This window comes from Rhinolophus sinicus, chromosome 14 (genome assembly GCF_057876585.1).
Source record: "Rhinolophus sinicus isolate RSI-liver-muscle chromosome 14, RSI-T2T, whole genome shotgun sequence".
In the NCBI taxonomy this organism is placed as follows: Eukaryota; Metazoa; Chordata; class Mammalia; order Chiroptera; family Rhinolophidae; genus Rhinolophus; species Rhinolophus sinicus.
Genome location: NC_142514.1, coordinates 125934218 through 126078396, shown reverse-complemented (window position 1 = coordinate 126078396; position 144179 = coordinate 125934218).

Here is a 144179-nt window from a genome sequence, read left to right as displayed (position 1 = left end):
AGTACCGTTTGATTGAAGCAGGATAGGTAGCTTAGGAAATTGACAACCCCCTCCAGGGTACAATATGAGGTGCCTCACTGGTTACACAAGTAACAAATGGCTGTATCCAACCTGCAGCTAGAGAAAAACAAGAACCAGTTTCATCCAGTAAGGCTAATCCTTATGACCAGGGACCTGACCTTAAGCTAATTATAATGTCATTATAATCTCATTTACATTGCTTTGTACAGCTGCCATCATTCATCTGATTCCATGACAGTTTCAGAGGAACCAAATAAGGAAGACAAAGCAGAAAATGGAGGGACCCACCCAGGGGGAGGAAATAAATGAAACATGCCAATGGGACATCACCAATTCCCGCCTTGGGAGGGATAAAAACCCTTGATCATGACTTCCTCCGCACCACTCATTCTCTGAGTTCATGGGTACTTTCCTCTCAAGCATGCACTTTCATTTTCAATAAATCATTTCCACTTTCCTGCACCTGTCTCATTCTTGAATTCTTTCTTGCACAGAGACAAGAACCCAGTCACCGCAGCTGCGGGTTGAGTCCTCTCTTGGACATCCCCATGAGCCTCCCACCTCATGAGAAGCAGAGCAAGAGTTTGGTAGCCACTACATGAACAAAGATTGGGAATCTGGACTCTTCCACTTGTTAGCTAAGTGACTGACTCTGAGCAGTTATTTATCCTCTCCAAATCCTCAGTTTTTCTTTTAGAGCATGAGAACCCCAATAGAATTGGTATCATCATCGTTATTATTAGAAAATACATATATGCAAAATAAAGGTCAGAGAAATCCTTTCCTTCGATTTGCAAATTTTCTGGCCATCTTTTCAGCACTTTACTTTCGTTTCCCTTATGTGTGGTTTCGGAAATCAACACCCCTCCCTTTCAGCATGTCACTCAGTCTCCCTTAATGCATTCAGATAAATTCCAAGTAAAGTTTACTTGGTCCACTGCCTTCTAGCTTCACCTGCTCACTATTTATCTTTGATCCTCCTATTCATTTGAACTAACAACTGATTTATCACACATGCTACCATTAGATTAAGATATCATCAAGGCAAGGACTTTGTATACATTTGTATGTTGCATAAATCAGCATGCTAGCTAGCTCAATATCCCAAATAAAAAAGCTATACATGGCTTTTTTAGGACAAAATATAAATATAGTCAGATGTAGTTTACATTTGAATTTGCTCCTAGACTTCATCTATTATTGCTTGGTCAAATTAGTTCAAATGAAATCTAAAGGGGGAAAATAATACTCCAGTAATTCATTATTTAAACAAGAACAAGTCTTCCTTTGAGCCAAATTCTCTAATTATAATACAAGATTAATGCTACTATGAGGTCCTCAAAGGGAGGGGCTATTATACACACACACATACCACACCACACACGAGGGGGTGACAAAAAAAAAAAATGTATACAAGTAGTTAGACACACACACACGTGTGTGTGTGTGTGGGTGTGTGTGCGTGTGTGTGTGTAACCATAATGCAGCAGATAGTAGTAAAACATAGGTGAGACATAAAGAGGCAAAATAACATTTGCCAAATTAATTATATGCACATTGGAACTGCCCCAAGGAGTGAATAAAAATAATACCATCCAACATTAACAATATACTATCTGAAATCATTAAATAATTTGTGAGATAATGACTCTTATTATCACCACTTTATGGTTTAAAAAATATTTTCAAGGTCTTGTAAATACAAGAGTCAAGATCTAAAACAGGTGATCTGGTCAAAATGGTGGAGAGGGTAAATGCTGTACTTACTTCCTCTCATGACCACATCAAAATTATAACTAAACCACAGAACAATCATCACTGAGAATCACCTTAAGTCTAGCTGAAACAAAGCCCTACAACTAAGGACATACAGAAAAAGACAGTTGGAGACTAATAGGAGGGGCAGACATGGGATGGGCTAGTCCCACAACCACATGCAACCATTAAAAATGGAAGGGATATCTCTACTGCACAGGTCCCTCCCCTCCATGGAGAAGCAAGGTGTCCCAGCCTCACATCAGGCTCCCCAGCCCATGGTTTCAGTGTCACGGAGAGAAGTTTCCATATCTTCTGGCTGTGAAAAGCAGTGGAGATGGTGGCTGAGTGAGACAAAGGTGGCTGCAGTCCTAGGCTTTCCTCTTAAAGGGCCTGTGTATCAACTTACTCACTGATGGGCTCACTTGCTCTGAGTTGCAGTTCTGGGGCAGCAGCTCAAAAGAGGCCAGGGACATATGAGGAAGAAATGAATTGTGTGGTTTCAGGACAAGGGTTGGAGGGGCAGCTTTCTCACAGACAAAAATGCTAGTAGAATCCATTATTTCTTTGTAGAGCCCTCCCCCTTCCTGATGTGCAGATGTAGGCAGCCACCATATCTGAATGTCTACCACCCTGGCTAACACAGTTCATTTGCCCTGCCCTCAATCCCTGAGACCTGGCCCCACCCCACTTTAGGGCACTCCCAAGCACTTTAAGTGGCTTTTCCTTATAAATTGCCTGCCTTGGCTCATGCTGTAGACTTCTCTAAAATCTGTCAAAGGTTCACAAAACCCAAACAAGCAGCATCTGGCTTTGGTGTGTCCCATACCTTTAACTGAACAGCCCTGAAATTCATCAGCAGTGACAGCTGGCCTTGGTTTGCAGCTTGGCCTCTTGAGGTACCTCCAAGCACAGCATGGGTGGTGGCCATCTGTGGATTGCTTTGTGGCTCATTCCTGGTGACCCTGCACAGGACACAGGCTGTGGCTGATCTTGCTCTCTGGTAGGGTCCTTTCCAGGAGGCCACAGGGCTGGCACTCTTGGTGACCAGCTTTGGACCCAACAGAGCATCACTCAACTTCCTCCAAGGAAAACACACCCAAAGGGCATACTGGGCAGGTACTAGAGCCCTGCTAAAGTGAATACTTCTCTGTAGGTTAAGCCCCTCCACAACAGATCCTTCATAATAGTAATGGCCAGTCCTCACAACTAACCAGCCTGAGGGTCAATCCCTCCCACTGACATGCAAACAGCAACCAAGACTCAACTATAATAGGAGGACACACAGAGCCCACACTAGGGACACAATTGGAGTACCCGGCTCTGGTGACCAGGGACTGCACCACTGGGTCCAACAGGACACCTACTTCATAAAGACACTCTGTTAAGACCAGAAGACATAACAGACCTACCCAATATATAGAAGCAAAGACAGGGAGGAAGCCTAAAAGGGGGAGACAAAGAAACATGACTCCCCTCCTCCCCCCCACACACACACAAAGAACAGAATAAAGCTCCAGAAAAAGAGTTAATCAAAAAGGAGACAAGCAATCTACCAGACACAGAGTTCAAAACACTGGTTATAAGGATGTTCAATGCTCTCAGGGAGAACTTCAACACAGAGGTAGGAAACATAAAAAGGAACCAGTCATAAATAAAGAATACAATAATGGAAATGAAGAATGCATTACAGGGAATCAACAGTAGATTAGATGAAGCAGAGGACTGAATCAGGGATTTAGAAAATAAGGTGGCAGAAAATACCCAATCAGAACAGCAAAGGAAAAAAAGAATCCAAAAAAATGAGGGCAGTTTAAGGGTCACCTGGGACAATATTAAGTGTACCAACATTCACATCATAGAGGTACCAGAAGGAGAAGAGAGAGAACAAGGAATTGAAAACCTGTTTGAAGAAATAATGACAAAAAAACTTCTATAACCTGGTGAAGGAAATAGACATACAAGCCCAGGAAGTGGAGAGAGTCTCAAACAAAATGAACCCAAAGAATCCCACACCAATACATATCATAGTTAACATGCAAAAGGTTAAAAACAGAGAGAATCCTAAAAGCAGCAAGAAAAAAGAAGCTCGTTACTGACAAGGGAGCTTCTATAAGACTGTCAGTTGATTTCTCCTTTGCAAGCCAGAAAGCACTGACAGGAAATATTCAAAGTGAAGAAAAGTGAGGACCTGCAACCAATATTACCCTACCTAGGAAAGCTATCATTAGAATTGAAGGACAGGTAAAGGGCTTCTCAGACAAGAAAAAGCTAAAAGAGTTCACCACCACCAAACCAGAATTACAAGAAATATTAGAGGGGCTTCTTTAAACAATAAATAAATTAATTAATCAATTAAATTAATTAAATGAAATGGTAACAACAACTACATATCTATCAACAATTTTCTATGTAAATGGATTAAATGCTTCAGTCAAAAGATAGGGTGGCTGAATGGTAAAGAAAATAAGACCTTACATATGCTGCCTACAAAAGACTCATTTCAGGATGAAAGATACACACAGACAGAAAATAAAAGGATGTAAAAAGATATTTCATGAAAATGGAAATAAACAAACAAAAAGAACTAGAGTAGTAATACTTATAGCAGACAAAGTAGACTTTAAAACAAAGGCTATACAAGAAACAAAGAAGGACCCAGTAATCTCACTTCTGGGTATTCATCAGTAGTAATTCACTACTTCAAGGGGATGTGTGCATCCACATGTTTATTGCAGCATTGTTTCAATGGTCAAAATGTGGAGGCAGCCTGGGTGTCTGTCGATGAATAAATGAATAAAGAGGAGGCAGTACATATACACAATGGAATATTGTTTGGCCATGGAAGGTTCTTGCCATCTGCCATGGCACGGATGGACCTGGAGAGTATTGTGTTAAGTGGAGTGTCAGACAGAGAAAGACAGATGCAATGTGATTTTGATTTTGCTTATATGTGGAATCTGAAGAACAAAATATACAAACAAAACAGAAACAAATTCATAGACACAGAGAACATTTTGATAGTTGCCAGACAGGCGGGGCTTTGGGGTGGCTGAAAAAGGAGAAGGGATTAAGTACAAATTGCTTGTTATAAAGTAGTCATGGGGATACAGGGTATAACATAAGAACTATAGTCAATTATATTGTAATAACTATATATGGTGTCAGATGAGTTCTAGATTTATCGGGGTGATAGATGGGAGGGAGGATGGGGGGAGGGTGAAAAGGTGAAGGGCCTAAAAAGTACAAATTGGTAGTTACAAAATCGCCATGCAGATGTAAAGTAAAACATAGGAAATATAGTCAATAATAAGGTAATAACTATGTATAGTGCCAGGTGGGTACTAGACTAGTCAGGGGGATTGGTTCTTAAATTATATAAATGTCTAACCACTATGCTATACACCTGAAATCAATATTAAATAATATTGAATGTCAACTGTAATTGAAAAATTTTAAATGGGGAAAATGTGAAGGGGAATAAGAGGGTCAAATTTCCAGATATAAAACAAATAAGTCATGGGGTTGTAATATGCAGCATAGGGAATATAGTCAATAATATTGTGACAGCATGGTATGGTGTCAGATGGTTGCTGGACTTTTCATGGTGATCACTTCTTTAGGTATATAAATGTTGAACAACTACTGTGTACACCTAAAACTAATACAATGTTGTCTGTTAACTATATTTTAATAAAAATATTTTTAAAATATGTAAACCAAAAGCTGATAGGAAATATAACTTCAAATTTTAATCACAATACTAAATGGAAAATCATATAACAGAATTATTAATGCCTTAATTTAGAGCTCCATTCTAGACTTTCCCTTGAATTTCAGATTCACATACTTAATTATCTACACATCTTTTCCACTTGAATATCTAAAAACAATTCAAAATAACATGTCCCGATATGAACATTTGCTATTCCCCATGTCCATGCCTGCTCCTCCTTTAGTACACCTGTATGGTACTCCATTCCTGCCATTGTTCAGGCTCAAAATGTGGATTTGTCACTTCCCTCTGTCATTTCATATCCAAGTTATCAGTATCTCCATATGGCTGCATCTTCAAAATATTTTGTAATTTTGACTGACTGTCACCACCTCCACCACTACTGCCCTAGTCTAAGCTATCTTTCACATGTTCTACGACTGTAGTCTTCTAACTGGTCTCCTTGCTCATGCTCTTGATCCCTACCCTACCACATGATATCCTATCAAATTAGAAATCAATACCTCCACTAATTCCATACTAATGAAATAACATGAAGAAGTGAGAAGGAATAAAAAAAGATGTCTACACATCGAAGGGAATTAATCTCTAAGATATAGTGTTAAGTGAGAAATGGAAAGTACAGTATATTGTATATGGTATGTTAAAGGATGACATGAATATGTATATGTGTTTCCTCTTACATGCAAAAAGAAACACTGGACTTATAAACAAACAAAAATTAAAACAAAAGAAGGAGAGGGCTCAGTGATGGAAACAAAATTCCATCAATGATGGAAACAAAAATATACCTGGTAATATAGTTTTGACTTTGGAATAATCTAAAGGTGGCACAATTTCAAAAATAAAATTAAACCAAGAGGTAAAAAAGCTGTCTGTAAAAGTGAGAACAAGCAGAAATGAATGAACCTAATTATATATCAAGGTGGTGACATAAGTCTAGATAAAACATATTTTTGTCAAGCAACTCAAAATACAACATTTTGACTATACCTGCAAAATAGAGCATACTTAAATGACAAATAGAGCTGGGAAGAAATCTTAAGTTTCACTCAATAATTTTATTGAGTATTATTATTATTATTATTATTTTGAAACTAGTGCATACATTATAGGATAGAGAAAACTAGATCATTATTTGATGTCATTCAGAAACAGTATTTCCTAATTAAGAGAAAATAGTTATAAACTAAGTGAAAATCAACTATTTTACATTTCCTTTAGATATACCAGTATAAATTCTAGTTTTTCCCCAAAATACCTATTCCCTGTTTCTAGTCATTGAAAACATTAAGAAACAATATCAAAGCCAAGGCAATGACTATATCTACTTCTCTGATAACGGTCTCCATTTCTCACTCTAAGAAACTTAGCTCCTTGGGAGGATTACCTAATTCCAGGATGGAGAAATAAATGCAGCAAATAAGCTTTCAACAAAGGATGAGGATGTGTCAAGAGGTCAAGGATATATGTAATGGCTGTGTTCGATGTCAGAGGGGTAGTAGATGGGGGAGGGGGGTTATCACTGTGTAAGGGACATAAATGATAAATGTCTATTACATTGTTTTGTACACCTGAAATTTAAAAAAAAAGCTTAAACAAACAAACAAACAAAAGAAGAGTATATGTCCTAATTATAGGGATTCTCATTGAACAAAATTGAGAACATCTGAGCATCAAAAACAATTACTGAAGCATATTGAATATATAACATACATGAATTCATTTGATATTCAAAACAAAGACAGACAGAAATAGACAGAGATATGATTGCTGGTAAGTAGAAAAAAAACATCGTCCTTTCTCTGAAAATGGTCATTCAAGAAAAAGCCATCAATATTTACGAGGTGTAATCACAAAATACAGTTAATATTTAAATAAAAGAAAAATTATTACAGTAAAAGACACACTGCCATTAATTCCTCTCAAAATACTCCCCCATGCTTTGAACACCCCATTATTCTCGCCACTTTCTGAAGTAGTTCTGGAAGTCCTCTTTCATTGAGTGTCTTTACTTCACTCTCCATTATGACAATGTTCCGTATCACACATCGCTTCTGGTACAGCAATTTCTGTCAAATAAAAATATTACAATGTGTCCTCATCCACCTTATTCACCAGATCTGGCAACGTGCAACTTCTGGCTCTTCCCAAAAATCAAAATGACTATGTAAGGAAAAGTTTTGAATCAATTCAGGACATTGAGGCAGCCACAACAGCACAACTAAAGCCACTCACAAAAGAGGACTTCCAGAGCTGCTTCAGAAAGTGGCAAGGACTGTGGGATAAGTATGTTCAAAGCAAAGGGGAGTATTTTGAGGGGGATTAATTGCAATGTATCTTTTACTGTAATAATTTTTTATTTAAATATTCACTGTAGTTTTTGATCACACCTCATATGTTGCCTTTCCTGTGCAAACTGTATTCAAGGGGAACAATAGCACTAAATATTTAGAGGGAAAAAAATTGATACATAATTCCAGCTGATAAATATGGAAAGACTGACAGAATTCGAAAATTGTCATTTAGTAAACCCTAATGAAATAATTGATTTAGGCAAAAATCATCAATGGATGATAAGATGACATGTTGATGGAGGACTATTACAATGCAGGGGTAAGGTTGTCACTACCTAAACACACAGATAAATCTTAGCCTCACAGAGGGGCCACCTGACACTCTCTGCCTCCTGCTGTGATGCAATCTGAAGTGCACAGCCTCATTCTTTTTGAAAAAGATCCAATCAAGACTTCTCAGCTAACTTCCAGTTTACACAAATTAAAAGATAGAGAGAGAGAGAGGAGAGGAGAAACAAATCAAGTGACATCACAATGCAGCAAACAGACAAATCCTTCCTGTGAGATATTCATAGCAAAACTGACCAGAGGCGTTCAATAAATCAATGCCATGTTAAAAATATGGTGGTGGCAGGAGATAGAGGCACTGCCCAAAATTAAAAGGGATCTAAGAGAAATAATAATCAAATACAACATGGTAGCTGAAGGAGATCATATTTAAAAAAGAAATTTAAATCTGGACTAAATAGTATGTATACCAAGAAAACATTTATTTCTTTGAGTGGAATAATAGCTTTTAGAGTTATATATTCCGCAAGTAGAAGTGATATAATATGAAATCTGGGATAGGTATTTATTTCAGCAAAAATTAAATAAAAAAATAAAGTAGCACCCAAAATGAAATGCACAGATAAAACTGTAAGCATGGCAACTTCTTAATAATTATTAAATATGAATGATGTGTATATGAGCGCTCAGTGTTCTATTCTCCTCTCTTTGTGTGTATTTGAATATTTTCACAGAAAAGTATAACATTTTAGATTACTGAATATTATATTATTTGTCCACTTGCCCCTCCCCCCCAATGACTTTGTGTTGGAATAAAGAAGAAATCTAAAATACTTACTAGGCCTTATGTTACCTAGCCCCTGGCTCCCTTCCCACACTCATCTCCCACACTCTTGTACTCACTCCCCCTGCTCCAGGTACCCCAGTCTCCTTGTTTTCTTTCAAACACAACCGAGCATGACCCCATCTTAGTGTTCTTCACTCTTTTCTTTCTTAAATGCTCTTCCCTTACTGTATGTACTACACTAAGAGAGAAGTTGAATAACAAATTTAAATAAATTTAAATATAATTGATAGCAAATTAAAAAAACATAAGATACACAAGATTTAAAAGAACGATCCCAGGTCCACTTTTTTCCTTGTTCATTTCTTTTTGTCCTTCATTATCTCTTAGGCCCAGGGAGTGATGTTCCTCCTTCTCTTTAAAAGCACTGAATCACTAAGCAGATTTTTAAAAATGCACAGGCATGGTTTAGAAAGGGTGAAATATTTTTGCCAATGACATAAAAATAACTCTCTTTAAAAAAAAAACAAAAAACCGGTTAACATCTTGAAAAATGGGCACTGCCTGTTCTTGGGTTTTTGATACTCTAATAAAAAATTCTGATGTACTTTCAAACATATATTTTAAATAAAGACAGTATTACGTGTTTTGAGTCCTTGGCTCAGTACATGTCTGCAAATGCATATCATTCAGAGGGCTACAGTTATCAATGGCAATGCAGCTGGGAAACTGGACCTACAACACGTGGAGCTCTCCAAGAATGAAAGATATTGGAATTAAAATGGTCTGCGACATTTAGAAGTTGTACTTTAAGTGCCCTAATAATTCTTGAAATGGATAGACTAGAAAGCTCATGTAGCAATGAATGCACAGACACGAGTTCCCAGATCCAACTGCTTGTAAGGTCTGATATTATGTGTAGGATTATGATTGTTTTGTATTTCTTCTCATTTGCAAGACACCCTACAAATCAATAGAAGAGATTTGCTGTAACAGGGGTTAAGGAACTTGCTCTTACTGATTGAATTAATCTATGAGAATCTACCCCCTTCAGCTATTATAAAACCAAGTTAATAACATTGACTAAATGACAAGTGAATAAGAGACAACTTTGCGATTCATATTATAATCCACTTTTCTTTGGGGAAAATGCTTTTCAGCTCTTCTTTTATATTCTCTACGAATATAATACATTTTCTCAAATTAAAGTAAATGAAAGATATAGCTGTGACACTTCTCGCTCATTTTTTAAAAATTAAACTGCCATATTGCTAAAGTTCCAATTCCCTTTAATTAAGTAACCATTAAAAGGATTCAACTTGACTGTTCAAAAAATTCTAGCGGATGTGAAACTGATTTGTAATCTGGAGATCAGTGCTAATGGCCATGTCATTACTGTCATTTGTATCCATTTGCCATTTAAAATTAGAAGAATGTCCACTAAAGTAAAATTCCAGGTTGCGCATGCTCTACATTATAGGCGACTGTGTAAGTGACAGTTGGAACTGCAAAGAGACGGCCTTTTTTTTTTTTTCCCTTTGACAGAACTTACCATATGGTACCCAAAGATTTTGATGGATTTTTGGTTTCAACATCAAAAGTAACAGCAAAGCCTTAAAAATGTTTACCTTCTCACTATTAAATGTCTGTAATGGAGCCAGACCGCTTACCTGAATAATTACCTAAAATCTGTTGACAAGGAATGGGTGGACTAGCATAGCTCATGCTCCCAGCCTTTCCAGGCAACCTCATTTATTGTGAATACAACCAAAGTGGATTTAGAGAAGGGCTCATCTTCCCTAGCAAGACTCACTCTTACCTCTGGCAACTGGTAAAGGACAGACAAGAGAAAGACACCCAGAGTTTTATCAAAAGCCTGATTTCTGCTCTTCTCTATAAGCTATGCTAGAGACAGACAGGTGAATTATTAATTTGGATCACACAGGGGCATGAAAAAGACAGATTTTCAAATTCAGTTCCATTGATTGTTGGTAGGTCAGGAGGTTTGAAATGGATTTGCACGGATGTCTGCCGAGATGGTCAATTGAGTTCATAATCGTGAAACGATGCAGGGCTGCTGCCTGCCCTAAATCATAGGGATTTTCTTCTTCAAGTTCTAATATGTATTTCATATATGAAATCTAATGTAGTCTATAAGAGCTAAACTTTAGAGTCATAACTGGGTTTGAATTCTAGTTCTAATGTTTTCTACTAGTGTGTTTCGGGCCTTAACTTCTCAAAATTCTACGTTTCTTAATTTGCAAAATGGGCATGGTAAAAGCAGAAATAACTCTAAATGGTTGTTGCAAACATCAAACAAAAATGTATATGCATGAGGATATGAAATACAGAATGGGGAATATAATCAACAATGTTGTAAAAATTATGGAGGGTGCCAGATGGGCACTGGACTTATCAGGGGGATCACTTTATAGACTGTGTAGATGCTTGACTCATGTGCTGTACAGCCGAAGCTGAAGTAGAATAATACTGAAGTCAACTATAAGAAAAAAAATGTACACACACACACACACACACACACACTCGTGTGTGTGTGTGTATACATATATATATGGTCATGGGAGTTGCAGTACAGCATAAGGAAGATAGTCAATGGTATTGTAACAGTTATATAAGATGTCAGAGTGGTAGTAGCTTGGGGAAGGGGAGTTATCACTTTGTGAGGAGTGTGTCTATTATGTTGCTTTGTATACCTAAAACTAAAAAAAAAAAAAAAAAAAAAAAGTGTATGAAACTGTTAGCACAGTTCTTGGTATATAATTGCTCAACAAAACTGAGCTTAAAAAACATTATGGCAGTGTGGAGTTTTCTCAAAAAATTACGAATAGAATTGCCATATGACCCAGCAATCCCTCTCCTGGGTATCTACCCAAAAAATCTGAAAACATTTATACATAAAGACATGTGTGCTCCAATGTTCATTGCAGCTTTATTTACGGTGGCCAAGACATGGAAACAACCAAAATGTCCTTTGATAGATGAATGGATAAAGAAGTTGTGGTATATATACACAATGGAATACTATTTGGTGGTAAGAAAAGATGAAATAGGACATTTGTGACAACATGGATGGATCTTGAGATTGTTATGCTAAGCGAAATAAGTCAGACAGAAAAAGCAGAGAACCATATGATTTCACTGATAAGTGGTATACAAATCAAAAACAACAAAAGAACAAGACAAACAAATGAGAAACAAAAACTCATAGACACAGACAATAGTTTACTGGTTACCAGAGGGTAAGGGGGGTGGGAGATGAGGGGTAGGGGGATCAAATATATGGTGATGGAAGGAGAACTGACTGGGTTGTGAACACACAAGGTGATAGATGATGTAATACAGAATTGTACACTTGAAACCTACGTACTTTTACTAACCATTGTCTGTGTCAATACATTTTAATTAAAAAAAAAAAAAAGAAATCACTGAAAATATCTAAAAGAAAGTTTGAAAATAGGTTTTATCCTTATTTTTGATATTTGGAGAAAAAGCTGTAAAGTGTATATAGGACAACTTAATCACTGGATATTTCCTGTGAGTCTTCTATTGAATGCATTAAACATTAAACACCTGTGAAATAGAAAAAAAAAATTATCCCATCTCCTTCTAATAGGAAGAAAGAAATCCTGCTTATCCATCAAAAGAATTCCTATGCCTCTTCTAGAATGTCTTTTCTGACTATCTCAGGAACAAATGAATCTCTCCCTTACCTACAGACATGTCACATTTAGCATGTATCTCCTTCCTTTGTCGTTTTGGTAATACCTCAATTTTGCTCACCTCCTTTACCTGTAAGTAAGCCTGCATTTCAAGGACAAAGACTTCACTTTCAGCTCCAGAAGTCGTCTGTTTAGTGTAAGGGTAGGAAGACATGAAGCAATACAGTATAAAGATTGAGTGCAGACTCAGTTATTCCACTTGGCTGACTTGCACACTTACTTCCTGACTGAGAAAAATTACCTAACCTCTCTTTCTGCCTTAGTTTCTTCAAGTTTAAAGTGGTGAATACTACTACTACTATTACTACTACTACTAATAATAACAATAATAATAACACTGAAAACATCAACAAGATCCGTATCATACAACTGTTTTGAGAAATCAATGCATGTGAAGCAGGTAGATCACTGTACCTAGAAAGTGCTCAATAAAAGTTGCTAATGTTACCAAGAGCAACCCATTCCTCTTACTTACACATGATTCAGGAGTGGGCACAAGACAAAAAGGAACAACTCCTGGGAAGTCTGTGGGGAAAGTTCTATTACTACTAAGACCAAATCACATGAGGTATGAATTCCTTACTTTCCTTCTGCACGTTGTTGGATCAGGCTGACCCTTGGAGCTATCTTGCTCTTAGCCTGAGGGTAAAGGCTACCCTGAGGATGACTTGGTAGAGATGAAAATAAACAGGGTCTTTCATGACATAAATAAGCGTCTTGCTATACCTGTCCTGGATCATACCAAAGACAGTGTATCTTCTTGTACACGTTAACTCTGTTTCAGCTAGAGTTTCTACCCTAATTTAAATATTAGCTACGGGGTCTTATCACATGCTCTGTTGCATTTTGTTATCTGTGTATACTTTCTACTCCCTCCATCCTCATTTCCACCATCACTAACTAGTAAAATCTTTGAGAGAAGGAATAATGGTCTAGTAAGATATGCATAGGCTCATAGGCTTTGGAGTTAGACAGGTCTGAATAAGCATCCTACCTCTACTCTTCATATGCTATAAAATCTTGAAAAAGTTACTTAAGCTACTGGGCCCCCATTTCTTCATTTCTACATTGAGGAAAATAAGATCCACTTTACAAGACTTTCTGAGAATTAAATGATATATACAAAATGTCTACTGGTCTTTAGTCCTGAATTGGCACTCTATAAATGTCACTTCTATTTTGCCTTGCCCCCTTGTAATTTACAATGATTTCTGCCTTACTTCTAGTAGATACTTAACAAATTATTACTTGCAGCCACAATTACTGTTTCTAAGGTTTGCATTAGGGCTGCAGTAACGGCCCTCTGAATTTGAGAGCATCTTTCTGCAAGAATGTGAAGCCAGATATCAAATGGGCTATTGCAGACAAGAGTGAGAGTACAGGTCCAGACATTCCATAATTTCATGTCCCTTCTGTCCAACTTTCTGAATCCTCCCTAGCAATCAAGGCCCAGTTCCAATCTTTGTTGCTGAAATTTTTCCTGGCTCCTATACCCAGAGTTCTCTTCTCTGTCTTGGAATTCTGGAGGGGCTATTTTCCCACTTGCAACCTAGCAGCATGTCTCGGTTTATTAGTCATCTCTTAACATATGTAAAACTTACGTCCACAACTAAAAATTTTTGAAGGCACATTTCCACTTTGTTTTCTATCTCCTGGTTGTACTTACTATAAGTGGTAGTTATTTACGTGTTTAGCAATAATGTCATATGTATATTACTTTACTATTTATAAGCAACTACTATATCTGTTATCTTGTATTTACACGCTGAACTACCCTTGTTGGAAACAGGTCAGTAAGGTTGTCACTGTTTAGTAAATGAGGAAGCAGCCTGAGAGGACATAAGCAACCGTCCATGATTATACATCTGACTTGAATCCCAGTTGTTCTCCTGAGAACTTGGTCTGGGATGATGGATAGATTTGGCTTCAGACATATTACATTCTAATGCACTCTTCATTCCCACTCAAAGAAGCATGACAGAATGCAAGATAAAGGGAACGATGTTGAATCCATTCTAATTATTTCAGTCAATAATTCACAAAGTTCTGTACTGTATTATTAATACTAATTGATAATAAGTTATTCAGGATTCAGTTTGCAAATGACTACACCTGTTTAGAAAACCACTGGCACAGAGTGTCTGGGCAGAGCACAAGCATTTCTGTTTGTTGAATTGGAAATAAAAGTTCATTTCTGGCCTCTAGAAGGCCATACTTTATTCTTTCCTAACTTGGCCATTCTTGGCATTCTTTCCATTGGTGTGATTTTTGAAAGCCAACTATCTGGTGATGAGAATAATCATGTTATAATACAGGGGATTAAAATGATAACCAAATTTAACCAGTATTTGATGGGCAGAAACACCTATTGATATAATAAGTGTGAAATTTTCTGTAGCTCCACCAGAGTATTTCACTCACCTTCATTCTGCATGGGCTCAGGCTGATGGAGGACCCATCTCAACACAGTCTTTCATGATTGCTACAGCAAGGGACATGGCGGATTGTACTTCATACATCTGCATTAAGGAACAGCCAAAGTCCTGCTCACACTGCATAGGCCAAAACAAGTCCTGAGGCCTCACCTAACTTCTAAGGTCCAGGGAAATGCAATCCTACATAGGAGTGGAAGGAAATGCTAAGCATTTGTGAATGGCTCTAATTCACAAAAACCATTCCTGTTATGAGTTGTACAGAAGTCAAGAAGGCCAACACCCAAGGTTATAATGATAACCTTACTTTTAATAATATTTGACACATATCTACATATACATAATTATACACACACACACACACGTAAGTTTCTACCAACCTTCTTCTAGGTGCTATACACACACAGTATTTATTTGCTCTTCAGCTCCTTAAAATTACATCCTTCTCTGTCTCACTAATTTTACATCACTCTTACTTCAATCATTGTTTATAACAAGAGTTTTCCGTCAGTTCCTTGGATACATCAAGCTACTTTCTGCTTTAGAGCCTGTAGGGATGATGTTGCCTCACCCCAAATGCTCTTTGCACATACATTTCCCTGGCTGATCGATCATCATCCATCTTTCAAGGACACATGGCAGCTGCTCTCCATAGAACATTTCCTTGGCTTCCAAAACTAGATTATGTTGGTCTGTTTGACATTTTTATTGAAACTTGGTGTTTTTTTTATGTCACTTATCACAACTGTAATTATGTATCTAATATTCCATCTCCTTCTGCACTTTTTTAAAATTTATAACAGTATGTCTAGTGTCTAGTATAATATCAGTTTTATATCAGTTACAAAATTGTGTGTTAAATATTATGCTGACCTAACCAGCGTTTCTTGGCCACCTAAGAATGTGACTTCTCTGAGAGTAAAATCCAGTATAGATCTTTGTCCTTCTCTACCCCTTCCCTTGGCTTCTGGTCTTTTTAAAGAAACCATCTAAGCAATTAGAACCAGGTCTTTGGAGATACTGATGGCTAAGCTTCCTCTTGAACCTAGTGAAAGAAATTTCAGGTGATTAGGGCTTTATCTTGGATTTCACCAGAATAACTTTCAAATGATTTATGTTCTCAAACGCTCAGGATAGACACAACAGGATTACATTCCCCTGCTCTTTTTTCATTCTCTCAACATTTGGCAAAAGATTCAGTGTATCACCATAACTACCAACTCCCCTGTCTCTTTCTCGGCTGGGCGCTGAGTTGTTTTATTCACTTTAAAATCTAATCCCAGGATTTATACAGTCCCTGACCTCTTTGTACACATTTCATTTTGCTGATCTCACCAAATCCAGCTTGGGATGGTGCTTGGCTCCTTGATTTTCTTTTCTAGAGAATGTCATTGTTACATTGTAACTCCCAAACCAGAGTATAGACAGCTTGAAATCTGTGCTTCCCTCTAAAGTATAAGTTTATTGTGCAAATTGCTTTGCTAAACAAATTCTACAGCAGCAATTGTGGTGGGCCTTTATTAGGCAGCTCTGCTGCTCCCCTGCTTCAGCTACAAAAAGGCACACACATGAGAACTGAATGTAATATGCTATATTCCTGGTACCAGGTTTCCCATCTAGCCTAGTTCCACCTTCCTTTTTACTTTGCTATTTTACTTAATATCATGAAATTAATTTTCTCTGGGTTGAATTTGTTAACCTAATCACAAACAATGAATATCAGTGCCTTTCCATACAAATTTGTCTTTTCATACAAATTAGGTAATGCAAACCTCGCATGGTCCTCCAAGTCCAAAATCTAACCTAACGTCTCAAGTCCCCAATTATGATGACTTACCTTTGACCACATAGAATGTATTCAACGTGTGTAGTTAATTACTCACTTCCTGTACAAAGACTGCATTCTGTGCTCTGTCATTGGCTTGCTTTTTTTTCCTCTGGTCTTTTCATTGTGGCCATGTCTCAAGAGATGAAATCTTAAGCTTGAATGTTAACTTAGCCAATGAATATGAGAAAGAATGTATCTGACAGAAAACATACATGAATATCCACTTTGGAGAGAGGCCTACCAGGAAGCCAGGACCCCTCCCTGGTCTGTCTTTGGCAAGGTCATGCCAGCCTTTCACTCTGTGGCTCTCCTCTGTGTGAGTTCCTCGACTGCTAACTAACAGTGTTCTCTCACATGTGGCTTCTTCTTTAATACCTGTCATCTTATTATCGGCAAGGGTTACTCTAGCGATGCATATTTCTGTAAAGGCACTTGCATAAAATTATTCATACTTGTTTTTATAGTTTACTTTCATAGAACTATATTAGTGTTTCACTTCTCAGATTCTCATGGGGGTGCAGATGAGGGATGAAGTAAAGGTGGATGGAAATAAAATTTAAAAACTCTGAGTATCTTATTTTACCTTTCTCTTCACTGATATTATTAGAACCCCATCAAGTATTTCCTGAACTATTGTAATAGCATCCTAAGGAAGAGTAACATTTCTTTTTTTTTTATTTTTTTTATTTTATTGTGGTAAGAACATTTAACAAAAGATCTAACTTCTTAACCATATTTCAAGTGTAAAATACAGTATTGCAGGCTATAAGGACACTGTGCAGTAAATCTCTAGAACTTACTCAGGTTGCATACCGTATTTCTCCAAAAATAAGACCAGGTCATATATTAATTTTTGCTTCAAAAGACTCATTAGGGCTTATGTTCATGGGATGTCATCCTGAAAAATCATGCTAGGGCTAATTTTCCAGTTAGGTCTTATTTTTGGGGAAACACGGTAGTTGAAAACTGTTTGTCAGTTGACTACAATATTGATTTTTGTAGAGCATCTCCCCGATCCAGTTATTTCCTTGCTCGAACCTTTTCTGGTTTACTTTTGCAGTGGCTCTCAAACTCTGGATCCTAGACCAGCCACATAAGCATCACCTGGGAACATGACAGAAATGGAAATTCTCAGGTCCTCCTCTGTATCTACTCAATCATAAAACTAGTGGTGAGGCCCAGCAATCTGTTTCAACAAGCCCTGGAGGTGATTCCATTAGTCACTTGAGTGTAAGAACCATTAGACTAATGAAAATCTAAATTGCTAAAAATGCCATTTAAGATCCTATGTGACATGACATTAACCCACATTCCAGCTTCATTCCATAAACCATAGTGTGTATTTTCTAAGCACTAATAAAACTGCAAGACTTTCTACTTTTTGAATATGCAGTATCCTTTATGCCCCACATGTTGTTTAAACTACTTCCTCTCTGCATCCACCCTCTCTTCCAACCACCAGTAACAATAACATTGCTACAATTCTCTTTATTTTCCAAGGCCCTTTCTGAAAAGTACCTGCTTTTTAAAGAGTTTCCTGATTTTCCCCTGGATCAAACATGATGCCTTCCTCTTTTTAATCTCCAAAACAATTTGCTTTTATCACTTCATGGCACACATTGCAATCTAGTTACGAAATGATTTATGAGCACGTGCTCCTCTTTTTCCCCACGTCTAGAAGGCATTGCCAGCCATGAACTGCATCCTATTCACCTTGATTCTGCTGCAGCATCTTGCATATAGAAACAACTATCTTCTATTTCTATGAAGAACAGTTCTTGTTCTTCTTCTTGACAGTGTTAGACCTGGGGCTTTCCCCAAAACCCTCCACACAAGCATCATGTTATAGAACTTTCCATCAAGCTGTAGTAGAATGCAATATACCCTGATTTTAGATTGGATGGCATATAAATATAATATAGAATATACATATTCTATAGCAATACAATATAAATTCTTAATCACCTGCATTCAAATCCCAGATCCAAACTCCTTGCTGGTGACGTCAGTCCAGTCCCTTACTTCTCTGCATCTCATTTATTAAATAGGGCTAGAGAGTATTCTATCTACCTTATAGGATTATTGTGAGGACTATATTCCACATAATACACATAAAACATGTAAAGAAATAACTACTATTATAAAATGTGTACCATTTTATAAAGCCACAAGGGCACAGTGATTATTGAAGTCAACGCAATCAATAAATGACCAAGACAAAATTGGAAATTAAATATTATTTTTGCACAGTATTTCCATTCTGTGTAAAGAAAGAAAGGAGGCGGGTGAAACACGGGCTAAATAATACCTTAGGCTAATGAGTATCTGAGTCAGAGCACAGGCTACTCTAAAGGTGGTGCTTCAAAACATCACTGAATAGCTGTTACCTGTCTTAGTCATTCTCACAAATAAATATCCATGATGGGATACGCTTCCATTTCTACAAAACATAAGCTATATTATAGTATATATCCAAGATGCCTTCCTAATGACCTAGAGACTAGCTCGTACCTCCTAGGTTCTCACCTTTAAGCTAATATCCCGGTGCGGTGCTACAAGTACCTTGCTCTTATCCTAAAATCACGTATTTCCCCTCCCCTCTAAATCAGTACATGATTTCCATGGCTACCTGCCACACCTTGATGAAATAGGCCTTCCAAATAATGGAACAGATAAAACAGAGATTGGAACATGTTAGTGAATAGATTGCTTTGGTCATTTACATAATAATAAACATCAATTTTTACTTAATTTAAATAAACCCTGAAGGGAAAATACATCAGTCCTCTGGATGTTTCTGCATTTGTGTGTTATATGAAATGCTTTATCAGAATCTGCATTATCAAGCTCTAACTTTCATGTTTCATAGAGCTTCTTACTATACTATTCTATAGCCTGTGGAAGTCACCAATAGAAATTAATGAGGATTTTCTCCCAATTACATCATGTTTCTTGTATTGCATTTTGTTCTTGCTAATAAAATGAGACATTCTAGTTTGAGATATTGATTAGTGCTGCCTTCTGTCAATTTTCCTTCAGTAGTTTTTGTCAATGGGATTCTAAACTATAGATTTAGAAGTTACTCAATTTTTTTCTACCTCTTTTTATTCACAGCTGGTTATGGCTGTGTGCAGAGACTATAATTATACATATTTGATCCATCAGGTATATATTCAGTTCATTGCTATACAAATATATTAAACAAAGGCTATTTTTGAAAATTGAGCTCTCTTGTAGGTTAGCTCTAAAAACAACAGGTTGATAGAAGCCTAAAGGATTTCAGGCCTTGGTGTGTGTGTGTGTGTGTGTGTGTGTGTGTGTGTGTGTGTGTGTGTGTGTGTGTGTGTGATCACTGGGGTTTCTCTAATTTTGTGACACTGAAGGACTGAAAAAGAAATGTCAACCTATGCTTTGTATCTGTAGTTAGCTACTGTTACATAATATATAACCTTAAAACTTAGTGGCGTTAAGCAATAAATATTTATTATTATTACAATATCTAAATGGGTGGGGGCTGTTTGTTGATCTAGGTTGAGTTCACCTGTGTAGAGTTACTTCAAGCCATGAATCTGGCTGAACTTGTCTCCTTGCTGAAGTTTGGGGCTCAGGTCTACTTCGTATCTGGTCATCTGGGCCCAGAATGAAGCAGAAGAATAGAATAGAATAGCATTTATTTAGGGGTAGCACTTTTCATTGAGATGAAAAGCAAGAGAAAAAGCAGAAACATAAGGGGTCTTTTAAAATCTGAGCTCAAAGCTGGAATATTGTCACTTCTACTTTATTTTGTTGGTCAACACAAGCCACATGGAAAAATTCAAAGATAAGGGATGGAGAGATGCCTGCTTCCTTAGTGGGAGGAACTACAAAGTTGCATAGCAAAGGATATGGATATAGGAAGGGTTGAAGAATTCAGATGAACAATGCAATCTACCACATGTTGTCATGTATTGACATAATGTTAAGTAGTTAATTTGCCTAAATATATTATACCTTGCTCCTAAACACAAGGTATGATTAAACAATAAGATGAATGTTTAAATAAAAAATAATTATTACAGTAAAAGACACATTGACATTGATCCCCCTCAAAATACTACCCCTCGCTTCAAACGCACTTATCCCATCATTCTTGCCACTTTCTTAAGCAGTTCTGGAAGTCCTCTTTCTGACTTTGGGGAAGAGCCAGAAGTTGCACGGTGCCAGATCCAGTGAATAAGGTGGATGAGGACACACCGTAATGTTTTTATTTGACATAAACTGCTGTACCAGAAGCAATGTGTAACGCAAAGCCTTTCCATTGTGATTAAAAACAAAACAAACAACAACAACAAAAAAACAACTATAGTGAATGCTGCTGCCGAGTGCCATCCAATGGAAAGGCAGGGATCTTCAACACTGGAAGTGGTGCGTGGAACCTTAGTAACAGTGTGTGACAAGTTTCAACTTGTTCGGTGCAGTCAGCCGGGTGTGAGGTACTGTAAAGAGAAGGTGTCTTTTAAAGTGTGCCATAAATCATGGAACGTGAACAACACATTAACATGAAATGGGCAAATATTTTCATTCTCCATCATGACAACGCCCTGTGTCACACATGGCTTCTGGTACAGCAATTTCTGTCAAATAAAAACATTACAGTGTGTCCTCATCCACATTATTCACCATGTGGCACCGTGTGACTTCTGGATCTTCCCCCAAATCAAAATGACATGAAAGGTAAATGTTTCGAATCAAGACATCGAGGCAGCCACCACAAAATAACTAAAGACACTCACGGAAGACGTCTTCCAGAACTGCTTCGGAAAGTGGCAGGAACGATGGGATAAGTGTGCTTGAAGTGAAAGGGAGTATTTTGAGGGGGGCTAATGGCAATGTGTTTTTTACTATATTTTGTTTTTAATTTAAGCATTCACCATATTTCTTGATCACACCACATGTGGTTATTTAGGTCATCCTAAATATGGCCTCATTATTTCATATACCCAGTAACCTCTGTCCTTTAAGAACAGATATATCTTACGCTGCTTTCTAGAAGTATGGCCCCAATAGTGAATAATTAGAAGCCAAATGCATTGAATAGCTCTGGTGTTATTTAAATGTATCATGTAACAACAGAGAAGCCTAATTTTAAATATTGGCCCTCTCACTACCACGTATGTGAGTTTGATTATAACCCTGGCCTCAGAGTTTTTATTTATAAAATGAGCATTATGATACTCACTTGTCAGATTGAGGTAAGTATTGAGATAACTTTATAAAGCACTTGGAATATTAGGTGGTACAAACTAATATTCAATAAAGGTAAATGTTGTTAGGCTGAATCAGACTTCACCTATAATGAGCAATCATGAAAAATTTCTACTGATACTAAGGTAGGTGTAAATTTTGAAGCCATGTGCTAAAGCATATAATGATAAAATTTCCTTTTATTTTTAACAACTTCTTTGAGAACTCATGCACTTGATAAATGTATATTGATTATCTTCTATGTGCCATGCATTATGTTTTAGGCATTGGAGATAAAACAAAGAATAAAACAAGCAATTCTTGCCCTCAAAGCAAAAGAGACAGACAATAAACAACATATATATTTTTATATACATATATAGATCTAATATTTTTATTATTTATTTTTCTACTCTCTTGAATCAGATTTGCATGGTTACCTGCCATAATTTGTTAAAATAGCACTTCAAAATATTGGAACAGATAGAAGAGAACTTGGAACACGGGAGAGAATAGATTGATTGCTTAAATGACAATTTTTAGTTAACTTAAATAAAACCTCAAATGATAAAGAGAAAAAATAAAGTAGGAAAGGAGAGAATATATACAATTTGGGGGAGAGGGGATGTAATTAGGTAAATTGGCTAGAGAAAAAGCTTTGAATTCTCACTTCCTACCAAAAGTTTAGGTTAGGAGTTCTTAATCTGAGGTTCATGAATTTCTTAGGGAGTACATTAGTGTTTTTCAATATCTCTGATGCCCCTAAAATTAGATGCAGGATTTTGTTATTTGTGTTCCATGTCCCTCCTCATCAGCACGTTTGAGATTCCAAAGCTTTCATGAGATATTCAAAGGGTTTGTGGTAAGAATGTCCGCAAATCCATCAAAGTGATACATCACATAAACAAAATAAAGGACAAAAATCATATGATTATATCAATTGATACAGAAAAAGCAGTTGACAAGATACAACATCCATTTATGATTAAAACACTTAATAAAATAGGAATAGAAGGAAAACATAATAAATGCCATATATAACAAACCCTCAGCTAATCTCATAATTAATGGTGTAAAACTGAAGCCCTTTGCTCTACGTTCAGGAACACGACAGGGCTGTCCCCTATCACCTCTGCTTTTCAACATAGTGTTGGAAGTCCTTGCCAGAGCAATCAGGCAAGAGAAAGAAATAAAAGGCATCCAAATTGGGAATGAAGAAGTTAAATTGTCACTCTTGGCAGATGACATGATGCTATATATAGAAAACCCTAAAGACTCCACCAAAAATCTATTAGAAACAATCAACAAATACAGTAAAGTTGCTGGCTACAAAATCAACGTACAAAAGTCCATTGCATTCCTATATACTAACAATGAAATCTCAGAAAAAGAAATACAAAAAATAATTCCTTTTGCAATTGCAGCTAAAAGAATAAAATACCTAGGAATAAACTTAACAAGGATGTGAAAGACCTATATGCTGAAAACTATAAGACAGTTTTAAAAGAAATTGAAGAAAACACAAACAAATGGAAAGACATTCCGTGCTCATGGATTGGAAGAATCAACATAGTTAAAATGGCAATATTATCCAAAGCAATATACAGATTTAATGCAATGTCATCAAAATCCCAATGGCATTTTTTAAAGAAGTAGAACAAAAATCATCAGATATGTTTGGAACCACAAAAGACCCTGAATAGCCGAAGCAATCTTCAGAAAAAAGAACAATGCTGGAAGTATTACACTCCCTGACTTTAGCTTGTACTGCAGGGCTACGATAATCAAAACAGCATGGTATTGGCAGAAAAACAGACACATAGACCAATGGAATAGAATTGAGAACCCAGAAATAAAACCACATAAATATGGACAGATAATTTTTGACAAAGAAGCAAAAAACATACAATGGAGGAAAGAAAGCCTCTTCAATAAACGGTGCTGGCAGAACTGGATAACCACGTGCAAAAGAATGAAACTGGACCTCTATCTGTCACCATGTACCAAAATTAATTCAAAATGGATCAAAGACGTAACCATAAGACCTGCAACAATAAACTGCATAGAAGAAAACATAGGTACTAAACTTATGGACCTTGGGTTCAAAGAGCATTTTATGAATTTGACTCCAAGGGCAAGGGAAGTAAAAGCTAAAATAAATGAATGGGACTATATGAAACTTAAAAGCTTCTGCACAGCAAAAGAAACCATCGACAAAATAAAGAGGCAACCAACTGAATGGGAGAAGATTTTTGCAAACAGTGCCTCCGATAAAGGGCTAATATCCAAAGTATACAAGGAACTCATGCAACTCAACAACAGAAACACAAATAACCCAATTGAAAAATGGGCAGATGACCTGAAGAGACATTTCTCCAGAGAGGACATACAAATGGCAAATAGACATATAAAAAAATGCTCAACATCACTAATCATCAGAGAAATGTAAATAAAACCACAATGCGATATCACCTCACCCCAGTCAGAGTGGTTACCATCAACAGGGCAAATAGTAACAAGAGTCGGAGAGGCTGTGGAGAAAAAGGAACCGTCATACACTGTTGGTGGGAATGTAGACTGGTGCAGCTGCTATGGAAGGCAGTGTGGAGGTTCCTCAAAAAATTACGAATAGAATTACCATATGAACTAGCAATCCCTCTCCTGGGTATCTATCCAAAAAATCTGAAAACATTTATACATAAAGACATGTGTGCTCCAATGTTCATTGCAGCTTTATTTACGGTGGCCAAGGAATGGAAACAACCAAAATGTCCTTTGATAGATGAATGGATAAAGAAATTGTGGTATATATACACAATGGAATACTACTCGGCAGTAAGAAAAGATGAAATAGGACCATTTGTGACAACCTGGATGGATCTTGAGAGTATAATGCTAAGCGAAATAAATCAGACAGAAAAAGCAGAGAACTATATGATTTCACTGATATGTGGTATATAAATCAAAAACAACAAAAGAACGAGACAAACAAATGAGAAACAAAAACTCATAGACACAGACAATAGTTTAGTGGTTACCAGAGGGTAAGGGGGAGGGGGGTGGGAGATGAGGGTAAGGGGAATCAAATACATGGTGATGGAAGGAGAACTGACTCTGGGTGATGAACACACAATGGGATTTATAGATGATGTAATACAGAATTGTACACCTGAAATCTATGTAATTTTACTAACAATTGTAACTCCAATAAATTTAAAAAAAAAAGAAAAAAAAAGAACATTGAAGATCTAGTCTTAGTAACTTTGAAGTATATAATACAGTATTGTGGATGATAATCACTAACTCTATGGTGGTACTCATATTGCAATATATAAATACATCAAATCAATATGTTATACACCTTAAACTTATACAATGGTATATGTCAATATATCTCATTTTTAAAAAAAGTCTTATTAAGAAGTATTCATTTGGACAATAGTCACAGATGCAAATCACTCTCAGGGAGTGAGTTATGAGGTTAATTCTTAGTTTAATGTGCTGTATCTGATCGTATGATAGGCACCCTGCCTTGGACCTCAATCATATCCTCCCCTCATAAGTGTTTAATATCCAAAACAGAACACGCATTTAACTCACCTCTAAGGAAGGCTTAATAAATGCACAGTTCTTGGGACACAAGAGACCTTACCTCTGCTCTCAAGGGGAGACAGACACTCAAAAACAATTAGAATCTAATGTAATCAGTGCTAGAGTATGGTAATAAACTAGGACTTGTGGGCCTTTTCTTCATTCCATTCAGAAATGCTAACCTTAATTTTTTCACAAGCTCTTAGGTATACAATATGTATAAGTATTATTTGTCCTCTCTGTGCAATCAGAGTCCAGATAAGTCCTGGACACAATTACTAACAACTTACATTCAAAATGTACCTTATCATTTACAAAGGTTTTTTTTTTTAGATATATTATGTTATTTGGAATGAAGAAACCAAGATGTAGAAAGCTTATCAAAAGTCACACAACCAAGAAAATACTGAAACTAGTGAAGTTTTTACAAAATTCATTGTCCAAATCATGAATTTAAGAGATAAAAAAAAAAAAAAAATGCCTGTTGTTATGCAGTCAATTCTGTTTATTAAAAAAATGGTTACTTAATTATACTTTAACTGTTATTTCAGCATTTAAATATCCTATGTATGGTAGCTTTAAATGGCTAAATTCCAAATGAATTCTGCTACCAAAATGATGTGATCAAAACAGTTCTCAAACACCCAGAGGGAGATCCAAGATAGAGGAATAAACATTTTGTGCACTACCTTCCATGAACACATTAGAATTACTACTAAATTATAGAACAATCAACCTGGAGAACCATCGGAATCCTAGCTCAACAGAAGTTTTATAACTAAGGATATAAAGAAGAAGCCACATCAAGAAGGGCAGGAGGGCAGAGATGTGGAATGGGCTGACCTCAAACAGCCTGTGGTAATTGAGAATCAGTAGAAACATCTCAGCCACATAGGTTCCCCCTCGGAGGAGTGAGGGACTCTAAGCCCCACCCCAGGCTCCCCAGCCCTGAGTACTGGTGCCAGGAAGAGGAGCCCCCACAACATTTGGCTGTGAAAAACAATGGGAATTCAGACCATCCAAGTGGGACATAAGGCTGCATGAAACCTAGATGTCCTCCTAAATGGTCTGCTCATAGACTCACTCATTTGCAGGCACTCACCTGGGCCCCAGCGGAGGGACAGTGGCTCAGGGGGCATCATGGATATGTGTAGGACAGACTGAGGTATGTGGCTTAAAAGTAAGGGCTGAAGGACTGTTGCCATTTTCCCTGTGGGGTTATCCTCTGGTGTAGCTGGTGGGGGTACCCATCTTTCCTGTGTTGAACCATCCCTCATGCCCATGACCAAATCTGAATCTGCATTGGTCTTGTGAGCTCCTCCGGGACCCTGCCCCAACGAGCTCCCCAAATGGCTGGAGACAATTTCTCAGCAAGCACGCAGCTCCATGCACATTGTACTCTCCTGGAAAACTACCAGAAGTAGGGAGGACGGAAATGGCCTCGTGTGCTCTGAGACTTTTCCAGAGTAGCTCCAGGATCAGCACTGGCACCAAATGAAAATCTACACTAACCTGGTGAACAGAACATTTTCCATTCTAGTGAGTCCATGAGACCCTGCATCACCCAACTTGCATACCGCACTTGGCTTTATCAGTAGCTGAATTTTCTGGGAGCCAGCAGGTGGCAGCAGGCCTGAGAATGTCCTGACTTTTTGCAGAACTAGCTCAGGCCTGAGCTGGTGGCAGTCATCCTTGTTTGCAGCATGGCCTCTCCCACACGCCTCCAGGTTTAGCACAGGTAGCCAACAACCATGGATCTCTTTGGAGCACCTACAAGGTAGTCCCCAGATGGTCACAAGCAATGGGTGACCTGGGCCTACAATGGAGCCCCTCGCAAGAGGCCCCATAACCAACAGATTTGGAAGTTCACTCCAGACCACAGCAAAACACAGCCCAATTAGCTCAACAAGTGGCACATACAAAGAGCAGCCTCAAAAGACACCAGAGCCTGCTGGGGTGAATCCAACATTGGATTAAGCCCCCCACACAGCAGCACATAAGTGGTGGATGTGGCCAAACCCTACAGCCAGTCAGCCTGAGGGTCAATCCCATCCACTGATGTGCCAATATTAATCAAGCCTCAAGTATAATAGGAGGGCACACAAAACCCACACAAGGGACACTCCTGTAGCACCTGGAACAGGTGACCAGGGAGACTGGGCCCCATAGGGCACCTCCTACATAAGGCTACCTGGCCAATATTAGGAGACATAGCAAATCTACCTAAAACATAGAAACAAATACAGAGACACAGCCAAAATGAGGAAACAAACACAAAAATGAAAAAAAAGAAAAGCATATTCCAAATGACAAAAGGAGAAAACCCCAGAAAAAGAACTAAATTAAATGGAGGCAAGCAACCTACCAGAGACAGAGTTCAAAACAATGGTTATAAGGATGCTCAACGAACTTAGTGAGAACTTTGACAGAGAGATAGCAGTCATATAAAGGACAAAGAAACCATAAAAAGAACCAGTCAGAAGTGAAGAATACAAGAACTGAAATGAAGAATGCACTAGGAGGAATCACCTGCAGACTACATGAAACAGAGGATCAAATCAGTGGTGTGAAAGACAAGGTAGCAGAAAATACCAATCAGAACAGCAAAAAGGTAAAAGAATCAAAAAAAAAAAAAAAATGACGATAGTTTAAAAGACCTCGGGGACAACATCTTAGGGGTACCAAAGGAGAAGAGATAAGGCAAGGGATTGAGAACCTACTTGAAGAAATAATGACTGAAAACTTTCCTAACCTGGTAAAGGAAATAGACAACAAGCTGGGGAAGCACTGAGTCCCAAACAAGATGAATCCAAAGAGGCCCACACCAAGACACATTATAATTGAAATGCCTAAGGTTAAAGACAAAGAGAGAATCCTAAAAGCAGCAAGAGAAAAGCAACTAGTAAATTATAAGGGAACTCCCATAAGATTGTCAGCTAATTTCCCAACAGAAACTTTGCAGGCAAGAAGGGATTGGCAGTAAATATTCAAAGCAATGAAAAGCAAGGACTTACAACCAAGATTAGTCTACCCAGCAAGGCTATCATTTTAAATCGAAGGACAGATAAAGAGCTTCCCAGACAGGAAAAAGCTAAGGGAGTTCCTCACCACCAAACCAGTATTACAGGAATGTTACAGGGACTTTTTTTTTTCAAAAGGAAAAAAGATGAAAATTATGAATAATAAAATGGTTATAGCTACATATTTATCAACAAGTACTTTCAATGTAAATGGATTATATACTCCAATCAACAGACATAGGAAGGCTGAATGGATAAGAAAACAAGACCCTTACATTACATATACTGCCTATAGGAGACACACTTCAGATTGAAAGACACACACAGATGGAAAGTAAGGGGATGGAAAAAAATGTATTTCATGAAAATAGAAGCCAGCATATAAATAAACAATCAACAACTTGGGTTAGCAGTACTTAAGCCAGACAAAGTTGACTTTAAAACGAAGGCTATAACATGAGATAAGGAAGGACCCAGTAATCAGACTTCTGGGTATTTATCCGAAGAAACACAAAATGTTACTTCCAGGAGGCATGTTGATCAATAAGTTCATTGCAGCATGGTTTAAAATGGACAAGATGTGGCGGTAGCCTGGATGTTTGTTGACAGATGAATGGATAAAGAGGATACAGTACATATATACAATGGAATATTGCTCAGCCATGGAAGGGAAATGGGTTCTTGTCATCTGTGGTGGCATGGATGGACCTGGAGGGTATTGTGCTGAGTGGAGTGTCAGACAGATGCAATGTGGTTTCACTTATATGTAGAACCTAAAGAACAAGAACAACAACAACAACAAAAAAAAAAACACACACACACACAAAAAAAACACAGAAACCAGAGATACAGAAAACATTTTGATGGTTGCCAGATGGGAGGGGTGGAGAATGGGAAAGGATTAAGAAATACAAATTGGTTGTTACAAAACAGTTATGGAGCTATAGAATATAGCATAAGGAATATAGTCATTAATATTGTAATAACTATGTATGGTGTCAGGTGGGTACTAGATTTTTTGGGGTGATAGGTGGGAGGCTGTTGGGGGCAGGTTGGAAAAGGTGATGGGACCAAAAAGTACAAATTTGTAATTACACAGTAGTCATGGGGATGTAAAGTAAAGCATAGGGAACATAAATATAGTCAATGATATGTAATAACTATGAGTACATATAGAGGCAGGTGGGCACTAGCCCGATCAGGGGGATCACTTTAGATGATATAAATGTCTAACCACTATTTTATACATCTGGAATATAAAATAATACTGAATATCAACAGTTATTGAAAAATGTTAAAAGTGGGGGGGAAGTGAAGGGTCCAAATTTTCAGGTATAAAATAAATAAGTCATGGAGATAAAATGCACAGCAATAGGGAATATAGTCAATAATATTGTGAAAGTGTGGTATGGTTTCAGATGGCTGCTGGACTTATCTTGGTGATGACTTCTTTAGGTATACAAAACTTGAATAAATATGGTGTAAACCTGATACTAATACAATATTGTATGTTAGCTATATTTTTAATAAATATTTTTTACATCTAGTTACTAAATATGCTGGAGTGAGAAGTACTTACTATGTTATTATTATTTATGGTAGTTTCCCTTTTCATAAGCTCTTGTTCTCAACTGACTCATACATCCCTAGGGTATTCTCATCCTGAAATCTCAGAATCTCAGACATCTAAGGCATTGATTTCTTTTCTTTGATAATTTTCTGAATATTTTCTTTCATCCAGCTTGGTCTGTTTTTATCCCTGTTACAATCATTATGAAGAGTGACTTTAAACATATAATAATCTTTCTTTGAATAGCCTATGTCATCACCCATTCTAGTATCTCATCCTACCTAATTGCACTTAAGCAATCTGACAGTCTTTCAAGTTTAATATTTTTATCAAAATTCAGAGCTTTATTCGCCCCAGGTTTTCTTTAGTGGTTTTGGGGAAGCAGGTGGGGGAGGGAAAGTGAGCAGTAAGCTATCTGGGCTTTCTTCCAACAGAGACCCACCAGGTCTGATGTAATGCTCCTTTTGTATCCTGCTGAATTTTATAGGCATAACAGATAACAATAGGAGTGAATAGCTGAATCTCAGGCAAATCTGAAAAATCAAAGTGAAAGGAAAAGAGTAGGGATTCTTTTACATGCTTTTACCAAGCTAGTATTTTTTTCACTTTCCACTTTAATTTCAAGGGCAACATTTAGTTTGCAGAGAAGAGCCTGGTTCTTTTTGAGTTTAATATTTTATTGTGATGTTCAGAAAGATGCTCAGACACAAAGGCTGATAACTGAAAAACTACACAATTGGATAAAGGAGATGTGGTACATATATACAATGGAATATTACTCTGCTATAAGAAAAATGAAATCTCACCATTTGCAACAATAAGGATGGACCTAGAGGGTATTTTGTTAAGTGAAATGAGTCAGACAGGTAAAGACAAATACCATATGAATTTAGCTTATATGTGGAATCTAAGAAAAGCAAAATAAATGAACAATCCAAACTGAAACAAACTCATAGATATAGAGAACAAACTGATGGTTGCCAGATGAGAGGAGGGTTGGGGAGCTGAGTGGAAAAGGAGAAGAGATTAAGAAGCACTAATTGGCATTTACAAAATAGTCACAGGGATGTAAAGTACAGCATAGGGCACATAGTCAATAACACTCTAATAATTATGTATGGTGCCAGGTGGGTACTAGACTTATCAGGGGGATGACTTCGTAAGTTACATAAATGTCAAACCACTACACTGTATACCTGAAACTAATATAATATTGAATGTCAACTGTAATTGAAAAAAATATTGCAAAAAAATAACAATCCATCTATTCAGTAGTAATATCAGGTGATTTTAGAGTAATAATAGTAATATAGACAATAATAATAGCATGCCCTATGCCAACTAGTGTGCTAACTTGGTTATAATAACTACCTATTATAGTCGGCAACAACCGTATAAGATAGACACCATTAATAAACGCTATAATGGCTATAATGCTTAAACCTCTCAAATTTCAGGTTTTCTGATTTATATAACTAAATCTAATCACAACTGATACATTTTGCAAGAAGACAGGTAAAGCTAAAATGACCTACATATAAATTCTAGTCACTGTACATTGTATGTATACCCTAAATATGCTCCATCAGTGTTACTATCACTGTGAAATGTCTGGTATCTACCATTTAAATTTTCAACCATCCTTAATCTTTAATTTAAAAATCTATCAAATTTGGTACAAATGATATTTATGAAATATTGTGAGAGAAAATTCCATGCTGGATATAGGAAACATATTAACATAACTATCCTTGAAGTAATGGGATAGTAGGGCATTTACTTATTTGTATCTGTATTTCCTAATTTCTATATTATAAACCTGGATTATTAGTGTACATTTATATACTTATGTATTCATTTATTTATTTTAAGGAAATGTCTTCTAATTAAGCAGAATCTAGGACATGAAAAGTAAGTATAACTCAGTAATTACGAGTTCTCAAGCCAGACTGCCTGAATTTGAGTCCCAGCTTTGCTGTGTGACTTGCGCTAGGAGCTTCACCTTTCTGCATCTCGGTTGCTTCTTCACTGGGGTTAGTGAAACTACCTACCACAGGATTATTACAAAGTTTAAATGAGATAAATTAAGTGTGCAGTGTGTGGTACATAGCAATTGTATTATAAAATCAACTATCACTGTAAACTAAAAATAGTGCGTGTGGTGTGAATAAAGCTATAGATTGCATTCTTACTTGTTACTTCATTCCCATATATCTCAAGGTAATGTCTTTGCAAGACTGTCAAAACATCTGAGATGTTCATCATTAATGTTACATTATATTGGTATACAATGCTAAATCTCTAAGAATTTCAGGTGTCAAATGCAAGTATTTCTAAGGAGAATCTATTTTAAAATTATATTGGTTCATACAGTGAAAATATAAAGCTTATAAACAGAAGTTACAGACTTCAGTCCCAAGACTGCCTTTGTTTAGCTATGAAATGGAAAGCAAGGCACTTTCTCCATGACACATCAGTACTCCTAGCACTCAGGAAAATAATTTCTATGTCACAGGGTTATTTTAATATCATTTTTATAGGTATTTACAAGTAAAAATCTTAGAATTTTTAGAAATATGATAAAACATCTTCATGATCTCGGGATAGAAAAACACTTATTTAAAAATACAAAAAGAACCAAGCCATAATAGAAAAGATTATATATCTGGCCATTTGAAAATGATATATTCTATTTTACAAGAGATACTAGGAGTGAAATACAATGTTAAGCTGCAGATATAAGAAATTACATAGCCAACAAAATATTTAAATATAATATACACAAAGATTTCCTTCAAATAAATAATAGATGAATAGCTCAGTTTTTAAAAATAGGCAATATTTGTGAGTAAGATTCTGACAGGAACCCAAGTGATCAATAAAATGCAAATTTTATTAGCAATCATAAAATAATAATGCAAATTTAAACTTTAATAGATAAAAATCTCATTTCTGGTTAGCTTTTTTTGAATTAATAAAACTGATAAAGACTAAATGTTAGCAAGAATGAGGGGAAAAGAGATGCTTATTCACTGATGGTAGGCACATCAATTTCTCCACCTTGTAGAGTATGAAGAACTAGCAGTGGAACTGAAAATGTCCATAAACTTCTCACTTAGTTCTTCTACTTTGATGAAAATTGTGCATTAAAGAGATACAACCAAGGACACTCACTGCAATTCTCCGAAACAAAAAAATCTCCTATCTCTCCCTCAATAGAATTTATAAGTATCGTATGTCTGATCTACACAATGGAATATTACACACAAGTTAAAACCAATGAGCTCTACTACAGATACCAACATGAATAAATCTATAATATTGAATAAAATTGAAATCCATGATGTTGAATGAAAAAAAAAATAATCAAATGGCAAACAAGTAAAATATTGTCTTTTATGTAAAAATGTCATATAGAAAAACAATATATCCTGTGTATGGACACACATTAATAAGACAGAAGTATAAAAACAGACCAAAGAATGATATATATCAACTTTATGACTGTAGATACTTCTGTAGACAGCTATGCCAAATCATTGGCTTGTTAAGTATTTTTTTGTTTCATTTGTTTTATCATTGACGGATGTTAGATTGTATCAAATGCTTTTGGGGCACTAATCATGATGATGATGCAGTATATTTTTCCTCTCAATGTACAAATGTGTTTTCTTGCCCTAATATTATTCCCCAAGATTAAAAAGTCTCACATTCCTAAGTTAAACTCCACTTGATAACTTGATACTGATGGTTACCCTGTGTGTGTGTGTGTGTGTGTGTGTGCGTGTGTGTGTGCTTGAGTACTTGAACTGTTAGCTTGGTTCTTTTGTATAGATTATTGGTTTAGATTTGCTAGTATTTTAAGAGGTATTTTCACATCAATATTAATAAGTGAGATTGTCTATGATTTACCTTTCTCAAATTGTTCTTGTCTAGTCATGGTAACATATTTATGGAGTTTTCCCTCTTTTATTTTTCTGTTCTGTGAAATATTTATGTAAAATGAAGGTTAATTGCTCTTTCAATGTTTGAGAGGATTGGACTATCAGACTCTTTGGTTAAAAAGAAAATAGACAAATTATACTATATTCATACAATGAAATACTACTCAGAATAAAAAGAAATGAATCCATGATGGATAAATGCAATAATACGAATGAATCTCAAATATATTTATGATGAGTAGAAGAATTCTTAACCAACAGAGTACATACAATAAGACTTCATTTATGTAAAATATAAAATTGAGAAAAAAAGTCAAGAACATTGTTTCTTCTAGGGAAGTAGCAGGCAGCATATATTGGGCAGGATCATGAGGGAACTTTCTGATATAATGGAAATATGATAATATACAATATCCTAACAGAGGCTTGGAGTCACAGCTATATTTGTTTTTCAAAACTCAGTTTAAAATGTATTATTTTATTGAATGTACACTTTACATCAAAAGATAACCGCAAAAATGAATTCCAGTTAATGATATGCATTCTGAAATATTTAGGCTGAAAGTGTACTAATGTCTGCAATTTACTTTGGCATGCATCAAAAAATAAGATGGAATGATGGGTAGATAGAAGAATAGATGGATGGATATGTGGAAAAACAAGCATTATAAATGTTGATGGAAGAATCTAGGTAGTAGAAATATGTGTGTCCAATTTTTGTTCAATTTCTCTATACATGTTTGAAATTTTTCATAATAAAAATGTCAGGACAAGAAAACCTTGGTATTTAAAATGCCCACCACATAGAGCATCAGTGCTAGTTTACCTCTCTGGTTACAGCTATCTTTTTCTGTGTTTGTCCCTGCAAATTCCCCTTTCTTTATTCCAAGAACAGCTGTATATTTAAAAAGATCTTCTGAGTTCCTCAAGTATGAAAAACTTCTGTAGTTTGAAAAATTTCCAGAGTATACATAGTCCTTTATTTTTTTTTACAGAAGGAACACTATTTAATCTTTTTAAATATATGTATTTTATAATTTCTCTTTGATAAATCCACTATGAGGTATTTTATTCATGGAAGTTAATACAATCATCATCCTCTTTTTTAAATTATTGGTACTGATTAATAAGAACTCATTTTTGTAACAACCCCTCACCGCCCACAGAAGAATTTTCTGGCAGGCTCTACCTCCAGTATTTTTTTTGTTTGTTTGTTTTAATATTTGCTACTTCTAGACAACAAAGGGGTATCTCTGGTGTTTATGTTAACATTTATGTTAATCTGGGTCATTCAGGTAATACAAAACCCACGTGACTTGGATTTCTCTGAAGAGGTTCTTGTTTGTTCTTTCCCCCCTCGCACACACAAAGAAGCATGACTGCTTTATGAGTATCATTATCCTGTGCTGGTGGGTGTATTTTTTCTATGAAACCATTTCACTGATATGCAACCCTTCATGGGTGTGGGATTTATGCAAGTGTTTCAGTATTATCTCACCAGCTTAGAGACCCAAATCCTGTCCCTGCCTTTTCAATTCAAACTCTTATGTTACTAGCAAATATTACATCCCCTAGGCAACCTCAGCATGAGATCGTGCCCTAGTTATTCTATGGTTCAGTTCTTGGTGCATCAGAGGCACTTGGTAGCTTCTGTCCTTTTTTGGGAGATCAACTGAAATAATGACATAAAGTATAACTCTTTTTATATTAGACAGTTCTAAAGGTTTTTCAAGGTAGAACTTCACATTATGGAAATCTATCATCTTTTCAGATATGCAAGTGCCAGTTACTCTTTAACCACTTCCAGTGTGGCCACTATTCCAATCACTCTTCACAAAATGCTTTTGTTAAGAATTCCCTATTGATGGATGCAATGGTCATTTTCTGCACTCACCTTATTTGACTACTGAGCAGTTTCAGTAGAGCTGACTGTATCCTCCTTCTTGAAACACTTTTGTCTCTAGGTCTTTGGGACATCTCCTTTTTGTGTTTCTTTCACTTCACTCTGGCTGGTCTAATTATCCTTTCTGACTCTTTTTCTCGCTGGTTCTCTTTCTCTGTTCTACCTCTGAATTTTGAATATTTCCAAAATTCAATCTAGGACCTTTTATTTTTCTTTATCTACATTCTCACTAAGTTTTAAATATGCTAACTTGCAAATTTTATGGAATCTGATCTCTCCTCTTGGGCCTAGTTCATATCCAACCATGTAATTTATACATCCACATTTACTATAATTATGACTTCAACCTTAAGATACTCAAAACCTACATTTTATGTTCTTATGAATACTTTTGGTATTTGTGTGCTACCAATTTCAGAATATCACAGCCGCTCAGGAGACATTCTTAATTCTTGGTTCTATAATTCCATACTTCACACATCCTATTCATCCATTGCCATGTCTATTTTTTGCCTACCTCCAAAATATTGGATATCCAGAACCATGCATTTCTTCTCATCTCCACAGACACCATACTGATATAGGTCGCAACACCTTTCATCTGAAGTACACCAATGGTTTACTAACTGCTTTATTGCCATCTATCTTTCCTTCAATGAATTCTCCACAGGAGAATAAGAGTGAATATTTAAATCAGGAAATCAGATTATGCCATCCCAATGTTTTTATGTCCTTCAAACATTGTTTACTAAATTCAAAAGAAAATCCATGGCCTATTTTATTATTTGACTCCATGTAATGCTACACCTCCTCCTTCTTCGTTTTGGATGCTTTAGCTACACTGGTTTTATGTTCCAGGAATATCCCTAGCTCATTTCTGCTTTTAGGTTTTCACAGTTGATGTTCCATTGATGTATGCTTCTCTGTCTTTATAAATGGTTGTCTTCTCTTCATGCTTTCGGTTTGAGTTCAAATGTCACCTATATGCCTGTATCTAAATTAGTGCTTCACTAACTAGCTGGCTTCTAAGGCAAGTTACCCACCTGCCCCTGAGTGACCAGTTCTGCATAACAACAGGTTTTGGGAAAATCAAAATTTATCAGTTTATAAAATATATTTTTTGTACATTTCTAGGAGATTCTTCACCTTACAGTTTATAATTAAGAAAGTATTCCACTTTTTTGATTCTCCTCTAAGAAAAAATAGCTACCCTAAGATGACTTGCCTTGTGTTTTTAAACTGGGAGTACTAAGTATTTTGGGTGGGATAATCCTTTCTTGCATAGGACTGGCCCACAGATGGCAGAACCTCTGGCATCCTGTCATTAACACTAGAATGTCCTCTTGTCATTCTTATAAGCCAAAAAGACCCATATGCATTTCCAATTATCCCTTAAGAAGGCAGTACTATCCCTGGTTAATAAACCAAAGAAATAGCAAACAGATTCTGTAGGGGAGGGGAGGAAGTTTATCTCTGTAAATACCATGTTATGGTTGATAATATTATGTACATGTAAGAAGATATGGAGGCTCGGAAAAAGCAAATAATTTGCCTAATAAGTAAGTTATGAATGAAAATTTCAAATGAATATTTGTAAGATTCCAAACCACTCTACATTAGAGTACCTCTGTACAAATGCCCATAAGATGGAGCCTAGAAATGTTAACAGCCATGGGTGTTAAATTGAGTGAGATAACATCTGATGATAGAGTTCAGGAAAGGCCTCTTAGAAAAGGGAGAATTTAACTGGACACTTGAAAAACAGCTAAAAGTTTAGCTGATAGCATGGTGCAATTCAGGCAAAAAGAATATCATCAGCAAATATATTTATATGGGAACCCATAGCAGCTTTTGAGAATAATAAATAATCCAATCTAACTATTGCATACAGGGGAATACTGGAAGCTTTTTGAAAAGATAGGTTAGGTCATATTAGGGAAAACCTTAAGGAATGTATACTGATTCACTGGGTAATAAGGAAACTTTGAATGTTTTTCAGTATCAATGGGCTAACTGAATGAAAGAAGAGTCAGAGGAGAAAAGAACTAGTCAATTCTTGACCACAAATTACCTTGAGTCCCCTAAGAACAGGCCAGCTTTCCTACCACTATGGATAAGGTACTTAAGAGATCAGGCTTTGGACTCAGTATATATCTGAATTTATGTTTACTCAGTTGCTGTGTAATTCTGAACAATTTATTAACCCTTTCTCAATCTCAGTATCCTCGTCTGTAAAGGTGAGTTCATGAGAATTTTATGTACTAATGGAACATAGAAATCACCCAATAAACTATAGTTCTTGTTATAAACATTACTAGGTTATTTGTTTCTTAGAGTACAAACTGCCTTAGATGACAGAATTCCTCAATGCTTTTAGGTCTGTGGTGCACCTGAGAATCTTAGGCTCTGCATAAGAATTCTGTGATGCCATTTCAGAGAGTAATTAAGACCTAACACTGTATATGTGCCCATGTGAATACGTGCCTATGTGCTGGAATGCTAGCTATCAGCTCACTGCTGTACATCTGCCTTTTTGATGCTCTTCAATGGTGTTTCAGCGGAAATCTACAAACAAAAACTTCAGAGACTCCATTTCAACTGTGAAGTAATCCCAAAGAACATTATCTACATATTGCCTTCCTTGAACCCTCTTGACAACCATAGGAAAGATGGTGAAATAGAATTAGCTGTTTGGATTTCCTCCATAGCCCTGCTTATTAGACCAGATATTTTATGCTAAGACATTTTATTAATAAAACAGAAGAAGTGAAGCAGAAGGCTAATCAATTACACAGCAAGCTCCGGCTAAATATTTGTAAAAGCTTTCTTCACCAATCAATTTTAGGGACTGAACTCTGTAGATTATACTCATTATTCGAATTTTACTTTATTTTTGCCCAATAATCCTGGCTTGGTTCTCTCTAGAATATGAAATAAGGGGAAGATCATTAATAATTATTAAGTCTTAATTACATACCAAGCATTTTATTTAAATATCCTTATGCATTTCATATAATACTCAAGTATTCCACAGAAGCCCAATGATATGAATTAAATTAAAATATTTAGAGTAGTAATAATTAAAATGATGGTGACTTCATTTGTTCCTAGCTCTGTGCTAAGTACTTCAGGCGGCCATGAGACTATAGAGATGTCGAGCTATATTTCAAGCACAGATCTGTTTAATCTCACTATACCACACCGACTCTCCATTCTTCCTCAAGTGGAATTTCACTTAGTTTTTATTTTAAAATCAAGAGACTAGTATTCACCTCCTAGTGGATATTAGAAGAGTATCTAAAAAATAAATGTGAAAAAAGTAACTACTAAGTTGGACCTATATTAGAAAGTCAATAAATTATTACTTTCTTATTTATTTGCAAACTAACAAATATATAAATAGAAGATATTATTATTCCTATATTTCAAAAACTTTCACTACCTATATACAATTGAGGACTGAACCACTATTTATAGATCATCTACTATGTACTAGATGCTTGGCCCTTGTCTAAGTTCTTCAAGATAAATGGTATTACCTTTGTTCAGATAAGAAACTGAGTCTCAGGGAAGAAAATGCCATGCCTTACACAGCATAATTGGGACTTGTCACCAGGTCTACCTAGCTGCAAAGTTGAGCTCTTTTTATTATACTTGCTGCCTCTCCAAATCTGCTTGACTTCCCTTCTATTTCTACTACCAGGGCCTAACCTGATAAGCTTATTCAAGATTCTGTGCACTATGCAGGGTTAGGGTAGGTACAACTTGCCTTCCAAGGCTGCTTTCCTGTCTTGCACTCAAAATCATTGAGTTCTCAATGAAGCACTCAACGAGACCCAGATCACAGCAGGAAATATTTCCTTCTTATCATACCAGTGAGCTATATATACGGTAGTAGCAGATAGTGGAAGAAAATATCCTTAGAAAACAGGGTAATTACTTCAAGGATCGTGACACTCAACTATTCAACAAAAGTTATATCAAAAAACAAGTAATTAAGAATGGCTTTCAAAATGTTTCTTTCTTGAAAAATTACTGACTCACACACATTGCTCCTATACCTTTCCAATACTATCTATCCCATATCCTGGGTGATGCACTGACTATTTAGATTAACACTCCTTCCTTTGTGCACCCATAATACATTATAATTCTCTTGTCACAGCACTTATCTCATTGTAACTGCCCCTCTATTTCTCTGAATGAACTTCCAAAATTTAAGCTCTGAAAAAGCAGTGTCCTGGTCTGTCTTATTGGTATCCTAGAAACTCATGTTCTCTAACTCTTCTCTGTTTTGTAAATGAATACTAATAGTCTCACCAGTTTCTGAAAGCCCCAAATGGTGTTAGCATGATGGTGTTTCCTGGCTTAAACCTACTAAATCCAGGTCATCAATGTTTGTGTTTCTCACATGCTGATCATGTCCTTCCCTCTGACAAATTACAGCTACAGACAGGGTGATATCAAGGAGAGCATATCCCAATCGTCATAGATAATGTTGCTCCTCTTCTCCTTTACACCTGTTGGGTGTGAGTAATCATAATTCCTAATGCAGTAGACTTCACAGATGTCCAGCTGGTTGTAATCCAAGAGGTTTGAATTTATACTAAGGAAATCCCATATACCTTCAGATTTTCTAATATAAGGCTCCAGGATTTATGTTCGCTGCCATCATGAAATAATGACAGTCTAAAAAAAAAGAAAGAAAACAGTAAAGTCAAGATATGGAGAGAAAGGGAAAGAGAACTAGTATCTTCCTTGAACCTATAGAATAGCCCAGCCTGGATTCAAAAAGCCACATAACTGCTTTTTGAAACACTTATTTTTTTCTTTTTGCTTAAAGTAGTTTAATTGGATTTCTATCACTTGCAAGCAAAAAGTTTAAATGAAATCTTTTGCCTCTTTTCCTTTTTGGCCATACCTACATTAAAATGTTGACTAGCTACTCAAACTTGAGTCTGTCTTCCATGAAATTAGTTAAATATGGGATCCTGTGAAAGATACGATGCATTTATTAAACTCATTCCAGGACATGGGGCCAAGGAGGAAACAAAGATCAGCAAACATGACTCCTCTCCTCAAAGAACTTCAGAGCAGAGAAGAAAACCAGACTTACATATAGAAACTAACCAGAGAAACACATGAGAAATTCATGGAAATGTATTATAGATTCTACTGAATGTACCAACAGGAAGAGCATCATCATTCCATGTTCAGGAAGAGTGTTGAGCTCCTTTTCTTGAAAATGTGTCTCTAGTACCTTCCTTATCACATGATAATCATCTACAGGATGCAGGATTTTTTACTCAATAAAAACTCAAAATACCTCAGGAAAAGATGTCAGCTAGCTTTGGAATCTAATTATATTTCCATGCAAGATCAGAAGGTAGGTTTTCTCCTCAGCACCTACTATGAGCAATTGATACATTTTGTCTGATATACTCAACTGAAAGGGATTTTGAGGACACAGACAGCATGAGTGATAAAGATTATCAAGATAGATGATACTGTCTAGGAATGGGTAACAATGGTTAGTATACTATTTATTATTCTTGCCTTAGTATAAATGTGTTTGTCAACTCCTTTCCTGAGAGCAAGTTTTGATTAATGAAGTGGGAAAAAGAGTAAGGGGTTACTCAGGACAGAGTGGCCTAATAGGGGATCAGACAGTAGAAAGCTAAATAAAGTATACGAGTAAAGAAAAATGTTGTTTCATAATTTTTATTAGGCTAAATATCTGTCTTAATTTCACAATTCAGAAAAGGAAAAAATCCTTTAAAAAGGAAAAAAATGAAGAAAGGTATATTTATATTTATATGTGTAAGGTAAGAGAAGGCATGTGGTCAACTTTGCAGCAGCATGTTTTCTCCCCATTATCCATTTCTTCCATTCTAATTAATTGGCAAGATTATAGCTCCTGCCTCTCTTTCAATTTCTGGTGAGCCTTTTGAAGAAAGCTTGAGTATAGATGGCACCTGGCCAGAAAAACATTGCCCCAGCCAACCTGGCTTCCAAAGGAGAAAACCAGGAATTAGCAACTTTAGACTGCAGGTATAAGGACAAAGCAACATAGACCAGGATACATATTTAAATATAGTTATTTCATTGTACTGCCTCATGTCATTGTAGTGCTCCATTCCCTTTCTTTGTCAATAATTCCAACTTTGATAATCAGTCATGCTGCTTTCACCTTGCTAATACAATTCCTTGTGGAGAGTCATAAAAGTTACAAAAGAAAAATATCTGATGAATTGAACACAGCAACTTTTATAATTAATTTTGTAAAGGTAAAATAATTACTCTCTGTGGGGACAGAGCCAGGAGAGCAGTTTCCAGGCTCTCGACCTCACGTGGAAAGGTGCTGCCTTGGGTAGTAGATGGCCATCAGCTGTAACTAGTTGGCCATCAGCTATAACCAGTTAGCCATTGGCCATGATTTAACTGCCGTGGCTAAGCTAGCAAGGGTGGATTGCAGCTAGCAAGTGGGGTGGGATTGGGTTGGCAGAGAAGCGGACAGCAGATTGCGGCTCCTGCTTCCTGTATCTCCAACCCAGCTGCCAGCAAGAATATAGTGGTATGAACCCCCATCCGTGGCTCCATTGTTGTTCCTTTTCTTTTCAGCCTCACCATGTCCTGCTTTCTTTTGCAGAGAGCATGACACTCTCAATCAGCTTTTCAAGTCAACAATTAATCACCTTATAATCTTGTTTCCTTGTCTTTTATGGGGGGGGGTATAAAAATGTAATGCAGAACAACATTTATACCCCTATACAAGAACCGTATAAAAATACTGTTCTTAACACAGAAACCTTCTTTATATTTTCTCCAATAAAGCTCTAGGAAATAAGCGTAATAAAAAAATTAAATCATACACATCTTCCTAAGATTCTCTTTTGGTACCCTGACAACAAATCACATAAATCACAAGAAGTCTTGAATTTTCTTGGTCAGGTGTATTTTGTTTATACCTTTCCATCCAAAGCAAAGTCAAGTATCCTATTAAGTCATTCCTCTCCAGCCCTCCCTTGTTAAAAATAAAATATATTGGAGGAGACTCAACCGGCAGAATAGAAAAACACTGCTTGCTTCCTTCCATGAACACAATAAAACTATAACTCAATTATAGAACAATAAACCTGGAGAACCATCTGAAGTCTGGCTGAACAAAATTTTTATAACTAAGGATATAAAGAAGGTACACTGACTGGTAGAAGGGGCGGAGACACGGAACAGGCTGGTTCCAAACCTCTGTGTGGTGGATGAAAATTGGCAGGGATACCTCAGCTCAGAAGGTTTCCTCAGAAAACTGAAAAACCCCAGCCCCATACCAGCCTCTCCAGCCCAGAGTACTTGTGCCCTGGGAAGAGAAGCCCCCACAACATCTGGTTGTGAATAACAGCAGTGTTCCCAACCATCCAGGTGGGATGGAACGCTGCAGGGAAACCCAGACATCCTCTTAAAGGGCCTGCGAATAGACTCACTCGCTTGCATGCACTCACCTTTGGCTCCAGCGGAGAGACAGTGACTGGGGTAGGAAGGGGTGTCAGAGGCATCAGGAGGCACACTGAGGTTGTGTGGCTTTGAGGCCAGGGCTGGGGAACAGTCCCATTTTTCCCTGTGAGGTATCCTCCTCCCATGTACCTGGCAGGCAGCCACCATCCTTAATGTGTGGAGCCCTCCCCTTACGCTTATAGCCAAATCTAAATCTGATTGGTCTGGTGAGCTCCAGGGCTCCACCCAGCTGACTCACTGGAACACTGGCCACCCAACCCCTCAACAGCTGAAGGCACTTTCTCTACAAGCAGCCAACCCCAACCCCATTGCACTCTTTCTTGTAAAACTATCGGAGTCTACGGGCCCCAGGCAGCCGACAACTGGCATCAGTGCTCTGACACTTTTCTGAGTAGCTCCAGGCTCAGCAGTGGCACCAAAACAGAGTCTATGTTAACCTGGTGACCACAACGCTTCCCACTGTAGTGACTCCCTGAGACCCTAATTTACCCAACTTGAATACGGCATGAGGCTTTTATCAGCAGCTGAACTTTAAGGTAGCCGGCAGAAGGTAGCAGGCCTTGGGATACCCTGGCTTTTTGCAGAGCTACCCTAACCTCAGTACTGGTGGCAGCTGTCCTCAGTTCATAGTGTGGCCTCTCCCATGTCCCTCCAGTGTTAGCACAGGCAACGAAAAACTGCAGATCTCTTTGTAGCTCCTACGAGGTAGTCCCTGGCTGGTCACAGACAGCGCATGACTTGGGCCTGCACTGTAGCCTCTCTCAAAAGGCCCCAGAACTAACATACTTGTAGGTTAGCTTCAGACCACAGCGGAGCACTGCCTAATTAGCTCCACAAGTGGCACACACAAAGAGTTAGTCTCAACAGGCTCCAGAGCCCACTGGGGCGAATTCAACTCATAATTAAAATGGCAAAGGTTAAAGACAAAGAGAGAATCCTAAAAGCAGAAAGAGAAAGGCAACTAGTAACTTTTTCGGGAAATTCCACAAGATTGTCTGCTGATTTCTCAACAGAAACTTTACAGGCCAGAAGGGATTGGCACAAAATATTCAGCATGATGCAAGAGATCTACAACCAAGGGCACACCACCCAGCAAGGCTATCATTTAAAATAAAAGAACCGATCAAGTGCTTCCCAGATAAGAAAAAGCTAAAGGAGATAATCAACACCAAAACCGTATTACAAGGAATGCTAGAGGGACTTCTTTAAGATGGGGGGGAAAAATCAAAATTATGAATAATATATCGTTGGTGCAAAAGTAATTGCAGTTTCTGCAATTGTTTTTAACCTTTTAAACCACAATTACTTTTGCACCAATCTAATAAAATGGCAATAGCTACATATCTATCAATAATTACTTTCAATGTAAATGTATTAAATGCTTCGATCACAACACATAGGAGGGCCGAATGGACAGGAAACAAAACCCTTACATGGGCTAGGGCCTGCAAGAGACTCACTTCAGATTGAAAGACACACACACAGATGGAAAGTAAAGAGATGGAAAAAGATATTTTCTGAAAAAAGAAAAAAGCTGGTGTAGCCACACTTATACCGACAAAGCAGACTTTAAAACAAAGGCTATAACAAGAGACAAAGAAGGATCCAGTAGTCCCACTTCTGGGTATTTATCTGAAGAAACCCACAACACTACTTTGAGGGGACCTGAGCATCCATATGTTTATTGCAGCATGTTTACAATGGCCAAGATGTGGATGCAGCCTGGGTGTCTGTTGATGGATAAAGAGGGGGTGGTATATATATATAATGGAATATTGCTCGGCCATTGGAAGGGAGTGGGTTCTTGCCATGTGTGGTGTCATGCATGGATCTGGAGGGTATTGTGTTGAGTGGAGTATATCAGACAAAGAAAACAGATGCAATGTGATGTTGGTTATATGGACTCTAAAGAACAAAATAAACCAGAAACAAACTCATAGATATGGAGAACATATTGATGGTTGCCAGATGAGAGAGGGTTTGGGAGTGTGGGTTAAAAAGGGGAAGTGATTGAGAAGTACAAATTGTTTCTTACAAAGTACAAGGTATGACAATTATGTTTGCGAACTCATCCTAGAAAAAGTGCTACATATCTCATTACTGAATATCACTAAGGTCACCTTTGAAGCACTCCCCTTGGGAAGCTATGCACCGAGGCCAGTGCCTAGTCCACCCTTCAAAGCAATTTTGGAACTATTTTCCTGGAATGGCCATCAAAGTTGTCATCAAATTACACTGATGTCCTGAATGTTATCAAAATGTCTTCCTTTCAATATTTCCTTTATCTTTAGGTAAAGAAAGAAGTCATTGGGGGCCAAATCAGGTGAGTAGGGAGGGTGTTCCAATACAGTGATTTGTTTACTGGCTAAAAACTCCCTCATAGACAGTGCCATGTGAGCTGGTGCACTGTTGTGATGCAAGAGCCATGAATTGTTGGGGAAAAATTCAGGTCGTCTTTTTCACGCAGCATTTTCAGAGCTTCAAAATAGTACAATTCATTAACTGTTTGTCCAGTTGGTACAAATTCATAGTGAATAATCCTTTTGATATCAAAAAAGATTAGTAACATCTTGATTTGGACTGATGGAATTTTTTGGTCGAGGAGAATTGGCTGACTTCCATTGTGCACTTTGATGCTTTGTTTCAGGGTTGTATTGGTACACCCATGTTTCATCACCAGTGATAACATGGCCCAAAACATGGTCTTGGGTCTCCAAAAGTCTTGGCAAACTTTGACTCTCTTTTGCTTTTGTTCATCAGTGAGCTACTTCGGGACCATTTTGCACACACCTTTCTCATGCAAGATTTTCAGTTAAGATTTTCCTAACTGTTTTTTTATCAATATTTACTTGGTCTGTTATGCTTCTCACGATCAGCCGATGATTTTGACACACAATTCAATGAATTTTTGCAATGTTTCCATCAGTTCTGCTTGTTACAGGCCTCCCTGACTTCTCTTCATTAGTGACACATTCTCTCCCCTCAGAAAAGTGTTTAATCCATTTTCTTCACGGCATTATCACCATAAACTTGGACTACCATGTCCCTGATTTCATTGCCACTCTTGCCAAGTTTAACAGGAAATTTAATGTTTGTTTGTTTTTCTAATTCAAGTTCAGACATTCCTGCAATAGCACACAAAAACACACAACAATAATGAACGCCACTCGGTAAGACACCACCACACATCGATATGAACACAGCTGTGAGACGCTGATATACCAAGGTCATGAAACCTTGCTGAGCTGTTTGTACAGTGCTGCCAATGTAAGCGCACAGTGGCAAGTTTGCAAACTTAATTGTCCTACCTCGTGGTCATAAGGATGTAGGGTATCGCATAAGTCATATATGGCAATATATTGTAATAACTATGCATGGTGTCAGATGGGTGCTAAATTTGTTGGGGTGATGCATGGGAGGGGGTTGGAGGTCACGGTAAAAAAGGTGAAGGAATCAAACAGTACAAATTGGTACTTACAAAATAGTCATGGGTATGTAAAGTAAAAATAGGGAATATAGTCAATGATATGGCAATAACTATGTATAGTGCCAGGTGGGCACTAGACAAGGGGATCACTTCTTAAATTATATAAATATCTAACCACTATGCTGTATCCCTGAAATTAATATAAATTAATACTGAATGTGATATGTAATTTAAAAGTTAAAAAGGGTGAGGTAAAGTGGAATAAGAGGTCCAAATTTCCAGGTATGAAACAAGTTATTGGGATTTAATGTACAGCATAGGGAATATAGTCAATAATATTGTGATAGTGTGGTACAGTGTCAGATGGTTGCTGGACTTATCATGGTGATCACTTCTTTAGGTATATAAATGTTGAATAACAATGGTGTACCCCTGAAACTAATACAATATTGTTTTAGCTATATTTTAATAAACATCTTTAAAAAATAAATACATAAATATATTAACAAAGATGACAATATTAAAGTGTCCTTAGATAGATGATTGGATAAAGAAGATGTGGTACATATATACAATGGAATATTATTCAGCCATAAGAAAAGATGAAATACTGCCATTTGCAACAACATGGATGGATGTTGAGATTATCATGCTAACTGAAATAAGTCAGACAAAAAGTCAAGAACCATGTGATTTCACTCATATGTGGGATATAAAACTGAAAGCAACAAAGAAACAATACAAACAAACAAAAACTCATAAACACAGATAACTGTTTAGTGGTTACCAAGAGGGTAAGAGGGGAGGTAGGTGATAGAGGAGGATAAAGGGGTACAATATTCGGTGATGGAAGGAGAACTGACTTTGTGTGGCAAACACATGATGCAGTATATAGATGGTATATTATAAAATTGTACACTTGATACCTATATAATTGTACTAACCAATGTCACCCCAATAAGCTTACTAAAAATAAATAAATGAAATAATTTAAAAGAAGAAAGATTACGATACAAGTAATGATAGTAAAGGGACAGAGAGTTATGTACAGTATCAAATCATTATTTGTCCATAATTAAAATCAAATTGATATAAATTTGACATTAGGAATAAAGATTTTTTTCTAGAAAACAAACGTATTGCTTATTTAACTTATTGTGATTCTCTTCAGCTCCTTGGTTTATTTTTTTGTAATTTACTCACATCTTCATTAAATAAAAATTACTGATTACCTACTCTTTGTACTAGACATATTCTAGGCTCAGGAAATAACAGCAGTAACCAAATGAAAGCCCTATTCTACAGGGAGCTTACTTTCAAATGAGAAATAATGACAATAATATTATGTAAAATTGTGATGAGTGTTATAAAGAAAAAATTAAAAACTGATAATATTGATCTGGTTTTAGGGGTCATAGTAAGATGAGGGGAGGGTTCTTTGAGGTTAGATCTTAATGAAGTTAGGAGGCAAGCCATAAAGTAATAGTATTTCAGGCAAAGGGTGCAGCAATTACAAAGATGCCATATTTGTCCTGTTTAAGGGGGAACAAAAGGCTAGGATGAGTGACATGAAGTAGGTTAAAGATGACAGAAGGCAGACCTACATAGACAGGGGATGCTAGGAAATAACAGAAAAGTGTTTGGTTTTTTTTCCTCTGAACACAATAGGGAGATATGAATAATTAAAATATATCACTTTGGCTACTTGGTGAACCAGGTAAAAGGCTATTGCTATGTTTAAAGCAATAATCATTAAGCAATGATTATGGCAATAATCAGAAAAGTAGCGGAAAAAATCATGAGAAGCAGTCAAGGTTGAAATATACAGAATATATATTACATGGAAAAATGTAACTGGAATATATCTGTAATATACTAACTTTAGTATGAACAACAAGAATAAAAAACATACTCATGTATCTGCTTATTAACGCAAAAAAAGATTAAAGGCAGATGTAAATTCAACCATATCAATAATATTAAATACAAATGGATTAAGCAGTCCAATCAAAAGGAACAGATTGTCAGACTAGATAAAAACAAACAAAGAAACACATAATAATATCCAATTCTGCACTCTCTATAGGAGACAAATTGTACACTCAAAAATACAAAAAAAAAAATTGAAAGGAAAAGATAAATAAAAGGTACTCTAGGAAAACAGCAACCATAAGAGTGCTGAGTGGCTATATTGATATCAGAAAAAAATAGACTTTAAAACAAAAGGAAGATGTAAATAAAAATAAAGACAACGATTTTATAACGATAAAAGGGTGAAATCCATAAATAAGATAGAATAATTATAAACGTGTGTGTGTTTTATATATATATATATATATATATATATATATATATATATATATATATATATATATACAGAGAGAGAGAGAGAGAGAGAGAGCGCCTTTTACATGGTTCACCAATAACAGAGCACCAAAATGCATGATGAAAAACAGAGCAATAAATGAGAGGAGAAACAGACAAATCCCATAATAGAGATTTTAATGTCACACTTTCAATAATGAATAAAACGAGGCAGAATATTAGCAATGCTATAGGAGACTTGACAGGATAATCCAAGTAGACCTAACAAACATCTGCAGAACACTCCCCCAAAACAGTGGAATCTGTATTCTTCTCAAGTGTGCAAGGAACATTCTTCAAGATAGATCATGTTATAGGCCATAAAACAATCTTTAGGACATTTAAAATGCTTGAAATTGTGCAAAGAATGTTCTTTGACTACTGTGAAATTAAATTAAAAATTGATAACAGAAGAAAATTTGAGAAACTCATAATTATATGGAAATTAAATACACTATACGTAAACTATAAAAAAAATCACAATACAAATTAGAAAATACTTTGAGATGAATGTACACAAAACTCACCATATCAAAACTTACGATATGCAGTGAAAGAAATATTCAGAGGGACCAGTTCATCTCTTCTAAAAGGAAGGAAAGCAGTTTTCGGGAACAGTTGTAAGTAGATTAGCATATCTGAGAAGATATGGAGATTATCTTCTGATTGCCTGTATTTTTTTCCATGAAATATAAAACCAAATGTCCAGCTGAGAATTAAGAAATAAAAAAGGATGAGTGAAGTTCGGGAAGACAGAAGAAAGTACAAAATAACTTTCTCAGAATATAGATGATGGACTGGCTAATGAAATGTAGTAGCATTACATAGTGTCAAAGGCATCCTTAATTTTTATGATCATAAATGTAAAGTTGCATCAGTCAGTGAGTACTCATATTCAGCTTCTCTGTGTCTATGTGGAATATAATTGGACTTAATCAGGTTGGGCTTTACAAAGGGAGAACAAAAGGAGAGAGGAGCAAATGAGTTGAGAATTATGCTAGGGAGTAGATACAGTGACAGGCAAATGGAGTTTAAACAACATACAATGAAAGGAGAAGATGAGGTAACAGAGAGTAAAAAAGTAGAAGGGGCCAATAGACTGGAGGTCAGATTGAAATAGCAATGAGAAGCAATATGAATCCCCACCTTAACTCTAGGTTCTAGGTTGATACGGGAAATGAGAAAAAAACAAAAACACCTCCCTCTTAAGAGAATGTCAGGGAAAGCGACGTTTTCTGGACATGGCCAAGTTAGAAAAAGAAGATAAAGGGAATATGTATGCTATCCTTAATCTATGTGCTTTTGCTCATAGCACATTCTTAAAGCAAATTTTTCAAGACTTGGATAGTTTTCCATTTTCCAAATTGGCACTCAATGCAAGTGAAAACAGGACATTCTAACCAATGCATTTTTGCTATTATATTGCCTTTTTCCTTCTAACCCAGCAGAATACAGAGGGCAACCCTACTATCAGACCATTTGTCTTGCTGTGTGATGGAGATTTCCCCCTCTGAAATTCAATTTGTGGGAATTGCTTATAAATGTATTCTGGGAACAATTTTGATTAAATCCAAATAAATGATAAATAGCATGCTTTATATTTATTTCTCCTTTGTTAACCATGTTGGCAACACCTCAAAATTTAGTACTTTCTGCAAATTTCATTAGCAGGCAATTTATTCCCCCCTGGAGATGATTAATAAAGATGGAAAATAAAACCTGACCTCACGCCAAGCTCCTGCAGCCCCCCTACTAGCCACTTCCTCACAACTGGACATGCTCCCATTTATCACCACCTTCCTTTGCACTGGCTCAGCCAGCATGGCAAATGATGTGACAGTGCTCATATCCTAGCCAACTTGAAGCAGGTTAGAATACTAACTTTTCTGGGACACCCCACTAAAGGCTTCAACCATTGCTCCAATAAAACACAGGTCGTATTTCACAATGCTACTAGCTTTGTTCTTCCGCAAACAGACACAACACTTGGCATCATTGGTTTTTTTATAAGCCTATCTAGCCATATTACTGAGTCTATTGTTCTCTGGGTATTTATAGACTTCCCTTCAATATATGGGACTTCAAGAAAAACATTAGTACTGACATCACACATGTCGTAGCACTCTGATTACTCTTTTCTGTTAGAAGTTTTACACCCTGTCTGCTTTCTCTCAATTACCTGGCATTGTTCCAGTTCTTAATGATATTTCAGATATTCTTCTAAGTAGTTTAACAAATTTCGGTCCACTTTTCCTGCCTCTGAGTGATTGTGAGTTAGACTATTCTGATATTAGTAATCTCTGAGTTCAACTTTAAATGCAGCCATGGGATCAAGTGGTTTTCGGTTGCTTCCCCCTCCCTGCCTACCCCCACTATTCATATCTTTTGTTGAGGAATTTTTGCCTAGTTGGTGGAACCAGTTGTGAAATTAGTCTGATTTTGCCATAAAGGCTTAAAACACTAGCTTAACCTTTACTTTTTCAAGTTTACTATTTTCTTATTCAAAAAAGTTTACATTTTTACACAACACGCCAAAATTTAATTTGAGCTATTACCTTCCAAACCTGATTCAAAAATCAGATCACCATAAAAAGCACTTTAACTTTAATAGCTGGTATTGTTTTGTTTTGTTGGCTTGCTTTTCTTTGTTTATTTGACACATTTCAACATAAGAGTAAAGCTTCACTATTATATATGTTAGAGAAAAGTTTGAGATCCAAACTAGTCTGACTTAGAAAATATTAAAAACCTTATTAATTTTATGTATACACTGAAACAAACTAATAATTCCTTTAATTCATTGTCAATTATTATTAACAAAATAATCACCCGTGAACAATTATTTTGCAAAACACTGTAAAAATAGCTGCTTTAAGGAAAACATAATTATTGGTAAATAGCTTTTGCAAACTCTTAATGGTAACATATATTTAATAATTTTGATAAAGACAGAAAGAAGTTTCATATTGCATCATGTCTGAAAATTAAATGTGACCTTTAAAATAAATTAAAGAATATCAGAGTGAATACTCCGCATTTCCCAACAGCACTAGAGAAACATCTTGTTACACTATATTAACATATGTATTGAACATCCCCTAGCTTGTTTGAATGTAACTGAATTTTCCCAGGTACTTGAGAATTTTTAAAGAAATATTATAATTAACAGCCCAGTAGGTTGAACTATTCATTATGTATTGTACATTTTGTATATAAGTGTTTTAATATTTCCATTTCATTTTTCTCATAAACTGAAACTGCTACATGTTGGTGGGTAGGAGTATTTATCTGATTATTTATCATTCAAGTCCCAAGAGTTGCAAAATTACAAGGGAAAACAAAAGCCATAATGACCTCAAAAAAATTCACTAAATAACTGATTTCTTATAAAATTCGTTTCCAATAAATATATCTGCATACTTGAAAGAACACTGATAGTTGAGTTGATGTGAAAGTTTGTATTTGTTTTTTAGGCAATGTGTTTCCAGCTAGGTCTCATCCAAGTAGGTTGGGTACCTGCGATGAAGGATGAAAAGGAGCTAAACAAAATGCCAGGAAATAGGAAGATGAAGAGTCAGGTATTATAGGTGACTTTTAGTAACTGAGACGGGAAAGAAAGCTTGGAAGCCAAGTATACGGGTTTTTACTAGCATGCCAAGAAGATGCACTTTTTGTGATGGGAAATTTGAAGGTATTGAAGGATTTAAGCAAAAGTATATGAATAGAGTTGAGCGACAAAACAATCAGTTTACTACAGAATGGCAGCTGGATGAGGTAAGAAAGATATAAGGCAGGGAACTAGTTAAATAAATATTGCAAAAGGCCAGGCCAGAAGAAATTAATTAAGAAACTAATTAAACTCAACAAATATTTATTGAGCTCATACTATCTGTCAGGCACTGTCTCAGGTGACAAGACTACAGAAGTAAACAAAGCAGAATAAAATCCCTGACCTCATAGAGCTTACATTCCAGCAGAAGGAGACAAATAATAAATAACAAAATAATAATAATAATAGTAATGATAACAATAAAGTAAATTGTATAGTGTGTGAGGAGGTGTTAAATTATTTGGGGAAAAAATAAACAGAGAAAGGACATCAAGAACATGAAATGGGAAATGGTGGGGAATTACAATTTTAAACTAGTCACAGCAGGCTTCATCAAGAAGGGGATATTCAAGGAAAACCTTGAATGAGTAGGTGATATGAATATCTGGGAGAAACATGCTCCAAGCAGGGGAAGGTTCCAGGGGAAAGACCCTAAGGCCAAAGGGTACCAGAATATTCAAGGGAGAAACAGGAAACCATCACAGCTGGAATTAGGTGATTTAAGAGAAGTAGAAAGTGAGATATTGGAGGGGGAATTGGGAAGATCAAATAGATTACTTGTGAGATCATCTAAACACTACCTTTTTATCTGAGGAAAATGGGAGCTATTGGCAAGTTTGAGAAGAGGAGTGACATGTTCTTATTTCTGTTTTAAACAAACAACTATTTTAAAGAAACAATTATGTTTTAAGAAAATAATTGTATTTTAAAGGAATGATTCTGTGTTAAGGAAATAACTATGACTGATACGGTGAAAACAGACTCTCAAGCAGGAGCAGGGCACAAGTAGAAGCCAGACCGATTGCAATAATAAAAGGTAACAATACAGAGGTGACTTAGACAAAGGTATGAGTAGTGGGGGAGGTAAGAAGTGGTGACAAGGACCTGAATTGGGACAGCATTAACAGAAACCGAGTGGTCTAAACTAAATGAAGATTGATAGGGATTATTAACTATAAATATGGGATGAGACAAAAATGGAATGTTTAATTACGACTTTCAGGTTTTCATTTTGGATGACTGAGAGCACTGTATTGCCCTTAATAGGCAGGTAAGTTGGGGGTGGGTGGGGTGGGTGGGGGGCTAGTTTGAAGGAAGAACAGCTGTTTTCAATCATACTAAATATGAGAAGTTAGGAAACTCTAGCAGGACATAGATCTCAGAAAACAGTTTAGAAAAAATATATATATTTATGTAAAATTGTGGACAGACCCAGGTGTTGTGAGACCTGAAATGTATCAACTTAGGGGAGAGGGCTCTTTAAGAAAAATAAAGTAATATTGCAAATACAAAATTCTGTTTGGGATTTGGGAAGTGACCCACGAAAGTGCGAAGTACAGAAGCTTAAACATCACAATGAATTCATTTCTGGTGATCCCACAGAATGGCTGAAATCTCCAAAGGCATGAGTTATAACTCAATTTTGCTTTTGGGCCTGAGAGAAGAGACTTTTGAAAAGCAGAGAAGGGGGAAAAAGAAACAAAATAAAGCAACATCACTGAGGTCCAGGTTTTCTATTTCAAGAAAGAAAGGTGACTGTAATGGCAAAACATTAATAAATATTTATATCACAAGCACCATGCTAGATGCTGGGAACCTGTCATCATAGGATAATGTTGATTGTGAGCCCACTTCAGGAGGCTCTGGTAAAAGCCAGATTATGAGGGGTGACAAATGATCTAGAAACCAAAACTATATAGAGCACTCACTTAAGAAATATATCCACATGATTACTAGATTTTCTTGTTTGTAATCAACTAATGACTGTTTTAATGACTGAGTATGAAAATATACTGACTCTGTAAATACATTATTTTTTTTTACCCATGAGAGGCAATTCAGCATATGTGAGACCAAGAACTCTCTAATGCCCTCAGAGACTTGTATGCTTAACTGAATCTATGTGTCTTAGAAAAATTCATTTGAATTTACTCACAGTTAGCCTCTTTTTTTTTTTTTTTTTTCAGGCCAGCATGGTTCCTGTTCACTCAGAGGTCAAGAAAGTAAGAAAAAAGAAAAATACTTTTTCTTATTTATATAATTACACAATTTTCATTAAAATAAGCTTTGGTAATTTTCAAAATAATTATCTAGTGTTTGACATAGAAAAATATAAAATATCCTAAAACTACACTACATTTCATTGTTTTTCTTGCATTTAGTGATTTGATAACTTTATAGACACTTGTCTGTTTTGTGCATTAACGTAAGGCAATTTAATAGTTACAGTACCATTTATTAGTCAATCAAAATTTTACTGAGTAATAAGGACTGAAAGAAAAGTGTTATTTTTTTCATATAGAATATAGATTTTATTAATAGTTTCTGACACACACACACACATACACACACACACACACACACACACACACACACACACACACTCAAAGTCCATGAGATAAGAAAGATATAAGGCAGGGAACTAGTTAAATAAATATTGCAAAAGGCCATATTCAAAGTCCATGAGATATCAGATGTCTTAACTGAATTTCTCTAGGATTTATTAAACAAGAAAATATTTTTTAAAAAGGCATTGCACTTTCCCCAATGACTTATAAACATTCAACATAATTATAGCTTCTATATTTTTCAAATTTGATCCCAAAGTTCAGAACTAAGTCAACCAACTATTCTTATGTTATCACTGTCAGAGTTTACAAAGACTCCTCTAGGAAGCAATATTTTGAGAAGTAATGTACCCTAATATTCCTGAAGCTAGGAATTCTATCACATTATATCTTTGGTATCACCAACAGCAAGTACCTATTTTTGACACTCAGATATGGAACACAAATTCATAATAATGGAAATAAAGAAGACTGTGTGCCATTGGGAGGCCTCAGTTTGAATACAGGGCTCTCTACTAAATACCCGGGTGACGTCAGGCATGGCATCTTATCTATTAGAGCCCTATGTATTCAATCTTTAAGAATAACTATGCAGAGTTCACAGGAGTATAAATTCATATATGCCCAATGTTGTCACATAAGTAGACTTGTTATCAGCATTTTAGAAACAATAGGAATTAAACATTGAAAAAAGTTAGAATTTATTTTCCAAATTCATAAAATTCTAGATAAAAGCAACTTCGGCTATTTAGTACCCTTTTCCCAGTTTTGTTTTGTTTCATTTTTCCCCCCTTGGCCTGACTTGGTACTGAGGTATCTTCAGGGATCAGGAGGAAGTAATAGGTATCTTTCCTGTGTGAATTTGTAGGAAGTAATTGTCTCCAACCACCAATTCATCTATTTTGTACCATTTTTCCCCATTCAGAGGTACTATTTTTTTTCATGAGCCAAGTAACCTTCTTGCCTAAACCTGATTAAAAACTTGATCTAAAATAATTATTCAACTAAAGTGTAAATGAACCATATCAAGTAATATCTCTTAGCAGGTCACCAAGTTGTAAGCTAACTAATAAAATTCAAAATATTGGATTTCAAAAACATATGCTTTGGAAGAAAACTCATAAGCAGATTTGTATTACATTTTTGGGACAGGGTAGCAAAGTCAGCCAGCTTTTATTTTATTTTAGTTTTTTCCCATTCTGTGACATAGACTCCATGTGTACAACATTAACTTATTTGTTCATTTATTCATTCAGCAAATATGTATTAATATAAGCTATGATTCTTGTTTTTGTGGCTACAACACTTACTCAAAATTTTCAAACTTCTTGGTCTTAAATTATTAACAGGGAACCAACATATACAAACAAATATGTCTGATACCTTTATATATTTGATTTAACACAAATTAAAAGGCATTATCTGACCCCATTGTTATGAGACTGTGAGAAGTTACAAAAATTAACAATTGGTATTAGTTGCAGAGCTTTAAACTAAATTTCGATGTATACTATTCCAAAGACAACGATCTTTCAGACAAACCTTTCTACTTGGACATTCTCATGACTGTCACTTCCTTTCCCAGTGTCTTCAGATTTTCTGTCTCTTTAGAGTCCTTTTTAGCTGTATCTAACATGCTTAATTGTCTCTCATTTAATGACAAAAACTCTCCCTTAATCCATGTCACCTCTAACCTATTCCACTATTCCATGTCTCCTTTTCACAGCCTATTTTGTTGAAAGAGGTGTTTGTACTCAGTCTTTACTTCCTGGTTAGACATTCATGCATGAGTTTACTCCAGTCTGGTGTTCACTTTCATCACTCAAATGAAACAATGTTTTATTAGTAAATTCAATGCTGTCTTGTCAGTCTTTATATGCCAGGGACAAAAATATCCTCTTATTAATTATGTAATTAGAATAAGATTAGCATGAACATTTTGGGGAATAAATACAGCCAACTCTTGGTAGGCATTCAATATGCCATGGCCATAAGTCAGTATGCAGTTGACCCTTGAACAACATGGGTTTGAACTGCATGGGTCCACTTAAAGAGGAATCTTTTCAATAAATATATACACTACTGTAAATGTTTTTTTTCTTATAATTTTTTTAATAACATTGTTTATTTTCTAGCTTATTTTATTGTAAGCATACAGTATATAATACATATAACATACAAAATATGTGTTAATTGACTCTGTTATCAGTAAGGCTTCCAGTCAACAGTAGGTTATTAGTAGTGAAGTTTTCAAGGAGTTAAAAGTTATGTGGGGAGTTTCAACAGCAAGGGAAGGGAGGTTTGTCACTTTTAAACCCAGTGTTGTTAAAAGGTCAACTGTATTTCCCTAAATGCTCAGAGTATGATAAAAGAATAACTCTGTTTAGAATACTTTACTATATGAGGTGTGATCAAACAATATGATGAATGTTTAAAAAAAATTATTACAGTAAAAGACACATTGCCATTAATCTCCCTCAAAATAATCCCCCTCACTTCGAACACAATTATCCCATCATTCTGGCAACTTTCTGAAGCAGTTCTGGAAGTCGTCTTTTGTGAGTGTCTTTAGTTGCTCTCATAGCTGTAGCTGCCTCTATGTCCTTAATTGAGTCAAAATGTTAACCTTTCATGGTCATTTTGACTTTGGGGAAGAGCCAGAAGTCTCACTGAGCCAGATCTGGTAAATAATTGGATGAGAACACACCATAATGTTCTTATTTGACAGATATTGCCATATACCAGAAGGGATGTGTGACACAGAGAATTGTCATGAGGGAGGATGAAACCATTTGCCCATTACATGTTAATGCGTTATTTGTGATCCATGATTTACAACACACTTTAAAATACACCTTCTCTCAACTATAGGTCACACCCAACTGACTGCACCAAACAAGTTGAAACTTGTCACACACTGTTACTAATGTTCCACGCCCCGCTTCCCATATCAAAGATCCCTGCCGTTCAGTTGGATGGCACTCGGCAGCAGCATTCGCCATATTTTGCGATCACAACGGAAAGGCTTCAGAAAGAGGCAAGAATGATGGGATGAATGTGTTTGAAGTAAGGAGAAGTATTTTGAGGGGGGTTAGTGGCAATGTGTTATTTACTGTAATAATTTTTATTTTTTATAAATTTAAACATTCGCTATATGTTTTGCTCACACCTCACAGGTATTCTAATTTTTTCTCTCACAATTTTTTAGAAGAAAGTCAATAGAAGTTAAAGTTATTTACGCAAATTGGCAAGGGAAGCAGGTGAGTTTTTAGAAGAAAGAAAAGAAAGATGGATTAGAGCAAAGAAATATGTCAAGAGGAATTTTAGGGAGTTTAAATGCATGACATACTTTATACATGTCCATTCAGTGGCCACAGGAGAAATTCTATAAAGATGTCAATATTTTTCAAGATGTTTTAAAATCATATTATGCTGCTTTTATTATCATTTTACATGCTAAATTTTCTTAGTTTCATCCAGGATATACTTAATTAGCAGCTAAATTTTACTTTACAGACTATAAACTGATATAAATATGTCATCTTCCCTTTCACATTCAGGCCAATAAAAATGCTATTTGCACTGCCTGGACCACTCTTCCCCCGCCTTCATCTGGAATGGATATTTGTGACTTTTTCTTCAGGCACTAACTTAATCTTTGAAAACCCTCCCTTGCACCACCTGCCCCACTAACTCTCACACACACACACACACACACACACACACACACCAAATCTGGGTTAGGTATCTTCCCTTGTACTCAGAATATTATTCTGCACCTACCACCTCATCATCATAGCATTTATCATTGTAATTGCTACATAGCATTTATCATTATAATTGTAACCGCCTTGTAATTGCCTGGAATTGTCTCTGTAATACCTCAATTTCTCCCTCTTCCCCCCTAAATTCTAAGATTTCCAAGGACAAGGATAATCTTTTTCCTTTCATAGTTTTCACCAGAACCAAGCATAGTGTCTGACACTTATAAAAATTTAATAAGTATTTGTTGAATGAATCAATGGCTGGCTGATTGGCTTAATGGAAGAACGATTGAATGAACTACACTACATTTCCATGCCCATCTCAGAAAGCTCTGGAAAACCGTTCAAAATTGGAGGGGTGATATATTATATCAAATTTATTGAAGAACATTTTCTCAATACAAGAGCTTAAGCACACTCCTTCTCCACCACAGTCCCTGCCCTCTAGAGCATACTCAATTTCCTGGGAATCAGAGGTCATGAAAATTTTGTAAAGGCTGTCTAAGTGAGCTACCTGAGCTACCCCTCATTGAACATCTCTGCTATAGAAAGAAAATGGGGAATGCATGGTGGTTCCAAAGATACTTTTGATGGACATCCAGTATAAGTGAGACACCATGGCTACTCCCACGCTCTTAGCATGAGTAAATACAAATGGATCCCCAAAATAAAATCATATTTTACTAGTCATGGCTCTTTGTTGTACATGGATTTTGTAATTTTAGGTTGCATTGGCAATTATCACATTGGCTTTATTTTGTCAAGGATTTTCTTTACTTGACATTTTACTGTCTTTAGGGTTCCTGTCAAAAACCTTCATGCTACAACTGTGGCATGCATTTGCATGTTTACTGAATGCTATTTTTTTTTGCATTTCAGAAACTAATTAAATATCCTGCTTCTCTGAATTCTGAGTAATTAATGAAGTGTGTAGAAATTAGCAGCTGGTAGCACATTGTGATTTTTTTTCCCTCTATCGTTGTCCACAGTTAAGTGTTTAAAATAAGCAAGTCATTCAATATTTGTTTTGCTTTAAAACTTTAATTTTTACAAATGCAAAAGAAATAGAAAACAAAGTAACCCAGTTATGTTTGTTATTGCTTGTTTTGTTGATTTTTTTTATTTTTAAAACCCCTAGTTCAATAAATATCAGCATTATTACAAGTGAGGAATTCCACATTGATGAATAGCTGAATACATGCCATCAGAATGTGCTGAGTTGACAGAATGTACTATAGTAAAAAGATTTGCCTTCTTTTGCTATTAATTCACAATAAAAAACTGAAACTTTCTATATCTATGTTGCCAGTTCTCAAAGTTCTCTGTACATACAACAAATAGAGACACAGTAAAGTCAGAAAGCATTATCCTAAAACAAATGTTTATCAATCTTTCTACCATGCAGGAACCCCAAATTTTCAGTGTGCACAATAGAAATCAGTGTGATTAGTGTTACAAAACATTGTATATCCATCTCCTTCCTCTATGTCTGCACAATTTCCACGTATTCCAATTCTCACCTCCCATCAAGATCCCATACCTAGAATTCTAACCCATTCACTTCCTTATGTGAACCAGTTCTCCCAATCCTTTTCTAGAATCCTTATCCATGAGATAGCTGAAGCAAGACTTCTTTCAGGAGTGATTTTCAATTTGCTTCTTGTGGTAGGTTAACTATTGATATAATTTCGAAGATATTTTTTCTCATTAATAATCCCAATAGAAAATTTCACACTAGCACATAATTGTAAGAGAAACCATGAACAAGGCAATTTTCTACTGTCCTCTCCAAACCAGTTTGAGCCTAGGAGAGTTACACTGTCCTCTTAGTCATGTCATTGTCCAAAGTATGTGCTCTCTCTTGTGAATTTTAAGTCTTCCAAGATATTTCTATAGGACAGACCCCTAAAGTCTGAAATTTCTTTCTTCCAAATGACAGTTTCCTAATTACCTTGTAATAGATGAGTGAAACAATACAGCAAACAAACAAACAAAAAACAAACAAAATACCAGTTGATAAGTACAGTGACCCAAAGATACCAGAATTCTAATATGACTGGGAGAGTGTTCTCTAATTGACATAAGGTGCTTATGTCAATATTAACTTCTTAAAATAAAACCTGAACTCTGCAAATGTCACTGCTTTCTAAAGTTCAGGGAAGTTCAATAATAATAATATAAAAAGATTCTCTTTAGAAAAATAAAGGGAATTATAAATTAACACTGATTGAAGAACCTTTTTTCCCCAACCTTGAAAATTACTGAAGCTCCTCCCTTCAAGGAACTAGAGTTGGCTTCCTGTCCTTCACTTAATGAGAAGTTAATTATATACCTGTCAGCATACCTACTCTATTTAGAAGGTGAACTGCACATTTTCCAGCAACCCACCACTTAGTTCTCTTCCAATTTTTAAATAGTGCTGACTGGTACTTTTTAATTAAGATTTGACACTTGAAATTTGCATTCCAAAAGCTCATGAATTCTATGGAATTAGATTGCCTATTTTGTTCTACACACACACACACACACACACACACACACACACACACACACCCCAAACCACATTACACCACACCACACTAGTCATTCCTAAACCACTTTCTTGACCATACAAATAGGCTTTACTGTGCCTGGGTCTTCAATAGCATATGTTCTGCAGACTATAGGCAATTTGGCCTTTAAACCACTGTAAATCAGCATTTGCAATTTGATGTTCTGTTAATGTAGTGTAATTTGGCATGGTAGGGGATCTGCATAACTGCTAAAATACTTGTTCCTGTCCTATTCATTATTAATTTATATTAGCTGCAAGGAAAGGAATTTGTTGCAGCTTACTGGACTTTATTCTCATAACTGTGGCTAATGCTGAGAATTTGATATGTATTAAGCAATAGAGACTACATAAATAGCTGAATTTTTAGTTCACAGAAAAAAACTTCAACTTATGGGAAATTATGTTAATGTCAGTTATTACATGCAATAACCATGTTTTGAAACAACACTTCTTCTAGACAATAGCTTTTTTATTAACATAAACTTATTTTCTAAATATTTTAATGACATAAACATCAATTTTCAAATATATTACTTACCAGTTATAATGACAATAGAACCTACTTTTTCAATGCTTATATGGTTTTTAAATATTTTCTATTATGTATGTCAAACAATACAATTTTACAAATTATTAAGATTGTTCTGCTACAAATGACAGAATTAAACATATTTTGAGAAGCACATTATGTGTTATTTACACAAAAAGGGAGTTATTTCTAAATTGTACATGAATATATAATTCTACTAATGCCTTAACTTGGAGAACACATAAAAAAAGCACTAAGTAATTAGTCAAAACAACTGATTTTGCAAAATAATTGTTGAGTGGATTTATCTCAAATCACCAACATTTCTTTTAGTCTCAAGCTATCAGATGTAATCACAGAAAGAAAGGCAGACTTAGACAGAGGAGGACTCTTTGTTTCTTAAAATATTAATCAACTGCACTTAACCCTATCAAGTAAAATTATACAATATAAATCAAAGTTTTGTTCTTATGCAAACTTAAAATTAAGACAAGTTTCTTAGGTGCCTCTTTTCAACATAATCATCAAATCTAAATATATTCAACCTTGAAATTCTTAAGATGCTACATAACATAATACTCAAAATGTTCAGAATACATTACAAAACTTTTTGACACCCAAAGAACCAGAGACATGACCAATTCTCAAGAGAAAAGTCAATCAACAGATGGTAAACCTGAGATGATGCAAATGGAGAATGATCAGTGTATTAGTCTGCTATGGCTGCCATAACAGCATGGGTTACTGAAGCACCAGAAGTTTATCTTCTCAGTTCTGAAGTCACAAATACAAGATCAAGATGCTGTCAAAGTTGGTGTCTAGGCAACACTTTCTGGCTTGTAGATAGCTGCCTTCTCACTGTGTCCTAACATGGCTTTCTTCTGTGTGCATACAGAGTAACAGGAATATCTGGTGTTTCTTCCTTTTATTATCTGGACACCAGTTCTATGAGAACCCTACCCTCATGTAACCTTTAAAACCCCCAAAAGGCCCTATCTCCAAATAAAGTCACATTGAGAGTTAGGGTTTCAACATATGAATGTTAGAGGAACACAATTAAGTCCATAACAATTAGGCAACAACTTTAAAGCATCTATAAAATCTACACTTCATGAAGTAAAGGTGAATAAATTTGAAATAATTGGAAAACTAAAAGTTCCTAGTAGATAAATAAAAACGTACCAAGTGGAAATTTTGAACTAAAAAATATAATTTTTTAATTAATAAGAACAAAATAATATTAATAATAATAACAAGAAGAGTTTAAATAACTAAATGAAAATGAGAGAAGAGACTGTCTGTGAAAGGGAAGGTAGGTCATTGAAAATTATCTAATCTGAAGAATAGAGAGAAAAAAATTAGTAAATAAATAAATCTAAGGAACTTTGACATTGCATTATTAATGTCCCAAAATGAAAGGAAAAAGAAAGTAGAGTACAAACAACAAGAAAGAAAGAAAGAAAGAAAGAAAGAAAGAAAGAAAGAAAGAAAGAAAGAAAGAAAGAAAGAAAGAAAGAATTGAGAACATCTCAAACATGGTAAAAAAATCTAAACTTAAAGATTCAGTAAGCTCAACACATACAAACCAGAATAAAATCAAAGTAAACTTGCTTGGATACTTTAAATTCAAACACTAAAAAGCAAACAACAACAATAAAAAACAAAGAAAAAAGTCTTGAAAGCACTCAGCTAAAAGTGACACATTATGTGTAGGGGAAAATAATTTGTAAACTCTGAATTTCTCTCCAAAAACCTAAAAGTGGAATCATAGCATCTTTAAATGGCTGAAAACAGTATGTGCCAACTCAGAATTCTATATCCAGGGAAAATATCTTTTGAGAAGAGAAAAATAATGATATCCTCAGATGAAAGAAAACTTAAGAATTTTCAGCGAGCACACCTGCTCTAAAAGAAATGCTAAAGGAAGTTCTTCAGGATAATCCAAGATGGTGGAGTAGACAAATGTTATGCTTGCCTCCTCCTGTGACCACATTAAAATCACAACTAAATTATAGAAAAATCAACCTGGGGAACCATGTTAAGTCTGGCTGAACATAAGTCCTATAACTAAGAATACAAATAAAAAGCCATGTCAAGACTGGTCAGAGGGGTTGAGATGTGAAATGGTTGGCCCCATACCTGTGTGTAATGGTGGAGATTTGGGTGGGATATCTCAGCCATGGAGGTTCCCCCAGAGGAGTGAAGGACCCAAGCACCACACCAAGGTCAAACCCAAGTACCAGTGACAGGAAGATGAGCCTTCACATCATCTGGCTGTGGAAAACAGTGGGGATTCCAACCATTGGGGGGAGACGGAAAGTTGTGGGAAACCCAGACATTCTCTTAAAGGGCCCGTGCACAGACTAACTCACTTGCAGGCACTCACCCTGGGCTCTGGCAGAGGGACAGTGACTCTAGACATGTCAGAAACATACAGGAAGAGACAGTTGTGTGTCTTCAGGGTGAGGACAAAAGAGACAATCACCATTTTCCCTGTGTAGAATCCTCCCATTCAAGGCGCACCATCTTTCCTGTGTTAGTCTTCCCCTATACAGCCAAATCTGAGACTACACTGAACTGTTGAACTCCACTCACTCCACTCTGGTGATTCCTCGGGACCTCACTCCGCCCAAATTACACAACACTAGAGGCACTTTCTTAGCGAGCCACCAGCCTCACCCACACTCTTTTTGGACAACTCTCAGGGCTCTGCAGGTGCCAGGTGGTTGGTGGCTGGCCTCCGTGTGCTCTGAGACTTTTGCTGAGTAGCTCCAGGCTCAGAACTGGAACCAAACCAGAATCTATATTAACATGGTGAACACTACTCATGTCACCCTGGTGACTCCCTGATACCCTGCCTCACCCAATTCACATACCTCAGGAGGCTCTATCAGTGGCTGAGACTCATGGAGACTGTCAGGCATCAGCAGGTCTCAGGGTGCCATGGACTTTTTGTGGACCTAACCCAGGCCCCATACTAATGGCAGCCATCCTCAATTCATAGTGTGGCTGTTCTCACATGCCTCCAGATTGTGCCCAGGCAGTGACTAACCATGGACTGCTCTGTAGCTGTTACCAGATAGTCCCCAGCTGGTCACAGGCAGTGGCTGATATGTGCCTGCGCCAGAGCCCTGCCCAAGAGGCCGCAGAACCAACATACATGGAGGTTGGTTTCAGACCACAGCAGAGAACCACTGAATTAGCCCCACAAACAGCACACACAAAGGGAAATCCCAACAGACACCAGAGCCTACTGGGGCAAACCCCATTCTGTGGGGTTAGCACCTCACACAGAAGCCTATAAGTTGAGCATGTGATCAAACCATACAGCTAGTGAGCCTGACAGTTTTATGCACTGATATGCAAATAGCAATCAAGGCTCAACTACAACAAGAGGGAACACACACAACTCACAAAGGGATATGCCAAGAGAGCTGTACACAGGGGACCAGGGAGACTGCACCACTGGGCTCACAGGGCACCTACTACATAAGGCCATGTGGCCAAAACTGGGAGATGTAGCAGATCTACCTAATACATAGAAACAAACACACAAAGGCAGACAAAAATGAGGAAACAAAGATATATGTCCCAAATGAAAGAATAGGAGAAAACTCCAGGAAAAAAACTAAACAAAATGGAAGTAAACAATCACCAGATACAGAGTTCAAAACAATGGTTCAAAACTGAGAACTTCAACAGTGATAGTAAGCACACAAAAAGACACAGAGTCATTTTAACAAGTGAAGAATACAATAAAATAACTGAAATGAAGAATGCACTAGAAGGAATCATCAGCAGACTACATGAAGCAGAGGATCGCAACAGTGATTTGGAAGAGAAGGTAGCAAAAAACACCCAATCAGAATAGCAAAAAGAGAAAAAGAATAAAATAAAATAAAAATGAGGATACTTTAAGAGACCTCCAGAACAACATCAAGTGTGACAACATTCACATCATATGGGTGCCAGAAAGAGAAGAGAGAAAACAAAGGACCAAGAACCTTGCATTGAAGAAATAATGATGAAAAACTTCCCTAATTTGGCAAAGGATATAGATATATAAGCCCAGGAAGTGCAGAGAATCCCAAACAAAATGAACCCAAACAGGCCCACACCAACATACATTATAATTAAAATGGCAAATTTTAAAGACAAAGAGAGAATCCTAGAAGCATCAAGAGAAAGGCAAGGGGGTTCCCATAAGATTATCAGCTGATTTCTCCACAGAATCTTTGCAGGCCAGAAGGGATGGGCACAAAATGTTCAAAGTGATGAAAAGCAAGGACCTACAACCAAGAGTACTCTACCCAGCAAGGCAATCATTTAAAATTGAAGAAAACATGAAGAGCTTCCAAGACAAGAAAAAGTGAGAGGAATTCATCACCATGAAATGAGAATTACAAGAAATGTTAAAGGGATTTCTTTAAGAAGAAGAAGGGGAAGGGGGAACCACATGAATATAAATAATAAAATGAAAAAATATGTATCTATCAATAATTATTTCAAATGTAAATGGATTAATGCTCAATGAAAAGACATAAGGTAGCTGAATGGATAAAAAGACAAAACCCTTACATATGCTGCCTGCAAAAAACTCACCTCAGATCAAAAAACACATACAGACAAAGTAGAGGGATGGAAAAAGATATTTCATGTGAATGGAAGTGGGGAAAAAAAAATACAGGATAGCAATACTTCTATCAGACAAAATAGATTTTAAACTAAAGGCTATAATAAGAGTCAAGAGGGACATTACATTATGATAAACGGGTCAAACCAACAAGCGGATATAATCCTTGTAAACGTTTATGTATCCAAAATAGGCGCACCTATATACATAAAGCAAATATTGACTGACATAAAGAGAGAAATTGACAGTAACAGTCATAGTAGGGGACTTTAATACCCCATTGACACCAATAGACAGGTCTTACAGACAGAAAACCTACAAGGAAACAGCAGCCTTACAGGACACATTAGACCACATGGTTTTCATGTTTTGTAGAGCATTTCACCATAAGCCAGCAGAATATGCATTCTTTTCAAGTGCACATGGAACATTTTCCAAAATAGACCATGTTAGGACACGAAACACATCTCAATAAATTTAAGAAGACTGAAATCATAATAAGAAACTTCTCTGACCACAATGGTTTGAAACTAGAAATTCAAAAAACAAAAACAAAAAAACTGAAAACACACAAACACTTGGAGACTAAATAACACGCTACTAAATAATGAATGTGTGAACAATGAGACCAAAGAAGAAGTCAAAAGATACCTTGACACAAATACAAATAAAAACACAATGACCCAAAATCTATGGGACGTGGTGAGGCAATCCTAAAAGGGAAATCATAACACATCAGACCTATCTCAAGAAACAAGAAAAATCTCAAATAAACAATCCAACCTTACATGTAAAGGAAATAGAAAAAGAACAGCAAACAAGGCCCAAAGTGAGTAAAAGGAAGGAGATAAGAAAGAGCAGAAATAAACGGGATAGAATCTAAAAAACAAATACAAAACAATCAATGACATTACGAGATTGTTCTTTGAAAGTATAAACAAAATTAATAAACCTTTCACCAGACTTATCAAGATAAAGAGAGGGTCCAAATAAATAAAATAAAAAAAGAAACAGGAGAAGCAACAATGGACACCACAGAAATATAAAGGATTATAAGAAAATATTACAAATAATTATACGCCATGAAACTGGACAATCTGGAAGAAACGGATAAATTCCTAGAAACATACAGTATTCCAAAACTGAATCAAGAAGAAACAGAATATCTGAACCAACCAGTTACTACTAATGAAAATGAATTAGTAATCAACAAGCTCCCAACAAACAAAAGTCTGGACCAGAAAGCTTCACAGGTGAATTTTATTGAACATTCAAAGAATAATTAATTCCTATCCTTCTCAAGATATTCCAAAAAATTTAAGAAAGAAAGCTCCCAAACTCATTATATGAGGTCTCCATTACCCAGATTCCAAAACCAGAAAAAGACATTACAAGAAAAGAAAATTATAGGCCAATATCCCTGATGAACATAGATGCAAAAATCCTCAACAAAGTATTAGCAAACTGAATAGAGCAATACATTAAAAAGATCATACGCTATGATCCAGTGGGATTTAGTCCTGGGATGCAAGGAGTTCTGTTCAATATTCACAAATCAATTAACATGATACACCACATAAACAAAATGAAAGATAAAAATCATATGATCGTATCAATAGATGCAGAAAAAAAATTGACAATATCCAGCAAAAATGTATGATAAAAACTCCTGGCGAAGTGGGAATTGAGGGAACATGCCTCAATATAATAAAGGCCATATATGACAAACCCACAGCTAATAGCATACTCAACAGAGAAAAGCCAAAGGCGTTCTCCTTAAAAATCAGGAAGAAGAAGGATGCCCACTGTCAGCACTTTTATTCAGCAAAGTACTAGAAGTCGAGACACAGCACTCAGATAAGAAAAAGAAATAAAAAGTACCCAAAATGGAAAGAAAGAAGTAAAACTGCCATTATTTGCAGATGATATAATTCTATATACAGAGAACCATAAAATTTTCATAGAAAAACTATTAGAACTAATAAATAAATTCAGTAAAGTAGCAGGATACAAAGTTAATATTCAGAAATGTTTCATTTTATACACCAAAAATAAACTGTCAGAAAGAGAAATTAAGAAAACAATCCCATTTACAGTTGCATAAAAAAAAGTAAATAAATCATTAAATAAATAACTTCAGAGGAAAAAAAGGGAGGAATGTCAAAACAGATCCTGTAGATATTAAAAAGGTAACAAGGGAATACTAAAGATAATTCTATGACCATAAATTCAAATGGATAAACTGAGTCGACGTCTTGAAGGATACAAGTGATAAAAATTCGATAATCTCAATAGTCCTCTATTTATTTGGTAAATTAAATTCAAACTTAAAAGCATTCTTACAAAGAAAACGTCATGCCCAGACCATTTTACTTGCAAATTTTGCCAAACACTTAAGGAAGAAATAATACCACTTATGCCTAAAAAGTAAAAGACAGCCAAATGAATAGGAGAAGATATTTGCCAATGATACATGTGATAAAGGGTTAATACCCAAAATTTATAAAGAACTCATATAACATTAAAAATCAAACAATCTAATTAAAAAATCGGCAGAGGACCAGAATAGATATTTCTCCAAAGAGGACAATCACATGGTCAATAGACATATGAGAAGATGCTTGACATCACTAATCATCAGAGAAATGCAAATTAAAACCACAAGATATCATCTCATCAGAATGGGGATCATCAATAAATCAACAAACAAGAAGTGTTGGCAAGGATTTGGAGTAAAGGGAACCCTCATGCTCTGTTGGTGTGATTGCAAATTGGTGCAGTCACTATGAAAAGTGGTTTGGATGTTCTTGAAACAATTAAAAATACCTTATGACCTAGCAATTCCACTTCTGGGAATTTATCTGAAGAAATCCAAAACACTACTTTGAAAAGATACATGCAGCCTTATATTCATTGCAGCACTTTTTCAATATCCAATATATGGAAACAACCCAAGTGCCCATCAATAGACAACTGGATAAAGAAACTGTGGTAAACATATATAATGGAGTATTAAAAAAGAATGAAATCTTACCACCTTCAACAACATGGATGGACCTAGATGGTAGTATGCTAAGTGAAATAAGTCAGACTGAGGAAGAAAAATACCATATGGTCTCACTTATTTGTGGAATCTAAAGAACAAAATAAACAAACAAACAAAACAGAAACAGAGTCATAGATACAGAGAAAAAAACTGATGGCTGCCAGAGGGGAGGGGTGTTGTGGAGCTGGGTGAAAAAGGTGAAGGAATAAAGAAATACAAATTGGTAGTTACAAAATGATCATGTAAAGTACAATGTAGAGAACATAGTCAATAATGTTGCAACAACTATGTATAGTGTCAGGTGGGTACTAGACTAACCAGGGGGATCACTGCGTAAATTATACAATTGTCTAACCACTATGCTGTACACCTGAAACTAATATAAAATAATACTGAATGTCAACTGTATCTGGAGATAGATAGATAGACAGACAGACAGACAGACAGATAGATAGATAAATGAAGGAAGTTCTGTCTGAAGCTAAATGATACAAGAGGGAAACTTGGAATATCAACAATGAAATAAGAGCAATAGAAATGCTAAATATCTGCAAAAAAATATAAAAGTCTATTTTCTCCTCTTAAGTTCTTAAAAACATGTATGAGTTCAGAATGTATAAATCATAACACTTTCTGGTGAAATTTTTCAGGGAGGTAGATAAAATTCATATATCTATTACATAAGGACTTGGGCAATGTAAAAATACCTAAGGATTGTAAGGCATCTACATTTTATTTATAAAATGTTAACTCTAAATAGAGTGTGGAAATTTAAATATGTATATTGTAATCCATTAATCAATAACCAAATAAATAAATACATAGAAATACATATAGCCAAAAACTGATAGATAGATTAGAATGTACTGAAACACTCAAATTTTTAAAAAGAAGTCAGGAAAGGGAAAATAGAACAGCTAAAATCAGAAAGAACAACAGGAAAAAAGATAAAATTTTAAACCACATCCATATACAAAATGTAAATGTTCTAAACACAACAATTAAAATACAAACTGTAAGATTGGATTGAAATCAATGTGTATCTTTATATATGTAAATCTACTATAAATAGATAAGTACAATAATAACATAAATATATTATGAAAGTGATAATCAAAAGAAAGTTGGTGTGGCTAAATGAACATCAGATAAAGGAGACTTCAGAAAAAAATTACCAGCAATAAAGAGGTACACCGAATAATGATGAAAGGTTCAGTAAAATGGGAAGACATAACAATCCTAAATACATATGTACCTAGTAACACAGCTTCAAAATATATGAAACCAAAAGAACTCAAAGGAGGAATAGACAAATCCACAAATATAGTCTGGAGCTTCGACATTCCTCTCTCAGTAATACACAGAAAAATTTGACACAGCATCAGGAAGGACAAAAGTACAAAAGTACGTAAAATTATCAACAACCTTGAACTCATTAATAATAGAAAAATCCACCCTCAGAATATACCTTATTTTCAAATTCACCTGTAGTATTTACCAAAACTGACAATATTGAAGTCATAATACAAACATGAAGAAATTTAAAGGAATTACAATTATTCAAAGTACATTTTCTGACCATGATATGATTGAACTAGATATCAGTAACAGAAAAATATCTGAAAATTTCCCAAGTATTTGTAAATTAAAACACATACTGCCAAATAACATGTCAAACAGGAAGTATGAAAGAAAAATTAAACAGTATTTTTAATTTAAAAAACGAAAATATACCACATCAAAGTTCATGGGATGCAGTTAAAGCAGTGCTTAAAGAGATATTTATAGCATTAAGTAGTTATGTTAGAAAATAAGAAAAGTCTCAAATCAATAACCTCAACTTAGAAAACAGGCATAGAACAAATTAAGTGCAAAACAAGCATAAGGAAGGAAATCATAGAGAGCAGAAACTAATATCATTGAAAACTAAAAAACAATAGAGAAAAATCAATGAAACCCGTTTTTTTGAAGAGATTAAAAAAACCCCTCATAAACCACTAGCCAGACTGACAACGAAAAATGTAACAGAAGACACCAATTACCAATTTTAGGAATAAAAAGGGGATGTCAAAACTCATCCTGTAGACATTAAAAAGGTGAGTCAATTTCTTGAAGGATGCACGTAATAAAAATGCACTCAAGAAAAATTGAGAATCTTGATAGTCCTATACTTATTTGGTAAATTAAATTCAAACTTAAAAACATTCTGACAAAGAAAAATTCATGCCCAGACCATTTTACTTGCAAATTTTGCCAAACACTTAAGGAAGAAATAACACCACTTATGCCTAAAAAGTTCTTCCAGAAAACAGAAAAAGAATTAAATATTTCCCAACTTATTTTAAGAGGCCAGCATTTTTCGTTATTAGCACAGGCTCATAAAATTGATAAGTCTATGTTGTAAGATTCAAGGTCTACATAGATGAATCATTTTTCTATATTCAGCAATTAATAATCAGAAATTAAATTTAAGAAAAGTGTATCACTTAAAATAGCATCAAAACCATAAAAAAACTTAAGTATAAATGTAACAAAATAGGTAACAATATATGAATACAAAGCAAGGGTAAAAAAAATCAGACAAGTAAATTGAAAGAATTATTGTATTAGTGCTTTGGAGGACACAGTATTTTTAAAGTATCAATCTGCTGTATTAGTGCGGTTTTCCAGAGAAAAGGAGTGTGTGTGTGTGTGTGTGTGTGTGTGTGTGTGTGTGTGTGTGTGTGTAGTGGTAGTGGGGGGTGGGGAGAGAGAGAGATTGAGATTTATTTTAAGGAAATAACTCATGTAGTTATGGAGGCTGGCAAATCCAACATCTGCAGGGTGAAGAGGTAGACTGGAGACCCAGGGAAAATGCAATGCTATAGTTCCAGTCCAAAGACTGACTGCTGGAAGAATTCCTTCCTGCTTGGGGAAATGCATTATTTTGTTCTAGTCTGGCCTTTAACTCATTATATCATATAATGATGTATATAACCGGCCCACCCACATCGTGGAGAGCAATCTACTTTACTCAAAGACCATCAATTTCCATTTTAATCTCATCCAAAACCTCCCTCACAGAAGCATTTAGAATAATGTTTGACAAAACATCTAGACACCATGGTCCAGCCAAGGGGACACATATAATTAAGCACTATATCTTCCAAACTAATACAATTCCAATCATTATCCAGGGAGTCTTTTTATTTATTTCTGTCATAAAATGATGATAAAATTTATATGGAAAGCAAAGGTTCTAGATTACTTAAAATAGCTTTGAAAATGAAGAATTATTTTGGAGCACTTAACTACCTTATTTAAAGATTTAACATAAATCTATATAGTAATTAAGACTGTGGGGTATATGCAGAAGGTTAGATACATATTTAAATGGACTAGATAGAGTCCGGTCATAGACCCACACATATATGGTTCATTGATTTGTAATAAAGGACCATAGGCAATTTAATGGAGAAGGATAATTTTTTCAACAAACTGTACTAAAGCAATTTGACAGTTATATGTGAAAGAAAGTGAGGAAGGAAGGAAGGAAGGAAGGAAGGAAGGAAGGAAGGAAGGAAGGAAGGAAGGAAGGAAGGAAGGAAGGAAAAAAAATGTTAACCCATACACCTCATCTTACGTAAAAAAATAACTCAAAATTAATTATAGACAGAAGCATAAAACCTAAAAATCTCAAATGTCTGGAGTAAAGCATACGATAAAATATTTGTGACTTTGGATTCAGCAAATATTTCTTAGATATGACACCAAAATCATAATCCATAAAAGAAAAATATGAATAAATTAGACTTCATCAAAAGTAAAAAGTACCCTGTGAAAGCATAGTTAAGAAAAAAAATGGGAAGACTATATAGAGAAACTATTTGTAAAACACATACCTGATAAAGGACTTTTACCCAGAATATTAAAAAACACTTAAAATTTAGTAATATGAGAATAAAAAACCAAATTAAAAAAAAAAAAAAAAAAAAAAAAAAAACAGAAAAAGATTTGAACAGACACTTCATCAAATAAAATAAATGCATAGTAAATAAGCACATGAAAACATGCTCAACATCGTTAGGCGTTAAAGAAAAGCAAATTACATCTATAAAGTTATGGTACACAACCAATTAGAATGGATACACACTTTAAAAATCTTGAAAATAAAAAATGCTGGGGAAGAATCTCTCATCACACTCATGCAAACACAGACTGCTTCAGAAATTTTAAAAAACAATTTTTCATTGTCTTATAATGTTAAACCTTTACTTATCATATGATAGCAATCCCACTCTATGTATTTACCTAAGAGAAATGACTTGTATATGAATGTTTGTCATGGCTTTATTCAGAATCACCCCAAACTGGAAACAACCCATACAGCTTTCAACCATGAATAAACAAAATGTGGTATAGTCATTCACATTCAGCAACAAAGGGAAATTACCGATACATGCAACAATATGTGTACATTGCTGTAAGCAAAAGAAGCCAGACTCAAAAGGCTACATATTTCATGATTGCATTTGTATAACATCTGTAAAATGTAAATTTGTAGTAAGAGAAAATAGATCTATGGCTGCCAGAGACTGAGATTTGGGGCAGGGGCTGACTCAAAGGCACTTTAAGAGGGTTGTGGCAGTAATTACAGGATTGGATGAATTTGTCAAAACCATAGGACTCCACGCCAAAATATAAATTTCACTCTTTTAAAATAAAATACAGATCAGTGATGAAATCTCTCTCTTTTGGATATTACATTTTAATTGATCTGGGTGTAGTGCCTAGACATTAATAGCTGTTGTTTTGTTTTTAACTCTGCTCTCAATTGATTTTTACAAGAATGCAAGGATAGGTTATTATCATTTAGTTCTCCTCTCCAGACCCCATTCTTGAGGCCAAGAAATTACAGGCTTAGAAAAGTGATTTCTTGGGGTACTAGAAAGATCCCTGAGCTGAAAGTCAGACAACCTGTGTTTGTAATCCTGGCTCAGTCACGTCTTGCTGTCTGTTCTTGGGCAACAAACATGGCAGTGAGGTGGTATGTTTGCTCTGTTTGTAACAAGAGAGACTTGACCTAGTGATCTCTTCCACCTCTGACATGGTGGGATAACGAAACTCAGATTCTAGCCCTAGATTGATTCTTAATTTGATGTATGACTTTCAGTCACTTTAATTCTTCTGAGCCTCAAATTCTTTAACTGTTAAATTGGAAACGTAAATGAGTGGAGCGAAAACCATGCACTCTCTCTGTGATCTTACCAGCCAGTAAAATAGAAACTTCTATTTTCTTAAAAATAATCAGTAGAAACCACTCTCTCTCTCCAGTACTCACCGGCTTCTCTCCACAAGAATAGGAATGATGTATCCACTTGCTAAAATGACAAAAGACTGGCGGCCATCTACAGTTATCTATTGTAAGGAGGGTGATAAAAGTGACCATTCATCTCCTGGGCTCGCTGCTCTCACCCACATGGGCACCACATCGTAATGCTCGTCTCGGCTGTCTGCTGATCCAATTCTCCCCACACGCAGGTCCCAAGTTGTAGGCTAGGGATAATTGTGAAGGAGTATGAAGAAGCCCATTTTGGCCGCAAAGAGTAGTAGACAAAGAAGTGTTTAATAACTGGATTGATAACTACTTAATAACTGGGGATGGGAGGAGCTCTGAATTGTAATATTTTCTGATTTCCAAAGGGTGATTAGTTCTACTGCGACTGAGTTCAAGCTACCAAAATGATGTCACTGAAAACAGAATTGGGAAGAGATGGATAACTGACTCTTGGAAACCAGTACTAGTGGCTCTAGCATAGCACTAGCTACAGATCCAAGTCTTGTAGTTCAATCAAATTTTACAAGCAATAAAGCCGGGACTTTATTGTACTGATACCATTTCCTAGCAATCAGATTTACAAATATGCAAAAGCTCCACAAGATGCTCTGTTGGTGAGGCTGTGCTGCTAACTGTTGCTGGGAGGGCAAAATAGTACTAACCCATACTGAAGGAACTTTCACAATATCCATAAAGAACACATAAGTATTTGACTTTAAGTAATCAAACTACTTTATACTGGATGGAAGTTTGTTGGCGAACAGGATATTGATATACCTCGAAGTATCAGAGATCACTTTTTAAACTGTAAATGGATAAAATTACCTTTAAAATGTAAAAAATATATATAGACAATTCGTATGACTTTTTGAATTTGCCTTGTAAATATAATATTTAATTGTCATCATGTAGGAGTTTTATTGTTTGTTTGTTTGTTTTTTGTCTTAGGAGATACACATTGAAATAAGGATTAGGAGTCATGATGGCTGCAACTTGCTTTTAAGTGGTTCAGAAAAAAAATAGTACAAATATACGACAAGTGACAATTAAGTTCAGGAACTTGTTGCAACAATGTTGCTAACATTTTTTTGCTATCAGAGGGATTATTCATTATGAATTTGTATGAACTAGACAAATAGTTAACCAAGTTTACTATTTAGAAGTGCTAAAAAGGCTGCATGAAAAAGTTAGACGGAAACGACATGAACTTTTCACCAGCAATTCATGGCTCTTGCATTATGACAATGCAACAGCTCAGACAGCACTGTCTGTGAGGGAGTTTTTAGCCAGTAAACAAATAACTGTATTGAAACACCCTCCCTACTCACCTGATCTGCCCCCCAGTGATTTCTTTCTTTACCTGAAGATAGAGGAAATATTGAAAGGAAAACATTTTGATGACATTCAGGACATCAAGGGTAATACGACAACAGCTCTGATGGCCATTCCAGAAAAAGAGTTCCAAAATTGCTCTGAAGGGTGGAGTAGGTACTGGAGTCGGTGCATAGCTTCCCAAGGGGAGTACTTTGAAGGTGACTGTGGTGATACTCAGCAATGAGGTATGTAGCACTTTTTCTAGGATGACTTCGCAAACTTAATTGTCTGACCTCGTGTATATATAAATGAGAGTAATAAAATGAATGAGAGTTATAGCAAATGTAGTAATTTGTTAATAATTGCTAAACCCAAGTAAAGAACATACAAACTGGTATATATTGAACTATTTTTTTAAATGTTTTATAATTCTGATGCTTTTCAGTATAAATTTTTTCAAACTAAAAGTTGAGAAAAAAATAGAATTGGACACAAGGTCAAATATAAGTACATATAGCATTCCCTGGGTATCTGTGTGGGATTAGTTCCAGGACATCCCCCCAACACTCTGCGGATACCAAAATCTGTGGATGCTTGAGTCCCTTATATAAAACGGTGCAGAACATTGCATACTGTCAGCTCTCTGCACCTTGGATTCTCAACTGTGAACTGAAAATACTATTTTTGATCTGCAGTTGGTTGAATCTAAGGATGCAAAACCCATGAACATAGGGGACTGACTGTACATACATGTATGTTTTGTTTACAGTGTTGATACAACAGAATGTTGCAAATTCAATTTTAATATTAGAAATGTGATTTGACTAAATTATGACTTCTATATGATGCCTACAGTAGTTAAAGGAATGACATAAATGTTTTAATTTACTGTCATGGTTTTTGGATACTGAGATTTCTTTTTTTTCTTTTACGATACTATGTATTTTATTTTATTTTTTAATTTATTGGGATGACAATTGTTAGTAAAATTACATAGATTTCAGGTGTACAATTCTGTATTACATCATCTATAAATCCCATTGTGTGTTCACCACCCAGAGTCAGTTCTCCTTCATCACCATATATTTGATCCCCCTTACCCTCATCTCCCACCCCCCACCCCCCTTACCCTCTGGTAACCACTAAACTATTGTCTGTGAGATTTCAACTAATCTCTTAATACCTTACCTCTTTTTTTCAAGTTTTTTTATTCCTGAAATGTTTAAGTTTTGTCGCAAAATTTAAAAACTGAAATTATAAAATACAGCAAACCTGAAAAATAATTTTCAAACATAAAAAGTAGGTTCTTAATATCTATTAGATATATGAAAGTACTCGTACACTTCTTGACTGGGATTCCCAGTCTCTTGAAATTTCCTGTAACTTCTATAATCTGAATGCTTTTCAGTGTGTATTTTCTAGGAGTCTATTTCTTGGAGAAAGTTTCCTCTCCCAAGCCACAATATTCACATATTTAATATGAAGGTAGTTTCTTAACTGTCATTATCTGTTTTGTACTTATTATGTGCACCTATAACCAGATTTTTAAAGACTTGTTTTTCAGAGACATACTGGTATTTTACTAGTGATACTAAGATCTAAGTTTTGGTAAATTAAAATTATTTTTAATAAATGTGTAAAACAATAGTTTTAAAAATCAGAATGTTTTTCACTTTTCCTTTTTACAGCTATATGCAAATTACACTTTCTTTTTTACAATATTTTTGTACACTGAACCTTAAATGCCATCAAGAGTTACATATAAGGGCAACAATTCAAACACCGCCACATCGGGAAAAAATATGCTGATGAATACTAACTACATAAAAATTACATTGACTACCAAATAAGAAAAATTGCCTATCACAGTTATTTTTAATGCAAAATACTAGGAATTTGCTTAATTGCAGGATAATTTGCACAAAATATTAAACTGTCATTCACTGCCCTACATAGGATCGAGTGTCTTTTTAAAAGTTTTTTCTCTCTCTCTCTCTTTAATGTAATGATTCTGCGACACCAGACACTTCAAAAACCCCAGCCATAAACTATCTTTGGTAGATCCAAATCTGTATGTTGGGGTGAGAATATGCCCTGACCTCTTGCTGTCTTTTGTGATAAATTTAGGACTTTGTGTTCTATACTGTTATCTTGAGCACAACTCTGTTTTCATACTTTTAAAAATCCCTGGATTATTTTTAAAGCATCAAGATGGTTGAAACTGAAAACCTTTCAAATGGTCCCTTTGAGGGATAAGTCCCATATACCTTTCGTGCCTCATACAATAATCTCCCTTATGTTCTTTGGGCTCACTAGAAATAGAATCATCACCATAATAAAACCTCTGGGATCAGGAGGCACAGGGTGGGAAGCGAGGTCATGAAGGAGGAGCTCGTGTGACTCACACTGACAGTTCTGACAACTCTTGTTTCACGGCCCCACACTGCAGACTTTGCAACAACAGCTGTTTTGCTTCCTCTGCTAGAAGCATGGAACTCCAGCCTGACTCTCAGGGGCATCTGTTTCGAGCACAGTGTATATGTTTGTGCTCCCTAGCCTGAGCAGAAGGATCAAGAAAGTCCTACATGAGCCAACAACACAAGTTTCCCAGCAGACCAAAATTTCTCCATTACATACGAAGAGTGAAACATCAGAACACGAATTTGCAAAGGCTTGGCCAATCTTGCACTGTTTGAGGCACTTTCAATGGTCAATTTCTTCTAAGAGTCATCAGGGCATAGGACAAAGAACGTTGGACTTGGATTAAAAAGAGCAAGGGTCAAATTGACTCAGATCCCAGGGACTCAAGAGAAATATTTAACATTTTGAAAAGATAGCTATAATCTCTGACAACTTTGTTATGAAAATTATAAATGATAAAAAAGAGATTGGCAAAATCAAACAATCGGATTTAAAAGTGGGCCAAAACCTTTAACAGACATATCAACAAAGAATATACACAGATGGCAAATGAGCAGATGAAAAGATGCTCCACATCCTACGTCATCAGGGAAATGCAAATCAAAACAACAATGAGATACCACTACCCACTTATTGGAATGGCCAAATTCCAGAACACTGACAGCACCAAATGCTGGCAAGGATGTGGAGCAGCAAGAACTTTCATCTACTGTTGGTGGGAAAGCAAAATGGTACAGTCACTTTGGGAGACAGTTTGGCAGTTTCTTATAAAACTAAGCATATCTATAGCATTAGATCTAGCAATCACACTCCTTGATATTTACCCAAAGGAGTGGGAAACTGACATCCACATAAAAACCTGCACACAAATGTTTATAGCAGCATTATTTACAATTACTAAAACCTGGAAGCAGCAAAGATTTCCTTCAGCAAGTGAATGGATCCATGCAGACAATATTATATTCTTCAGCACTACAAATGAATGAACTATCAAGTCATGAAAAGACATGGAAGAAACTTAAATGCGTATTATTAAGTGACGGAAGCCAATATGAGAAGGCTAGATACTGCATGATGCCAACGCTATGACATTCTGGAAAAGGTAAATCTATGAAGGTGGTAAAAATATCAGTGGTTTGCAGGAGTGAAGGGCGTAGGGAGAGATGAACAGGTGGAGCGCAGAGGATTTTTAGAAAAGTGCAAATACTCTGTATGATATTATAATGATGGATACATGCCTGGAATAAGAATAAAAGCCATTAAAATATTTTCCATTAATTGGTAATTAATGTCGGCATAGTCTTACACTAGGTGTTTCAAGTACATTTTCTCATTATCACCATAACCTTAAGGGATAGTTATTGCTAAGCACCTTCGATGGAAGAAGAGATTGATGTCTGGAGAAAATAACTTCCCCACGTTCTCACCTCATTAAGTGGCAGAACTAAAGCAAATCTCTGACTCTATTTCAAACTCAGTTATCTAGTAGGTGAAAGATACTGTTGACACAAAATACCGGAGGTTCTTCATACAGTGCTGAAGGAGACCTTTAAATGGTTCATGGAATGATACTCAATTCAAGGATTAAAGTAGAGGAATGTGTTTATTTTCCCCAAACTACAGATTTTGATAATAATAATAGTTCGCATTTTGAATGCTAACCATGGTAGACTCTATGCTGAGCACTCTAATATGCATTCTCCTTTAATTCAAACAATCCATTATTTCTTTGTGGCTAAATAAAGTTACTAAGAATGAACACCTGGAGATGAGCTATCCAGAGTTCTCTTCCAGCAAGGACTTTCCATCCAGCTGTGGAGAGTGAGCAGTCTCCAAGTGTCAGCCCCTTTCAGTCAGCCCCAGCTGCAAACAGTTGCCTAGCCCAAGATGACACCCTTCCAAGGGCCGCCTTCATTCAATGACTGAGCAAGATGTATATTGATTCTTTGAGCCCTACATGGGACACTCTGCTAGACAGTTCTCTCTTCAGAGCCCCAAACACAGTTGGTGCAGACATGGTCAAGCCTGCATCTCTGCTTGATTTCTTAGTCTGCCATATCCTGCCCTCACTTAACCCCATTCCCCGCATCCCTTCCTTTCACAGGTATTGATCAGGCTCAGCATCCTGCACTCCAAACTCTGTCAGCATTTGCTTCCAGGAAGCCCAACATGCAACAACTGATACTGCTCAAAATAGACTTGAAATTTGTATTTGGAATTGTCATCAAACTATACAGGAAAATTTGTTTTGCAACTTTATTTCACTTGGTTAGGAAAACATAAATGTATTATTTAGGTTGAATGACAAAGTAGTTTTGATATGCGGGCCTTAAATAATGTTTGCCCATGTATAACGTAATTATCAGATTATTTCTATATTCAAGACACACTCACTAAGCACTTCTTATTTCTCAGAGACTCTACTAGACACCAGGGATGCAAAGACAAATCAAGACTGCCATTGGGGATATAAAAGCAAACAGAGTGAAAAGTGAGGCATTTAAAACCTTGTGAAGAACTTAATGAGAGAATTCTGCAGGAGGGTTTGTGAAGGAATCTCCCAACATCGTACAGATAAGTTGTGGGTTTCAAAAGATCAGTAGGAGTAAAATACATACACACACACATACATACATACATACATACATATATACATACATATATACATACAAATTTAAAAGATTTTAGCTTAAGTTCTGAGTATACTTCTATATGAAATTTTTTAAAATACGTCCCAAACAATGGCAGCATCATTACAATAAGTTCATTCTCTCTTAAAGTGGCTGTTTTTAAGAGAAAGTACTTTTTTGCATATATACATTTGTATATATTCAGGCTCCCTTAGTGTTTCCATTAAAGTATGCATCATATACTCCAGATGTTAATGACGATACAATTGTGTGAAGATACTATTTTCTAAGTTGTTATACTATATACTCTACTTTGTCTCCCCAGCTAAATAATGAAGTTATTCGGCGGCATAGCTTCCCGATGAAGGGTTCTGTGTAGAAGCAAGAGAACTGTATAAAAGGATATAGGACCTGGGCTGACCCTCAGTAGCTATCATCATATTCCCCTGTGCTAATTAGAGGTTGAAGAATGACATCATGATCGATTCTACCTATTAGAGTTCCATTTCAGAAATAAGTTATTCAGATTCTGTGAACAATGACAGCCCTTGGCCTCTGATCATTCCCCTATGTATTCTTATTGCATTTTTTTCCTTTCTTTCTCTCCTTCCCATTCCCTCAACAAATGTCTTTCCTAGTGAAAATAGCCTGCTTTTAGAATTACACTTCTGTCAAAGTCTGAGGAAAACAGATTGAAATCTCAACTTTGACTCTCCATCTCTTCCACCTCAAAGCCCCTCTTCTCACTTATAATTGCATCCTCTGTTCTTGGAAGACTGTACTGACAGTAGTTTTATGACCTAGGATTTTTCCATTTCTTATCCAAAGCCAACCTCATCTCAAGTTCCAAAATTTATGGGTATAAGAGATGACATATGGAATTAAACTCTTGATCGATTCTTAACAGCGGCCTGCCATTGGCAGTCGCCAAGACTTTCTGTCAGGAGGAAATGTGGGGAAAACATGCTTTAAGTTGTGCGATTGGGTATCTTGCTTTCTCTTCAGGATGCTCTCTTTGACCCATCCTGTCCCTCGTCCCTCATCACCCTCACACCCAAATTACCACCAACTAGGGTGAAGAATATTCCCTCACCTTTTTGAATAGCCTCAAATGTTAGAAGAAATCATGAAACTCTCATAAAAATTTAACAGTGACCAACATAAAATAAAAAGGAAACATTTGGAATGCTGATCATGACTGAATACCCATCTGTTCTCCTCAGTGATTTCTGAGATTTGTTGTGGTTGTTTTAGCTACTGTATTGTTCAGAAAAACTACCTGTATCCACCTGTGTGGTCCTCTAGCATTCCATTTGGACTTGTTCCTACGTAAAGGTTAATTGCATTGTTTTTCTTCATTTTGCCTTTCTGGGTTTTATCTTGGAGATGCCAATAACCTCTTTCCATAGTAAATAATCCTGATTTGGTCCATTTTCTCATCATCTGTGAAGCATAGATTTTCTACACACATTATTTTTTCCTGGACTTCATCTAATTTCATTGATTGACTTCAGAACTTCACCTCTGAAAGAGTATCAGGAATAATAAAAGCAATGTCAGCAAATAGTAGTTTAAACAAATGTATTATCTACCATTTAGGAGACTATTTTATTTATAATTGACTGTTATCTTAAGGGAAAATTAACATTGTAAGAATTTATAAATATTGCCCCAGATCATATATTCAGATTTAAAGAATTTCTGAGTCTACCTGCTCACTTGGAATTACAAGGGCCAATTTATTAGTATGGGGCTCAGAGGCACCTAAAATGTTCAACCACGTTTTTCAAAACTATTTTTCCCTTGTAATGATAAATATGGGATATTTTGAAGCAGGTGTCAGCCTTGATTTCTTTCTTTTTGAAAGCAGAAGTATGCTATTAATTTATTCTAAGATTCGGGAAATTTCCTTTTAAACTAGACACTATTTTTTCTGCAACTGTATCACTACGCTTAACACAAATTTATGTATTTCTTCATTGCTAGCCAAGGATCATTAGCACACCAGAACTAAGTTTGAATGCAAGTTTAAATCCATGTATATTTACAAAGTATGCCTTGGGGGTTGGTTCACACACAGGTTGACTAGGCATATAGATCGCAGGTCATATCTCCTACCCTCAAAACATTTTTTTTTCCCCTGTAATTTAACACTACAGAGACAAAGCTTTTCCCCTTTGGTAGATAAGAAGGTTTTTGTTTTCCTTTTGTGAATTTGTTTCTTAGTTTCTATTTTATTTTCACCAAATGCTTGCAGGATCTCTCCCTTTCTTTTTTAAACCCTGGAAATTCAACAATTTCATCTTTGCATATGTAGGTATATGTTGTTTTAATAAATATTACATGGGCCTGTTTTCTCCATAGATTCAGGCCATTCAGTTTTGCTCATCTGTTCTATTCACTACATTGTTGTTCTATTTACTTCTTGTTTGCATTGTTGGATATCAATTACCTACAATTACCTAGATGACCTCTCTTTCATCACTTTCACCATATTTTCTTTGCTCTCTTAATTCTCAGAGAATTTTTGAATGTTTTAAATATCTCCAGTTTTTTTTAAAAAAATACTTCTAATTTGTCTTTGTGTAATCTAGATTCTACTCTTATATTTTAAATTCTGTTGTAGCACATCTTCAATTTTCTTAAATTTGAGCTATTTCATGCAATATGTTATATTATCCTATTTTCATTAACTTTCTTTTTAAAATTTGTTTAATTGTGAAAAATACATAATATAAAATTTACCATCTTAACCATTTTTAAGTGTACAGTTAGGTAGTGTTAAGTATATTCACAACCAATCACCAGATTTTTTTCATCTTGCAAAACTAAAACTCTGTACATATTAAACATCTCCCCATTTCCCCTCACTCCAGTCCCTAGCAACCACCACTCCATATTCTGTTTGTATGACTTTGATTACTCTACACACCTTATATACATGAAATCATACATATTTGGCTTTTTGTGACTGGCTTATTTTACTTACATAATGTCTTCAAGGTTCACCCATGATGTAGCATGTGTCAGAACTTCCTTCCTTTAAAAAAAAAAAAAGAGTAATATTCCATTGTGTGTGTACACACATTTGTTTACCCATTCATCCCTGATGGATATTTGGGTTGCTTCCCACCTCTTGGCTATTGTGAATAGTACTGCTATGAAGGAATGTGCTATTTTCATTAATTTGCTCAGGAATGAAAATTGCTTTCCCAAACATTTCTGTTTGGTTAAATGTTATAAAATACGTACTTACATGCTCTGAATATATACAGAGGGTGCCAAAAATATGTATACACATTTTAAGAAAGGAAAAACACTGTCTTAAAATTGTAATACTCAATATATACCTGTAACAAAAGATGAATACAAGTCACGTTTGACTTCTGCAATTATAAGAGGTGTTCAAAGTGGTTACCATCAGCATAATTTTAGTAGTTTTTTCCTTTCTTAAAATGTGTATTTTTTGCACCCTCTGTATGTATGTGTGTATATATTTATACATATATATACATGTATATATGAATATATACATATATACACATACATATATATGTATATATACATATGCGTATATATGCACACACATATGTGTGTATATACACACATACATATATGTGTGTGTGTGTGTGTGTGTGTGTGTATATATATATATATATATATATATATATATATATATATATAAAGATACTCATGAAAGAGGACTTCCAGAACTGCTTCAGACAGTGGCAAAAACAATGGGATAAGTGTGTTCGAAGTGAGGGGTAGTATTCTGAGGGGGATTAATGGCAATGTGTCTTTTACTGTAATAATTTTTTTCATTTAAACATTCAGCATATTGCTTGATCACTATATATATTTATGTATGTTTATATTTATAGTTCAATAAAAAGGTCTTGTTACCTTGAAATATATACATACATATATATGTATACATAGACCTTTTTATTGATCTATGTTTTCTTCCCCTGTTCTCTTGTTTTTCAATAAGGACAGATATGCCCAATCTTCTCTGTGACCAGAATCACAGCAGGTCCCTTCCCTATGATATGAACTGCATTTGTCACTCTATTTTAAAATGTAACCTGTCATGTCAGCAGATGCAGGTCTGTAATACAAGTTCAGTGGCTCAGTAGCCTGAGGTAGTTGGTAAGGAAGCACAGAATTTTGTCTCTGTGACCTTTTCCCCTTTGTTTATTGAAACCGCTGAAGGAGAAACGTGTTTCAAAATCTTTTTCCCACTTTGCCTCCCTTCAGACATATGATATAGTTATATCTAGTTGTTGTTTTTTTCCTAGAATATCTTTACTCACATGTAAGGAATTGATCTAAAGCAACTGCACAGAATTCTGCAGTTTTAGAACATTCTCCTTGCATTGAAGTTAAATAAAAGACACATCTTGTTCACAATGTAATTAATCATATACTTGCCCACCTGAACAACACAGTTTGGATCAATGCAAATCCCATGTTTGAAATAAAGTACCTAAATATGGAAGCTATTTTTGACTGCTTGTAACTGGTGCAGGCAGTGTTCAAACACAAGCAAGCCCATCACCAAATTCATGTTCTTCATCATATGCTATATACTTTACCATGAAGAATTTCTTTTAATTAGAATAACTAAAAAATCTTATTCATTTATGGTTTATAAACTGCTGTCTTACAAATTATTAAATTTTCACAATGATCCTATGAAGTTTTGGGGACTACTATTACTCCCATTTCACAGAGAAAGGAAAAAAAAGTGTTCTGAGAAATTAAGTAACTTGACTGAAATCCCTTCGCTATTAGAATGAAGTCTAAGTCTAGCTGCTTCCAAAATCTCTATGTCAGCACACTTGGACAGACCTAGTACCACATGGGACTTCCTGAAAGAGAGATAGCAGTGCCAGAGAATTGGGTACGTCAGGCTAGGACAACTAGAAGAGGTCAAAGGGTACATGCATGAAATGAAAGAGTTGGGAAATCATTTTTCTTACAATGTATCTAGTCAATGTCTATTGCAACTTATCTTTAAAACTAGACACATGACATGACTACACAATCAAAGCAACTAAAAGAAATATTTGGTGACATGAAACAACAATAGTAATTCTGCCAAACAAGAAAGAATAAAATAAACATGAAAACTGTCTCTTTATACCTATAAAAACATAAAAGAAGCATAACTATAAAATATATCCTAGGCTTTGCACAATTTCAATTACAATTCTGGACCAGCATTTTCATTTATCATTATGTGTTAGGACACAGACATTGGGAAAACATGGTGTTATTCCTGACTCAGTTTTGTACATTAACAATTGGGTTCTACAGAATTATTTTGCTTTTTTGGTTTTATATAGGTAATTCTTTTTGTGACCCTGCCATGACTTCAAAGCAATGACAAGCCATTCAACCACAAGTGCCTAGGATCTGTTTCCCCCCTTAGAGGACAGGACAGTGAATCATTTTTGTTGGAGTCACATAATGTGTTTCATTATCTTGGCAAATGGTAGCCACCACAATACTTCCACTTATCCTTCTGAGCAAATAAAGGGAGGCAATGAGGAATCTGTGTTTCTCTATAGTTGAGAAGTAGCTGGATAAATGGAATGTCATGGATATTGGGCCTAGAAAAATCCAGTTTACCTTTTCCTGGGATTTAGTAGACATTGAACAAGCTTTGCCGCCTTTCCAGCTCACCACTAACATGTTATACACAAAGACAAACAAAAATCAGCACGTGTGTTTTGACAAATACACAAGTATTTAAAGGGCAATAAGAAAATAAAACAAAATGGAGAGGATCCCTAATCCTTCAGGATCTATTACCCCATTCTGTGACTTCATTCTGTAATATTTACGAAGGGTCTGAGTTTCCCTTCTGATTCACCCTCTTTCTAATTGAAAAAGTCAGAAAGAAGTTGCCAGGGCTGTGGCACTGCAATATCCAAATTTCTGCTCAGGAAGGTTATCAGCTTTCTTCTCCACAATTCATCCAATCAGTGCTCCACAACGCTACTCTTGACCTCAATGTTGCCAAGTCCAATTAACACCTTTCTATTCTTGCATGTACTCTTAGCACTACATAATTATCCTGGTTTACCTCCATACCTTCTAATGGTTCACTTTCAGCTGCCTTTGCCAGCTCTTCTCAACCCAAATAATAAATACTGTAATTACTTGGGATGTGTTCAAGGCCTCAAATTCTCATTTATAATCCTCACTGTTTTCTCTAGATTTGTAAATTCATCATTTGTGATTCACAGTCCTCTCAAATTAAATTATTGGTCTTCCATAAATACCCCCCACCCGTGTTTTCCTCCAATTTTGATGATCTCAGTAAGTGGCAACTTCATCTATACATTGCTCAATTCCAAAACCTGACACATTCCTCAATATGGCCCACATCTATTCCATTGTGTGTGTCTCTAATTCTACACACAAGACATCTAACAGGTTGTCTTCACCTCCATCGCACCGTCACTGTTCCACCTCTAGTCTGGATGATTGGAAAAGCCTCCTGTTTGGATAGACTGCTTAACTTCCCTCTCTGTTAAACAGCCTGAGATATTTTTATGAGTGTAATTCATATCACTTCTCCTTTCCTCCCACATTAAAACTTCCCTGTGCCATCATTTCCTCCTCCCCTTCTCCTGAATAACTCCAATTCACCTTTCATTTCTCATATCAAATCTTACTTTTCCAGAAAGACCTTTGCTGGCTTCACAATATAAATTAAATATTTCTCGTTATAATATTTCATAAAATCTTTGTGACACTTAAATATAATATAAAATGATATTGAATGACAGTTACTTTGAAATTTCAGCTGAAAACTAAAGTTGACAATAATAGAACTACAATGTCACATTCTCAGTAGAGTTGCAAGACTATGAAGAGCTGCAGGACTAATATGGAGAATTCATATTAATTCTTCAACCATCAACCCTCATCACCAAACTCTAAGAGTAAAAAAAGAAGAGGAATACAAGATTTTAAGACTCATTGAGCAGAGTCCTTCCTTCTTTACAAAGGAGTAGAATTTCTTCCACAACTCAAAGTCAAACAAAGTATATAAAGACCATTCGGTCACTTCCAAGATTAAAGAAAATTAGGTACTCTGAAGGCACTAAGTACTGCAATACAACTGGATCATGACTAAAATGTATTTAAAAGCATTGCTTTTCTTTCAGATATGACATATTTCTAATGGTAAACAAGTGAAACAAGCAAAAAGAATGTGAGCTGAAGTAAGAGTTATTAGGATAGTGATTAAAAAGTCAAAATGAAAATCTGTGTTTTCATATGAATGCTGGGTCCTGGAAACTAAGAATTGGGGCCTATAAAACCCAAGGGAGCCAAACCTAACATTTTTGACATGAAGGGAGCAGAATGCTAAAGAGATCCCATGTTGGTTGTACCTTCCTGAAAGAGGGGGGGGGATATTTATTGGGGGAGATGCATCTCCGTAACAGAGGATTCCAATGGCTCAACCACAGCAGCCCCTGTCACTGAAGACATAGTCCTTCTTGTCAAATTCCTTCTTCCTTAGCACAGACCCTGGAGGATCCAGAAGCAGCAGGGTTAACTAAAAAAGATATGAGTGAGTAAAAAGCTAGAAATATTACATTGCATATGAAATTGGATGTGAGATTTTATATTGGATTTGAGATTTTTTGACTGGACTAGACTTTCTAATGTCTGAAATGAGATTATTCTAGCTTAAAGAGACCTGAAATTTATGGATCTGCCAGAGATGCTATCAATGACTGGAGAATAGTGATTCGACAGAATGTGCTTAATGCCAGTAGTAGGAGCAGAATAAAGCTTTATCCAACAAAGGTCTGTATAGTCAATAAACTCTTGTATATATTTCTAAGTATTCTTCTTTCATACCCAACTTTCTTGTTAGGTTACAAATCCCATAAGGGCAGTGGTCATGTCAGACACCTTTACCAACAAATGTTTTGTAAATAATGCTTCCAACTCAGATTTCAAATTGCAGGTAAAGATGTCTCAGGAAAACCACTAGAAAAAAAGTGGCCTCAGCTCAAGTTCTTATGAAAGTGGCCTTTCCCATTTCTACTTCTCCAATCAGTTAAAGAAGAAAAGGTGTAACAAAACAGTGATATAACTTAAACACAGAATTATTGAGACCCAGATTTGTTTCCACCCTCATCTGTTAAATATAAAGCCATAATGTTAGCTTACTTATAGAAGTTAAATAATTTGTTCAAGGTTGCAGTTTTAGTTATACCCTGCTGCATGGCAAACTAGCTGCAAAAGTCGTGGCTTAAAACAACAACTATTTATTAATACTCATTTTATAAATTAATAAATTAATAAAAACAAATATTTATTAAGCTTTTATGGACTGGGAAATGCTCAGCCAGGTAGTTCTGCAGTTCTTGTCTGGGGTCTCCTGTGCTTGCCGTCTGATGGCAGCTGGTGGTGAACATCCACATAGGTTCCCCATATGAATAGATCTGGGCTTCCTTGGGGATTGATTTTAGAAGGGACAAGTGCCACTGTTCAAATGCTTATGAAGACTGTGCTTGTGTCACACCTACTAATATTTCATTGGCCAAAGCAAGTCACATGAACAAGCCCAGAGGCAATAAAACTAGGAACTACGCAAGACTATGGATATTAGAATGCATGTTCATTGGGGACCTCCAATAAAACATAATACCATACTTAGACAAAGTCACAGAACAGAGAGCAAATGGAACTCAGGTTTGTCTGACTCCAAGGTTATCACATCGCACATACAATGGCTTCTCAGTCATAATGTGGTGCTTTTCCCATCGTAACTGGAAAATCTAGTAATAATAAGGGATAAGAGAAGGATGAGAGAAAAAATTTACTAGCTACCAGTTTGTTTCCCACAATTCCGCATTCTTGACTTGTGGCTTGAACAGACTACTACTCATACCAGGTCTAGCCAGAGCAGACTCCAGGGTCATTTTTACTTAAAATTCTAGTTATTGTGCTCCCCTTTCCTGAAATTTTCTTGCCTCTATTTCTATTACCCTAAATTCAGATGATAGAACAGATGAGGAGTGATATTTCCATTGGTACAGGCCCCTTCTCATCCATATCCCCTACATAACAGAAACCTAGGCGTGTGGGTACATGTGTGCGCGCGCACACACACACACACACACACACACACACACACACACATATTTGGTACCCAAAGAACCATTTTATTAGATAATTTATATGAGTATATTTCCTGAGTACATGGTTGTAAAATTTCCATTCTACAGAAGGCTTAGAAATGTTAAACTTAATGCTTGTAATACTACCTACTGCATAAGGTTATTTCTAAGACTAGACTTAATAAAGTAGCTGTACTGAAATGACTTAAATGCGCTATGTTTAAAATTTTTGTAAGGGATAGCAAATGTTCCCCAAAAGGAGCGGGAGAATGTAAAGCCACTCATAAATGTATGAAATAATGAATAAAGGAAATGGTATGGAATAAATTTCAGCAAAAGCTGGCCAGTGACGTTATATATTCTGGCAAGCTCAAAGTTTAGAAAATGAGAAAATGAGGCAGAATTCTGACAAGATTGGATACTATTTGATATTTTTTTCAACTGCGAAAGAAGTTAATGGAAGCAAAGAATGAACCAATTTCTAAACTTAAGATAAAACTTTGAGAATTACGAATGTGTCATATTAGAAATAATATCAACTTTGCTCTAATTTCCATGCACTTAGCCTTAGCATCCCCTTGAAATTACAGAAATATAAAGAGTTTTTTCTATTCATTTTCCTTTCTCTAACATTGATATTCCCGCTGTGTCACTGATTATAATAATTACATAAATTCAGATTTGAACCATGATCCTTGCATATCAAAGATCATGCAATATGTTTCTTGAAATAACAATTACATAATATTGAGGTCTGGTACAACACATTTAGATTGTATATGGGTAGTTGTTTCTAATAAAGTAATTAACAGTATAGCGTCTCCTTCACTACACAATATTGGGTTAACAAAACAGTCTCCAGTGCTGCAGATATAAAATTTACATTTGTAAACAAACTATATGTTAGACAAGGATACGTATTAGTTTCTCTATATCCCCAGCTCTGAACATGCTCCTGGCACTTTTTTAGGAAGTTAGCAAAACTAGAAGATCTATTTGGTTGTTGAAGAGTTTGTTTAATATACCTGGAAATAATCATATCAATGACTAGGAAATAGACAAAGGATCTACACAGTCCATACCTAGTCCAATTATGTTCTATATTGACGCAGAAAATTCCAGTATTTAATCAGGAAATGAACCACATGGACTTTTTAAATTATACACAATTTGGTTTTTAAAAAAGCCAGAAGAAAAACAAGATTTTGTTTATCCTTGAAGCCATTCTGTGGATATCAGTCATTCAACATACAAGTATTGATTATAAATGGTACTGCCTAAGCTGTATTTGTGCTAGTTGGTTTTATAACCTTCCTTCTACCAGTAACACCTGGAAAACACATATGCTACCAGCTTAAATTAAAAAAAAAAAAAAAAAAAAAAAAAAGCTTAATTAACTGAGAAACTAGTTATAGCCAGAAGGCTATGATTGCCTATAATGAGAAAATCTCTTTAGTTAAGAAACTAAAGAACTTCACCAATCACTTGGAAAGAACTTCCATATGTTAGTGAAAGACAAAATGGGTCATAAATAAAGACCAGTTGAACCTATCTATCAGAGTTTATTTATGCCTATGGGAAATTCATTAAAATATCCTTTATCTGGAGCATGCAACTTTAGAAAACTAAGAATTTCCCTGTACCTATTTAACTGTCAATTTATGAAAATATTCAAAGATTGCTGCTTTTGTATTTTTCCCTCATGATTCTAAAATGACATTCTGATCTAAAGTGGAAATTTTTTTTTCTCTCTACTTTAGCTTTTTTTCTTAAGACAATTAGTAGATTGGTTTTATAGAAACGTTATCTAGTGTTTCCTTCTACTTTAAACTTGGTTATTAAAAAAAGTATTTCCTGAATGACTCCTTTTTAAAAAATCCCTAGCATCTTAAATCTCTCATAAAAAAATATATTTTCACATAGGTTTAAAGATATCTTTCACTTTTTTTTTTTTTACAAACTTCTTAATCTTTTTGATTTCTTGCTTCAGTGAAGTTGTGGGAAATATTTTCATATTACTAAAATTTCTAAATTTATTCTGTTCTGCTATTATCACTAAAGACATATTAGCACAATATTTTATCTTAGTTCATTTTGAAAGTGTGTTAACATTGCATTGGGACATTTTGACTTCTGTGATAAACATCTATGATAAGTAAATTGTTGTTCTTCCATAAACACATATGCATAAGCTCAATACAGAACTGTCTTCTTTTTGCCTCATTCTCTTACCACATTGCCATTCTCTGACCACACCGCCATCCCTTTTCGCCTCCAGTGGTGAAATATCTAGTTTTCCTCACACTCCAGTGTGTGTTCCTTTAGCTCTCTCTATGTTCCTCCTTTTTAGATTTAATCATACTGATCATACTAATTAAAGTCTGTATTTCCTGGTAGACTATAGCTTCTACATAAGCAGGGAACATTTCATATTTGTCAATTGTCTGGGAGAACAGCTTTAAAAGTGTGTTTACTATCTGTGAGCAACACTGGGGAAGATGGGATAAAGGAACACAATTTTTTTTAAGATACTCTTCTTTTATGCTTTTCTTGTATTGCATCTCTCTTCAGACAACTTGAAATGTAAATTAATAAAGCAGATGTGACATCATCCTGTTGTTTTTCTCTTCATCAACAGTCCAGCTCTCCAGCAGCAAGATGGCTGATTAATGAATTTGGCTACCTGACAGGTTAAGATTAATTACACAAAATGCAAAACTGTTTGTTACTAGGCAAGCAGACTTCCTCCAGCAACAATTTATTTTATACTAAATGAGAAGAAAACCTTATTGTTTGGACTTTTTTTAGTAGACAATGAACAAAGAGATAATGATTTACTGTACTAAATGAAGGGGAAAATTCCTTGAAAATACTTTCCTAATAGACTGTTTTCTATAAAATAGTCTTTCACTAATTGATATGTTGTTGTTTTCTAAATTCTATGGCTATTATTTAGTTTTTAATACTAGATAATCATTTCCCACCTCAACAAAAATATGATTACAATGCTTTGAGAAAACCTCTTTGTACTTCAACTTTATTGCTATTCGTATGTTTAAAATTTCAGTTTTCTTAAAAGATGATGGTTTAAATAACTCTAAACTCTCATATATGTGAGTAATTAATCTAACAAGATGGGACATTCTCTGAAAAGCAAACAAGATTATCTTCATGCGCATTTTCAAGTGACTTTTCAAATGAAAGAATTGTTCTCCAAGCAGATTAATTGATATATTTAAATCTTAGTAGAATATTGTTCATTTTTTAATTTAGATCAGTACTGAATTGTTGAATTCAGATGCAGAAAATAGCTAGGTTTCTGATCTGCCATCTGAATAATCTGGAGACTGCATTACAGTAAATGTTAAGAACATCAGCTTTCCAATCCCTTCCCATTTTGATCCATTTTGGGAGAAGAGCTTCCAGACATAGATAGCCAGCCAGTGGACTTATGATCTTGGTCATTTGCTTTCAGAGCTCTCCAAAGACTTGCAGGTTATTTCTTTGCACCGTGAGAGGAACATCAGGTTTCTATCATTTCATTCTGTCACTTACTAAAGAAAACAAATACATCTTTGTCCAAATAACTGACCAGTGCTCTTCAAAAGTGTCAAGGTCATGAAAGACATGGAAAGCCTAAAAAAACTGTACAGATTGGAGGAGATTAAATGCAAGATGGAATACTGGACAGAAAAAAATTCTCAGCATTGATTTTCACTAGAAAAACTAGTGAAATGAGAGTAAATTATACAGATGATATTTCCCTATTTTGTTAGTATGATGGGTGTATAAGATCTTTATTAGAAAAAGCTGAGCGAGGGAATATAAGAACTCTGTACAGCGTTGTCATTTTTACTTAAGTCTAAAATTTATTCATAATGAAAAGCTAAAAAAACAAATTTTTGTTTGTTTGTTTGTTTTTTAAATAAAGAGCATAATCCCTTCTTCACAAATGGGTATTTCCCAATCTGATAATGACATGTCAAAAAAAAAAAAAAATTAGAATCAGTCTATATTATTTTCTAAAAAGCCAAAAATCACAACATAAAATTTTATTTTACTCTGCATAAAAATGCTTTATTAACAAGAATGTGTGGTTATTTAGAGGAGGCATAGGACATAAAGTGATCGGTGAGTGTTCTTTGTTTTTTTTTCAGACATTATTAAAAATCTAGTTCTAAACATGTTGACAAACGTGGACTTGTCATTTTTAAAGTTAGTTCATCCAATACAGAATATACTAGACACTGAGAAAAGAACAATAACAACGACTTCCAAGCTTCTGACTGCCTTGTCAAGCTTTTCTCAGTAAGACAAAAGAGAATGGATAGCAATTGGCAGTTGCTGGAGGAGCACTTCCTCAAGGGAAAAAGCTAGAGGGCATTTCCTGCAAATCGTAACTCTCACTGGGTCTGGGTCTGGGTCACTAAGAATTTCTATTCTGCAAGATGTCGCAGTAAGGAAATTACCTAATTAATTCCCCAGACTAGAGAATCAGCACAGATCTGAAGCCTACATTTGAGAACCACTGATACCTTACAGAAGTATGATCCTCCACTTAATAGATGGAAACTTTTTCTGTCAATGGACAGGAAGTGAATATTTTAAGCTTACAGGCCATCGGTCCCTATCACAACTACCTATTCCTGTCATTATATACTAAAAACAGCCATAGATAATAAGAAAACAAATAGACATGGTTGTGTTCCAATAAAACTTTATTTACAAAAGCATGTGGTGAACTGGATTTGGCCTATTAGGCAGTTAGCTAACCCCTGTTCTATTTTATATTCTCTTTCATAAAAAGAATGACTCACCACCTAACACTTCTAAACTATAAACCAACAAAAATCGTGGAGATGACTAGTGGCCACCATGATCATGGAAATGGCCTAGAGAATCCTGTGGAACTTAGAAGAAAGGTCATGGAAACATTATTTGAGCACTTGTTCATACATCCTCCATTATAATATACTGCCTTCACATCATAAATAAGGTTAAAAAATAGTTTTGTGTAAAAGCAAAAGCACTGAAATTTGAAACAGGCCTCCAGTTTAAAACTGGAGTCCGGTTCTGACTATCATGTACTAGTTGGAAGGGTTCTTAAACTCCTTTACTATCAGTTTGCACATCTATAAAATAGAAATAAAATATATTCCTTAAAAGGTAACAATGACAATGTACAAAGTCAGACAATTAAGTTCGTGAACTCATCCTAGAAAAAGTGCCACATACCTCATTGATGAATATCACTACGGTCACCTTTGAAGTACTCCCCTTGGGAAGCTATGCACTGATGCCAGTGCCTAGTCCACCCTTCAAAGCAATTTTGGACCTCTTTTTCTGGACTTGCCATCAGAGCTGTCATCATATTACCCTTGATGTCCTGAATGTCGTCAAAATGTCTTCCTTTCAATATTTCCTTTATCTTCAGATAAAGAAAGAAGTCATTGGGGGCCAGATCAGGTGAGTAGGAGGGTGTTCGAATACAGTTATTTGTTTACTGGCTTAAAACTCCCTCACAGGCAGTGCCACGTGAGCTGGTGTATTATCAGGATGCAAGAGCCATGAATTGTTGGTGAAAAGTTCAGGTCATCTAACTTTTTCATGTAGCCTTTTCAGCACTTCCAAAAAGTAAACTTGGCTAACTGTTTTTCCAGTTGGTACAAATTCATAATGAATAATCCCTCTGATATCAAAAAAGATTAGCAAGATCGTTGCAAAAAGTTCGTGAACTCAATTGTCAGACCTTGTATAAGTAGCTTGTATATGAACTAAGTCACTGCATTTTTCTGGAATCAACAACAACTTTCAAGGAAGATTATCCCAGCTTCTTCAAAAGTCATAAAATAACTGCAATCTCCATTTGAATATCTCGGAGAAAAGTTTAGGCAATCCAGTTCATAATATCTAGCAATTCCTCTTAACAGTTTTTTCTCTCCTCTACAAATCGTCAATATCCCTCAATAGCAAAGAGTCTCCCTCATAATAAATCTTCAAGTCTCTCTCAAACTATTCCTGCTTTTACTTGTTTCCCTCCCAACTCTTTACTAAGGATGTTGACTTAACTTCTCTAGTTTTTATTTTCTCTCTAATCTACACATTTCCTTCTACCATAATATAAATTTACTCATTTTCTATTTTAATTGTTACTGTTGGTTCTTCTTTGTTATGAAAGCAGTAATGTTTTCTCTTGTGTTCACTTGATGTAGCTCACATATCCAGAACAGTGCCTAGCACAGAACAGGCACCTGATAAATATTTGTTAAATAAATTAATTCTTCTAGTTTTATATTACAGAATTCCTAGGAACCAATCTGGTAAAGACCAAATTCTCACTGCATTAGAAGGCAAATAGGAAAGAAGTAAAATTGTGATGACAAATTCAAATTGATTTTGAGGGTAGGACCACTGAAAGAACTTAAATGTTAGCATATGCTGACCGCAGTGCTAACATACATTTCTTTGATATATAGAAGCCTTATAGCATCCAGGAGTTTCTTCTACATAGCTTATATTTTATTATACAGATTTATGTCATTTTTAATCTTTCCATGTAACTACTATCACATAACCACTGAATCTCACCAAGATGAAATTACAACAATCTGATCTACCCTCCTACCTGAAACAACTAAAAATCAAAACAAAAGGTATAAAACACTGGGTTTTAGAAATTGAATATAGGGTAATAAAGGACAGTGATCCCTGAAAGACAGGAGATGTATACAGTAAACCCTGTGATTGCTCTAACTTACTACCTGGAGAAAGTTTCCAAGGAATACCACAAAGGAAAACCAGTTTGAGCCCAGCAGTCAGTCTCCCAGAGTTTAGGAGACTGATCTATTAGGTTGCTACAAAAGTAATTGCAGTTTAAAAGATTAAAAATAATTGCAAAACCCGCAATTACTTTTGCACCAACCAAATGAAAGTCCAAGGAGATCAAACAGACTAGACATGAAAGGGCAGACTAACAGGGAGGTGACAGTAGTCCAGAGCAAGAACTGTGGAGATCTGCAGAGGATCCCCTTTGAGTCTTCATCTAGGACTGATCAGAGCATTCATATGAGGAATCTACCAAAGAAAGAACCACTTCGAAGGATTGAAAAGAACAATTTCCAGTGCTCACACACAATTGGTGATAAATAGTCTCTGTTCACACCAACCATAGTGGGAAAGTATGTAATTCATGGGTATCAGGTACATTATTCAAAGGGTTTTCCTTCAGTGGTGAAGCAAAATTAACCTTAACCAAAGGTCCTTCTGATTCTCCCTTAAAAAACCAGAAAACTAAGACTAAAGAAGATCAAACTGTTTCCAAGTAACTGAACTGTATCCCAGAAAAACAGTTCAAGAATATTTATAGAAATACAAAAATATCTAGCACCCCAAAATTTAAAAGTTTCAATATTTAACATCAATTAAAAATTCTTGGTATATCAAGAAGCATGAAAATACAACCCATAATCAGGAGAAAAATCAATCGATCAAAACCTACGTAAACATAACACAGATGATAGAATTAGTAGAAAAGGGCATTAAGATACTTATTATGCTATTATAATTGTATTCTATTTGTTCCAGAAGGTAGATGGAAGATTGAGACAAGGAAGTTATAAAAAATAAAATCCAAATACAACCTCAAGAAATACAAACAAGTGCATCCGGATGGCTCAGTTGGTTAGAGCGTGAGCTCTGAGCAACAGGGTTGCCGGTTCGATTCACACATGGGCCAGTGAGCTGCGCCCTCCACAACTAGATTGAAGACAACCAGCTGCCACTGAGCTTCCAGAGGGGTGGTCGGATGGCTCAGATGACTAGAGCAGGTGCTCTCAACACAAGGTGGCCGGTTCAATTCCTGCATGGGATGGTGGGCTACGCCCCCTGCAACTAAAGATTGAAAACGGCGATGGACTTGGAGCTGAGCTGTGCCCTCCACAACTAGATTGAAGTACACCTACTTGGAGCTGATGGGCCCTGGAGAAATACTCTGTTCCCCAATATCCCCCCAATAAAATAAAAAAAAACAAAAAACAAATAAAAATGACAGATGAAAATGCACTAAATGGGATTAACAGCAGGTTAGACATTACAAAGGAGAGATTGGTGAATGAAAAGATATAATAATGAAAATGATCTAAAAGAAAACACAGACGTTAAAAAGATAATTTTTAAAAATAAACAAAAAATGAATAGAGTAGCAGTTAGCAGTGCGACAACTTCAAGCATCCTATTATATTTATAATTAGAGTCTCTAAAAGAGAATAGAAGGAGAAAGGGATAGAAAATATGAAAAAAAAAGTAGCTAGAACATTTCCAAATTTGATGAAAATTATTAACCCACATATTTAAGAAGTTCAACCAACACAAAGCACAAGAAAATATAAGGAAAACTACACAAAAGCATACATAGCTAAATTACTTAAACCATAGAAGATACTAAAAGCAAGTTTAAAAGATAGATATAGATATAGATATATAGATATAGATATAATCAGCATTGGCAAACTTACACACTACTACAAATATTACAGAAATCCCTCCCAAGCAGAAGGAAAGTTATACCAGATAGCAATCTGGATTCACACAAAAGAATCAAGAGTCACACAAGTGATAAGTACTAGGTTAATAAAAAAAGTCCTCTCTCTTCTAATTTAAATATTTTCAAACAAAATTCCTTGAATGTCTTGTTAATTTGGGTTTTTTGCTTTCTAAGATTTTTTTGTGTATTCTTTTCTATCTGTCTTTACAACTTTGAATTATTCAGAAAAGAACTGAATAGTAAGACTGTCCCAATCCATATAACTAAGAAGTGTCTGGTAAAATGCTTTGTGGATGCGACATGAATGCAATTTGTTAGCTTGAGATACAAACGGGGCACGGCCCTCCCCATCCCTTAGGTCACCCTGGTTGTTCATCAGCCTGGCTGTCCTCTTTCCAATAAATACAATTAGCTATGTTTGTCTTATTAGATTACTTTAGGTTCATGAATTTCTTCAGAGAGCAGCTTTTTCTCTACGTACTTGTTTTATTACTATTGGGGCTGATTACACAAAGCCTAAATTAGAGAAACTGTGAAACTAATTAACATTCCACTCACCTTCCTCTTTCTGATGATAATTGAGGTGGTCATACTGAACCAGACAATAACACTGGCATCTGAAGTTCTTCCTCTGGGCCCCATCCCCACACTCAGGTTCTCCATTTTTCATTATCTTCCTATTTACATCCTGAAGATATGTTTATGTCTCTCTGACAGATTCCATTGACAGTCATTTTACATTTTATTTTTAACATTATGTTTTCATAAATCAGAAGAAAACCCCTACAGTATGGAAATAAGACACCAAAGCATAGATGATTGCTGATTTCTAATAAGGAAATAAGATATTAAGGTCATGGAAATATTTAGACTTCTAGCCTCTGACACACAGTTATCTTTTTCAAATTGCCTAAGGCATTGAAACTCTGGAGACTGTACAATCTGCAGTAATAAGCAACAATTATTGAACAGAGCACTAGGCAAAACCCATACATTCTTCCAGAAGTGTTTTTACAGAAAATACTTTGGATGTATTGATTTGTCATTTTTCACTCATTGAACTCATTTTCACTCATTTTGATCACCACCTATGTTTGGTCTTTGTTATGTGCACTACAGATTTATGAATGAATGAGATAAAAATTTTGCTCTATAGGAGCTCATAGTCTTTTGGGGACACATATAAGTTGGACAATTAAAACAAGTTCTATAATATGTTCTATACGTGCTATTCATTCAAGCACTAACTGATTTGACAAATATCTATTGTTGTGTTATGGGTTTAATTGTATCCACCAAATTTCATATGTTGAAGTCCTAATCCCCAGTACTACAAAATGTGATCTTACTGAGAGAGAGGGCTTTTTTTTTTCCTTTCTTCCGCCTCTCCCCGCCCCCACTCCAGTTCAAGCCATTGTTTCTCAGTCTAATTGTGTTTAAGACACAGCTCCCTGGCCCATGCTGGTATTATGAGCCTTGTGCTCCCCCCACCCCACCCCAGCCCAGAGGCAGTCAGTCGCCAGTCGTAGATCGGCCACTCACAGCAGCTCAGGGCCACTCACAATGGCTGCCGGCCACTCATGTTGGTCACCAGCCACTCATGGCAGCACACAGTTGCCCACGACAGCACAAAGCAGCCCTCGGCAGCTCATGCCAACCTCCGGATCCTCACTGCAGCCCAGCTCCAGAGAGAGCTGTTGTTCACAATCTTAGCTGTAGAGGGTGCAGCTCACTGACCCATGTGGGAATTGAACCTGCCATCTTGGCATTAGGAGCACAGCACTCCACCACCTGAGCCACCAGGCCAGCCCAAGAGGGTCTTCATAGAGGTAATAAATTACAGTAATATCATTAGGGTTGACCCCTTATAAAAAGGAAGTATTTGGACAGAGATATCTGCAGAGGGAAGATGATGTGACGATACAGGAAGAACACCATGTGAAAATGAAGATAGCCATTTACAATCCAATTAGATTGAACAGAAAGAGATCCTTCCCTTAAAGTCCTCAGAAGGAACCAAACTTGCCAAGTCTTTGACCTCAGACTTCTAGCCTCCAGAACTGTGAGACAATACATTTTTGTTGTTTGAGCCACCCAGTTTGTGGTAGTTGGTTATGGTTGCCCTGGGAAACTAACACATGTGGGTTAGGCCCTTTACTATGTGCTGGAGATACTTGGGTTGGGAGTTTAAGGAGAAGAAAACGTGCCTTTAGGAACTTGGGACCTAATAGATGAAACTGTAAGTAATCATAATACACAATACCTGCTATAACAAATCAGCAGAGAGTGCTATTGGAGCACAGGGTAAACTAAATCATGCTAATACCTGAAGTGAGGTATCAAGAATCAATTGGAGTCAACTAGAAAAGAACAGGAAAGCATGGTTAAATGCACTCCGTGTGATTTTTGGGATAGAATCTGCATGAGATTCTAGGGATACTAAAGGTCAGCAAGCATCCTCCTCAATCAGAGCTAATTGTCTTGTAAGGAAACAAGCAAGCTAACATAAAACCGTAGCAGTGGGTTTTAAAATCAATAGTGCTTCACTTCATCTGCTTTCTAAATCCTACTTGCGCTAATGAGTATAAGGGCAAAATAAAGTTGAGCCTAGAAGAATAAGAAAAAAAATAAGCAAGAACTATACAGAAATTGAGCAACATATTTAAAGTGGTTTGAGTCTGTTCTTTGATTATCCAAACTATTCTCCAGAGAGTTCTGTTCATTTAGAGGGCTGAGAGTGGAAATGGCTAAATTCCAAGAAGTTGCAATTAGGGAGACAGTTTCCCTTCCCCTTTCTCTCTCATTCTTGATGTACTCATTTTCATTCAGGATTAATACTACTACTATAATTCATTTTCTAAAATTCATTATGATAACTATCATTTTATAGAATAAAACTGGCCCATGTGTTTAAATAGCGCTGCTACCTAAGTCATCAAAAACATTTTGACTTAAATATTAGAACAATTATCACATTTCTTCCATGGAGAATCCCCTCTTTAACTCATTATGGTGATGAAAGTGTCCAGACGCCTCTTAATTGTTCATGAGAAGGACATAAGTCTTTCTGTAAACAGGTCCATTGTAATGGCAGTTTGCATCTGAACAAAAGTCTGCTTGATTCTAAACCTGTATTTTTACTAAAATTTGTTATATCATGTTTTACCTTTCTATACTTTCTCTAGATCAATCATGTCGGGGGGTGGGGGGGAACCATGAAAAACCCAAGTTTCAATTTCCATATAGAAACTTGGTGTATACTGTCCCTACTCTTTCTATCAGGTGGCTTAATTTTTATAGTTACAGTCAGTATATATACTGCCTTTTAAGTTCTACATTTTTTCAATCATATCATTCATATTCAGTTTGTGCACAGTTCTTATATTTGCCATTCGGGAGGTAACATAACAATCCCTTAGTTTAACATAGCACTATCTGCCTCGCAATTTTCTCACAATTGGTCATTTGGGCATTTTTTTCAATTTTCAGTTACAATACATAATTCAGCTGTAAGTATTTTTGCACATATAGGTTTTTCTCCCTTCTTGCATTATTCCCATAGGATAGGGTTTAAATAAAGGTATTATTATGTAAAAGTATTTCATGATTTTTATAATTTGTGTCATGAGTGGTCAACAGATAAATACACCAATTTCCATTGCCACCAGTTGTGTAAAAATCTACTCTCTCCCAGCAGCCCCGTCAATGTTAAGTTTCTGTTAATTAAAAATATTTTCTTGTATAACAGAGTGATATAATATCCCCTGTGTTCTTTAGCATTTTGCTAATTTATTAGTGATCTGGACTTTTAAAAGCTACTGTTTATACCTCTTTTGTTTTGTCTATTCACAGTGCCTGTCATGGAGGAGGTGATAAGTATATGTTGAATGATTGTATAAATGAATAAACACACTTCTTTGACCATATATCCTCTAGAGTAGTGTTTTACACTTTATTGTCTAAATATAAGCCTCACATATTTTAGACATCAAATAGAAGTTTGATATACTTTTGAGAAGAGTATAACCCATTATCTTTTTTCCTTACTATTTTATATTTTACTTAAATTTTATATATAATCAGATATACACATGTTTCATTATGTGAATGGTCAATGACTTTCTTGTTCAGCCTTACAACATAAACTGTTTTCTTACTACAACTGGGATAAGTTTAAAATTCTGTCTGTTAACATTGCTTTTGAAAATTAAATATATTAGGGTGACAATGGTTAGTAAAATTACATTGGTTTCAAGTGTACATTTCTATAATACATCATCTATATATCACATTGTGTGCTCACCACCCAGAGTCAGTTCTCTTTCCATCACCATATATTTGATCTTGTTAACCCTCTTCTTCCATTAAATTTCAGCTTTATTGAGTACAACTGACAAGTTAACAATGTGATGATTTGATATATGTACACATTGTGAAAGGATTCCCCCATCGAGTTAATCAACACATCCATCACCTCACATATTTATGTTTGTGTGTGTGTGTGAAAGAACAGTTGAATGGTACTCTCCTAGCAAATTTCAGTTATATGATACAGTTACATGATTCAGTTATAGTCACCATGTTTTACATTAGGTTCTCAAACCTCATTCATTTTTCAGATGAAAGTTTGTACCCTTTTACCAAACTTTCCCTATTTCTGTCAGCACCACACACACCAAACCCCAGCCCCTGGCAACCACTTTTCTACTTACTATCTCTATGAGTTTGATTTTTGGGGGGGATTCCACATGTAAGTGATATCATGCAGTGTATCTTTTTCTCTGTCTGGTTTATTTCTCATAGCATAATGCCTTCAAGGTCCATCCATGTTGTTGAAAATGTTAGAATTTCCTTGTTTCTCATGACTGAACAATAATATATATATTACATCTCACATCTTCTTTATCTATTCATCCATTGTTTGTTATATTTATGTTGTTTCCATGTTTCGGCTATTGTGAATATGCCGCGATGAACGAAGAGCACATAGCCAATGACCAATGTCAAAGATCCCCCATGTTTTCTTCTAGGAATTTTATGGTCTCAGATTTTATGTTCAAGTCTTTAATCCATTTTGAGTTGATTTTTGTGTATTGTGTAAGATAGGGGTCCATTTTTATTATTTTTATTATCATTTTTAAAAATTCTCAAATCTGTGGTATACATATAGGCTATATTGAAAATCATGAGATCAGATTATAATTGGATATTATTTTTTCATATATAGTCATATTTTTCCAACATACTTTACTAAATACTTGTTTTAAAATATTTGTCAAAAACAAATTGTCATAATGATTAAAAGTTGGATAACTGTGTGGTGGAGAAACATGTCCATTTTGAAATTCTGTTTCACTCCTTAATATTTGTATAAACTTGGGTAAGTCACTTAATGTCTTTAAGCCTCATCTATAAAATGGAGGAAATAGTACTTGCTGAACAGGATTGTTACGTGCATTAGAGATGATGGCTTATATCCATATAATGTGCTTAGTAGAGTGAGTGTCTGTGACAGTTCAGTGAGTGCTGCTGGCTATTCCTGTCTCTGCACTGTCAGATACAACCTCAACCAAGTGGAATAAAGCATTACATTTTTATATATTTTTCAATTATATGTTTATCATATTTTATGTTTTAACACAATATGGACTATTCTGTGTGACTGATTTTTGAATGTTTTTCAATTTCATAATATGGACTTTTTAATATCATTATTTTTTAAAAAATCATTTTCATTTCTTTGTAATGATCAATCATGTAGATGCCCAATAAAATGCTTAAGCATTACTCAGCTGTTGAATATTAAAAGCGTCCAATTGTTCACTATTATAGATAAATCTGCAGTGACACTCCTTGCATATATATCCATGTCTATATCTCTTATTATTCCCTTTGGATAAAATATTACAAGGAGAATTATTGAGTTAGATCTCCTTATATATACTGTATTGCCTTCCAGAAACGTTGATCTAATTTATGATACAAACAGCAGTTCCTGTCTCACTACAACCTTGCCAACTTTGAGTGTATTTTTCAAATCTTTGCCAGATTGATGATATAAATATGGTTTCTCATTGATTTTTAACTTGATTCTTGGTGAGTATTAACATTTTTATATACTTATTAGCCATTTGAGTTTCCTTTTTTGCTAAGAGTCTCTATTGGTTTATTTTTCCATGTAGGAATTTATGTTTTTTCTTATTCTTTTATAATATTTTTTAAATATAATTTTTTTCTGAATTTTACCTTCAATTAATTTTATTCTGTTTCTTAACATAAGGATGTTTTCATTTCTAATATACCTAATCTATCAACATATTCTTGAGGTTTTTCATCAATTGGTTTATGATATTCATGCCCCTTTATATCCAGAATCCTTTCAATTGAGACTTCAACTGGTTGCTACACTTAGTTATCTACATTTAAAATTATTTAAAGATGGCAATTTATTTTTGTGTATCATTTAATGAGAATCAACTTAAATTTTCCCTTTAGGCAACACATTGTTACACCCATTACTGAATGATTGCTTCATTTTTCACCCTTTTATTTATGATGATACTTTCATAATTTAGAAATTTTTATAACTATTTTGACTTAATAAAAATATAATGTACATTAATCATAAAATTGGCAAATAGAATAAAGAACAAAATCAAATTACAGTATCCTTAAAAAATTCAGAGATAATCTTTCTAACAATTCTGGTACATATTTTTCTGAAGATATGGATTAATCATAGATCTCTTTTGTTTAGACATGCCATATAATACCGTACATTTTTAAGCTTTTATTCTTTATTGGACAAATGCTTAATCTGTTTCAGGTATTGTACAAAGTTCTAGGAATACAATGTGATATTAACAGAGACTGTTCTCATGCATTTTATCAGTAAAAATTAATAGTAAAAAAATAAAATCACATGAGCAGCTCATTTCCACATTTATGATAACTGTGACTGAAGAGGAAAGAACGCATCAAGAGAATGAAAGAGAAAGTCCTTAGATGTTGTTAGAATTCATGTTAGGTGTCTCTTGTGTTTCAGCCCTGAAGGTTTACCAAAGTTAAATTAATCTTTCTATGTTATGGTGGCTTCTCTGACAAAATCAGAAAAAAACAAACAAACCTCAATTTGAACTTTTGCCAGACCCTTTGCAGAAAGTGTTCATCTACTGATTGAGATTCAAGGTACCAATTGTAGTTATTAGATTTATTTGAAGAAACAGCCAAAAATCTGATTTCTAGATTATTACACTTGATAAACTACTTGGTAAAACATATTTTATAGTATTTAATTTTAAATGTGAAAAAGAATATTTGCTTTAGAAAAACATGTAAAGAATATTTGAAAATACTTTTATGATCTCTAGAAGCATTTAAAGCAGAATTTGATATAAAAAATGCAATTCATTTACAGCTCCCTAAAACCATATTTCTAATGTAAAATAAGATACATCTGTGTCAAACAGTTGTAAAAATGTTTTTTCCAACTTTTTTTTTCTTTTGTAAATCTCATTCCACTCTGTTTGGCCTCCTAAATGGTGTTTGTGTTTTAAGGAATGTCAATACCAGCAAAGTTACCTGCACAGCCAGAATACTGATTTATCAATAAAAGTAAAAATATCCTCCAGCAATGGGTAGCCAGAATTTATGTGGTAGCGGAAAGGGATGTAACCATGAAATTAAGTAATCCAAGTAATCTCTTCCTTGCCACTCGTTGGCTAAGTGACCGTAAGGAAGTCATTTTACTTTTCTACATGGATGTCTTCTCTAAATTTGGATAGTGGTCTAATTTAGAGCACTGTTATGAGCCTTACATGAGATTTGTAAAAGCAATTTGGAAATCATTCAGCTGTTTGTACTGTTATGCTCTTCATGGTTTATAGATAACTATAATAGCCATGTACTTTAAAATGTGTGTTTTGTCAATTACTTCATAATTTGATCTTTTGAAGTATTATTTTCAGAGAGCTAGATAGCTACAAACTGAGAATTCAAGGTAAGGGGAGCTGATAGAAAAGGATAAAGGGAGTCAAATACGTGGTGATAGAAGGACAACTGACTCTGGGTGGTGAGCACACAATGTGATATATAGATAATGTATTATAGAAATGTACACTTGAAACCTATATAATTTTACTAATCATAGTCACCACAATAAATTTAATTTTAAAAAGACTATTCAAGGCTTATCTTTATGTCCTATAAATAAAACCCAAATCACTCTTAGTAAATTTTAATTGTTATTGACAACTATGTATTAGGTTGGTGCAAAAGTAATTGCGGTTTTTACCATTATTTTTAATCTTTTAAACCGCAATTACTTTTGCACCAACCTAATGTATAACCTGCGTAGGTTCAATTTCAGTAGAAAGGAGACTGTGAGGGTAAACACAATAGGTATTTCGCCTACAGTTCACAATTATGGAAACACCTGAGAGGGGAAAACAAAACAAAAAAAAAACCACTTTCTGTTGATTCACTATGATAATCCATGAGACTCAAGGACCCTCCACATATTTCAGTCCTTGCCAGAAAATAGGGTAATGGTTTTCAAGTGACTGCAGAATTCAGTAAGAAAAAAACTTACTCAAAAAACAACTCTTACAATGATTGTTTAGAAAGAAACATTGCTTATACTGAACCCATGCCACCTGACTTTACAACAATTTTATCTGTCCTATTAAAATTCTTTAGCAGTTGCAAGGTAGAGCTCTGAGCATGCTAAGAAACAGAGCAGCTTCCGCTAGATTGATATATTTTTCTATGGTTCTAGGAAATTATTTTCTCTAAGAGGGTAAGTATTGTTTCCTTATCACACATCACAATGACAGTCCATACTCATATTAATAATCTGACAACTGAAGAAGATAATCAGTCTCACACGTTCATCAAAATCCCAAATATGTTAAATCTCACAAATAAAGCATCATAAATGTTTGCTTATGTATATTAGGTTTCTGGACCATGAGAATTCTAATCTCAGGGATAAATAATCTTCAGAATTAAATAAGATATTGGTTCTGGGTTTTTCATAGATGGCCTTTATCTCTATCAACAAGTTTGTTTCTACTATGCGTAGTGTACTGAGAGTTTTCTCATACATAGTTGTGAAATTTTGTCCAATGATTTTTCTGCATCTATTGAAATAGTCATGTGGATTTCTCCTTTGTTCCCTTAATGGGTGAATTACATTTTTTTCATTATCCAATGTTAAACCAACCTTCAACTCCTGCAGTCACCCACTTACTTCATTATATATTTTTGATTCAACATGCAAATTTTGGGGAAAAGGAAATGGTGATCTCAGTCCACGTGCTACTATGTTGAGAATATGTGTGCCTAGTTTCATGAGGAGTATTGATCTCTGATTTTATTTTTTAATGTTTTTATAATATCTTTGTCAGATTTTGGTATTACTGCTATGTCAGTCTTTTAAATACAATTGAACAATGACCCTCCTGTTTTTATGAAAACATCTGTACAGGATTGAATGTTATACCTTCTTATATGATTGATGGAATTCATCAATAAAAATACTTCAACCTAGGGTTTTATTTTGGGAACTGTTTTAGTTAACAAATACAAAGTGTTTGGCAGATAAAGAGATATTCTGATTTTCTATTCTTATGTTAATTTTGGTAAGTTTTATTTTCCTGTCTATTTCACCTAATTTACCAAATTTGTTAGTATAAAGTTGTTCATAGTATTTGCTAATTATTCTTTTAATATTGGTATGATCTGAAGTTAGAACGCCATTTTCTCTCCTGATATTAGGGATTTGTGTTCTTTCTCTCTTTTTCCCTTGATCTGTCTAGAGGACTGTCCCTTTTGTTAATCTTTACACAGACCAACTTTTTCTTTATTAATTTTGTTTGTTTGTTTGTTTGTTTGTCTTTGTTTTTGTATTTCACTGCCATGCTCTTATTTTTCTTATTTTTTTCCCTTCTACCTACTTGGGTATCCTTTTCTATTCTTAGTCCAGCTTCTTAAAATGGAAACTGAGATCACTGATTTCAGATATTCTTCTTTTTAACATTAGTACTTAAACAGATAGCTTGCCTCATAAGTGTTGCTTTACAGCATCACACACATTTTGATGAATTTAAGTTTTATTATGATTCAGTTCAACATATTTTCTATTTTATTTCGTGATTTTATCACTGACACATAAATTATTCATTTCTAGATATTTGAAGTTTTCCTACATATCTCATGATTACTGGATTTTAATTTTATTACATTTTGGTAAGAGACTATATGATTTATAAATTGTATTCTTTGGAATTTACTAGGAATTGACATGGTTATGATATGGTCTGTCTTGGTGAATGTACTATATGTATATATGAAAATAATGCATATTCTGCAATTGTTAGATGTAGAGTTCAGTAAATATCAATTAGTTCAAGAGGTTGATTGTGTTGTTCAGATATTTTGTTTTTACATATTTTTTTGGTCTAGTTCTGTTAGTCAATTGCTGTGAGAAGGGCATTAAAACATATTACGATTGTGGAATTGTCTATTTCTTCCTTTAATCTCTTTTTGCTTCATGTATTTTGAGTCTCTATTATTAATTGGATAATACACATTGGTAATTGTTATATTTCCTTGATGCTTTCCCTTTGGTTATTATGGAATGTTCCTATTTATTTCTAGTAACACTCTGACATGAAATTAATTTCATCTGCTATTGAAATAGCAACATCACCCTTCTACTGCTTACTATTTTCATGTTATAATTTTCTCTCCCCCAAAATTCATATGTTGAAGTGCTAACTCCCAGTACCTTAAAATGTAACTTTATTTAGAAAAAGGTCATTGAGGATACAATTAAGTCAAAATAAAGTCATACTGGCCCAGTGTATGTCCCTAATCCAATATGACTTCTGTCCTTAAAATTAAGGGGGAAATTTAGTCATAGGCATGCATACAAGGAGAATGCAATGTGAATATCAAGATTTACAAGCCACAGAAATAGGTGGTGCAATAGATACTTCCCTCATAGCACTTTATATGAACCAACACTGCTAATATCTTGATTTTGGGCTCCTAGCCACAAGCACTGTTAGACAATAAATTTCTGTTGTTTAAGCTACCAAGTTTGTTACAGCAGCCCTAGTGATCTAATATGCTCCTTTTTATCTTTCCAAGTAGCTGTGCCTTTATATGTAAAGCAAGTATATCTCGTATTAGTGTCCATACTTTCAATCTCCATTTTTTTAAAAAAAACTGTATGTTTACATATTTAAACGGCTTTATTTAATTTAACTGTTGATATAGTTGGATTAGCTCTAACATAGATTTTTCTACTTGCCCTCTCTGTTTTTTGTTTGTCTGTTCCCCAATCTGTCTTGTTTTGTCTTATTTGGATATTTTTAATATTTCATTTAAATGTATTTTTTGGCTTTTGTGTTATTTTTTTGTATTATTTGATTAATGGTTGCTCTGTGGATTTCATCATACAGTCTTAATCACAAACAGTAGAGTTAATACTGAACCACTTCATATAAAATTAAGAAGTTACAGACATGCTCATTCTTCTATACCCCCTACTGATCTTTATGCTACTGTTGTCCTATGCATCACATCTGCATTCAATGACAACCCCACCAGAAAAATATGTTTTCATTTTTGCTGAAACAATCGTGCATATTTTAAAGTGAAAAGAATAAATAGTCTCTTGTATTAACCCCGCTATTTACCATTTCTATTGTTCTTCCTTAACTGAAGAAGATTCAACTTTCCTCCTGGTATTACTTCCCTTTAGTCAGAACAACTTATTTTCATATTTCTTGTAGCACAGGTGTTCCAGAAACAATTTCTCTTGATTTCACTTCATCTGAGAATGTCTTTATTTTGATTTCAAGCCTGAAGAATATCTTCTCTCGTCAAAATTTCAGATTAAGTTACTTTCTTTAAGCATTTTAAAGATATCCTCTATAATTTATTCCATATATAGGTTATTTTTATAGGTCTTTTCAATATTTCTTTTTAATTTTGATTTTCAGTAAACTGACTGTATTATATCCAGGCATAGTTTCCTTTAAATTTATCCTGTGTTTTCTGAGATTCTTATGTTGTAAACTTTCTTTTTTCACCAAATTTGAGATTTTTTTGTCCATTATTCCCTTAAATAATTTTTTTGGCCCAATCTTCTTTCTCTCCTTTGATGACTCCGATTATTCATAGCTAAACTTTTGAAATTATCCCACAAGATCCTAATTATTTTTTTAATTTTTGATAATTTATTTTTTTGTCTATTCTTCAGAATGAATACATTTTATTTTTCTATCTTCAAGTTCACTAATTATTTTCTTCTGTCATCTCCATCTTCTTATTGGTTCAATTTAGGGAGTTTTCCATCTCACATGTAGTTTTTTTAGTTCTAATATTTTAATTTGGTTCTTTATGTAAATAATATGCACTACATGTGGTGGGTACTGTTATGATTTTTTTGAAGAATGCTGATGTTACTATTTTCATAGGAAATCAACTCAATTCAATTCAGACCTAAAGCTTTGTCTCAGTTCATAAATTAGTCTGCTCTTGTTGTTATGCCAAATACCATGGACTGGGTGACAATCAACAGAAATGTATTTCTCAGTAGGCTGGGAAACCAAGATCAAGATGCTGTTCAATTTGGTTTCTAGTGTCATCTCTCTTCCTGGCATGTAGATGATTGCCTTCTTACTATGTCCTCAGTCCATGGACATGGAGTAAGAATGAGAGCAAGCTCTTTGATGTCTGTTATTATAGGGAATGAATCCCATCTTGAGGGTCCTATCTTCATGATCTAATCTATCCCTAATTATTTCCCAAAAGAGTTATCTCAAAATATCATCACATTGGAGGTAAGGGCTTCAACGTATGAGTTTTGGGAGGTACATAAACATTTAGTCTATGATATTCTACTCCTGGTCCCCTGAAGGTAAGATACATTCATTCCATCCCAACAATCCCCAAAGTCTTAATTCCTTCCAACATTAATTCTAAAGTCTAAGGTCCAGTTTCATTGACGTACCATCTAAATCAGGTATAAGTAAATCTTGATGTATGATTAATCCTGAGGCTCATAGTAAACAGGTGGAATATTTTTCCATTAATTACCAAAAATTTTAATTTTGTGAACAAAAAATGTAAATATGCTAGATAAAACACTGCCCTGGGGAATCACTTTTATTATTAAAACAATTTTAATTAAAACTGCTATTTGAATGAGGTAACATGAGCATTTTTAATTTGATCATGAGAATATAAATCAAAATAAACATTTTTGTGAAAGCTTTATGAGTGCATATTTAAATATACATTTATAATGTATACATATATATGAATTTATCAATGTACATCTAAAATATATGTGAATATACTAGTTACTATATAGATATAGAAAATAGTAAAAATTATATAAACGTATAAAAATTGTATGAAATAAAAAGATAAGTACAGTCCTAGCAGAGAGTTTGACTACAACCTCATGCAGGTCCTTGACCCAGAATCACTCAGTTAACTGCTTCCAGATTTCTAACCCACAGACACTGTGAGATTTTGAATATTTGTTGTTTTAAGTCATGAAATATGCTATAACTTGTTACACAAGGTTAGATAACTAGAATTTCCTCTACTTAATAAAGGACATCTATGAAATGCATACAAGTAATAGCATACTCGTACTTACTGGTGAAGTATTGAATGTTTTCTCCCTATATGAGGAATAAACCAAGTCTGACTGCTCTCACCATTCAACTAGAGTTTATAATCAGTTCAGTAAGGGACAAAAAGGAAATAAAAATACCAGATTGTGAAGAAGTCAAACTCTATATGCAGTTATTTTCTATGTTGAAAATGCTACAGAATCTATAAAGAAGCCAGTAGATTAATAAGTGCATTTAACAAGGTTGCAAGATATGAGCTCAACCTATAAAAGTAAATTATGTTTCTATTAGTAGCAATCAACAATAAAAGTTGACATTTTAATATATTTTACAAGAGTATCAACACTATGAAAATATTCAGGGATAAATGTGACACAAGGCGTGCATACTAGTACACTGAAAACTACAAAACATTGCCGAGAAAAATTAAAGAAGACCTAAATAAGTGGGCAGATATACAGTGTTCATGTATAGAAAGAATTAATATTGTTAAGATATCATTAAGATATCAATTCTCCCCAAGTTGATCTATAAATGCAATGGTTTCCCATTCAAAATCCCAGCAGAATTTTTTTTTTAGTAGAAATTCAAAAGCTCATTCAAAAATCAGTATATAAATACAAAGGACCTAGAATATCCAAAACAACTTCATAAAAGAGGAATAATGCTGGAGGATTTCACTGCCTAACTACAAAAATTTTCAACAGCTTCTATAATCCAAACAGTGTGGAACTGGCATTCAGATTAAAACAAAACAAAACAAACAACAACAAAAAGATCAGTGCGAGAAAACAGTCTAGTATCACCCCTCCCAACACAGTTGATTTTGGTAAAGGTACAAAGGCAATTAAGTTGAAAATAGTTGTTTTTTTTTCACAAATTGTGTCAGAATTATTGTATATCTACATGCAAAAAAGAAACATAAATTCATAACTCACATGATACACAAAATTAACTCAAAATGGATTAAAGATTGAAATGTAAATCTTAAAGCTAAAAGATTTTTAAAGGAAAACACAAGAGAAAAACTTTGCAATCATAGGTTAGGCAATGATTTCTTAGATAAGACACTATTAGCATGATCCATATAAGAAATTATAAATTTAACTTCATCAAAATAGGAACTTTTGCTCTTCAGCACATACTGTTCAAAAATAGACATAACTAATCCATGGAGTTAAAAATCCAGAGGTTTACCCTTGATATCATGATTGAAGATAGTAGTTGTGAAGAGGCATGAGGGGGACTTCCCTGGTTAGGTAATCTTCTGTTTCTTCATCTGGATGTGCATTACACAGATCTTGTACATTTTAAAACAAAATAACTTTAATGAAGTATAAATGGCATATACAGTAAATGCAGATTTTAACTGCAGAACTGGATGTTTTGACCCATGTATAGACCAATGAAACCACCACCACAGCCAAGTGAGAGAACATACTCTTCTCTCTTGTCCTTCCCTTCCACTTGCCAGATCAGCATCTACTGATGTGCTTTCTGTCACTATATAAATTAATTTTCATTTTCTAGACTTTAATGTAATCATTTAGTATGCCCTCTTTTTTTTTTGTCTTGCTTCTTATACTCAGTATAATTATTCTGAAATTCATCCATGTTGTATGCATCAATAGTTCACTGTGTTTATTTAAAAATAGTATCCCATTATATGAATATAACACAATATGTTTATACTTTCACCTGTTAATGTACCTTTGGATAATTTCCAGTTTGTGGCTATGACAAACAGAGCTGCTATGAACAACTGTATACACATCTTTTCATGGGTGTATATTTCCTTTTCTGTTCAGTAAATGATGTTGTGAAAATTCAACTTGCAGTGCACTTATAACTTGAGCTATCCTGTATATGTTATATTTCAATTAAAGGTTTACATTTTAAAAAAGGCTCCATGAAAAAGAAATCAGAATACTTAGTACAGAAGCAGTAATGAAGACATTAAGAAAATTTCTAGAAATGGAAGGAAAATAAAAACAAAAATATCTGACTATAAAATGGCAGCTATTCCATTTCCTTAGAAGCACTCTGTGCAAAACAAAAATTAGGCTCCTGTTTTTAAAAGTTATAGCAAAATATTGTTCTTGTAAATAATAGGTTACCTTTGATACACAAAACACACACACTCTCACATTCACTCTCACACTCACACTCACACCATGCTGGAGAGGACAAAATTAGATGCTCCATTAGATAATTCCTGTTGAGTCCAGACTTCCAGACGTCGCTGCCAAGATGCCTGACATGTGAGTAAAGACCCTGTGGATCCTGCAGACCTTCCCATCCACCAGTAGAATAAGCCCAAGTAATTTCTGCAATGTTATGGATAATAAAAGTTCTACCCATTGATCCTTAGCCAAATCCCTAACAGGTGACATCCTGACAGAATACAGTTATTACTGCTTTAAGAAGATACTAAGTTTTGATGTAGCTTGTTGCAATAGGCAATTCCAACAGGCTTGGGTAGGATTTGTCTGATGGAAAGAAGAGAAATGGAGTACTGATCTTCAGCCTTAGGAGAATGTCGGAATCACTTGGGGAGGGTTTGGGGTTTTTTTTTTGTTTTTTTGTTTGTTTGTTTGTTTTTTGTATGTGTGGGGATAGCTATGTTCCACCCTTTAGTCTCTGATTTAATGGTTAAGTACAGCATGGCCGGGACATCAGGATTCTTAAAAGCACTTGAGATGCTTCTACTAATCAGGCTAGGTTTACAACCACTATTAGAGAGTATATTAATTCCTCATCTTGGAAGAGGACTGAAAATGTACATTTTATTATTTTATTTTGATAATCAGTGAATACAGATTACATGGTATCTTGGAAAAACTTAAAACTAACTCTTGATATAATTAAAAAACACTGAAAACAAAAACAAAAACTGTAAAACATACTTCATATAAAAAAGAGTAGAAAAATATAAAAGAAAACAGCATAAATGTGTAACTAAACTAAAATCGTATCTATCAGTTAAACCAAAAAAAAAAAAAAAATCATAAAATGATTCTGTTGAACAAGTATTTTCATAATAAACGATTAAAAGCAAAATACATCAAATAAACATCCAGTACATATTTTTCCCAAGCAAATGTAGATAAACAGAAAAAAGTCAACATTAATCTTGAACAATCTAGAAAATTGACTCGAGGGCTAAAGAGAATTATTTATAATAAATAAATTTAAAAAACAGCAATGAACCATTTCTCCCCAAATAATAATAAGAAAAGAAAGAACAGAGATTTGACTACATCTCTTTGATTTTGCTCTAAGAAGTAGACAAAAATTAAATAAGAATGAAGAATATGAATATTAGAGCTAAGTATAAATTAATAGATCAAACTTTGGATCCATTTGAAAATGAATTCAATTTGCTCTCATAAACCTCATGCCAGACACGCTGAAGTCGTCTTTGAAACTTTACTTATACTCCACATGTTATCAACCACCAACTATTCGTACAATGAATTCTACAACTCAAGCATCTCTTAACTGCTCTCTACTCCACAGTTCTGCACCACCTGTGTCCACACCACAACCAGCTGTCCAGTGAACCACTTACTGCCTTTGTCTCTCTGAGCCCTCCGCATTTTGACTTGCCCCTTGACAACATACTATGCTCTCTGAAGCCAAAGTGTTTTTAAAATGCAAGCCCTATGCTACCACTTCATTGCCATTTTCTTGTGATACAATAAAAGACAGATACATGCTTATATATGACATTTTTATCTATGTTTTTTCTTCAAGTGAAAAATAAAATGTTAGATGAATTTTCACCCAATGTTTTAAAACTTTGATGCTCTAACTTGAAAAATACATTCCAGGAGATATACAAAAATCATTGTTGGGAAGCCCCTGAGGGTATCTCAGAGAAATAAGCAGTCATTCTCCACAACAGCTTATAGCATTGATTTGCTATTGAGCTGATGCTGCACATTTTCTTGTGAATACACAACTCTAGGGTCTGAAGCAACAAGTTTATGGTTCTACCCAGCAGCATGCAATGTACCAAAAACCATGCTATGGTGAACAAGACTGATTTATTCTTGCCCTCATGGGATGTCTAGGGTTGAAGGTTAATTATATACAGATAATTGTACATATGCTTTATTAAATTACAACTACTAAGAAGGATCTTTATTTAAATCTTAATTTTCAGCTATATTATCTTCTAAGAAATTGCTGCATAAGAAACCTTTATATGACTATTACTGTATTTGTTGATGACGGCTAGATGGGACCAAAGGATTCTGGACTTTCACAGAAAAAAAGGTAGAATCACCCCTTCCCCAGACTTATTATAATTGTTGTCTCTCTCCATTAGACCCTGCAATGATGTGTCTCATAGTGCCATTATGATTAAAAGGATACTTAAGTGTAAAATTATGAAAAAAGCATGCCTCATTCAATTCTTTCAAAAAGAAATGACGCAAATTTTAGAACTAGAAGAAAGATTCAAAAATTATCTTTTCCTCCTTGCATGAAGCCCAAAAAAGTAAAATGATTTGTCCAAGGTCACTCAGCTGCTCTGTAGCAGACACTCTTGGTTCCCTTACATTAAAATAAAAATCACATGATACCACTTTTACCAAAGTGGAAATAAGTTAACTACTTCTCAGGATCTCCAAATTAATCTTAACTCTTTACTCCATTCATTTAATCAATAACTATTTACTGAGCACCTACCAAGCAAGGTTGTAGGAAGGCTACAATTTCAATGAGACCTGTTATTTGCCTTTAAGGAGACTAAAATGTAGTTGAAAGGATAAATCAAGTAAACAAACCATTGTAATAAACAGGGGGTTGAATAATAAACACATAGATTGCTACCACTGTAAAATCAGAAATTTTTGTTATTCAGTGGGAGTGGGAGAATTAAATAAGATAAAATACCAAAAAATACCTGAAATAGTAGGTAATTATCAAATGTTTTTCTTTACAAAGTTATTAATTGCTATAAAGTCATTAAAAGATAAAACACAACAGCCAAGTCTTGATAAAGGGCAGTACATCAAAGAAGCAGGTGACCACACATTTTAAGTGAAATACAGAGTTTAGTTTATTCTCCAGACAATTAAGCAGGGCAACACATAAATCTAAGTGATCTGATCCATTCCCCTGCCTTTGAAGCTGCGGTTTCCCTTCAGAATGGAGCCTCAAAGCCCCAGCCATCATTGCGTCCTGATTCAGCTGATGGACAGCGCCTGAGCCACAGTAATGCACTGACTGCTATTTGCTTCTTGAAATAAACGTGGCTTAACTGGGCTTTATTTATTGATTCGTTGGAAGGGGCCCAGACTGCCAATGAAGTCTGTAGGAGAAAACCAAGGAGGCCTGATTTCAGAAAAGGGAATTTTTAAAAATGCCCCTCCAGCTGTGTTAGTGCTGAAATAAATTGTCCAATGGTAAGAATACCTTAGGATGCCCCCTTTTATTTTTCCTTACACCAGTCTTTAGGGTTATGACAAGAAGAGAGCAAATAACATTTGATGCTAAACAAATTCATTCACCAAACGCTCTCACAACTTTGGAGGTGGGGAAATGATGCCGCAGATGGTAAATTGCCTGACACGTATACAAGGTGACCAGGGTTCCAACCTCCTATAATTATAGAGAATCATTTTCTCTCTAATGTAGAATCTGCACCCGAGATCTTCACTTTATATGATTATTTGCTATAGTGAGCTGTGAGCTTCAGGGCAGGACTGCTTATGAAAATGCAGTGAGCCACTTAGCCATAGCTGCTTTCAAAACTGGAAGATAAAATTGAGGAATGATTCCATTTATTCACGGGAAGAGCTGTGAATTTGCTCAAGAGAAAGAACAATGCAATGTCAGAAAACATTAGAGCTGTCTCTCCATATTAAACTCTCCTGAGTGGACAGCAGACAAACCAAAAATCATAGTAATGTTAATATCTACAACACACTGAGAGTTTTCTAAGTGTGAAAAGCTTTCTATCCTTTATTTCTCATCCTTACTCAATGCTTTGCAACAAGTAAGATTATTCACATTTTATATATGAGAAAACTAAGGCTCAGAGAAGTTAAATCTCCAGTTTATAAGTGGCTGATCCTGGAAATAAACACAACCTGTGTCTCATTCCAAAACTAATGCTTCTTTCAAAACATCATATTATCATGAACATTTCTCCTATCTCCCACATGAAATTCATGGTAGTGATTACCTCTGAGTAAGAAGGCAGGATAGATGAAGCTTCAGCTACAATCTAACTATAATATAATGTTCTGTTTCTTAGAGTATAGTGATATAAAACAAATATGGCACAATGTTAATATTTAAAATGGAATTTTGATGTATTGTTTTCTAGTTTTCTGTGGGCTTCAAGTATTTCATTTAAAAATTGCCCCCACTAATCAGTGGCAAAGTTGCAGTTACGCCTTTGCTAATGGAATTATCAGGAATCTAAAAACATTACTCATAACATAAAAATAGGTTGGCTCTGATAAGAAGTTAAACCCCTTCTGCCCTCTTCCTACCAATAGAGATTAATGAGTGTCATGAATACAGTCTGCTCCCTTCACAAAGAATAAAGATTTTCTTTGATAACAATTATTTAATTCTACACAGTTCTCACATTGTACAATAGTGAGAATAGCTATAAAAATAACCATAGAAACTGAAACCATGTAAAACAGTTTTGATAATCAATGGCAAAAATTATAATTTTATCTTGAAATATTTAAATATTTTGGTAAAAAATTTAAACTCTCTTACTGTAATTAAAAATATATAAAAACAAAATTATTCAGTACATTGTATTTTATTATTTTTTATTAAAGTTTATTGGGTTGACAATGGTTAGTAAAGTTACATAGATTTCAAGTGTAAAATTCTACAATACATCATCTATATATCACATTGTGCGTTCATTATATTTTAAAATACTAAAAATATTGAGAATTAATGTTTTATTTCTTTGCAAAAATTATCAAAAGTAATTTGAACAGTGCTTTCCTTCTCATGATATAACTTATGATTTGAGGTAAATATGTCTTCTATTTCTTGGTGAATTATCACAATCTCTTCTAAGTTTGAATCAGTTTCAACATTTGATGTTTTGCATTTCAAATTCAGAAAATATCCCCTAGAGTTCCTTTAATGTGAAGTTTTTTGCCAGTGTATCTTCTCTGGAATACCTCCATCTATTTCACTTCTATTATATTCCTGATTTCTGTTGATAAATTCCCCTTTACTAAGTTCCTCTTGCTGAATATATACAGAATGGTGGACATGTGAACATTCTTACAGTCAACTATTTCTTCTATAGCTCCATTGATACTAGATTTGAATTTCCATTCTAGAATTACTACTTTTTATTTATTTGCTAAACTTTCATATTTGTTGGCCAATTTCCTCTTTCAATCATCTATTTTTGTAAAATTTCATGTGCATATATCACTGGGAGGTAAGGAGACAGTACAACTACATACTTTGCGATAGTGCAAGCACTGAATAACAGATGTACTGTGACAAATCACTGACAGACCTTGAAGGAAGTGATGTGATTAGTCACTGACTATGCATGCATCTGTTATTTACATAGTGATTTCTGACTGGGGAGATAGCAACTATACAATTATTTAATGAAAATAGTTGGGTTTCACATATCTAGATTTCTACCAGACCTGAAACTCTTAAAGTTGAGCCCGGAAATGTGTGTTTTATCACACCCTCCCAATGATTCTTACACATGCTAAATTCTGAAAACCACAGCTTTAGGACAACCATTGTCCTAAGACTTGGCTGCAGATTGGTATCAAGTACAGTGCTTCAAAGAATACTTAAATAATAAATATTCTCAGAGTTTAACTTAACCAGGTGGAGACTTGATGAAAGGCAGCACTTAAACACATAAAACAATAACACAACAAAGTACTAGACTTCAATATTTGCCAAATGATAAACATTTGATACTTGCATAATAATAAAAATATCAGTTGTGCAGAGATTGTGGAAACCAGAAAACTTCTTCAGAGAAGCTAAGATTCTACATGACCTCAAAGGAAGGTTAAAGTCTTTAGTTGAAAAGGAAGAGCTCTATATGGGTAAAAGAAACATTGACATCCTGGTGATATGAAAAGACTTGAAAGAAAGACAGAAGAATATAAAATATAGATAAGATTATGATCCCATCAGCAATACAACAATTGGTTGAATTTATTCTGTACTGGTGAAGTAGAATTTTTTTCATTGTTATTTTACAAAGATGCTTATATGGTAACAACCTAGAAAATGTGGTAAAGTCCTTTTTTACCAACAAAGATATTAGCCAATTTCAGAGATGTAATTTCAGGGTAACTTCTGGGATGTAAGCTTGCTTTAACATTTTAAAACCTATCGATGTAATCCACCATATTAACAAGATAAAGAAGAAAAAGCACACAAATATAACACTTGAGGCATTTGACAAAACTCAACATTTACAGTACAAAAATGCTCAGAAAATTAGGAATATAGGGGAAATTACTCAAGTAGATAAAAAGCATTTTCAAAAATACTCAAGCTAGTATAATACATATTTCTAAAAACCTGAATACTTGTCCCCTAACATCAGGAACAAGGTACTCTCACCACTGTTACAGTAATGGAAACACTAGCCAGCATAATAAGAAAAGGAAATAAAAGGCATACAGAACAGAAAGGAAAAGATAAAACAAACAGTCCCTATCTACAGATGATATATTTTTATGGAAAACCCCAAGTCATCTACAATGAAATCACAAAATGTTACTATAAATCCTTGCCAAAGTCATAAGACAAATAAAGAGTAATGAAATATATAATACTTGGAAATAGAGACAAATCTTCCCCATTTGCATAAAATATAATTTATCCAAAAATGTGAAGATAAGACTTAGTAAATTTTAGAGTATGTACCAATCTTCTAGGGCAAAGTTCAATCTTCATATAATGATAACATTCTTATTAGTTAGTAATAGCCAATAAAATAATACTTCCTCATTACCATGTAACATCACTATGAGATGCCTACAAATAAATCTATTGAAAGATATAAAGATTTTATTGAAAAACATAAAAAGGCATGAAAAATAGAGATACATACCATGTTCATGGAAAAGAGGATTTAACATAACAAAGATGAAAATGTCTCCATATTAACCCATACAAAAAATACAATTATAATTAATATTTCAATGTTTTTCTACCTTTTGTATAGCCCTAATTATAAATTTATATAGAAAGTGAAAAAAGAAAAAAAGAAAATATTTAAAAGAAAAACAGGTCATAGGATTAAACTTGCTAAACATCATTTTATACTGAGCCCAGGAAAAAAGTAACACCTGTATATAAATTTGATATAGGACAGTATTAGTATTAAAAGTCAGTAGAATATTTCAGATTACTCAATACATTATATCTGTTATCCTTGTGGAAATATCACCATGTATTTAAAATAAAGTATTTCAGATGGGTTTAATTATTTATTTTAATATTTAAATGTTCACCTTTAAAATTTTACCAAGTAAATATAAGACATTTTTATGTCTGTAATGTGGAAAAATATTTCTTAAAGAACTCATAAATAGCAGGTACTTCCTATTTTCAAAGGAAAATATTAATAAGTGTGAGTACACTAAAATTTCTGAGAACAATAGATAATATTTAAAAAATTTAATCAACTGATAAAAGATAATTATTAATGGGCAAGCATCAATAATTTATTTTTACATACTTTACTGAAAAGGATAGATAATTCAGTAGAAAACTGTCAAGGCCTCCACAAACGGCAATTTATAGACTAGGAAACCAGGATAGTCAACAAACTCATAAAAATATTTTAATTCCATTGATATTCAGGAAATAAAAATTATACAAGGTGAACTACTTTTTAATATCCAACATGTTGACAAACTTTAAAAGTCTGAAATTTTCAGTGATGGTTAGTATAAAAAGAAGTAGGATATCGTATACATTGCTAGTGGGATCATAAATTCACATAATTTCTTTGGAAAGCAGCTGGTCAATAAAAGGTAAAATGGAAGAATATGTATCCTTAGATCAGCCTCTGTACGTGTGGATGTGGAGAGAAACCCTAGCACATATCTTCATGGAAATCTAAACAAGAAAGTTCATGTGATTAATAATAAAAACTGGAAACAATTTAAGTGCTTGTGAAAAAAGAGAATGAATAAATAAACTGTGGCATAATCACACAATAATGTAGAGCATATCTATACAGATTCTCGTAAAATTTTTAAAATGAAGAACTGATATCAGTTTTATACACTTTGCGAACATATTATGCTAAGTGAAATAAGTCAGACTGAGAAAGACAAATACCATATGATCTTACTTGTATGTGGAATCTAAAAAACAGAATAAATGAGCATGCAAAACAGAAATAGACTCAGAAATATAGAGAAAAAACTGATGGTTGCTTGATGGGATGGGGTAGAGATGGGGGAGAGGTGAAGGGATTAGAAAGTACAAATTGGTAGTCATGAAATAGTCACAGGGATATGAAATACAGTATGGGAAATATAATCAATAATGTTGTAAAGATTATGTAGAATTCCAGATGGGTACTGGACTTATCAGAGGGATCACTTCATAGACTGTGTAGATGCCTGACCACTGCACTGTACATCTGGAGCTAAAGTAGAATAATATTGAATGTCAACTATAATTAAATATAGATGTAAAATATAGCATAAGGAATATAGTCAATGGTATTGTAACAGCTATATACAATGTCAGAGGGGTAGTAGATTGGGGGGTTTATCATTTTGTCAGGGGGGTAAATGTCTAACTATTATGTTGCTTTGTATACCTGAAACTAATAAAAAAAAAAGCTATGAATATGTAACATAGATACCATATTGTATATTTTTATGGACATATAAATATATGGATCTTATACGTGGCCATAAACATAATGTCTCCCTTTTCATGATGAAGAAAATTAATTGAAAATCTTAAGTTTCCGTGAGAAAAATGGGAAATGGGATCAAGGAAGGTATCTTGGGGGTTTGTTTCACTTTGATCTTTAGTTATTTTACTTCTTAAATGAATCTGAAGTAAATACAGTAAATGTTAATATTCAAGACTATTGAATGATAGAAATGTGGCTTTTGGTATATTACTTTCTATTCTCTATGTTTTAAATATTTTATAATAACATCTATTAATAAAGAGAAAATAACTTAAATCTCTGTCATGAACACACGTTTCTTTAAAATACGAGTTTTGCCATGTACACCATCACCTTCCTTCCTCCTGTAAAAGTCTACTGTAATTAGGAAGTATAGTAAAATTTTCATTTTTTCTAGAGGCAATTAAATTTAACACCTGGCTGCCTGTTAATCAAATGACTGTGCTCACTTATTCTCCTGACAGATCTTTCTTATTCTTCAGGTTACCCATTTCACAAAGCAGGGAATCAGGTTTGTTAAAATCTACAACTAATTTCCAGAGCATAACAAAACTATTTTATCAAAAATCACACATAACCACTTTTTCTAACCCATGACAAAAAAACAAAAAACAAAAAACACCTAACTTTCACTTCAGCTTTCCTACAAAGATATATATAAACCACATATATATGGAAGTTGTGATAAGCAATTGCCTTTCTTAAACAAACTAAACATGAACTCAGCTCTAGACTTAAGATGTTTAGTGATGCACTGACCCCAACAAAACCCAGGGTTTTATACATATATATGAATTTTGGATTTCTGAATTTATAAAACGAGGCTAGAAACATTGGTATGATATCTGATATTTCTCTCTCTTTTATCCTACTCTTTCTATCACAAAGTCCAGTACTAAGGATTTCAACAACACGTAACACCAACTGTATCTCAAAGCTAGAAGGCAACTTAGAAAGTATTATAATATAGACATACTGTTTCAAAACCTTGGGAGCTTCCCAGGTGAAATTGGAAACTGGACCCAGGATATGGAGGGCAAGGAAACACTGAAGAAAGAGTCAGGATACTCCAGAGGGGTAAGTGGTAGTTTTAATAAGCAAGGAAAGTTACATACAAGGCTTGTCTTGGGTGGCTAGAAGACAAGTAGATCTCTACATCTGCTCCAGAATCTTCAAAGCTTAATATAGAGGCCTTAAATGACTTCAGTCACATCCTCAGTCCAGACAGTCTCAACACTATATTATTCTCTAAGGGTGTGTCGTTGAAAATGGCTCTGACCATAGAAATGGTGGCCAGAAAGTATATTCCGATGACAGGGGAGGGGGTGAGGATCCTCTCTGATTGCCTGGTCCTGATCATGGGTCAACCAACCAATAGTCATGTTCTCTCAATGACTTCCTCCAAGACATCATTTTAAAGATATGTTAAATCTCATATAAAATAAATGGCTTGCTCTAGGAAACACTACCAGATCAGAGCAGAGCCAAGATATAACCCAAATAAATTTGTCCCCAAGAGTTGCTCATTTCCTGACATCACATACGCACTTGATTTTTCCATACTCACAGCCATCGTGTTTCCACAAAAATAAGACCTAACCAGAAAATCAGCTCTAATGCATCTTTTGGAACAAAAATTAATAGAAGACCCAGCCTTATTTTACTATAAGACCCAGTCTTATGTAACATAAAACTGGGTCTTCTATTAATTTTTGCTCCAAAAGACGCATTAGAGCTGATTGTACGGCTAGGTCTTATTTTGGGGGAAACAGGGCATCACCCTAAACCTAAGTAAATGCTTTAACCTCACTTTTAAACTTACAGATGTTCTGCCTAAGTGTCTCTATAGAGATTTAAAAAGTGATGATCTTTAACAAGTGCTGAAAAACTACTTGTCAATTAACTGACTGAACTTAATCTAAAAAGTCAAATTACAGAGGATGACTAGTAAATGAAGTGGACAGTAGATGCCTAAATTATTTAGCTTCACTATCTGTAACTTACCAGAACATGAGAGTTAATTAGCTCACCCTACAGAACTCCAGAAAGGAGGGGCACATGTGGCACATGTCTCCAATGTAAACAATTGGTAATAACACCTAAATTTAACCAAGACTAGACAATCCATTGGCACAGTGGATTCTTCTTGAGAAACTGAACTAGAAGACAGAGAGATTATCCACATGGTAGTATGTTCTATAGATAAAAATTAATGCAGTGTTGAGGCCAGAGTTTGTGCCAAGATAAATCATAGCTATATTCAAGCTATAGTTATGAAAAAAATGACACAAAGAGTGAACAGAAAAGCTGGTTCCCAGAAAGGAGAGTATAATAGACAAGCTGAAAGGGAAAAAAGGAAGGAGGGAAGGGATGAACAGAGGCCTTGGTGAGTGTGTGCACCTATACACATGCCCATATATGAATGAGACAGAGAGAGAGAGAGAGGGAGAGAGAGAGGGAGGGAGGGAGGGAGGGAGGGAGGGAGGGAGGGAGGGAGGGAGGGAGGGAGGAAGGGAGAGAGAGAGAGAGAGAGAGAGAGAGAGAGAGAGAGAGAGAGAGAATGAGAGACATTAGTTCTTGACAATTGAGTTCCAGTTCTATAAGGCCCAGCTACATGCTACTATGTTCCTTTTTAATGTCAATGAAATTGTCATGTTTATACAAAAGTGAAAATCTCCCCTCATGTGTATTTGGGCAAATTTTATTGGGTTTATTTTCCTTACAACCCAAATTAGCTCTTCTATAAACCTCTCTGTGCAATGAAAACTAAATCTGAGGCCTAAGATTCTGTCTTATTTTCCTAGCTAATTCTGATACTTAGGTGGATTCCAGTCCAATGACCCACAATATTTCTTGGATGTATATTTGTTTATAACTAGTCCACTACTCAATCTAACCTGCTCTGTGTAGTTAACAAAAGAGAAAGTAAATAGAAAGCAAAGAAAAATATTGTTATGTAGCTTGATATTCATTTAAATTTGAGGAAAATATTTTATATTAGCCCAAATTAATTAAATTTTACTCATTGCAATAATTTTATTAAATCAATAGAGACAAATTATTTCCAATTCAGATCCTTTGTTAAAGCCCTCAACATAGCAGGTTTAATTGCTGTGAACTCATGCATTTAGAAGCAGCATCTAGTACATTAGATATTAGGCATTTCTGATATTTTCTTTATGACTGCTGTGTCAGTAATGTAATGACATCAGTTTCCAGAGTGATGTTAATAACTGTGGCTCAAATAAATGTGCCTGTGCTATTTGGAAAGAAAAAAAGTATTCACAGAATAAAAGAGTATATGAAAGACACCTGCAGATAACACATTAGATACAAGTCTGTATGTGAGGGCGTGATATTGATGGTTGTAGATATATTTATATACACCTATATGTGTATGTATGTGTGTATAACGTGTGAGCCACACATGTACTGACACTCATGCACAAACATACACACAATCTCTTTGGCTTCTATGATGTCTTACTCTTGTTATTTCAAAAAGGCTAGACTCCGATCACCACAAATGACAAATGCAAATCCTCAAACTATGCCATCATTTTTATTGAATTTTTTGCTTGAAGAAATGGAGTTATTAGTGAAACTGTCAGTCCCTCTTCTCCCAACTCTCAGATACCAGTGGAAGTCATTTATCTGCTTTCAGTTCATGCTGATATGTCAAGACAGTATCAAGTCCTTTTCTTGTGACAGCACCACTTTTCAGGGTTTTCACTAACAGAGAGGCAGTCTTTATTTCCCAATAAATTGATCACATGTAAGAGAGTTATCTTCTGCCATGAACCAAAGCAGGTATTTCCATCATCATCACCATCATCATCCTTATTATCATAATCACATGTATAGATGTAGCTCTTTATTCTTTATAAAGAGTTTTCGTCTAAGCTTTTTTGGAAGAGTAATATAACAATGGACTTACATGAAGCAAAAAGAACTAGAGCATTTTTCTTACAACATCCTAGACACGACTCCAGTTTTGATTATGGACAGACTTATACTGCACTTTGAATTATTCTGGGAATTTGAGATGTCGTATTTCTGAGAAATAGAATACACAAGGTAAGTATAAAATAAGTACAGATAGTGAACAACTTAATCCTCACAAACAGGAATTTAAAAGAGATCTTGCTTTCTCAGTGCTCCTGCCTTGGCATATGTTGTTCCTGGCACCTTGTTAGTCTGCAACATTTATTTAGTCACAATCGTCATTTACTCTAGAAAACCTTTACTGAGTCCATTTCCAGACTCATCCCTGCCTGTCCTCAGGCTACTAGAGCCTCCATTCAGCGTCACAGTACACGGTGAAGATGCATTTTCTATAGTACATATGACATCGTTTTTCATCAATGTATTTGCTTCACTGTCTCCCGTTAGTCATTGGGCTTCATAAGGGGAGGAACTATATCTTTTTAATCCCTGAATCTTCAGACATGAAAGACAGAACATGGCACATGGTAGGAATCTATTAATGTTAATTTTCTTTCTTCTTCATTACTTTATAGTTGAATTCTTAAAGGACATGCCAATGATTCCATCCCCTGGAAGCATGCAGGACGCTCAGTCAGAAGGAATGTTACGTGGGTGCAACAGCAACAATGGTGACATAACAGTACTTTTAGCTGGTATGCAGCATTGTGGATACCTTAGCAGCGCTCCTCAAAACGCCTGTGTTCAGACATCCTGACCAATTAAATCTCCCAGGATAGAAATAATGGTAAAGCGGAAGCTGTGTTTCCACATCTGCGTTGGGAGTCCTCGGGGCTTTTACTCCTGCACACTGACTACTTCCCCTGCCTGCTGAAGTATTCTTGTCTCAGTAGACCAAGTGAAAACAAGGAAGGCCCTTGAAACCAAGGTGTATACAGCAAATGTAACTCTGAACTGGGAGTCAGTAAACCTGGTCACTAGTCGGCTTCCCTATTAACTAGTTTAATGACCTAAAGAAACTCTCTTAACCTCTCTTACAGCATCAGGTTTCTTGTTAGAATTATAAAGGTTGTAACCAGAGCATCTCGAAACATCCTTCCAGCACTAACATTCTTCAAGGATCTCTAAAGCTTGTGAGGTTGGTCAGACCAGAAGAGGTCTGAGCAAGCAGGTCACACTGGTATAGACAACAGTGGAGCAGGAGCCCACAGGCTGATGCACTACAGCTGCTGTCTCGGACTCAGTCTGGCTCTACAACTGCAAGCTGTGCAAACCCCGGCGGTGTTAATCCTCCATTACTACGTAGTACTAGAGGGCTTCGTAAAAGTTACTTTGGCTTTTGGGTTGAAGACATCTTCGCCCTACTCTTAATATCAGTTTTCACTATGATAAGCCCAGTTTTCCTGGCCCAAATACTGCCACTTGCTTTTAATATTTAATGCTTCTCTACTCAGGCCTTAAGATTGTTTTAAGCTTGTTGCTGAAATACAAATACATAATATAAAACATACCATTTTATTTCTCATTGGTATCTACTGTCATGATTATGAAAATACAGACAAGGAGGAAATGTTTAACGTTATTTTTTCCATTGTTTCTTCATATATTTATTTATGTGTAACTAATATAAGCATACAATACAAAACATAAAACTAAGTGACTCTACTTCCCAGCAAGTCTTTCAAGCCACCAAACATGTCCTCTTCCCCAAGATAACACTGTTATCCATTTCTTGTGTACCATTCCAAAGATCTTTGATACAAATAATGTTTTTTCCCCAAATTATAGCATACTATGCACATTGTTATGCATCTTGCATGATTTTACTGAACAATAATGTATTTTGGAGATCGGTACACATAGAGACACCTTTGCAACAGCTACATAATATTCCACTGAGCAGCACTATGAATATAAAATTAGGTCATTTTTTTTATCATTAAAAACATGCAATGATGGCCATGTTTCATTATATATCAGTTCTGACATGAGCAAGTATATGTGTTGAATATTATTAGAATAAGACAGGCTAGATGAAAATATATGTGCATTTTGAATGTTGATAAATTTAGTAAAGTGCCCTCCACTTTAAGTCATATCAATCTGTGAAGTCATATCAATCTACATTTCAACAAGAAATATTAATATATGGAAGTGGCGGTTTCCGCATCTTACACCAAGAAAGCATGTTAGCAAATGTTTAGATTTCTGTGTTTCAATTTGCAGTCCTCTTATTACTAGTGAAGTTGAACATTTTTCACATGTTCAAGAAATCTCTTTGTATTTCCATTTTTGTAAGTTATTTATACGAATACTTTGCTCATTTTTGAATTGGGCAATTCACTTTTTTTTCCTAACATGGAGTTCTCTATAAATGTAAAGGAAATTAATGTAATAAAACTGTAATGCTGCACTTTCTATACTATTTTCTTGATCTGTTAGTCCATGTGCTAGTAACACACTGTATTGATTATTATGGTTTTATAATTTGTTTAAATTTATAGCAAGATCAATCTCTCACTATTTTTATGTAATTATCGTACTTATCCTTGCTTAATTGTTTATTATTATGAATTATAGAAGTAGCTTGCTTTGTTCCAAAATATATTCCTGTTTGTATTATTAATGGAATCATATTAAATGTATGTTCCATTACTGTGTAGTACTGACTCTTGTTCCCAGGAAAAGAAAATTCAATTAGAATCCGTCTAAAACTGCCAGAAGAAGTGCAACAAACCATCCACTTAGTTAAAAGGCACATGAGCCTTTTAATCAAAGAGAAGGACATATTTATGACAGAACATCAATACTCACAAATATGTACCTATCATTATCTGACTCAGAAACTCATTTGAACATGAACTGTTATGTTGATGTGCAGGCAATAGCATTCTTCTAATGAATTAAATATATCTTAAATGAGATCAAAGTCTTTGTTTTTAATAACAATTTGATTTTAAGGAAGCATACATTAGCTTCATGCCTATGTAGTTTTGGAATAAAAATGGGTCCTCTTCTGCAAACCAGAATGAACCGAGCTCTATTACTGCATGCTTTAACTCTAAGAAGTAACTCCCAAGTCACAGAAAAGCTTCAAAAAAAGCAATAGGTACCTAAATCAAGGCTGAGTTCCCATTTCTGACAAAGCTGTCATTGAGAGATGCTGTATTATTCAGCCTGCAGAATTTAGGTCAGTGCTGCTATTTTCTAGCTTTCTCCTATGGCTAGACTTATGTAGTACTTAAAACAGGTCTATCTTCTTACCTAGACTTAAAAAGACTACGTATATGGTAAGAAATCAGGATCTGAGTAAAAAAGTAATGCACAATCATTTCCTTTAGGAAAATTGCATAAATTTGTTAAATTAGTGTGGCTGAATCAGGCTCTCTCTGAGTTGCTACTAGGGAATTGTGTGTGTAGTGCAATATTTAAGCAAAGTTTCAAAAAAGTGATAAAATGATAGTAATGGCTACTTTTTATTGGGCATCTATCCTGTAAAGAACATGGATTTTGGGTAAGTCCAATCTGGCTTGAAGATCAACTGTCACTGTAGCTGTGTGACTAAGGACAGTTTTCTGAATTTCTCTGAGATTTAATCGACTCTTTCTTAACAGGGGCATAGTAGTGCCCTTCTTGGCTGGTTACTGGAAGACAAATAAGATAGTACATGCAGATAACGTAGGTCTGACAGTACATGGCATGTAGTAGGTGCTCACTTTGTGCTAATCACTAACCCCTTCTCTGGTCTCATTCTTATTCTATAACAGTTATTTGTGTTCTTTTTGTTTTCCTGCTAGACTCCAAGTTTTCTGAGGAAAAGACTATGTTTCTAAAATTTTCCTTCTTCACCCATTTTTAAAGTGCCTGGTATATAGTCACTGAAGGAAATGGAAAAGGCAAAGTCTTCTGATTCATAGCTGCTACTAAAGAACCCTGACAGGGTGACTGAGCTTTTAACAATAAGCAATTGCCCTTAATGGACAACATTCATAGTGCCAGCAAGTAGACTAGAAAGTGTGGATATTAAGAATGCCTCATCAATATCATTTTTCAGATATGTTATCAGGACAACATAAAATAATGTTTGTGAAGTGCTAATCTCAATGTTTGGCATACCATAGAGGTGTGATCAACAAATACAGTAAATGTCTAAATTTTAAAATATATTATTACAGTAAAAGACATATTGTCATTAATCCCTCTCAAAATACTCCCCCTCGCTTTGAACATACTTATCTCATCATTCTTGTCACTTTCTGAAACAGTTCCGGAAGTTCTCCTTTGTGAGTGTCTTTAGTTGCACTGTCGTGGCTGCCTCAGTGTCCTGAATCATTTTGACTTTGGGGAAGAGCCAGAAGTTACACAGGGTGTCCTCATCCACCCAAATCCAGTGAATAGGGTGGATGAGGACACACCGTATTGTTTTTGACAGAAATTGCCATATACCAGAAGTGATGTGTGACACAGAGCATTGTCATGATGGAGGATGATTTACATCACACTTTAAAACACATCTTCTTTCCATCGTAGCTCACACCTGACTGGCTGCACTGAACAAATTGAAACTTGTCACACACTGTTACTAAGATTCGAAATGCCACTTCCCGTTTTGAAGATTCCTGCCTTTCTGTTGGATGGCACTCGACAGCAGCATTCACTGTATTTTGTGATTACAACCAAAGGCTCCGTGTCACACATTGCTTCTGGTACAGCAATTTCTGTCAAATAAAAACATTATTGTGTGTCCTCATTCACCTTATCTGGCACCATGTAATTTCTGGCTCTTCCCCAAAGTCAAAATGACCATGAAAAGTAAACATTTTGAATCAATTCAGGACATCACAGGCCCTTAAAAATAGGTAACTTTGTATCCCTCTCTCGAGAAGCCACCTCTACATCTTTGCCTTTACTTATATTTTTCCATGTGAAATAGACCTTATTTTACCTTCTGGAACAGACTGTGATAAGGTTGTCTTTTTTTCCTGAAATCCCACATCAAGTGATGGGCTGAGGCATGTCTGTGGCAAAAGGTTAACACGTGAATCCCTATCCCAGCCTGTTTGCTGTGTGACTTTGGAGAAGTCCATTTGTCTCCCTGTGTCTCAGAACGGTCCCTTCTGACTTTCAGTACAGTCTAAGCTCATACAGGTCTTACTGTGTTTGTGTTATCCATCATTTCATACATGCTAATTTTATTTCTTGATTACCTGCTTCTCCAATGTCCATCTCTGGGTCATATTTATTTGAATGTCTCCTTCACAATGCCAAGCTGTTTGTTACTTATACAGTACTTGCTGATTGATTCAAGTGAGAACAAGAGCACCTTCAACCGCGTTCGGCTTTGTGGAGAATGCAATACCTCTGTCGGTGGCCTTCTGTCAGACATGTCGTCCTAACATCATAAGAAAACATCTGAATGCAGATTGCAGAGTCCAGAGAAACTCAGATATGGATACTGTAGGTCTTGTTTTCGGGGGAACACAGTAGCGAAGAGTAGCTGCTTAGAATCCTCATTCTGAGGCTTCTAGGGAAAATAAGAAATGCAAGGAGAAGTCTTCTGAAACATCTGGAAACTGGACTCCAAAAACAAGTTTTGCCTCTCATTTCACTAGCTTCATGACCTTGACCAAGTCATATCACTTCCGTTAAGCCCAGCATCCATACATACAAATGGAATAATTATATATATATTTTTGTTTGGCAATGATCAAAAAAAATGTGCAGAAAATATATCCTAAAACTGTAAATCACAATATAAACTTAAGGTGTTATATGATTTCTCAGCCAAAGTCTACTATTTACACAGAATGTTGGTACTGAAAATATCATTAGGCTAAAAGATTACAACTTCAGCAATGATGCAGATATTAATATTCCAAGATAAAAAAATTAACTTTGCAACCGAAGCACTTAATAAAACATGTATATTATATTATAAATATTTTAGGGTGAAAATAATTTAACATACTATTTTTAGGGGAAAAACACTGTAACCTGCTTAATATTGCAGCTAACCTTGTAAAATTGGAATTCAGGGTTAGCCAAAGTTAATTACAGGAAAAATAACCAAATTAACTGTTGTTGTACATTTCCATGTTTGAGAGAAAGTCACAAGGACATTATTTATTTCTCTTCGAAGTGAAAGTTTTCTTGGACCTAAATAAAGAGAGAGAGAGAACTAAGCAGACAATTTCAGGAATTAAAGATTTTAACTTGAAGGACAAGAATGTGGTCAAAGTTCTCAAAAGCAAACTTTGTATTTCTTTGGGTAATAAAAGCTGTTTCAAACAAAACTGTCATAAATGAAGAAGACCTGAGCATATGGTGGGCTCTGCCTCAGCAATCTGCTAATGGGTGGGGGTGGGGGCCCAGATTAAGTGCAAATTTTAAGGAAATTTAGCACCCAGAAACTAACCTTGTTGCAAAACAGTAGTTGGGCATCACTTACTGTGTGAGAAGCCCAGGAGGAGCACACGTTTTTGTCACTCTCTATGGAGGGGAAGTGCAATCCAGTAAGCAGAGCAAGTATCAAAATCTTTTAGGCCCAAATTGAGAGAATGATAGTTCCAAGTGCTTAGTTTATTTGCAATTATTCCATTTAACAAATACTTGTCAAGTGCCCACAATGGATACAATGGTGAGAAAAAAAGACATAGCCTTGCTCTCATGAAGAGTATAGTCCAGTAGAAGAAATGAACATTAATCACATAATTATAAGAATAAGTGTATAGCAATAGCCAAGACATGGAAACAACCTAAATGCCCATGGGTAGATGACTGGATTAAGCAACTGTGGTACATTTATACAATGGAGCATTACGCAGCCATAAAGAAGAAAGAAATCTTACCATTTGCAACAACATGGATGAACCTAAAGAACATTATGTTAAGTGCAATAAGTCAGACAGAGAAAGACAAATACCATATGATCTCACTTGTATGTGGAATCTACAGAAAAGAATAAATGAACAAATCAGAAAGTTTCAGAGACATAGAGCAAAAACTGAGGGTTGCTAGATGGGAGGGGAGGTGGGGATAAGGGGGAAGGTGGGGGGATTAGAAAGCACAATCAGTAACCACAAGATGGCGACGGGGTTTTAAAGTTAATTTGGGGAATGTAATCAATAATACTGTAAAGATTTTGTAGAGTATCTGATGGACACTTGTCTCGTTAGGGTGACCACCTCAGGGAAGATGTAGATGCCTGATCACTGCACTGTACACCTGAAGCTGAAGCTGAACAATAATGAATGTCTGAACAATAATGAATATATGTATGTATATATGTATACAGTTACAGGAAGTGGAGTACAGCATTAAGAATAGAGACAGTGGAAATATAATGGCTGTATGCAATGTCAGAGGGGTAGTAGATGGGGGGTGGAGGGGTTGACAGTGTGAGGCATATAAATGATAAATGTCTAACTATTACATTGTTTTGTGCACTGGAAACTAATTTTAAAAAAAGAATAAGTGTATAAAAAAAGAAGTGTATAAATTCAAAAGGGATAATTATTATGAAATGGAATTAAACAATTCCATGGTGTGTATGTGTGCGTGCATGCATGTGTGTGCGTGTGTATGTGTATGTGTGCTGCAGAAGGGGTCAGAAAAGACTTCTTTGAGAAAGGGATTCCTAAGCTTAGTTCCTCAACTAGTGAGAGTGAGGAAAGGAACAGCACTAGCATAAACATCAAATACTAGTGAATAAACTTACATAAAGTCAGCATGGATATTCCTGTTTGAGAAGCATTATTCCTGGGCGTAGGCCCTCCAAACAGTAGTCCAGGCTTCTTTTATCCAATAGTTCTGTTACCTTCATTATGTGACACCCATGAAAGGGAAATAAATCATGAAAATGGCACACACACTCTGACTTGTCTCAGGTCCAAAGTGATACATAATTTCCTTTCACATTCTGTGGGGGAGAACTAATTACATGGTCCCACCCTAAACGTAGAAAGATGGGGAAATGGGTTTTAGCTAAATGCCCAGGAAGAAGAAACTGATTTAATGAGCATCTTTCCAATTCTGCGCCACGTATCTGAAGGATGACTGGGAGTTAATTCATCAATTGCTTCTTTGGGAGAGAGGAGACAGAGAAAAGTATTCCAAACACAGGCTACGCCCACCATATGCAAAGGTCATATGGCAGAAGGGAATAAGCGATGTTGATGTACAGGACAGGTTACTGTTGCTAAACACAACAGGGTATGAGTGGTGAGACTTGAGTTAGGACAAGAGAGGGAGGTACTGGCCAGATCATTTAAGGCCTCTGTGATATGATTCATAATAAGAAATACATACAGTAGTCCCGTACTTATCTGTAGGGGATAGTTTTTAATATCCCCAGGAGATGCCTGAAACCTCAGATAGTACCAAACCCTACCTATACTATGTTTTTTCATACATACACACCTATGATAAAGTTTAATAAGTCACAGTACAATATAAAAATCATTAACAATAAAAAATAAAAATGATAATAAAAGAGAACAATATACTGTAATAAACGTTATGTGAATGTTTCTCTCTCTCTCTCTCAAAATAACTTATTGTACTGAACTCAGCCTTCTTGTGATGATGAGGGATGATGAAATGAAGTGAGGTGAATGACTTAGCCATTGTGATGTAGCTTTTGGCTGCTATTGACCTTCTGACAATTTGTCAGAAGGAAGATCATGGAACCACACAATGAAATGTCTTCCACCCACAAATGTAATGCCTTTTCCATCTTAACTAAGCACTTATCATGCACTGTGGCTGTACCTTCTGCTGTTTTTGGTGCATCAGCAAAAATAGCCCTAATTTATTTTTCCCTCTTCACAATATCATGAATAGAAAGTTTGTTCTTCCTTACCTTAAATCTTTGCCACCTCAGCATACAATTTTTTTCTTTCCTCATTAAATCAAGAACGTTCAGCTTTTCACTTTAAGGAAGTACTTTATGGCTTCTCTTTGGCGTATCCGAAATGCCAGCATCACAACTTTTGCCCTTTGGGGCCATTATTAAGTAAAATAAGGATTACTTGGTACAAGCACTATGATCCTGCAACAGTTGGTCTAATAACCAGATGGCTACTAAGTGACCAAGAGTCAGGGGACATATACAGCATGGATATGTTGGACAAAGGGATGATTCACATCTTGGGTGGGACGGAGCAGGATGACCTGGGATTTCATCACGCTACTCAGAGCAGTGTGTAATGTAAATCTTATGAATTGTTTATTTCTGAAATTTCCCATTTAATATTTTCAGATGAGGTTGTCAGGAAAAATGAAACAAGGGGGAAAGAGAAAAGCTATATTTGGTCTCCATCCCAGTTTCTGGCACAGATTGCCTAAAACTCTTGGAATTTCCTAAGTGATGAGAGCTATACAGGTGTCTTGTGTTATGTTAATGAGGTGACCATTGGAAAGCACCTACGGATGGGGCCTGGTTGCCAGAGGAGCCAACTTTGGGCTCCAGGGAGGGAAGACGGGTTGGAGGTTGGATAAACTGCCAATGGCCAATGATTTAATCAGTCATGCCTATGTAATGAAGCCTCCATAAAAACACAAAAGGACAGGGTTCTGAGAGCTTCCAAGTTTGTGAACACATGGAGAGATTCCAGGTAATGGGCCTAGAGACAACAGCATGGAGGCTCTGTGTGCCCTTCCCCCATATGCCCTATGCATCTGTGTGTTCCTGAGTTATGTCCTATGGGTGTTAGTTCCCATTTTTCCTGGCTCCTGGTAAGAGAGCTTCCAGGTTTTTAAAAACACCCTGATAAAGAAAAACTGAGAGACAAAGAGGGCACATGTTGGCAACATATATGAGAATCGTCCATCAAACCTGAAGTTGAATTAAGAGGTAAATGGAAGGAATATAATCAAAAGCACCAAAAGTATCACAAACTATGCCTATTTATTTATTTATTTACTTAAAGTCCAATAGAAAGTCCAGAAAATTTAAAGGAGATGAGTGACATCATCTGATTTTTTAAGAAAATAATTGGACTTCAAGGACATTAATTTAGATTAACCATATTTTTTTGGTTCATACCATAACCTTATCATTGTTTCCTACATGGCCCACTTATATTTAGTTATTCATTAACTATTCATACTAATATTATAAATAACCTTCAACCATTACCTAAAAGAGTTAAGACCTTCATATAACTATAGAATCTATCACCATTTCATCTCCCATGCTGTCAAACCCAACCAGTGACACACCCACCACCATGAATCCAGTGGCTTTCATATGCCTCACTTTTCTTTTATAGTTTTTCATCTCTATATCTTCCTAAAACATATGTGTATATTTTACATTTGTTGTTTTTACCTTTATAGAAATGACTTCATGATGTATGAAATATTTAGAAACTTGCATCTTAATTTAATATTAGATTTGTTCTCATAGTTTTATAATATTCTGTTGCATGATTATGATATTCACTGTTTTTGAGGGTTATTTGGTTGTTTATAGCATTTTACTGTTGTGCATGGTTCTGCAACAATCATCCTTGTATTTTTATTTCCTGTTAAATCCCTGCAAGAATTCGTCTTGAGAATATACCTGAGTGGAAGTGCTGAGTCATAGCAAATGTGATTGTTCACTTTTGAGAGATAATTCCAAACTGTTTTTCCAATGTAGTTGCACCAACCTCTACTTCTAACAGGAACATTTAAGAAATCCTATAGATCCCTATCTTCTCTAACTTTTGGTATCTTTAGATGAACAAAAGTTCACAATTTTTAATAAAAAACAATTCATCAATGCTTTTTAATCTTATTTCAGAACTGATTTTATCCCAAGTTCTAAAGTATATACACCTACATTTTTTAAATTTAAACATTTCATACATAATATTTAAGTCCTTGTACATGTGGAGTTTGCCTATACAAATAAACAGAGTTTATTTGTAATAACTGAGTGGCTGAGATCTAATTTTACCATTTTTTCCATATTGATAATCATTTTTTCTAATGTAATTTATTGAACAATATTGCCTTCCTACACTGATCTTCAAGACATCTCTCTCTACCAAACTGAATGACACGTGAGTCTGAATCTGGACAGTCTCTGTTGGTTACTTTTTCTATCCCTCTGCCTATCTACAGGAATATCCTAGGTAGTATTGACCTTTAATGCCCATATAAATTGTATCGTCACCTGATCAAGTTCTATGAAAAACCCAGTTAGTAATTTGACTCAATTTATTAGGTTGGTGCAAAAGTAACTGTGGTTTAAAAGGTTAGAAATAATTGCAGAAACCACAATGACTTTTGCACCAACATAATACAAGTCAATTTGGGAAAAACTGACATCTTCATGATAGTATATCTTCCATTCAATGAAATATATTTCTTCATTTATTTAGATATGTTTTATTATCTCTTAATAAAAGTGTATATGTTTCCCTGTAGACGTCTTGAATAACTTTTTTTTAATTTATTCTTATATACTTGATATTCAAAGACTATGTGTGTTTGTACTATAGATACAATTAATTCTATACCAACATTAATGTATTTTTATTTTCCTCTTATTCTGTATATCTTTTAAGACAGTGATAAATTTTATTCTAGTACTTGACCATTTTTACTTCACATGCATTTTCATATATTCTGAATTGTATCTTCAAGAACTTCATTGCAAAATGTTTTCATGTAGGTCTTTGTTCAGCAAAACTCCTAATACCTTGCATGCCTAAAATATTTTATTATGTCCTCATATACTGAGTTCTAATTTTCTTACATTCAATAATTTGTGAGGGTTTAGAGACTGACTATCCCATTATAGTCTCACATAAAGTGTTGTCTTAAAAAAATCTAAATAAATATCTATGTTCATTATAATGAGCTTAGGGGAGAGGAATGAGGGTCGTCAATGAGATTTGGGGTGTAGAGACCCCAGAGATCAGAAAACCACAATCAATCACTCCCCACTTCATAAAACATTTCCTTAGGTTAAACCTTTACTCTTTGCCCTCTAGAAAGAAATATCATTAGGAAGAGGTCCTATCTGAATTGTAATTCCCAGGTTTAAGAATTTGGAAAGAGAGAGTTAGAGAAGAAATTGCCCAGATCAATTATTTGCCAGCAGTTTTTCTCAGCTCTGCACAAGATAGCACTCTGAGCTACTCTGATTTTACTCTTGGGGACACTTGGACAATATGCCTGAGTCAGCAGGTGTGGAGGCAGACATTGTTTATTTTAAGAGAAAATGGTGGAAGGAGGTGATAGAAGCAAAAATAGAATTCCAACATTTCCTCTCCCCTAGCCTAGCTGGACTACTTCCGACTCTATCACCTCTCCCCACCACAGACACCAGTTCAAAACAGCATCTCCTCTTACAAATCTTGCTTAAAACACAAAACTTTCTTTCATTTTCTGTCTAGTTCTTCCAAAGTTGATGTGGACTCAGAATCTTGACTGTAACTATAATCAAGTGATGTGATTTGATATTTTAAATGCTTACCCTGGCTTTTATGTGGAGAATTTATCATGACCTAGCAATTGAAAGATGTCAGCTGAGGCCAGGATGATAGCAGTAGAAAGAGAGAAGTAGGTGTGATGCATTTTGGAAGTTATTTTATTAATCCAGGGAAGATAACAATGAAAACCACTAAAGCCAACATTGTAATGTGTTAGCAAACATTAGGTTAGGGTGTTTTTTTCAGTAGAATGATCAGAAAGGCACCTCTGAAGAAATGACATTTCAGCTGAGACCTCATTGTTGAAGTAGAAACAGCTTAAGGGTATGATTGATTAGGTCGGTCATTATGAAATTGTAGAAAAATAGAAATTCAGGATATGTTAGGAAAATAACACCAATATGACTTACTGATGGATTTAAACTGAGGAAAAAGAAAAAGGAAGAATCATGGACAACTCTAGATTTTTGTTTTAAGTTAATACTTATTTATCTGAATTTTCATATTCATTTAATTATTTACCCATTTACTACTTGTTTCCTTGTCTGTTTTTCTGTTTTATTGAGATATAATTGACATATAGCGTTTTATAAGTTTAATATGTACAGTATAATGACGTGCATATATATTATAAAATGATTATCACAATTTTTAATATCCATCACCTCATATAGATACAAAAAGGAAAAAAATGCTTTTTCCTTGTGGTGAGAACTTTTAGGATTTATTCTCTCTCAGCAACTTTCAAATATACCATATAGCCCATGTTAAGTATAGTCATCATGTTGTACATTACATCCCTAATACTTATGTATCTTATCACTGGAACTTTATACCTTTTGACTACCCACCACCTCCACTTCCAGTAACCACAAGTCTGATGTCCTTTTCTACAAATTTGTTTTTGTTTTTGTTTGTGTGTGTGTGTGTGTGTGTTTGTTTTGTTTTGTTTTTTTAGATTCCACATATAAGTGAGACTATAAAGCATTTGTCTTTCTCTGACTGACTTATTTCACTTACCATGATGCTCCAAAGTACATTCATATTCTCATAAATGGCAGGATTTCCTTTTTTTATGGCTAAACAGCGTATGAAGTAGGACAATTAAGTTCATAAACTCATCCTAGAAAAAGTGCTACATACCTCACTGCTGAATATCACTACAGTCACCTTCCAAGTACTCCCCTTGGTAAGCTATGCTTCAATGCCCTCGCCTAATCCACCCTTCGAAGCAATTTTGGAACTCTTTTTCTGGAATGGCCATCAGAGCTGTTGTCGTATTAACCTCGATGTCCTGAATGTCATCAAAACGTCTTCCTTTTAATATTTCCTCTATCTTCAGGTAAAGAAAGAAATCATTGGGGGCCAGATCAAGTGAGTAGGGAGGGTGTTCCAATACAATTTTTACCTATTGGCTAAAAACTCCCTCACAGACAGTGCCTTCTGATCTGGTACACTGTGGTGATGCAAGAGCCATGAATTGTTGGGGAAAAGTTCAGGTTGTCTAACTTTTTCATGCAGCCTTTTCAGCACTTCCAAATAGTAAACGTGGTTAAATATTTGTCCAGTTGGTACAAATTCATAAAATATAATCCCTCTGATATCAAAAAAGGTTAGCAGCATCATTGCAAGAAGTTCGTGAACTTAATTGTCAAACTGTGTGTGTGTGTGTGTGTGTGTGTGTGTGTGTGTGTGTGTACTTTGTCCATTCATCTGTCAGTGGACACTTAGTTGTTTCCATCTCTTGGCTACTGTAAATAATGCTGCAATTAACATGGGAGTGTAGCTATCTCTTTAACATAGTGGATTTCTTTTCTTTAGGATATATACATGAAAGTGGAACTGCTGGATCGTCTGCTTGTTCTGTTTTTAATTTTTTGATGAAACTTCATACTGTTTTCCATAATGACGGCACCAATTTACAATTCCCACCAACAATGAGTAAGAGTTCCTTTTTCTCCAAATCCTGGCCTATACTTATGTCTTGTCTTTTTTATGTTAATTGTTCTAACATGTATGAGGTCATAACTCATTGTGGTTATGATCATATTCCCTAATGATTACTGATTTAGAACACCTCTACATGTCCGTATTGCCCATTTGTATGTCTTTTTTTGAAAAATGTCTATTCAGTTCCTTTGCCCATTTTTTAATTGGATTATTTGTTTTGTTGCTATTGAGTTGAATGAGTTCTTTATTTATTTTGGATGTTAACCCCTTATGAGACATAGGACTTGCAAATATTTATTTTTTATCCTGGAGGTTGCCTTTTCATTTTGTTGATGGTTTCCTCTGCTATACAGAACAAAGCCTTTTGATTTGACATAGTCCCACTTGTTTATTTATTTTTTATTTTATTGCTTGTGCTTTAGGTGCTATATCCCAAAATATCATCATGAAGAGCAATGTCAAGGAGCTTTTTTCCTATTTCCTTCTGGGAGTTTTGTAGTTTCAGGTTTTATATTTAAGTCTTTAATCCATTTCGAGCTATTTTTGTGAGTGGTATAAGAGTGTCGTTTCATTCTTTTACAGGTAAACAACCTATGTTCCCAGTATCATTTATTGAAAAGACTGTCTTCTGCATTGGATATTCTTGGCTTCCTTGGCAAATATTTCCTTTCTTATTATTTATTTATTTACTCCTTTGAGAAGAATAAAAACTCTTCAAGAACAAGGTCCTTGATGTAATTTTCACTATTACGCTGTTGATACTCAATGTATTTAAAACACAGAAAAAGCTTAATCCAATTTGTTGAATGAGTGAATGAATAAATGATGCAACCAACCCTTAGAAGTTTTCCCAGACAATAAAAATCAGACTAGCCCTGCTCTCACTGCACACTTTCTTTTTATTTATCTAACATCATATTTGCTAAATTATATTGGCATTATATATATGTTGCAGTAAATATATAATTTACTAGACTGTAAATTTATTAATGATAGGGTTAAGTCTTAGTCACCCTTATCTCCATAGTACCTACTCATACATTTATTTATTTAATGAGTATTTCTTGGACACCTATTATGTGCCTGAAATTCTCATGACAAAGGAATGCAATCATGAAGAAGCCTAATTATAACTGCCCTCATGCAACTTGTATTTTCCCACAGAGAGAGACAGACAACAAAGGGGAAAATTATAAAAGCCACAAGAAGAATTTGTGTCTCATCTCATTCATGTCACTTAGAGAACAATGAGTGTAAGTTTGTCAAACTGCTTAGAACCTAAGGAACTGGGGAAGCAAGTATTTGGCTGAAGCTATAAAGGACATTTAATGAATCTTGCTCCAATATTTACAATGGTCATTAATTAGACCACTTAAAGACAAAAGGAGATGAGATTGTCAAGGACTAGGAGTGAGATTTTTCTAAGCGCGAAGGACGAAATAAAAGATAAATAAAAACTCAGCCAAAGTGCATAATAGAATGTGATCGTTTGAGAGGACCTAGCGAAGGTCAAAGTGTAAAGAGATTAGGAACACAATCTGTCTTTAAAGCAGAGGCTGAGCCATTAAATTCAGATAAAGGAGTAAGTCAAACAATAAAGTCTGGACAGAAGACAAGGTTGGATGCCCTGAACCCGAGGAAGATAAGTCTAGAAGACAGGAAAAATAAATACATAGAACATAAGGCAGGTAGAACAAAATATATGGGAGGCTAGGAACTATATTAGTAGGCAATACAAATCTGTCATTTTGGAATTTTGG